We start from the raw sequence: 144,179 nt of genomic DNA on the forward strand, positions 1-144,179 counted from the left end.
ATATAGTCAATGATACTGTGGCAGTGTTGTATGGAGACAAACGGGGACTACTTGGGGTGAACACAGCATAAGATATAGAAAGGTTGAATCAGTATGCAGTAGGCCTGAAACTAATGCAACATTGTGTGTCAACTATACTCAAATTTTTCAAGAAAAAAATTTTAAGCAGATAGAAAATGCTTAATAGAGTAAGAAAAAAATGTTTCAGCATGATCGTTTGCAAGTATATTGTTGCATTATTATCACTATCACTATTGTTGTTATTATAATAAACCGATAATTAGTGCTCTGTTTCACTATAGGAGCTGCCTGTAAATGTAACTAAAAGTTTAACACTGGAGGCTGGTTTTAAGAAACAGTTATGAAAACCTTTGAAGGAAAGAGCAGAGGCATGAGATGTTTATTTTGCCAGTAGTTTTGGTTTAAAAATAGCCTGTTAATCACTCAACTAGTCAGAATGTGAGAGATCTCTCAAGGAAGACAAAGATAAACTATTAGGAATCTGGGGTGGACACAGGTTTGTGTGGCCTCTAATAGAATCAGCCAGCAAAGATTTACTAAACAGATGGATATCTCTAAGACACTGAGATACAACAAGGGGGAAGCGTGGCCCAGGATCTATTCTCAGGTTACAGTGAATAAACAAGCAGACATTATGTAATCCCATCAGACAACAGACTAATGTCTCCAGACTGATGGATTTCATAATTTCAACTATCATTTACCAATGTTTAATTCTGTCAAGTAAAGACATAAAAGCGGGGGGTGGGGGGACCACTGTTATCACTACCATTTGATGATAGAAAAGGTATTCTCACAGCTCAGACACAAAATCATAGTTGTAATCTCACGGGAAAAAAAAGCCAAACAAAGCTTTATATATTCAGTCAATTAGTGTTTATAAACATTTCCCTATTATTGTCCTTATTTTTCTTATTAAAGCACAAACTGCTAACGCTTCCTGGACAGACAACCATCCTAAAGATGTGACATGGAAACCTCTGAGCAGCAGTCCTAAATTCTGCTGTAAAGGTAGCATCTTTTTCTTATCATCACGATCAATGTCTGATAGGGCAGTATGCGACAGAGGATTAAAGGTGAGAGGGTCTTTGAGGGTCATCTAGGTATACTTAGAGTGTGAACAACACTAATCTCATGTTGTTACTGTGGCCACTGCCGTATTTCACGCCCTGGCTTTGTCATCTCCTGGCTGGGTGACCAGGGCAAGGTGTAAGACTCTGTCTCAGAGATGATCGCAGTGCCTGCCTCACAGGGCTGTGGCAGGGACTGCATGAGATAGTTTAGCCCTGGAGGGTCCTGGGAAGTTTGATGCCACCAGTGTGAGCCATCATTGCTTCTCTCTGCTGGGAACCTCCCACCCACAACGTTGTGCACACCTCAGGGTCCTCATCTATGAAATGAAGTTAAGGAGTAGATAGAATCTACCGCACACAAGGTCACATACAAGAAAGATCCCAGGGCCACAGTTATGGGCCAATCTTGACACTAGGAGCCCAAGAACTTGAGGTGCTAAAATAGTAGCAACCCCGTTTGTTGACCTGCCACTGCATATCAGGAACCACTTGAACCCTTCAAATGACTTATTATTCTCCTAATTGTACCAAAGGGCAAACTGAGGCAAACAAAGGCCTGTGGTTTTCTGAGACCCCCACAGCTAGTTTACAAAAACACAGAGATTTAAGCAGGCCATTTGAGAAAATCTAAGTTTTAACAAAATTTCACAAAGCAGAAACATCATGGAGTATTAACCTTACAAAAACTATACAGAGTTTCTTTGGGTAATAATTCCCCTGGTGCAGGAAATGTTTTATTTTGGAATACTTAGTACTTGACAAAGAAGATAAAAGGAAAGAAAAGTTTCAGGGAATTCTTTGAAGACCAGCAGTGTGGAGGTTATAATGTTAAAAGGATAAATAAGGTGGCAACTGAAGAGATGGGACAAAGCTACAAGGTTGTTCAAAACAGAGTGCAAGCCCTAAAACCTGATGTAAATTAGTGAAGAACGCTGGATGTAAAAACATTGGGAGTGGAGGGCTCCCAGCAAATTAGAGAGTATTTGCCCCATCAAAGGCATTAAAATTCCTTTTTTTTCCGTCTGCAAACACTAGCTGTCCAAACAGAATGCATCTGCAGAGGCTCCAATCATAATCACTGAGACAATAAATGCCCCAGAATGAGGGAGAGCTCACCGGAAGCCAGGGTGGCCAGGGAGGTCTGCAGAGCAGCAGGTGTGAACCTCTGGTGAAAAACAGACCCGACTAGAAAGCCAAGGGTTTTCCCGGCAGGAGGAACAAAAGGGATAAAAAGTTGCAGTCAGGAAAGTGTGAGGAATGTTTTGTGTGTGACAAGGAAATCAGTTTGAGGAAGTCAAATTCAGCACAATTTGAACCTAAGGACTTGCCACTAGTAAGACAGTAAAGCCAGACTGAGGGCGTAGGGCTGTGAACACCAGAGGCAGGTGTGGAATCTGATGGGGAAGAGGGGAGCTCATTAGAGGTTACTGAGCAAGACAGTGACATTGTCAAAGCAGCATCTTAGGAAGACCAACATGGCGGCAGTGAAAAGAAGGAGGAAAAGAGGGGAGTTGAGGAGTTGGGAGGCTGCTCTCTACTACTTTGAGGCTGAGGTGATAAAGGCCTTGTTTGGTGGCAGAGAAGATGGACAGGGAGAGATGGATGAGAATCTGACTGGATGTGAAAGGTGATAAAAAGGAAGCCAGGTCTACTTACAGAAGATGAAAAATGACCACTCTACTGGACTAAGTCGTTTGGCATGGTCATTGTCTAGAAACAGCAGCCTGACTTCAAACCCCAGCTCTGCTACTTGGTAGCTGGGAGGACTTGGGCAAACTTTCTGTGCCTCCATTTACACACTTTTAAAGTGACCATAGTCGAACTTCATAAGAGTGACACATGGATAGTGTGTCATAGGAATTTCATAGGAGTGACACTGACACATTGTTCAGAAAATGAACCTATTTAAGGTGCTTAGCCCATTTATGGTGCTTAACCCATTTAAGGTGCGTAGGTCTCTTGGCATGCAAAGAGCTCTCAATAGCTTGCTACTGTTACTGAACTGAGAAGGGCACACACTCTTGCTCATTCTTCATTAAATACTGAGAACAGTCATGAGGGGTATACAGTTAAGACACCAGGTGACAAGTTTCATTTAGTCTTTTGTTGGATTTTTTCCTAAAAGCATAAAATACCTTTGACACCACCCAGGACGCTCCTGCTGGAGGAGCACAGATCTCTCCTGCATAGCTGGTTCTTTTTCAAACCCTCCATGGAGAGCACCCAGCACTGGCCACCACACTACAGGATAAGGAGGGGGTGACACAGCCTGGAATGCAGTCTCCCAGACCTGTCTTACTTGACCCTCATTCTGAACTATCGGAGGCCCTTCTGGAAGAGAGGTGTTGTCTCTATTCTGGTCTCTGGTGTCCCTGGGCCTGGGAGGTACCCCTATAGGTATTAAGAACTTCAGGGCTTTGATGCAATCATCTTCTACCAGCCTGTCTGATGCCTGGTCTCTCTTGGCCCACTGGGGTAGCAGTGGAATAAGAATCCCTTTTGTCTACACTATGCAATCTCCCCACCCACCCACTAACACCTTTATGAGGTGCTGCAAAAAATCCCAGAATTCCCAGGAGAGACTTGGACTGAGGTCAGGCACTGGTGGGAAAGATGTTCTTCGGGACCCATGAGGGTCTTTTATATTGGGGGGAGGGCAGTCATTGCTCTGACAGATGACAGCTGCTAGCATGATTGCCCCAGGGTAATGACGTCCAGGGAGCAGTTCTTAGGGATGCTAGGTTCTTCAGTTCTTAGAGGTTCTGATAAGCCAGGGCAAGAAAGCAGGTGTGTGACAGTGCTGATGCGCTAGGCCAGCAGGCGCCTCCACCCCAAGGAGAAAGCAGATTTGAATGAAACTTCTCTGACCCTCTGAGGGCTGTCACTGGCCCACACTGGCCCTTGTCTGGCCCCTTTGGATGGGGGCCAATGTACAGAAGAGGGACCTCTTCCTCCTTACTGTCATCTCTTCCTACAGCAGGGCAGGGCTACTTGTCACCAAGCCAAATTGTCTTGAAAGGCCTCAAAAATGACAAGCTGGGGGCTTTGTCCCCTTATCCAGGGCAACAGGAGAGTATCGTAATTGTCCTACTGAATGCCTCACTCTATGCCAGGCAGGGTTCTAAGTTTGAAGTCTTCACAGCAGTTGTGAGGTTGGGACTATGACAATCCCACTCACCACAGGGTGCAAGTCACAAGAATGGAGCCGGGTTATAACCTGGCTCCAACAGTGTCCTCATCTATGAAATGGGAATGATAGAGCTTCAGCAGCTAACGATGCTCAGGGATGCACAAAGCCTGCAAATGGAATTCTTTTCCTTACTTCTAGTTTGGTGTTAATAGATGATTTTTTAAATTGCTATTCTTTAAAAAAAACACAGCCATTGGTACCTCTCCTATTAGTAGTCCTATTTCTGTCAACTCCAGAAGCCCATGATTTAGCATTAGGGAAGGAGTGTGGTACTAAATCAATGGTATTTGGAGCTCCGTAGAGCTCCTCTGGGGAACATAGCCCCCACTAGCCACAGTGATGAAGCATATTTGGCCATTCGTGGGATGTTGCGTATGCATGAAGAAGTTCATAGAGGGATGAGGAGGTAATACATAAGATGGAGATTCAAGAAGGCCCAGGTCCCCAGGGTGGTCCCCAGGGTGATATGGGAAAACACTAGGAATACTCTGTACATTATGGACTGAATATTTGTATTCCCCCTAAAATTCATATGTTGAAGTTCAAATCCCCCAGTGTGGCTCTATTTGGAAATGAGGTCACAAGGGTGGGGGTCTGATCTAATAGGATTAGTGTCCTTATAAGAAGAGACACCAGAGAGGCGCCTGGGTGGCTCGGTCGGTTAAGCACCTGACTTCGGCTCAGGTCGTGATCTCATGGTTCGTGGGTTCGAGCCCCACATTGGGTTCTGTGCTAACAGCTCAGAGCCTGGAGCCTGTTTCAGATTCTGTGTCTCCCTCTCTCTCTGCCCCTCCCTTGCTCACACTCTGTCTCTGTCTCAAAAATAAATAAACATTAAAAAATAATTTTAAAAAGAAGAGACATGAGAGAGTCCCTCTCCCTCTCTACTTGTCTACCTCTCTCTCTATTTCTATCTCTATCATTGCATTATCTGCCCCACACACAGCCATTTCTGGGATTGGTAAGTAATAAATGTGACTTTACTTCCTCTCTGTGAGTATATTGAAACTGTGCCTTCAATCAAAATAACCCCAGGGTTCTTCCCCAAAGTGCGAGCTCTGATGCTAAGGGAGCTAGCTGCCAACCCTGTGTAGGTGCCTTGTGCCTCCTCATTCATCAGATCAGATTCTGCATGTTGTCAGTTCAGTACACTAGCTCCAGCTTCCCAACATTTCTATCTGCCTATCTCCCTGTGCACACATGCACCCAGGAAAGGACATGTGAGGATACGGCAAGAAGACGGCCATCTATAAGCCGAGAAGTCCTTGCCAGGAACCAAATTGGGAGATATCTTGATCTTGGCCTTGCAGCCTCCATAACTGTGAGAAATAAATTTGTTGGTTCAGACCCCCAGTCTTTGGTATTTTTGGTATGACAGCCTGAGTGGACTAAGACAGCCTGTGTTTCCTGGAGGTTTCCTGGCCCCGCCCTTCATTTCTGGCTTGCCCTTCCACACCCTTCCCCCAGCCCCCACTCCAACCTCCAGCCCAGAATCAGCATCCGGCTCAGAATCCTCTCAAACAGGAGCCCCCAGTATGAGTGGCATTCGTGGTGCTGTCAGGGGACTCCATGGCAGTGGTAGGAGCAGGAAGACCAGGGAAATCGCTATGTGGTGCTCTGGCTTAAAACAAACCATAAGTAATTTTCCAGGTAATGAAGCAGCTTTTTACAACCTTGAGGAAACTAGAGATGCTTAAATCTCATCAGTCTAATGAGTACACCAGAACCTGAAGAACTCTCTAGTGACAAAACTGACTTGGGACCTCTTCAAACTGGGCAATAGGAGTCAGTGAGGCCAACTGTGTAGCTGTGCAGTGTTCTCAAGCTGTAGAGATGCAGGTAATAGGATTTCTGAAGGATTCTTCCCTTACCCTCCAATTCAAGGTTCACCACTCATTATAATATATTGTTTTCTTAGGGCACCTGGGTGACTTATTTGGTTGAGCATCCAACTCTTGATTTTGGCTTGGGTCATGATCCCTGTGTTGTGGGATCAAGCCCTGTGTCAGGCTGCACGCTGAGCATGGAGACTTCTTGGGACACTCTCTCCCTCTGCCCCTCTCCCCGACTCATGCTATCTCTCTTTCTATATATAATAAAATATAAAAAAGTAAAATAATAGTAATTTTTTTTCTTATTTCTATGAATTTCCCTTTGCTGGGCAGAAATTCTTGAGTTCTTTCATGGGTACCATTCAAGCAGTACAATTCATCACATCTACTAATTGATCTTTACTTAAACTCACCCTAGGAAAACAAAGTCCCCAGAGAATATGGGTATGTGCAGTGTATGTTGGTTGAATTATAAACAGGAAAAAGTTTCTTTGGGATGTATTTTTAATGAGAACACCATTGTTATAGTGTGAGCATGTGGCATTCTTGCTTAATAGAAACATTTACAAGAACATACATATTTATATCCAAACACCAAATGAAGTAGATACTTTAAATGATCAGTTTGCACCAGAAATAAAAATATATTATACAAAACAGGGGTTATATCCACAGTCATTAACTTTCATTTTCCACACAAAACAATAAATTAAATCACATTATATGCAGATAGTTCTACTTACATTAGAATAATAAATTGTATATAGCTTGTGCAGCTCTTATTTTACTTTTCTACCATCCTCATGGTAGATTAATATTGGTTGGTAGTCCTATATTTAAGATAACAATGAGTAATAAATGGCCCAGAAGACAAAGGCTACAAAAGCAATCCTCCACCGTGTCTGTTCCATGTCCTCTTGGTTTCAACCATTCACCACACACAGGACACAAAGCTCAGATTCCCAGGACCCAGCAAAAAGGTCTGCAAACTCACAGCATCTGCATGTTATTGGGAGCGCCTTATCACTGTCTTATAAGACACACCACACTGAACTTTGTCAGATGTCGGCATTAAATAATAAATAGAGTATCTGGTTTTGAAATCCAAATTTTCCTCTTTCTCAACATTTTCTGCCCAATTATTGTATGACAGCTTTGTTCCCCTAGCAAATAAAATTTGGTAGTCTATGTTATGATTTACACCCTTGGTGGAAGGGCCCTTTATTCCTGTGCATAAAATTTAGATCTTTAAACATGTGAATCAAAGCAACAGCATCTTTGCTAACTCTTAATTTTGCTTGTTCAAATCTTTCCCCTAGAAATCATTCCACACCTGATACATCAAAGAGCTATTATAACATACAGATTTTTACTTCTGAGACTCAGCTCCCATTGAAACCCTTTCACCGTGTTTGAAGTAGTTTACAACATGAACATTAACAGCATCAGCTGGTTTAGAATTGCTTTCCCTTTGGTATGAATTAACGTTAGTGGTTAATGAAAAATTTGAACAAACTCCAATCCAGCACCCTTTGAAAGTCATTTTAATCCTAGAGTCTAGCTGTGGGATATGCCTGCAAGAGACATTTGTGAGATCTACATGCTGAAAACCAAAGCCAGGCTTGTTGGAATATACGCACATCACAGGCTTGAACTGCCCCGAGAGCATGTGTGGTCAAGTCAGCATAGGGTTCTGATCCAAAGCCAGCTACATTCTTATAGGCAGCACTGTTTTCTCTTCTTTCCCTCTGAGGAAGTGCAGAGGTCCTACTCAAGTCTCTACCTGCATGGGCAAGATGTCGATGCATCTTTGGAGCCATGATGGATGCTGGAGGGGTGGGCAGAGGGAGTAGGGGAGAAAGGGGTGGTAAAGACAGTGGCAGCTTGCAATGCCACCCTCTTCTGTTTCTTTCGGAGGATCAAACTCTTGACTTTTCTTGCTGGGTGTGTCCCAAGCTTCTTGCTGAGTCTGGCTATTGAAGATGGGCTAAGCTACTGGGTATTCTGTAGTTTAAAGATCAACTGAAAAGGAAACAGATCCTTCTGAACAGCACGTTCTCATTTTCTATGCTTCTGCACTGCCCCCAAAATATATTCCATGTTTTCAGACAGTTTCAGTTTGTTCCAGTGAAGAAGAAATTCAGCCCATTTTCAGCTTCTCCATGAAGCACTAACCAACAGGGCATAACTAAACAAAACCCATGAAATACAGATCGAGAGGCCTGATTTTGGTTGGTGTTTGGCTTTATCCTGTACCCACTCAGGATCTGGGTTCTTTGTGTCCCAAGAAACATAGGTCCGCATTCCTTTCAATTTATAAACACCCCCTTAATACTGGTGGTATAATATTTTACTTGGCGTCCTAAACAGACTTCCACAAATAGCCCAGTATACTCACTCACAAGAAGGTGGTGATGCCACGGAAATGGCTTTCTGAATTGTCACTGTATGAGGTCTATACAATAGCTTTAATTTCCCTGCCAATGGCATATCTTACACTTCCAAAATCAGTACCAACCAGAAGGAAAGTGGTAAATTAGGGACAAAGGGGACACAGGTACCTGGAATAAGCTAACTCTAGAAGCCTGTGAGTAAAGTAAAAATCTGAATTTTAGAGAAGAGGAGAAACGGGCATTATCTTCCCATGCCTTTCTCTTCTCCCTCCACTAAATATAGCATCTGAAATGTAAAAAAAAAAAAAAAAAATACATAAACTATTTTAAAGCCTATGGAACCATGTATGTAGTTCAGGAAAGGACAAGCTGACAGTTCGGAGAAATGTGATGCTGTAGGGGCTTCCTCATGGAACCTGTGATCAGCCTGGGGGAAAATATGCACTCTATACAGAAATTTCTTTCTGGATAGAAATGATCATCTGGAGAAGGCTTTTATTTTTGAGTCCAGGGGGGAAAAAAACCCTAAGAAGGTGACAATGATGACCATAAAACCTATACTTATTTCCAACACCATAAGTATATACAGAAAGTATATACTCATGCTGACCTATATAAACATCAGCTTGTTTGTCCAGATGAAAAATACTGATGAAGTTTCCCTTTTGAAATCTGAACACCCTAGATTTCAGGGTAAAAATTTATAGGGTGATTTAAGAACTAAAGCCTTACTCATTTTACTGTATGATATGTGGCTTCTGGTGGAGTATGAATGACTAGTTGTCAAAGGTGCTGTTTAGCACTTAGGAACTTAAATCCCAAATTATAATTTCCAGAGGTCTTAACCCAGGGTAAGCTTGGGCCAAACATCTATACTTTTAGCAAAGTTTTCCAATGTAATAGAGTTTTCAAAACTTAACAGAGTTTTGGCAACACATGGATGATTTCAAGGAGGAAAGAAGTGAAACCAGACATGTAAAGAAGCAATCAGAACTGCTTTAAGATTGGAAAAGAATGGCATGCACATACGAGAAACCTCATGATTTGTTCCGCCACATTTAAAAGACTCAAAATCTCAATTCTACCATTTTATCTGGGTGTAAAATATTAAGTTTAGAACTATTCTACTACTTGAAGTAGAAATAAAAGATATTTGCTTTAAAAATGTTAGAGTTAATGGGCCCCTATATAAATTCCAGAAAGGTTAGAAACATTTATACCCAAAGACTACAACCAGGTAGAGTGATTTTTCCCCTGTAATAAGCACATAGGCTTGAAATTTAATTTTTTTTTACGAACACGAGATGGTATAAAATGAATATCTCTAAAACACATTGAAAATATCATTGAAAAATAAAAATTAGAGAGAAATAAGCTCTCAATTCACGAAAATAAGATGGACGCAAACCTTCCATTATGTTTTCACTTTAAGGAGTCCTGAGCTGTTAAATGTTTTGCTTTTCTAGATTATACCTCCCAAACTCTCTTCCTACATTGGAATTTCTGGAGCTTGCATTTCTTGCTTTCTTTTTCCATCTTTTTTTGAAGTCAGCACTTTTTCCTTCACATCCACTATGGAGAACTACAGTATGGTCATTTCGGTTGATCATAGCTCATTCTGTTATGTGCTCTCCAGCTGCCTGAATCCTATTTTTTAAACGTGGAGGGAAAATATGCCTTACACAGAAATAATTCATTCACTGAAATAATCCATTGGCCAGTTGAAGTAGGAGTGACAGAGGCAGACTCCTCCTGGGAAGCAACCTCAGGCCAGCTTCCAAGACACACAGCTTTCACTCTCTCTGCCTCCACTATTACCTGTGTCAACTACGACCTCCATCACTACCAAGGAATTATTCTAACTCCTCTATTTTCCTCCCTATACATGGTCTTTTATAGTCATTAAGATAATTTTTAAAACTATTTTCCAGATGTTCAAAATGTTATTGAGGAAAGCCCCTAGTGACATAATTACAAGATAGTACACTAATCTGGCAACTTCCTATTCTTCTCTGTTTTCTCCATAAATTATAAGCAAAAATGGCAACCTGAGTTTAAACCTCTGTGCAGAGTATTGGGTGCAAAGTAGGTATTCGGCAAATACCTATTCAACTCTGTTCAAATCCCTTACATATACACCCATAACCCACCATTACACGGATTATTAGCGGATGACTATTAAGCTTTGTGGAATCAACTAAAAAGGAATATAAAAGCTATCTAGATTCCCTCTTTTAACCAAAACATCACTGAATTTTAGTAAAACGTCATGTATGCATTTTTTAAATTTATCATCTCTGTGCTTACTGTTAAATTCTAATACTCTTTATAAAGTTGTTGAGGGAAAAGGCTGCCTTAAACCATACTTAATTCCAATAAATTCCACCCTTTATCTTGAAACTCATCATTTGACCAGAACTGGAAGAGGTCCATCCTGAAAATAACTTGCATTTAAAACAGGTAAATTGTTGTTGTATGGAAACCAATTTGACAATAAATTTCATATTAAAAAAATAATAATAATAAAAAAATAAAACAGGTAAATTGTTATACTCCTGTAGAGTCTGTGATCTGAATACAATTCTAGGTCTCTGTAATTAAAGCAGCAATTGGCATTTGGCTATAACCAAGGGCAAGAGGGAAACAGAGAAAAAGAGAAGCATCTTTCATCATCGTTGTTTTGTGGTACACTTTACCCATGCTTTTAAAATATAAGTGAAATTCAATCTTCAAAATGAAAAAATAGACACATTTTCTAATAGCAAAATATAAGATTAAAAATACCTAAAAATAAAATGTTAGTGTGAAATAGGGTTTTTTTACATTAAAAAATGAAACATTTTAGATTTGCCTTTCTTATATAAATCCTCTTATCTTATTAATAGTTACAACTTTCCAGAATAGCTTTTATGAGACACTGAAGGAGACAGGCAGGAAACCCTTTTTCAAGATATGACATCAGGACCTGAATATATACATTGGACAGAGCATTCCTCAACCTCAAATCCATCCAGCAGCACTAGAAAAAGGAATGCTGTATTTCCAACCTTGAGATTTTTCATTACATTTTCTTCTTTTTGGATCTTAAATTCTTTCCAAGAATATTCTACTTTAAAAATGATTTTATTCTAGCTATAAAACATTTCATTTAGGAAAACCACACGTTGTAGCCTTATGTGAAATGTCCCCAAAAGCCATCAAGATATGGAGACATCGCATTTTCAAAACATAAATCTAATCATAGGCCCTGAAACAGTGTGACTATTTAAACAGAGTGATGTTATATTCTCATATTTGCTTGTCATGAGATGAAAGGCCAGGAGGCATATGGTGATTAATAATAGTTCCTGAGCTTCTAAAGAAATTATACAACAAAATGACTAACTGCTTAAAAGAATGAGATCTTCAAGAGCGCCCCTTCTGTTCCGTTGATGTCTTTCATCCCATCTATCTCCTTAAAGAATCTCAGGGCAAAAGAAAAGGCTTTCTTTTAAGCCACTGAAAAATGGGATCTGATGGAATCTTCCCGTAACTCTCGATGTTTTCCAACATTACTTTCTTCTTGCTGGCTTCGCCTCTCAATGGTTATTCTGTATTTCTTCCTGGGTAAAGGGAAAGTGAATGCAGTAATAAAACCTCAGTTGGCTACAAAATACTATGGTTTCTCTTACAAAGAATGCCCTCAAGGGACATCTGGGTTTGGGTTGATAAATGAGAAGTGACAGAATATGAAACCCTGGTCAGAGATTAAAGCTGTGTGCCCCAAGGCATTATGCACTTCTTCAAGGAGGAAAATTGGCATGCTTTCTGAAATGCCATAGAACAAACCTCCCCCTTTTTCCCTGGGTGCCTTGTGGGTTAAGTCTTGTCTGTTCTGCCACAGAAGCTCTCCCTAACTCCCAGGATGTGCCCTAGATAAAGATCAGACTAAGTATACTGTGACCAAAGGAACAGGAATACAATTGTTCCCACAAAGAATCACATACACCCAGAGTTAAATTTCCATACAGAAATGAAGAAATCTTGGTCTAATGACATGAGAATAAGCCACAAACTCAATCACCAAAGATTACAAAGGAATGAATTGCCCTCATCATTTGGGACTATCAGTATCTTGAACACACATAAATATTACAAGTTTACAAGCTTTGGGGCTTAACCACAGTGATAATTAAGCACATGGATTCTCCAAACAGCACACACCAGCCTGAGAGTGTAGATTAAGGGCCACCTCCTCCTCTTCAGAAGGTGAACTCAGACACCTATTTCTGAATTGGAGGAAGCTTAAGAATAGGTAAGTTGTTTCTCCTTTGTCTACTTACACATTTGGTGGGTAGTAGGAATTTGTGCCAGAATATTTGTGATCAAAGGATAGCAGTGGCTCTGTGGCCGACAGGGGGATGCAACAGAAAGCCTGACCCACTACCCAGTATGCTAACCCACTGACCACCAAACCACCAGGGTCACAAAGACCATCACAGAAGAACAGCTTAGTTCTTTTAACCACCATGCTTTGGGGGTAAGACCAAGATATAGACAAGTCATAGGGAGGACTGTGCAAAGGCAAGTGACAAGGGCAATAAAGGAGAGTGAATTTTAAAACTTGATAAAAACAGTTCTCACCTGAAAAAGTAGAAGGCCATTAACAAACCAGCTCCTAGTAAGGCCCCCACAACAATTCCTGTCACTGCCGATTCTTCTAGACCACCTGCTTAAAAAAGAAACATAGATAATCAGAGTTCATTTTGAGAAACAGAAATATCTCAAGTTTCATTCACTGGAAGGTGTATCTCAATTTCCCACTTGAGGCAAATTTTCCTTTTTTTTAAGAAAGATTTTCTAGGGGATCCTGCACCTTCATTTGTTTGCTAAGCGCAAAGCTTCAGAAGCATTTAAGAAAGGACCAGATGGACGAACATACCACTCGAAGAGAGTGAGAACAATGAGAAAAAGCAGGTTCCAAAAGTATCTGAGGAGCACAAGGACTGAAGTTTTAGACACATCCACACTGAGTTCATAGTCAGAGAAGACAACTGGACAGACCATGGGACTGACCCAGCACATCTTAACTTTCACAGATGGATGATGACACTTCAAAGTGCTAGAAGATTTGGTGAAAAATGCACTGGGTTAATATTCTGTTTTTAGATGTTCTCTCACCAGAGCCAGAGTTTCATGTCAAAATGTCCTATATAGCTTTGCAAAGATGGGAATAACAACTTGAAACAATCAAATTCAGTAGTGTCCCAGTTATTATATAAACATGACAAAAAGCTAGCTTTATATAAACAGCATAGTGTCAGCCTTTAATGCATTATCTCATTTAATCCTCAGAACAGCTCTAAGAGTTGGGTGCATTTTTTTCATTTTACATATGGGAACACAGAGGTTTAAAGAGGTAAAGGAATATTCCTAGGGTCACAAAACCAGTAAGTGACAAGGGTGGGATTTCAAACCCATGCCCAGTAACTCCAGAGAATGTTCTTAACACACTTCTGCCCTACTCCTCCCCGTAGTTATTGCATATACATAAATAACATGGTTTGAAGGCTGGACCCAAAATAATAAGCATAAATACATTAGCCTAAAGTGACCAACTGGCCCGAAAGATCAATATTCACTTGGTTCTCCCTCACTAGCTTATCAAAGGGTCTCTCTAAAGCAATGATTTCCAACAGACTCCTATTTGTAAGCTCCTTATAAGAATGTCCACTTGTGGGGCGCCTGGGTGGCTCAGTCCATTAAGTGTCCGACTTCAGCTCAGGTCATGATCTCGCATTTCATGAGTTTAAGCCCTGCATCGGGCTCTGTGCTGACAGCTCAGAGCCGGGAGCCTGCTTTGGATTCTGTGTCTCCCCCTCTCTCTGCCCCTCCCCGGCTTGTGCTCTCTGTCTCTCAAAAAATGAATAAATGTTAAAAAATTAAAAAAAAAACAAAGAATGTCCATTTGCTGGGGCACCTGGGTGGCTCAGTCAGTTAAGCATCTGACTTTGGTTCAGGTCATGATCTCATGATTCATGGGTTCAAGCCCCACATCAGGCTCTGTGCTCTGTGTCTCCTTCTCTCTCTGCCCTTCACCCACTCGTGCTCTCTCTCTCTCTCAAAAATAAATAAACACTAAAAAATTTTAATTAAAAATAAAAGAATGTCCACTTGCTTCTATATTTATGACAAGGCTTCTCATGAATAATATATTTTACACTTATTTACTAATTTGCAAATTTGGGAGTGTTTAAGTCTGAGGGGTAGGAAGGTACCAACAAACTCTGAAGATCAGACTGAGACTTGCTACACATTTCCTATTTGATCTTTTTATTTTCCCCAACTAGTAATGCCAGATGCTAAGAGATGATACATAGTAAGAGATGGAGTAATAGGAAGAAGTCATCTAGCATTTTGGGAAAAGATGAAAGAGAAGAAAGACCTAGAAACCTCTGGTGAAGGTGGGGTGCCAGTTCGTGAACTGTTCCCCTGGGTTTTACCACATCGGAAAAAGAAAGCTGAACGTTCAGAACATGAGCTCCTAGAGAACATCTGTCTTTTAAACTTGCATAATACTGACATTAAAGATGGTGAAACACAGCACAAGTTAAGTCTCTAAACTTACATGATTTGCAAGGGGAGCTGTTTGTGTGCTCCACGATTCTGGTTTCATCTATTCTCAGTTTTAAAGGTCCCCAAGGATATTTGACATTCGGCCGCATTTCAAAACGACCTTCTTTTCCAAAGTAATCACCGATAACCTACGTAAAAGCAGAAAACATGCAAACTGAAAGGTCGAAGTTATCTGTTTCCAAAGGAGGCATAGGGTGGGCTCCCCTGTGACACTGACTATAGTGATGTGTTTTTGAGGACTTTGTAAGTCAGGATTTGTGGTCACTGATGGTGCTTTCAAAGGAGGCATAATTGAGGGAGAACTGTGGCTCCCCATGGCAGGAAAGTGGTTACACAGAAAACAATAATCTTGGAACTCATGGCTCCTCCCTCACTCATCCGAGGAGGTGCTGCTTGACCCGTCTGCCGTCTGCCACAGAGCAGCCCACACACAGGCGGCCATTTGTAAGGCCCCAGTTACTTTTAGGGATGTGGGAGAGAGTCAGGCATCTCATACCCAGATTAAGCCAGTCCAGGTACACAGCCTCATACCACTCAATTAGCTGGGCACATAAAGGGTCAAAAGTATCTTTTAGGAACATCCTGTTTCACCCTCCTCTGTTTGGAAGATTATTCCCTGATTTCGAAAGTTACATTCTCCTCTCTGCTGAATTTATCCCATTTGCACCCCATTTCCAGACAACTTTTTTTTCACTTGGTTCAGTTTTCTTTGATGCTCACTTCAAGGTTCACCCACGGTTTCTGGTTCAAACAGATGTTCCATCAGCTTCCTGGGCCCTGATCTAGAAGTACCTTCCCACCCAGGTTCTCAGGATCTGTTTCTTTTTTTTTCCTGGGCACCAGCACACTGCTCCTGAGTGGCCTGTGACATCTCCCCCTCTGTCTTCTGAAGGAGGGCCAGCAAGCTCTCACAGGCTAGCTCATGTCATAGTAAAAAGAATTCTAGATAATCACCAAAATACAACAATCACTGGCATGTACGGAGCATGTCCCAAGTACTTTAACCTCACAACGAGCCCATAATAGACTATTACTATCCTCCCTTTACAGAGGGAGAGACTAGAATGCACATGAGACTCAGGCCACTCCAAGGGTGAAAAATCATTCAGTACATGTAGCAAGTGTCAGGTCCAGCTGGCTCTGCTCCTCCCACAAAGGCCACATATATGTGTACTAAGAGAAAAGCAGCAAGCCCTTTAGGCCAGGGTCACATCAAGTGCTATGGAAACATCAACCCTGGATGAGAGCCATCAAAGAAGCACATTTGGCCACTGGAAACAGGATTTCCCCGCTCAGGATAAACATGGAACCGTTTCTTGAAATCTTCCAGGATCCCCTCAACCAGAAGGGAGCCCTCTCTACTTGGAAACTCCTAGATTTCCAGCTCATTTTTATTTGGAGGCTGCTCTGGGGACAGCTATTTGGACACCAGAACAAATGCATTCCTTGGAACCTCAACAAGCAGAAGGAGCAGCCGAGGCAGTCTCATTCGCTCACCTCCTGGGTGCCCGCCTCTGGGTCTGTCATTGCAATCACAGAGAAGTCCCCGTACCGGTCTCCATTGGCATCTATGGACACCTGCCCGGCAATACCTAGAGGATGAGACGGGAAGAACTCCAAGTTAGTGACTTCAAAGGCCTCTGTCTGCCACCAAAAACAAGAAAATGAATTGACAGGATTTTTTAAACAAACTCATGCCACAGGGAAGCTCATCAGACTCTGAGCATTTTTGTTGGCATTTGGAAAGACATTGTAATTTCATCTGTGTCTGCATTCCTAAATTCTTAACATTTCTCCATTTAAAAATGAAAAGAAAAAGAAATAAATGACCCTCTTTGGGGAATATGTTTAGGAATAAAAAAGGTTAAGGCTAATCCTGAAAGCAGCATGCTTATCCCAGAGTCTTGTATTAATTAAAAACAAACAAAAACTGCAAAGAGAGAGAGGCTGGAGGTGTGGTGCACTCCTAGACCTGTCATGAGTTCATGTTATCACTGGCCAAACATTATAGAGGAGAAGTCATTCCAGGCCCAGGACTCAGTGAATGTGCATCACTATAGGCACACTCAATGTACAGGAGAGCAGAGGGCCTGCTTCACAGGCCATGGGAGCCAAGAGCTAAAGAAGAGCTAGTCTTCACCCTACTTGTGTTCATTAATTCATTTTTATTGTGTTTTGTTTTGGGGGTGTTTTCCCAGTTTTATTGAGCTATAATTGACATCCTCACTGTATGAGTTTCAAGCATCCAGCATAAAGGTCTGACTCGGGTATATTGTGAAATGATCACTACAGTAAGTTTAGTTGACATCTGTCATCTCATATAGATACATGAAGTCACTCGTTGTTTATCCACATGAGTTCTGGGTCGTTACTAAGTGCTGAACTGGACACATTCCCCACTCAAGACAGGGGCAGCCTGGACTAAGGATTTCACTTGTTCGCACTGGAATCTGACTGCATGTATTTTAATCCTAGCTTTCACATTTACTAGCTCTGTGACCCTGGGCAAGGACTTAGCCCTCTGGGTCTCCACCTTCAGGACTGTAAAAGAGGTACAATAGTACCTCTCAGCCAAGAGACTGTTGAGAAGATTAAATGAGCTACAACAGGTAAAACACTTCCACCACAAGTATAAAAGAAGTTAGTTGTTTTCTTCTACTGTTACTGTGCCTGGAATACCACCACTACTGTGCCCGGAATCTGGGAGAGGGCATCTGACCATGCCCACACCACTCAGAAAAGGAGCTGGCACATCCAGTTGGAGACTCAAGGAGGATTCAGTAAAAGAGCAGATCTTTCATAGGAATACTAGTAAAATCCATGATTTAGACAAGCAGCCATCAGGAAGTAGCAGTATTCTAAGCAGAAAGGCCAGACTTGTTCATATTTACAAAGTCATGGAAGCTGAAAGGAACCAGAGGGACCATGACATTCTGGGGTAGGTGGCCCATGCGTGTGGAAGGAAGCCGTGAGATGTAAGGCTGGCATAGGATGGCCAGAGCATGGAAAGCCTGAGTGCCCACACAAAGGATTTCAATTTGCTTTGGCTAGCAACAGTGGCTTAGACAGCTAATCAGTAAAAGAGAATATGTATCATTAGTTGATATCAAATGTCTATACTGTAATTTTCATTAACTAAGCAAGAGAATGCATAGGTCAGCCACATTCTAATTAACTAAGGCAATTTGTTTTCTTTCATTTTAAACTGTGTTAAAGTTCAGTGTAATTCTTAGTGTTTCTATTGATTTGATTCTCTCTGGAAGTAAAATGAATGTCTGGGAAAAGGGATCCCAAGGGAAAGTTCCATCCTCTAGTGTGGTTTGGAGAGGGCAAGTATTTGGGTTTACTGTCCTTTTGGTTATGGTTTGAGGGCCCACTGATTTTTCCAGACTTCGGTCTATTTTGCCGCAAACAGAATGGAGCTACCATTCATCTTGATTTTTTTGTCTTTCTAATATATGCCGGTTACAGAGGATACACCTATCTTAAACTTGTTTATTCTTGACAGCCTATACAACGTTTAAGTCACATATGTCATTTTTAAACATCATATTTATCTTGGGGCACCTGGGTGGCTCACTCACTCAAACATCCGACTTCGGCTCAGGTCATGATCCCGCAGTTCATGGGCTCAAGCCCGAAATCAGGCTCTGTGCTGACAGCTTGGAGCCTGGAGCCCTCTTCAGATTCTGTGTCTCCCTCTCTCTCTGCCCCTCTCCTGCTCGTGCTCAGTCTCTCTCTCTCTCAAATGTAAATAAACATTTTTTAAAATCTTTTGAAAACATCATATTTATCTCCAAACATATTGTCTATCCAAAACCATTTGTTATCCTGTTCAGAGGTGTTTATAAAGAAAGATGTGTTCTGCTAAGGGTTTTGTAGAGTATTTTATAAGACAAGGTGGCCCTAGTAATCCAAGACCTCATTACACTTTAAGCTATTACAATTCTGCCAAGAAATGGGGTGAGAACCCTCAGGGTGGCCAATTAGCAAGTGAGACTTCACCTGAGAGTATTGTGTATAAGGTGAGATTGTCAAGCTGACAGCAGAATTTTCCTGTACATAAGTAATGAGGCTTTCCACCCTCATTTCCATTGGCCTGTAGTGGACTTCAAGGTTTGAGCCACAGTCCTATTTACCTTGTCACTCTGACCTCTCCCACAGAGAGGAAATTCAGCTTCTTCCCAGGCCATTTATTGAGAGCCTTGAAAGACGGTCATTGGTTTCACAGTAATAAAATCCAAATTTGTCAAATAACATCCAGAGTATTTTTCCCTTAACAATTTAATGGTCACTTACAGAATGACCATTTCTCAGAGTTCTTTTGGGAGCTACCCTCAGACTGATCATTGTTTAGCAAATAAAATCGGCTTTCCAAATAATTCAAGCCCAAAACTTACATTGGCTTCAATTATCTTTATATCTGGACAAATAAGAGTCTAAGTTTAGACTCGACTATATAGTTGATTGTTTTAGGACTCATTTCATATTGTCTGTGTAGACCTGGCCCTAGAATGGAAGCATCAGGATGACCTATGGGAAAATTTAGTCCATGCCCTCTATACAATGCTGAATTCCAGCCCTTGTGGGCACTTGCCCTTCCCTTAACAACCTCCTTCAGAAGACCAAGAACAAATGACCACACCATGTAGTAAGGAACAGCTAAAAATGGGATGTGGCCTACCAAGGTTGTGTCCACACACACACTAGTTTCTCAGTGTATTGGGCACAACTTCTGGGAAATCTGACTCTGTCCTAATATGCCCCCTGAATTATCTGATTGGATTCCAGCTCCTCAACTGAAGCAGTCACAAGTTGAGCAAGACAATCCTGGAGGCTTATTTGTTTGTCATGTCCTACAATCTGTCTAAACTTAACGTAGATGCTACTCTAGTGTCAAGTAAGACATGACATTCACTAAAACCACCACAGAGAAACTAAAGCCAATTGTCACCATATTTGCTGCCCAGACAACTGGAACTTGACCTCTCAGCACTGTCCTACCATTCCTAATAAACAAGGGCAGGATGAGGCAATGGAGTGCATTGAAATCCCAAATGAATGTGTGTGTGTGTGTGTGTGTGTGTGTGTGTGTGTGTTTGTGTGTCTGTGTGTGTATGTCTGTGTGTGTGTGTGAGCGTGCGCGCTCCAAATCTAGACTTGGCAGTACTTGTTCCCATCACTGAAAAATTTCATTAATTGAATTGCAAATAGATGTAAGCATAGCCCAGTGTATGAAAGGGCTCACAGGAGGGGTTAGTGTGATGTAGGACTGAAAGGGCTCTTGTCGGTCATCAGCTAGTCCAACTCCTTCATACAGGTGATGACAGAGAAGCCCAAAATAGTGTGACAGTGGCTAGGATGCAGGTTCCCTGAACTCCTGGTCCAGCAATCTGTACTCCATATCAGTGGTTTTTAAATGATACCCATCAGTATACTATACTTTATTTTCCACATAGTCCCCGTAAGGACTCCTTTTAAAGACTTCAGAAAGATCATGTCCCTCAAAACTTTCTGGTGGCTTTCTATCTCACTCTGGGTGGAAACTAAAGTCACCAGCACAGCTTCCAGATGCATGTGATTTGTCCCCCACTCCCTCTCTGACTGTGGCTCCTATCACACTGCCCTTCACGTGCTGTGCTTGAGCCCAACAGGCCTCTTTGCTCTTCAGGGGGGCCACTCAGCACTCTCTCGCCAGATACACTCAAGGTCTCTGTTTGCTGCTCTGTCTGGAATGTTCCCTCCTAAACATCTACATAATTTCTTTCACTTTACTCAGGTCTCTACTCAACTTCAACGTACCAGAGACCTTCCCCAGCCACTCTCTTTAAATTAGCAGTCCTCCCACCACCCCCTCCTGTCACTGTCTATCTCCCTACCCTGCTTTATTTTATTGCCCCTGAAATGGTGTATTTGTTTGTTTATCACCAGTTCCCTCCACTACCTGGAAAGCTCAACTGATTGCAGGGAGGGTCTTTAGCTCACTGCTGAATCCTCAGCACTTTGAACAGTGCCTAGCATATAGCAGGTGCTCAAGAATATTTGATGAATGAATGGGTGCATGAATATAAAATTGACATCTGCAAGGCTCCAGCAGCTGGGTCATTCTCATTGAGTCCCATGTTAATCTTCTTTGAGACTGTCAGTGAAGTGAAAGGAAACCAGAATTCTATACACTATTAGCAAGAATTCAGACCAGGAGACCTTTTGGGAAGATATTTGGCAATATTTAATGCACCTTAAAAGGCACTAACATACTTTTGGACCCGGATATCTCACGACTAGAAATATTCCCCATTGGATGTACTCACAAAAATTCATCAAGATGTGTAAGATGCTTGAGATAGCATTTTGCATAACAGCAAAAACTGTAAACAACTGAAGTATCCGTCAATAGGAAACTGATTAAAGAAATCCTTGTACAACCATATAGTAGAAAAATATAGAACCATCATTTTAAACTGTGCTGAATCATGAGTGCTCATATGGAAAAATTTTTTACTTGACATACAAGTTTTAAAAAAAGATGAGATGGAAGAGTGACATTCATTGTATGGTTCCTTTTGTATAAATTTTTTTGATAAGATATATAAATGCATATGTGCTGGCAGAAGGCACAAAATATTTTTAGACTAAATCATAGGAAATTGTTAATAGTGGTTACATTAGGGAGAGGAGACTAGGGTGGGAAGGAAAACTTTCACTTTTAATTTTGTACATTTTTGTACTGTTTAAATTTTCCAGCCAAGAATAGTCTCATTCTTGTACAATTTTTAAATGTCAACAGAGGTTGCTTGAGTGATGAGATTATGGGCCATTTTTTTTTGCTGTGGTTCATATACTTCTCTGTTCTAAAGAAAGCCACAGCTGATATTCACCATTTTAGAAATAAAATAAAAACAGAGGGCTTGATTAGACTTGCTTATAATCTCAAACTACCCATGATTAAACTGATGAATGTGTATCTGGGATTATTTCATTTAAAACTGATCACAGAACTCTTCACAAACTAATTATTTGTTGTGAATAAGGCTTGTGACAAATTTAATTTGAAGAAGCATAGAGTTGTTATCTAACTATCAAAAGGAGACAAGGTACTTCCTGTTTCAGTGGGATTCTTTCAAAGCACTTTCACAAGCTTTATCTCATTTAATTTTCACAACAAGCCTGTGAGGTAGTTTGAACTTGACATATTATCCTTACTTTACAGCTGAGGAAAACAGGAAACTGACAAAGTCCCATAGGTGTAAGAAAGAAAAACAGAACCAGGGAAGAAGCAGCTTGATCATCTACAGAGTGTTGTCATCTTATAGACTAAATCCTCACCTTCAAATGTTCTGTTCCAAGTCTTTTGGATAATTTTCCCTCCATCCTTCTTGCTGTAACCAGCTCTGAGTACTTCATGTAAAGCCAGAACATAGAGGAGGATGGCATCGTGGAATCCTTCAACAAACATGTTAACCTGAAAAGGAAACCCCAGTTGGGTGAGCCCAAACACCAATGACTCAACGTTCATGAATAATGTAAGCAAATCAAATGGTTAACAAGTTAGACTCAAGGTTCACAAGCGATGGCAGAGATGGGCAAAGTGTAGCCAACAAGAATCATGCCAAGATTTTCCTGGTACTGGCTTAGTGAGGAAAATCCTTCCCAGGTTTAGGAATTTGGAGAGCAGTAAAGATATTACACAAGTCAAGGAAATTGTACCTGTTGACGAGGTTAAGTATTCCAGGTGCATCACACTTGCCCATAGTTCCCTCTATACGGGTGCCTTCTTTCTTCCTCACGTCTACTCTCTACCTCAAGCCAGCCTAAGTCCAACCTCCCCCTTTAGGTTTTCATCTCCATCAGTCACCATGATCTCTCCATGCTCTGAATATAAAACTGACTAAAAGAACAGTAGGGATCCACTCATTCATGTTTGGATACTATTGAAAGCCTACTCTAGTGCTGGTGTTAAGGATTCAAAGAGGAGTGCTATTCCTACCTGCCTGGCATCTGTGGGCACTGCCATTCCTACCTGCCTGGCATCTGTGTCCCCTCTTCCATCAGCAATGGCATCTCAGTTTCTCTTTCCAGTTTGTGTTTGTACTTGTTCCTGTGGATCTGACCATCTCTACCCACCCTCTGGACTACCCCTCCCCACCCCAAGTTCTAAGGACAGGAATGGAAATATGCTGGGCCATTGGTTTATCCCAGCCAGGTCCTGGCTTAAGTAAGATAGCCCTTCCCCTCAAAAAACTTAAGCTCCATGTGAATTTGGGGAAGTCATTTAATTTCTTTGAGCATTGTTTCATTCAATAAGCATCATTTGAAAGTTCAGGTACCATATTTAAACCCATTGAACATGAAATGAGAAAATACAATCTTGAAATTTAGTAGCTTACAAATTCTGTATAAAAGTACAAAAAAAAAAACAACACCACACACACACACAAAAGCAAGTCTTTTTATTTCAGGAGAAATTGTCAAGAATGGAATGCCGTGGAGCAGAATGAATTCAGCATTCCACAGATGACCACCATTAAGTCTTTGTGAGGAGGCATTCTATGCCTCATTCCTAGAAAAGGTTCCCATAGGAAGAGAGCCACAACTGACCTGCATCACCTAGTTCAAATACACAAACATCCATAGAAAACACAGCTCAATGTCCAGTGCTACTTGGCCTCATCTCATCCTTAAGGATGGTGAGTCCTGTTTTTTGTCATAGAAGCAAATGTTTTGCATTTGCCAAAGTCCAGTGCTGAGAGGCTGTTTAGAATAATGGCTAGAGCCTGGGCTCACTACCCAGAGCTGCCACTTCCTGGATGTGTTTCTCCACAACTCTGGGCCTCAGTTTTCCCTATCTGGAAAATGAGGAAAATAGTAGTACTTATCTCGTGGACTTGCTCTTAGGTTTAAATGAACTAATAGACGTAAAAGACTTCCAACAGTGCCTAACAGAGTTGGCACTCACTGTTGGGTTTTATTGTTGTTATTGTCTACATATAGAGAATTATAAACCTAGGGATCCTGCTTAGCCTTTAATTCCTAACAGCAGTATTCAGAAAATAAGCATTCTACTTATGGTATAACATATCTTATGGACCCATTTTACACTTAATGGAAACTAAGGCTCCTTGTTCATGCTTTAACATGCCAAGCAGTGTTCTTACTTCCAGAATGTCACACCCTTAATTCTGCCCAAGCATAAGGTGTGCAGCCCGCACTGGTCAGTTCCACGGACCATCTGGGAGAAGAGAGGTGTCTGATCGCAGAAAAGCTCAGAATTAGTTGCAGGGCCCAAAGTCTAATCCTAGCCCTGACACATTACTTAATCTCCCTAATCTTAAATTTCCTCACTGGCTGAATGGGGGTTTAGTGCCTGCTCATCCCACAGAGCTCTTCAGGGGACTGAATTAGTGATTGCATATAAAACATCAGAAACAGTTTCTGGGACTAAGAAAGCAAATGGTAGACATTGGCTTTGACTCTTAACCATCAGCTTAAGTCTCAGAGAGTCATTATTTTCTTAGGCAAAGAAGAATGATGTACAAATAACATCTAGTCAAAGATGATTTTCTGCTGATTTGGCTATGCTAATTCAATTTTCCAAAGGAATATGAAATTTTCACTTAAGCCATGAAGTCATCATGGCTTAAGAAAGTGTGCATGCTGATGAGTTAATGAATTTTAATAAGTGGACTTTAGGGGCACCTGGGTGACTCAATCAGTTAAGTGTCCTACTCTTGATTTTGGCTCCATTCTCACAGTTCATGAGATTGAGCCCTGAATTGGGCTCTGCAGTGACAGCATGGAGCCTGCTTGGGATTTTCTCTCCCTCTCTCTCTGCCCCTCCCCTGCTTGCACTCTCTCTCTCATAATAAATAAATAAACTTAAAAAAAATAACATAGTGGTCTTTAGCTGTGTAATTTCTTAGGCCATGGTAAAAACATTTTTCAAAAAAATCTATCTTCCCTGGGATAATTATATAAAACTCATCCTGCTACAGGGGCGCCTGGGTGGCTTGATTGGTTAAGTGTCCGACTTCGGCTCAGGTCATGATCTCACGGTCCGTGAGTTCGAGCCCCGCATCGGGCTCTGTGCTGACAGCTCAGAGCCTGGAGCCTGTTTCAGATTCTGTGTCTCCCTCTCTCTCTGCCCCTCCCCTGTTCATGCTCTGTCTCTCTCTGTCTCAAAAATAAATAAACGTTAAAAAATTAAAAAAAAAAAAACTCATCCTGCTACACAGGGAAGTCATACAGCCCTGGACTATGGGAAATATAAAGTGGCTCAGAAAAACTCTGGTCTAATCCTCTCAGTACTCTGAGAACCAAAAGAGCATCACTCCCCATTAGTCTTTCTGCACTCTCTAATTGAAGGTTTTCCCTCTCCTTGTTCCTGGGGAGCCTAGTCTGAGCCCTGTTAAATTGTAAATTACCAGCCACTGGGTATCAGCTCTCCACTTATCTTCCTCCCCCTCCTGATTCCTGCTCAAAACCTAGGGCCACCATGCTGACATTGGGCACCCAAAGCACTGGACATGCGCCCCAGCATCAACCACCTTCTGGCCCCTCCTCTTCCTTCCTTCTTGCTGTGCCCTCTAAATTGCCCCTTCTACAATTGCAGATTATCTGGCTGAGAACCATGAATTTGGATTACCCTTTTCCTAACAGGTTTGATGGTAGAAGAGAATAGATAGGTTCTGAACACATGGCCAGGTCTGAAAACTCATTCTATCTTGATTTGCAAATGGATCGCAAAATTTACCTTCTTTCCTCTCAAAGTGGCTGAGTGTTTCCCTCTCCTGCCAAAATTAGCAGGAGAGCTGCTGACCTGCTCCGAGGCTCACTGGCACCCTGGGCTGCTGCGGAGGAGGTTTCATAACACCTACCTCATAGGACTTCAAGCCAGAAGCAAAACCCCAGAGACCGTCTTTTCTCGAGGAGAACATTCTCACATCCACATGTGTTTTTTAATGGGAGGAAAGCCCATCAGCACATTATAGACACTAAAAATCACAAGTGCAAACATTTTTTTTAATGAGGAAGAAAAAGAGCCAGAGTATTAAGTTGCCTTTGAAACATTTTTCACTCGACCTCCAGGCTGAAAGGAACAAGATCATCTGCTCTGTCCCCCTGCCTGTGGTCATAACAAAATTTGAACCTCGAAATCCATGATCCATGACAGATCATGCTATAGTTACTAATCAAAGAAAATAGGATACCCTTACCTGAGTATTCCAGTATTTAGCATCATTTCTAGCCAAAAAGCTCTTCCGTACCGTCATTAAGCATAAGTCTTAATTAAATTCCTAAATGCAGCCATTCCCCTGCTAGATACCGAACAGAGTTAAGAGAACAATGTAGTTCTTGGGGCGCCTGGGTGGCTCAGTTGGTTAGGTGACCAACTTGGCTCAGGTCATGATCTTGCAGTTTGTGAGTTCGAGCCCCGCATCGGGCTCCGTGCTGATAGCTCAGAGCCTGGGGCCTGCTTCAGATTGTGTCTCCCCCTCTCTCTACCCCTCCCCTGCTCATGCTCTGTGTCTCTTTCTCAATAATAACTGTTAAAAAAATTTTTTTTAAAGAGAGAACAATGTAGTTCTTGAGCCCTGGGAGTTTACAATCTCAACCAAATAGCCCCACAGTTCCACAAAACACATAGATGAACTCCATACTAGAAAGTTATGAAGCAGAAAGTTATGAACCAATGAGGGACAAGAGTCAGAGTAATAATTATTTGTGCTGGGTATCATCAAATAAAGTATCTATCATTTAAAAAAGATGGAAGTCATTCATCATCTTCCACTCACTCTGGGAAGTTTTCCAGAACAAGGTAGCATGCTGGCACTAACTCTCTCATCATTTCATCTCCATCCTCCTGATCTTGCCCTTTTAGTTGGCCAGCATCAGATATTCCAAATGAAATATAGCCATTTTGCCACTGGCCTTCCTCTCTAATAGTGCCTGTCAGCCATGTCCATTAGTGTTTTTTAATTTTTTTTTAATCCTCTATCATGGGGAAAGCTGAATAGAAATCTTGTTATATTTTAACTGAGCATATAGAGTTGCCATTCATAACATGGCTCTTATCTGTGACAGTGAGCAAAGTCTTTCTTATTTCTCTTTGGAGGGGCAAGTTGAGATTGATAGATGAATTCTTCAATGCCTGAGTTCCAAACAAGTAAGCAAAGTATGCTGCATGCCTCAGCTGTTCTGTAAAGTGAGAATGAGTAACACAGCAGTAATCTAGCTCCTGGGATGTCTGGATATCTGAGAAAGACTCTAAAGCTCTCAGACCGAGGCTACTGGGAGAAAGCTACCAAAGTTAAATGCTAAGGCTAGGCTGCCCTGGGATTTTGCTTGTGGTATCCACATAACTCAAGCATATCACACAGTGGTTCTATCTTCCTTGCCACAAACCAATGGTTCGTAATGCAAATGAGGAAAGCTGAGAGTGTTGGGCAACATTTCTCAAAAGTCTTTTGAAAAAGACATGACCCTTAACCTCTCACTCAGTTGAAGGGGAGATGGAGTAAAGGGAAATTTTGATGGCTTTCTGAAAAGGTAAGAAGAGAGACGGGTCCAGGACACCCAGAGACGGGTCCATCATAGCAGGAACAATGGCAACTTGTCTAATTAGTAATAAGACCCTCAAATGAAACTTATCCAGCTGGGCCCCTGTTGATCATGGACAGGGGAAAGAAATTGCCTGGGCATGCCACATGGGTAGGCCAAAGGTTAGAGAACATTATACATTTGATGAACACTTTACAAGTGATCTACATGCAATAAAAACAGAGATACTATTTGTTTTAATTCAACTTTCTGTTGAATTAAAAAATTAAAAATCTATAATTTAGGGGGCACCTGGGTGGCCCAGTCAGTTAAGTCTCTGACTTCGGCTCAGGTCATGATCTCATGGTTCGGGAGTTCAATCTTCACATCGGGCTCTGTGCTGACAGCTCAGAGCCTGGAGCCTGCTTTGGATTCTGTGTCTCCTCTCTCTCTGCCCCTCTCTCACCTCTCAAATATAAACATTAAATTTTTTTTTACTCTATAATTTAGGATAACAGCAAGAACTTCCATAAGCCAATGGACATCACAACCTCTTCAACACCAAAAGGCAGAGTTCTCATTCTTACTGGCAGACATTCCCAATGTCTGCTCTTCTGTACTGGGCCTGCCTTCATGGAATTCACACTTGGTCACTTGCTTATTTTAGCCTTGAGGAAAGTTAAGTTGAAAATCTAAATCCTTATCCTAGTTGAAATCTGAGGAAATGCAAAGGTCAAGTGGCTTATTAACAACAGTGAGGCAGCACATCAGGGAGAGAGCCAGAACCCAGTTATGTGCTAGGCTGAAGCATTGCCATAATATCTGACATATTTCTTTCTCCCTGTGCTGGGGTTTGCCCTAAGTTTTCCAAATAACTATCTCTATCCTGGGCTCAGCTCCACCCCTATAGCAATACCTACTAGGATTAACTCAGATCTTATAGCCTAGAGTGTGGCTGCCGACAAACAGAGGTAGATTTTTTTCTCTCTCTCATCACCTAACACATAATGTATCATTAAACAGAAGCAGTCCTGAGAAGATTGTTAAGTCAACTTATGACCCCTCATTTGTCTTCCATACCACAGCAACTGGCTGCCCTTTTAATGACTGCAGCAGCAGTGGAGGCTAAATGCAGGCACCACAGTGCTGATACGTGGCACTCATTTATTTACACAAGCAAACCTCAGCAAGGAAGGCATGCGGGGCCTGCTGGTGGGGAGCAACAAGGTAGAGGAGGACTCCATGGAATTGGCCTGTTGGAATTGGTGGATGTGGAGCACAAGCAAATGATAATGACTTAAAAACTCTCCCCTTGCTCATGCAGAGAATTCAGTCATATGATATATCTACCCTCTGAATGTGTCACACACACGTCATATCCAGATGCTTCTCATCACCCTTACCCTTGATGGCTTAGTTGAGAAATACACATACATGATGACATAATTGTCCCTGGCTTTCAGATGATCAAGTGAGCAATGTCTGCCCTTGGCCTTGATTTCCACCAGTACCTGACCAGATGTACCTCTGGAAGGCTTGGTGACCAAACCCCCAAGACTGCTCTAGACACTCTCTGGCCTCTCTTCCCAGGGGTCTGTGGTCCTGTCAGGCTCAATGTTGAAGTGGGTAAATGTGTATACCAAAATCTAATGAGAGAAGGGCTGGGGCATGCAGCAGGTAGTGAGGTAGGCCCAAGCCAGTACAAGGGGTGACCAAGTCAAAGGGAGATGGAGACAAGGAAACATGAGAGGACAATTTCTGGCTTCATTATTTCCAAAAGGCCAAAATCAGAAAGAACATGTAAATTCTAATTTCTCCAACTTGATGACATCCTTTTAGACAACCTGAGAACTTCAGATCACTTCTCCTGAATTTCTTGAGTCATCTATAGATACGATGGCAAGGAAGAGATGAGCAAAAATCCAAGTTTAGATGGGTTTTTTTGGGGGGGGAGGGGTGGTAGTTACTTCTTTTCATTTCTGTCTTGTATCTTAAAATAAAACCGGTCCCTTTTCCTTTAACCAATTTCAAGATGTGGTAAGGACTGAGCTAAGATCCAGAACCCTAATTCCTAGTTCTAGCATTTTTGATTTATTCAATCACTGTGAACAGTCAGCAGCTTAATTTTGTTCAATTTTTAATTCAGAGTTTCCCAAGCTGTATTCCACAGAGGCAGCATTCTTTAAAATGTAATGGATGACTCTAGAAATAGCAGTAATGTGTCTAATAAGTTTACAAAATGCTAGGTTGAATAAAGTCAAGCAGTTCTCTTTACTGCCAGATAATTATCATAACAGCTAACTTTTACTGAACATCTCCTACATGCTAAGAGATATGTAAACACTTAAGTTCTACTGCATTTAGTCCTTACAAAACTTTCATAGATAAGTCCTGTTATTATCCCCTGAAAGAGACTCTGACTAACCCTTTAACAGAATGGAGATATCTTGGTCAATGGATTAGGTCAAAATTCCAGAAAATGTTGGGGCAGACAAGCTCTTAGTAGGGGTCCAAACCAGAACTGCCTAGTTATGACATTTATCTTATTGATATGTTCAGCCAACTAATCCTGGAAAAAAAGCTTTGTGCTCTACTTTGTGTTTTTAATTGACTTGGTAGCTCTACAAGTTGAGTACATAGACTGGAAAGAGCAATGAGAGACTATGAATGAGAAGACTAAGACAATGTTCTTCAGGGTGATGGAAGAATAGAACCCACACCTAGAGAGGGAATGAGATGGCAGAAGATGAAAGAAGAAAGGAGGAGAAGGTACATGAGGCAACAAGCTAACTGTCCCTCGTTTCTTAATTCAGTCTTTAAGCCAGAGCTAATACAACATGACTCAGATCAAGTGGATCAGGAGTTCTGATAAGTCATTGACTCAGATAAAGTTAACTGTGTTCTAGCAATCAATAAAAAGGCCTGTTATGCCAAAGGAGCATCTAAACAAGCTGGATGTTAAGGATGAGGGTCCTACTCCAAAGACCAGTCTGTTCCAAGCACATCAGCAGCCAAACCATGTAATAAAAGATCTACTAATGTGATGTTTTTTTAACTAGCACACAACATAAAATATGATGACTTTGATAAATAATAGTAATAAATGTAGCAAAGCTTCATCTACCGTTTCATCAAATAAAAAAAGATGTCTCATATCAGCAAAGTTTCCAGGTTCTTAAACATTATTTCTCTAAGTATCAAAGTTTTTGAATAATATAAACACTTTTCATGGAAGTGCCTGTAAAATTAGCCACATACATTCCTGCCTTGGTAGCATAAGTATGCTGAATGTGATATTAACTTATTATGATTCTCCATATGTAAGGCTATGACAATAGCCAGTCCAGTAGGCTTCATTGCTATTGAAAAGTGTACTGGGGGGCACCTGGGTGGCTCAGTCGCTTAAGTGTCCAGCTCTTGATTTCAGCTCAGGTCATGATCTCATGGTCATGAGATCGAGCCCCTGCAGCAGGCTCTGCACAGAGTGTGAATCCTGCTTGGGATTCTCCCTCTCCCTCTGCCCTGTCCCCATGTGCACATGTGCACTTTCTGTCTCTAAAGGGAAGAGAAGAGAAGAGAAGAGAAGAGAAGAGAAGAGAAGAGAAGAGAAGAGAAGAGAGAAGAGAAAAGAAAAGAAAAGAAAAGAAAAGAAAAGAAAAGAAAAGAAAAGAAAAAAGAAAAGGAAAGTGTATTGGGCTCTTCACACAATGCTGACACCAGACTTCTATGTTTCTAGATATTCTCACTTCTTCCATTCTGATAGAACATGAGCTGGGACCCACTTCTTTTTCTGAAATGCTTCCTTCCCTTGGCTACTGATTGTTCTGCATCTCCTTATCTAGCCATTCCTGTTGGTGACTCCAGGGTTCTCAACAGCTAAAGAACTAAGTCTAAATGTTTCAGGGTGGTGAAAAACACTCTTTATTATTAGCCACACTCCCAAAAGAACTTTATGCCTTACTTTTTACAAAATCTCTTAGATTCTCTGAGCATGCCATGAAGTACCTTTACACATTAGCCCCTGGGCTTGGAATGCCCTCCACATGAGTCTTGTCTCATCCAAAGCAAACTCCTACTCAACTTTACTGGACATTCTCAGATTACCCTCTCCAGATCCACCTTCTACCCTTCTTCAACCAGCTCTGTGCCCTGTGAGGCTGGCATATATGGACAACATCAACTGGGTCCCCTTGCCCTCTGGTTTCTGGTTGGTTCAGCAGATGAGAGGGTAGAAGGAGATAATGGTCAGGATGTGAGAGGCTGCACTCCTCCACCAGATGCCACAGGTGGTTCTCCCCAACAGCCACAGACCTCATGGGTGCTAGAAACCTCTCCCTCCTCTTGCCCCTTCTAGTCTAGGGGCTGTAACAGCTTCCCACATTTTCAGGCCATGAGGTTCTTTGCCATTGTTTGTTGATTTTCCTTAATTCCACACTTACCTTTGTAATAGTCCCTTTACTGAGTTCTCTTTCATTTCCTTTCAGTGTGTCTTTTATTTCCTCCCAGGATCCTAATGGACACATCAACTTTCTGTGAGCCACTCAAACTTGTTCTTGCTGCATCCTTCCCTGAACCACCCAATTCCTCCTTTCTTCCACAAGTACACTTAGTGCACATATTATCTCACTCACCAGTCTATTTTACTCTTTTGCATGCCTCCATACCCTGACATTCCACAAGCCCCTTAATGCACAAACCATATGTTAGGTACCTTAGTTTTCCTAGAATCTAGCCCTGCATCTAACACAGAGACTGTACTCACTTGAGTTGACTCCACTGTCACCTGTCACTACCTGTTACTTTCACTGTGCCTACTTCTAGATGCCATCTTCTTCTCTCAGGCTTACTACTATTAATGTTCTGTAAGCTGGAGAAAGAAATCACAAAGCTCATTATAACTGTACTTAAAATGGGGGTAAACAGTTTCTGAGTGAGGATTTGAGAGATTCTCCTATAATAAAATTAATAAATTAGATGTTTGCTTTAGCTGCTCAAAAGCCTTTTTCACACACTCTTTGCTTTTGACTGGGTCTAATGTAGTTGAGATTGCCATAAAATTGATTCAGCAGGTACTTCTAAGAGAAAGACTTCCAGATTTTGACACCCAATACAGGATTCTCATGCTGAAACTAACAAATAATTCTCAGCCAGTAAATGAATGAACTTTTTTTTCTTTTTTTTTTTATGTTTATTTACTTTTCAGAGAGAGAGCATGAGCAGGAGGGGCAGACAGAGAGCGAAACAGAGAATCCAAAGCAGGCTCCACACTGTCAGAACAGAGCCCAATGCAGGGCTTGAACTCATGAACTGTGAGATCATGATGTAAGCCGAAATCAAGAGTTGGACACTGCCGAACATTTTTTCTTTTAATAAATTTTTTGCCATCAAGTTTGCTAAACACACACACAGACACACACACACAATAAAACTAAATATTATCTCCCCTACAAGAAGCTTAATTCCCTACACATTTTGAACACTGTTTATTAAAGGAAATTAAGGAATTATTGGAAGATTTCAGGTGTGATAATAGTATTATAGCTGTGTTTTTAAAAAGAGTTCCAGTACTGGCAGAGTAATTTGTATTAGATTAATTTTTCAAAAAGAAATTAAACTCTCTAAACAAAAAGTTTTAAAAAGGACTAATTGAAGACAATGGGAAGTGACCAAAAAAGAGGCCAAAAACAGAGGAAATTTGATCCTTGAAAAAATGGACCACATTTCATAAAAACTAAATGTATATGGTTTTCCTCTAAGGGTACTCCTTGTCTTGGGGTATCTAGGACTCAAGCAGAAAGTCACAGCCTTCTTGGCTTTAGAGGTCAGAGGGTGTAGTTCAGAGCTGATATTGAGGACATACAATGAGGGAGTAAATCCCGGGCAGAAGAGAGCCACAGAGAAGGGAGCATTCCAACCTGTTTCATAAACTTCTGTCCTTAGTTGATTTTTTTAATGTTTATTTATTTTGAAATTGGAAGAGAGAGAGAGAAAGGAAGCCGAGGAGGGACAGAAAGAGAGAAATGGAGGAAGAGAATCCCAAGCAGGACCTATGCAGTCAGCACAGAGCCTGACGTGGGGCTCAAACTCACAAACTGTGAGATCATGACCTGAGCCAAAATCAAGAGTCAGATGCTCAACTGACTGAGCCACCCAGGCGCCCCGAGTCCTTAATTGATTTCTAAACTGCACATATACAAGAAAGACACCAAGGAATCCAGTAGAAAGCAACAGCTGGAAAGCTGAAGAAGCTAAAGAACATTTAAATTGCTGCCTTCTAGAGTTTGTAACTTGAGAAATATCTCAGGCTTTCTGGTAAAACCCCATATGGGCCACACCTTAGAAGTAGAGTCTATACCAAGAGACTAAGGATTCATCCTAAAACTGAAAGTAACCCAAAACAGAATCACCTTAATAAAAAATAAAACCAAGCTTCCAAAAGTTCAAAGTGGGTGGTCAGTAATTTAACTGCCTGCTAGAACAAAAATCACTCTTCAGGGGAACATAACTGAATACACTCTCTATAACATCATCCACAACATCCATTACAAACTCAAAAAAAGTAAACATTCAGGGGCATGAGAGATCATCTATAGTCAAGAAAATAGTGAGTAAAAAGTGACCCTGAAATGATCCAAATGTTGAAATCAGCAGATAAGAACTTTAAAGCAGCTTTATATATGTTCAAAGATTTAAAGAAAAAGATGACCAAAAAGAAGGACCAAATGAGAAATCAGTGGAGAAATGTAAGGTTTAAAAAAGAACAAGTGGATATTCTAGAACTAAAAAGTACAATATTGAAAAAAGAAATATTCACTGGATAAGTTTAAAAGCAAATTGAGTCCATGATCTTAAAGATATCAATAGTGGGGCTCCTGGGTGACTCAGTCAGTTAAGCGGCCAACTTTGGCTCAGGTCATGATCTCACAGTTTGTGAGTTTAAGCCCTGCTTCAGGCTCTGTGCTGACAGCTCAAAGCCTGGAGCTTGCTTCAGGTCCTGTGTCTCCCTCTCTCTCTGTACCCCTCTCCTTGTGCTCTATCTCTGTCTCTCAAAAATGAATAAATGTTAAAAAAAATTAAAAATTAAAATAAGCAAATAAATAAAAATTAATTAATTTTAAAAAAGATATATCAATAGTAAATATCTCAATCTAAAGAACAGAAACTATATAAAGTGAACATACAGACCCCAACTGTACTTTCTGTATATTCTACTGTATATTCTACCAACAAAAAACTGAAGATGAATTTTTTATTCTACTTACAACAGTATCAGAAGACATAAAATTATTAGCACTAAATTTAACCAAAGACATGCAAAACCGCCACACAGAAAACTACAAACATTATTGAGAAAAATTAAAGATGACTCAAATAAATGGAGAGATATATGTTCACAGATTGGAAGATTTAGTGTTTTTAAGATGTCAGTTTTTCCCCAAATTGGTCTACAGATCAATACAATCCAAATAAAAAATCCCAGCAAGTTTTCTTTTTTTTAGAAATTGGCAAGTTGATTCTAAAATTTATACAGAAAAAAAGAAAGAACTTAGGACATGCAAAACTTCCCTGAAAAAGAAAAGCAAATTAGAGGACTTGTGTTATCAGATTTCAAGATTTACTGTAAAGCCACAGTATTCAAGACAGTATAGAATTGGTATATATACAAATAAATAGATTAAAGGAACAGAATAGAATCCAAAATCCACACTAATATCGTTATGTGAGTTTTGACCAAGGCATTTCATTCACAGTGGGAAAAACAGAATTTTTTCAACACATGGTAATGGGACAAATTTACTTTTAAAATATGGGAAAAAACTAAAACTTGATTCCTATCTCTCAGCATATACAAAAATTCATTTGATAAGGATCACAGACCTAAACATAAAAGCTAAAACTATAGGGGTGCCTGGGTGGCTCAGTCAGTTAAGTGTCCGACTTCAGCTCAGGTCATGATCTCACAATTCGTGAGTTTGAGCCCCACGTCAGGCTCTGTGCTGACAGCTCAGAGCCTGGATCCTGCTTTGGATTCTGTGTCTCCCTCTATCTCTGCCCCTCCCATGCTCACACTCTGTCTTTGTCTCAAAAATAAATAAACATTAAAAAAAATTTTTTTAAGCTATATAAAGCTGTGAAAGAAAACAGGATATCTTTTTATCTTTGGGATTAGCAAGTTTTATTAAAGAGAATACAAAAAAGCAACACACATTAAAAAAAGACTTCATCAATATAAAAAAAAAAACCTCTGCCATCAAAAAGTATCATTAAAAATACCAAGAAGTGAAAAGTTGAAAGAAAATGTTCATTATACATATTTCTGATTTACATTCAGAATATTTAAAAAGAACTTTTAAATTCAATAACAAAAGTAATAAATAACCCAATTTAAAACTGGGCAAAACACTTCATCAAACAAGTTACAAAAGTAAAGTAAGCCAACAAGCACATGTAAAGAGGCTCAAAATCACTAGTCACCACGGGAATACAGTTTAAAAACCACAATGAGGTACCATCCTACACCCATCAGAATAGCTAAAAGTAAAAAGTTGACAACCCCAAACGTAGATGAGATTTTAAAACAACTGTAACTCTCATACATTGCTAGTGGGGATTTAAAACAATATTACTTTGGCAGATTTTTAGAAAGTTAAACATAGACCTATGCTGTGACCCAGCAATTTCTTTCTTACATATTTACCCAATGAAAATGAAAGCATATGTCCATAAAAAGACTTGTACAAGAATGCTCACTGCAGCCTTAGTCATAATAGTCCCAACCTGAAAAAAAGGGTCCATCAACAGGAGAATAGATTGTAAAATTATGGCATATTTATATAATAAAATATTACTCAGCACTTTTAAAAAGAGAAAAGTGAATACATAAAACATGAAAAATCTCCAAAATGGCATATTAGTGAAAGAAGCCAGGCACAGAGTATACACTGTATGATTCCATTCATATAGTATGTGCTATATGAGTTTAAGAGCAGGTAAAACAAATTTATGATAATAGAAATAAGAGTATTTGCATCAAAAACAATAAACTACTTAGGAATGAATAAATTTAACCAAGGAACTGAAATATCTGTGCACTGGACACTTTAAGAGATTGATAAAAAGAAGCTGAAGAAGACACGAATAAATGGAAAATATCCTGTCCATTCATGGTTAGGAAGAAATAATATTGTTAAAATGCCCATACTGCCCAAAGCAAGCTATAGATTCAATGCAATGTCTACTAAAATTCCAATGGCAATGTTCATAGAAATAAAAAAAAAATCCTAAAATTTGTATAGAACCAGAAAAGATCACAAACAGCAAAAGCAGTCTTCAGAAAAAGGAACAAAGCAATAAGCATCATACTTCCTGATTTCAAACCATATTACAAAACTATAGTAATCAAAACAGTATGGTATTAGCATAAAAATAGACACAGAAGTCAATACAATAGAATCAAGAGCCTAAAAATAAACCCACACATATATGATCAACTAGTCTTTGGCAAAGGAACCAAGAATACACAATGGAGAAAGGATAGTCTCTTTAATAAATGGTGTTGGGAAAACCAGATATCCACATGTAAAAAAATGAAATTGGTTTCTATCTTACAACACTCACAAAAATTAACTCAAAATAGATTAACTCAAAATGTGAGGCTGAAACCATAAAACTACCAGATGAAAACACAGGAAAAAGGTTCGTAGACATTAGTCCTGGCAATGTTTTTTTGGATATGACAATAATATCAAAAGCCCAAGCAGCAAAAGCAAAAACAAACAAGTGAGACTATATCACATCAAAAAGCTTCCGCACAGCAAAGGAAACAGCGACAAAATGAAAAGGCAACATATAGAATTGGAGAAAATATTTGCAAACCATTTTTCTGTTAAGGGGTTACTATTCAAAATACATAAGGAACTCATACAAGTCAACAGAGAAGAATAATAATAATCTAATTTAGAAATGAGCAAAGGACCCAAATAGACATTTTTCCCAAACAGTTCATACAGATGGCCAACAGGTACAATGAAAAGGTACTCGACATCACTAATCATCAGGGAAATGTAAATCAAAACCACAATGAGATATTACTTCACAATTCTTAGAATGGTTATTATTTAAAAAACAAGGGGTGTCTCCATGGCTCAGTGGATTAAGCACCTGACTCTTAATTTTGGCTCAGGTCATGATCTCATGGTTCGTGAGATCAAGCCCCACTTCAGGCTCTGTGCTGACAGCATGGGGTCTGCTTAGGATTCTCTCTCTCCCTCTCTCTCAGCCCCTCTCCCGTTCTTGCTATCTCTCTCTCTCTTTTTCTCTATCGCTCTCTCAAAATAAATAAACTGTAAAATTAAAATTAAAATCAAATAAAACAAAACAAAACAAGGGATGCCTGAGTGGCTTAGTCAGTTAAGTGTCCAACTCTTGGTTTCAGCTCATGGTTCTTAAGATCAAGCCCTGCACTGAGCTCTGAGATAACAGCATGGGGCCTGCTTGGGCTTCTCTGCCCCTCCCCTGCTTGAGCTCTCTCTCTCTCTCTCTCTCTCTCTCTCTCTCTCTCTCTCAAAATAAATAAACATTTAAAAAATAAAAAGTAAATGGGGCACCTGGGTGGCTCACTCAGTTGAGTGTCCGACTTCAGCTCAGGTCATGATCTCACCGCTTGTGGATTTGGGCCCTGCATCGGGCTCTGTGCTGACAGCTTGGAGCCTGGAGCCTGCTTTGGATTCTGTGTCCCTCTCTCACTCTGCCCCTCTTCCGCTCTCTGTCTCTCTCTCTCTCTCTCTCAAGAATAAATTTTAAAAGTTTTTTTTAATTTTTTAATAAAAAGTAAAAAAATGAAACAAAAATCAAGAGATAAATATTGTCAAGGATGTGGAGAAAAGGGAACACTTGTGCACTGTATGTGGGATTGTAAATTAGTACAGTCATTATGGGAAACAGTATGGAAATTCCTCAAAAATTAAAACTATGACTACCATATGATCCAGCAATCTCACTTCTTGGGTATATGTCTGAAGGAATATCTTGAAGAGACATCTGCCAACCCATGTTCATTGCAGCATTATTCACAATAGCCAAGACACAAAAAACACCTAAGTATCCATCGATGAATGAATAAAGAAACTGGTAGATATACAATGAAATATTATCCAATCATAAAGAAGAAGGAAATCCTGCCATTTGTGACAATATAGGTGAACCTAGAGGGCATTATGCTAGCAAAATAAGTCAGAGAAAGACAAATGCTCTATGATCTCACCTCTAAGTGGAATCTAAGAAAGTCAAATTCATCGAAACTGACTTGAATGGTGATTGCCAGGGGCTGAGGATGGGAGAAATGGATGGGGAGATGTTGGTCAAAAGGTACAAACTTTCAGTTATAAGATGAATATGTTCTGGGTATCTAATATATAGCATGGTGACTATAGTTACCAATACTGTATTGTATACTTGTATAAAATAATAAAGAGTCTTATCTTTTAGATACAAACTAAAATATTTACAGATTAAGTAGAGGACACCTTGGATTTGCTTCAAAATTATCAGGAGTTGGGGATGAAGGTGGGGGAAAGTTTATAGATTAAATTACACTGAGTTGCTGAAGCTGAGTGATGGGGGCATGGAGCTTCACTACACCGTGCTCCCTCTTTTTATATATATTTTAAATTTCCCACATAAAAATTTTTCTTTATTGGGGTGCCTGGGTGGCTCAGCTGGTTGAGCATCTGACTCTTAATTTTGACTCAGGTCATGATCCCAGCGTCACGGGGTTGAGCCCTGTGTCAGGCTCCACACTGATGGGGCTTGCTTAAGATCCTCTCTCCCTCCCTCCCTCTCTCTCTCTTAAAAAAAAGTTTTCTTTACTAATCAGTTCCCTAATGAACAACTCCAGCCTGGAAAATAGTGGAAATTTTCCACAGTTGGTGCGATTAAAACGTATGAAAATACTAACAATCAGGTCAACATTCATGTTTTGTTCAGTCTAGTTCTTTGTCTTCTATCATCAATCAAAATTTTTTTTAATTTTAAATCAATAATTTTTTTAAAGACATTTATAGATCTTAAATATCATGCTAAAAGAATAGAGCAACATACCAAATGATCACCACACTCTCAGTCCCATTTGGAATCCATCATAATGAACTTATCTGAATCATTCTGGAACACATTTTAAGACAGCCTTTGAAAACTATGCAAATAATGAGTTTCATATGCTTACTAACTACCAGAAAAAATAGTCATTCCTTGTAATTATCCTGAAAGTATGCCTTCAGGTCTACAGTTTGAGAATTCAGTTAAGTCTTCAAATTTCAAGAAATGCCCATAGTTTTCACAAGGTTGGATCATGCTACATATTATTTTACATTTTGAAGAGACTGGTCTTTTTAAGTCTATCTCATTAAGAAAAGTTTTTTATCCCCTTGAGCAATTAAAAGATACTCCATTTCTTTCTTAAAATCTGTACAGCTAACATACACTCTGCTAATGTGAGGAGACTCATTACTCTTAAGAAAGTTACCAAAACAGTGACAGTATTCTAGATGCAGATGTGTCATGATTTTGAATCATGGCGGTAGTTCCAATATTTTAAAAGGTAGAATAAGACTAAGCTCAATAAATATATTGGCCACAAAAGAAGAAATTCCCGGTATAGCCCAAAAGAATTACAGAATTACAAAATTCCACAACATGAGGGAATTTAGAGCTCCTTCAGTCCAACCAGCGTATTATGTAAATGAGAAACTGAAGCCCACAACTGTTGCCTGATTCACTTGAAGTCACGCAGATATCAGGAGCTACAACCAGAACTAAAGACTCCAGACTCCAAACCAGCACCATCATCAGTGTTAACTTGCTTATCAAGCAAGGCACTTCCCTAAGGACCGAATTCACACGCAGGGATAGAACACCAAGGATATCAGCCTCTTTCAAAGACTAACATGACTTCTCTAACATAAGATTTCCAAGACCTTATCTGCATATCAGGAGGAAGAAAAAAAAGAATGCAAAAGTTTATCCTAGCAAACACGTTTTTAATTGTCAGGGAAATAGGATCAAGGCGGAAGGGGGGGCAATAATATTGGATACCAGATTCTTCAATTGTTAAAGAGAGCTCTAGGGCTGCTAAAAAAATAAAAATAAATTTTTAAATTTTTAAAAAAGAAGAAGAAGAAAAAGAAAAGAAAAATTGTAAATTGAAATAAGCTAGAAAAAAAGGGCTTAGCCTCATTAAGTCCACTGCTCATAAAGCCAATTCATCATCATTTAAGAACCTGCTATGTTATTTTAAGAGCTGAGACAGGGAACTTAAAGGGGGAAAGTCCTAATTAGAGACTGTGTTCTCAAAGAACTGAGATGTCAAAAATTCTCTGTCAAATATCACTGTCATCTGATGCAGGGACCCTCCCCCACTCCCCGGGCATAATGAATGCATTAAGGAGGTTGGCAGTCAGCTCACATTCTTCCTCTCCACCCACGTTCTTGCATTCATACTGGGAGATTTCAATGTCCCTGTGCATTATTCATTCATCCAACACCATAGCCTCTTGGTTCCCTGACTGCCATTATCTGACAAATTTCATCTGCACTCAATTTCAACTCACTCTCATGCACATGCCCTAGACCAATGCTTCTCAGACTTTAACGTGCATACAATTCACCTAGGAATCTTGTTCAAATGCAGATTCTGATTCAGTAGGTTTGAGGAATGGGGCACCAACATTCCTCATTTCTACAATCTCCTAGTTGATACTAATGCAGCTACTCCATGACCACTGTTTGAGGAGTAAGACCCTAGACCTTGTCATCACCTGGAGCTGCTCTACTTTCAAAATCCTTGAAAATCTCTTATTGACTATAGTCTCCTACTTCCTACTTCCTTCTGGGGATAGAACAAGTTCATTGAATTCAAATTTCCATCCTCACTCACCCCCTTTATGCTTATTCCAGTGAAGTGCTGAAATGGAGCAATTCCCAAAAAAAGGATGAGGCAGGCAGATACCGTGTTATCCAGGTGGAGGGGCCAGTGGGAAACTGGAAGCGGGGCCTGCCACTCAGGAGAGAGGTTGCAATTGGAGATACAAATTCAGGTGCTATCCACAGAGATGAACATCCCACCTAGACAAGTGGATGTGCTGCCCAGAAGTAGTGTTTAGAGAGAAAAGGGCCAAGGGAAGAACCCTGGGAAACACCAGTATTTGTGGAGCAGGTGGAAAAGAGGATTCATGAAAGGACACTAGGAGGGACCGCAGTGGGCAGAGAACTTGGAGACGGTGGTGTCTTGGAAGCCAAGGGAGGGGCAAATTTCAAAACAGAAGGAGACCTTTCCAAACTACTCCCCTGTGAAATCCTTCTGGTCAAGCCAGGTTATTTTGCTCACTATTCCCTAAATGTGTCTAATGGCATTCCAACTTCTAAGCTTGGAGTCACTTAGCTTCACTTAGGAGGCTCATCTGTCCCCATCTCTTCTTACCTATCCTTCCAGAGACACCCACACAGACACTAAATTGTCCTCATTGGACCCAGCACAATGCCTTGACCAAAGGAAGGCCTCGATAAATGCTTGATGGTATCCACACAGATTCAAACAATAACCATCTTCAGGCTTAACTATACACATGGTGATAAACTGGGTCAAGTGGTCAATAAAAATACATGTGCACCTAGAGAGCATATGAACTACACCTGAAATCTGTTCTACCCAAGAAATTCTTGGACATAGGGTTGACATAAATACATGTCACTGCTGAGCAGAGAGAAGGAAAAATGTCCTAAAACTGAAATGCATGTAACTTGTATGGCAACACCGGGCAAATCTGACACAGGGCCATTTGCTAATGAAATCAAATCTTCAAGATCTTTATGACAGGATAGAAACACAGCCATCTGACTTCGGTGAGTGGGTAATTACCTCACACAGAGATAACAGGAAAAGGATAGAATAAAGGAAATAATTAATAAAGATCTCCAAATTTAGACCAATTGTCAAATTGTTTATTATACAAAAAAAAAAAAAGATATCCCCTGTTCATCTCCTCCCTGCCTCCAATCACAGCCCGTGGGAGCAAGATTTTTTTCAGAAATTTACGAAATGAAGCAAATTCACTCCGGGGGGGAAAGAATCAGAAAATAAACACTAATCCAAAATAATTTCTTACAGCTTGAGCTACTTTCAAATTTCACAACTGGGAAGAGGACTGAGTCCCTAGCAATATATTATTCTAGTTCCTCTCTTTTAACAATTGGCTGGGCCCCAGGAAGGGTGTCATTTAAAACTGCTACTGCCTGCTGCTTGCAGGGCTATGGGATCTTCTGCTCTCAGCTACTGGGGCTATTTTCCTTGGACACTATCACTCAAAGTGCTTAAGCTTATAAAACCCCTTTACAATCATTTTTCATAACTCCCAAGAGCAACTCAGTGCGGTTTTCTCCATTTCACAGATTAAAGTCTCTGGCACACAAGGTGGCATGCCCCAAGGTCACCAATTGTTTTAATGCCCATTAATTCATATTTATTGAACCACTACCTTGGGCTCCTCCACCACATCCACCCACACGGGCAGCAGCATCAATGGCCAGGCCTCATGAACTAGAAATCTACCCTTGGACTTTAAAAACCTGTGGCTGCTGTCAGCATCGAACACCAGAGTCCTGTGTTAGCGCAGTGGCCAACAAAGCTGGCCAGGCCCTTTCTGCCTCCCTTCTCCCAAGCTGGAAGGCTGAACACACGGGCATTCTCTTCTGGCTCCTGTCAAATTATGTGAGATGCAGAGTCCTTTTGCTGCTTGCTCTACTCGTGAAATAGAGCAAGCTTCGTGTAACGGAGTTGAAGTTTCTGAAATCACTGTGTTGCTCTAGCCGTGGGGTGATCTGACTAAAGCAATGTCTCCTGAGCAGAGCTCTCCGAGAAAGAATGAATCCTGACATATGGGAGGTTCTTTCACCTGAGGCTCTTTCATATGTCAGGCTCCTCCTGACAGCAAAATACCACCTTTAGGTTCATTTATGTGAGTCTTCCTTTTCTAGATCCTTCCTTTAAATGTGATATCCTGGTAAGGCCCATCTGCTGAACCCCAGTATCTTTGTGTAAATGAGTTCTTCACCAAGTAGAAAAAGACGGATGCTGAGACCCTGAGCACCCAGGAGAACCAGGGGAGAAAGCAAAAAAAAAAAAAAATCAGAGCTTTCATCCTCTACAATTTTGCCATGTGCTCCTTCACTTATGCTAAGGAGTATAATTGTGGGAGCTAATGCATGTTCTTTCTGCAAGTTAGACTGGTCATGTATCCACAGTCCATATTTTATGTGATCTGATAATTCTAAAAAGAAGTTAAGGGGCGCCTGGGTGGCTCAGTCTGGTAAGCATCCAACTTCAGCCCAGGTCATGATCTCACAGTTCGTGGGTTCGAGCCCAGCGTCAGGCTCTGTGCTAACAGCTCAGAGTCTGGAGTCTGCTTCAGATTCTGTGTCTCCCTCTTCTCTCTGCCCTCCTCTGCTTCTTCTCTCTCTCTCTCTCTTTCTCTCTCTCTCTCTCTCTCAAAAATAAATAAACACCAAAAAAAAAGAAGTTAAGTTGTGTTTTCATTGTGAAGAATTTGGCCAAATGTACTAAAATGCCCTCTACTCCATTAAGTGACAATAGATGTGAAAAAAAAGTAAAACAGCTTAGCCTTTCAATTGTGAAATACATTTCCACACTGCATTGCTATTTTAGTCATGCATATTTGAGTATATTGTCACCCTTACTGCAAAATATCTTTCTAACTGAAATTACATCACTGTACACAATGGAAATGGAAAAAACAATAATTGTCTTTCAAAAGGTCAAAATGAAACCTACTGCCTGGAAAAGTCCTTTCTCATAGGTACTGTGGCTCTTCTTTAAACATTTTCAGATTGCACCTATTCTGCAAAAAAATAGTATTTTTTGCAATTAAGCAATCCACACCTGCCAACATATGAAAATCACAAGCAAATGGACAATTATTTACAATCAAACAAAAAAGTACTTTAACCGGGAGATTCCCAATTTTTTAAAACATTCCAATTTGGCACAACTAATTGAGTTAAAAGTTGTAAGAATAATCTATTTCAAAGGATTTTTCCTCTGTATTTCAAGACAAGGGAAGTAACTATATTTTAGATTTCAGTACATCTTTATTTAAATGTGTTCTGAAAGCCAATTGGTATTTCTTTAGCTGGAAAAAAGAATGGCTTTTAATAAGCCATTCCTCTTGCAGTGCCACTGTCTGCTGATTACATTTTCCTAATAAAACTAATCTTATTAATATGTTGGCATGTGAACTCATTATTTTTCTGCTGTTAAAAGCCAACTTGTGGTTTGCTTTTACTCTTTCAAATACAATTAGCAAAGCTCTCCAGTGCCTGAAAGGGTCTTTTCATTTGGACAAATTATTCCCGGGCTGGCTTTAAAGAAAGGGGGTGAGGACAAAAAGGGGTGATGGCTGGTGCACGGGGGAGAGTCTCCTCCATTCTGACGTATCTCTGGAAGACACGAAAACTTGCCTGTGCACAGTCTCACCAGAAGAGGGGCCAACACGGCTTGCATCCATCAACTGTGGGTTTTTTCTTACATTACTTTCACCAAAGAGCTAATTTTTAAAAATCTCAATCAGAGTGCAGAGTCAATTAAATGATACTATTTTAAGACAAGAGGGGGTGAAGTGTCTGGCAAAGATTTTATTGATGATCTGATAACTTTTCAACTGATGTCACTTCCCATACTGTTCCTGTGCAAAACCAGTGTCAAAATACAAGCTGGTTTAGACAGCTTTACTGCTAGGCTGTCCCCTCATTGAAGGAATTGAGAGTTGTTTTTCAACATTTCGGACTTTCCAAAATGTAATGTCTGCCTATCTAAACAATGATTTATTAAACTTGTCTCTGTTCAAATACCTTGGCTAGATACATCAGCTGCTCTCCAGCTTCCCTTTTCATTTTTGAGTGTCAGAGGGAAACCTGGAAGAGAGGAAATGCCCAAATACATATCCCACCTCCCTAACAATACCGTTGTGCACCAAACACTGCCGGAATATTTGTTTAATTAGTTAAATTTCCAACTTTTAAATAAGGAGAAAAAACAAGCTATGGGTGGCCTGTAACCTCAAACGAGCAAATATTCAAGGTTATAAAATCACCCCCTGCTCAGAATACCTGGTTAGAAATAAAAACAGCAGTTACCAAATTCTACCCCAAGTCAAGAACAGAGGTGGCATTAAGAAGCATGAAACTGAATTTGAAAGCCAAAACACTAAGGATGAAGCATTATTTCATAGAAAAAAGACTCTACATATTCTTTATAACTAGAACACCTTTCTTTAACAACAACAAAAAGCCATTTCTGAAATTAGCTGGAGAAATACTAAAAAACAGTTCTGATCCATTCTTAAAAACTACGCTGTAATTTTGTGCTTGCAAAAGTACACTTGTAGCTGTATCTTTGCTAATGCAAACTGAAGACAGAACACTACAATTACTGAATTCATGTATACAAAGGTGAATTATGCATATATAAACAGTTACACATCATAGAATAGTGACCAGTTCAAAGCTGAAGAAAAGTTGGTCCTTTGTTTTTTTAAAGCTGGAGTAATGAAAATTTCCAAGAGACTTTCCTCATGTAATGTTACAAGCAGCAGAATAGTACATTGTCATAAAAGTCTCCTAAAAATGGGGGTGGGGGGGTTGGGGAGCACTTGTGATGATTGTTACACTGTGATTTTTCAGTAAGGGATATGTACATTCCATACCCAGAGAAGGACAATTCTAAATTAGAAAAACACTTTCCACATGTTAATAACAGAAACCCGGAAATGGGAATGCTTCTCGAGGTGGTGGCCCAAATATCTGGTTTTACAACAGAGGAAGCCCCAAGAGGTAAAGGGACCTGGCCAAAGGCTTTCTCGGCCCAAGTTCACTGCCCTAGTTCACAGTCAGGAACTCTGCCTTCTCTTCTATAGCTCTTTCCCAGCTGGGCTGCCTTTGGCTCTAGAGTAATGCTGTCTGCAACCCCGGAGATAACTAAAGGTTGGATCACATTCAGAGGAGACAGTCCCTGCATAGGAAGGTAACTGAGCCCCACAATGGGGCCCTCTTAACATGTTTTACATCTTCAAATGTCTTTTAACTTTTTTTCTGAAATATTTTGTTTTACAATAAAAGAGTCCTAGCAGATTCTAGAAAGGGTTTTAAATTGCTACCACTGCGTTGTGATAAATTACAAATAACATATCAGAACACAAATAGCTCCCACTATTTTTATTTAAATAACCCATCTTCAAACTTTTAACTGAGTCGACTTGGCTTTTTAAAAAATCTACTTTAAAACCTAAACTTCTACTTATACTGGCAACAGGATCCCTAGATGATGTTCCTGTGTATATACAAAGGAATCACTTACAAGTGAAGCTGGTCCATAAGCTGTATTAGAGGAGTTTAGCCCTAGACATAAAATAGAAAAAGGTCTTCATACACCAGTATGACAAACCTGTAAAAGACAACCGCTTTCTTAGTATTACTGTCAATGTATGTCACTTGTATATAATTGCTTTTAAAGAATCACAGAAGGCAGGTATGTCTGTGAGGGGGAAAGAGTGAGCACTAAGTTGGTAAATCAAGAAAAAGTAGCCACTAGAAGGGAAACTATAACTGAATAGGAATTTCTAAAGGAGCTACAGCATTTGAGGCCAAAAGAAACATGATAGATCCCTCTCTCCAACACACACACTCTCTTTCTTCCTTGCTTTGAATATAAGATTACCCTCCTACCCCTGCACTAACAAACAAACAAACAACAACAACAACAACAACAACAAAAAAAACCCAAGATGCCATCACCATCTCTGAACATTTACACGGTACTGAGAGTCAACAATCCAGGGTGACTTCTGGTAAACCACTCTGGTAAAACGCACATTCCCTCCAAAATCCCTACCAAAACAACAATAAAAATATCTTTTAAGGTATAAACTTATAAGTGGAAAGAGTACAGGAAGGAAATAGATGAGAAATGTCAACAAAATTTTGGAAGCTGGAAAGGGGTAACCAATTCAACAGACCTGAAAAACTAAAACTAGAGTGTGCACAGGAACAGGGCAGGCAGCTCCAGTAAGAAACAAAAAACTCCTGTACAGAGGTTCTAGAATTGGAAACACTAGTTACCTCTGGAGGTAGGGATGCCCTGCAGATGAAAATGGCGGGATTCATTGAAAGTCTAATAATGGATCACTTCAACTCAAGTGCACCCCACCTTCCAGCCATCACCAAACCTTTCCCAGAAAAAAAATTGCCCCTTCCCAACCAGGCAGAAAAAAGGAGGTTTATTGGCTGAAGGTGTTGACACAAAAAAAGGTCTGAACAGGAAGGTACCAGGCACATCTGGAGCTCAGGTGAAGCATAAAACTGAAAATCAGGTTTGAGTGGAAAGTCGGCAATCCTAAAGGTGAAGCTTCCCCACCATGGGCTCCCAGAATGTAGGAAAGGCTTATGATTCTCAAGAAGAGATTTGGAGAATTCTTTTTTCTTATATACAAAAAAAAATTTAAGTTTATTTATTTATTTATTTTGAGAGAGAGAGAAAGAGTATGTGTGCAAGTGGGAGAGGGGCGGGGGGGGGGAGAGAGAGAGAGAGAGAGAGAGAGAGAGAATCCCAGGCAGGTTCCACACTGTCAGTGCAGAGCTGGGCTCTGCAGGGCTCAAACAAACAAACCATGAGATCATGTCCTGAGCCGAAGTCAGATGCTTAACCGACTGAGCCACCCAGGCGCCCCGTTGGAGGAGAATTCTTTAATGAAACCAATAAGCCTAGGAGATACAACCTCCAGCTAATCATATTTGGGATAACCCTTTGAAAAAGCTAGCTCAACATGTTATTACCCTAAAATAAAGTCTACTTCTAGACACATTCCCATGCACACAGAGCTTCTAGATAGCCTCTTTCATGGCTCACCCTTAAATATAAACAGACAGCTAAGGATTACCAACAGTTTAAGAAAACCTTGTAATATGAAAGAAATCACAATATTTTTATAAGGAATCTGATGTAAGTAAAATGCAATGTAAGTTAAAGAAAACTTACAAAAAACACCTTGTGTCAGCAAAAGTAAGATACCAGAATCATAAAATGCACCTTTGTTTTATGTTCCCTTAGAAAAAAATTCTACTTACTAAATTATGACAGTCTACCAGTTATGAAATGGATCCCGACTTCAGGTAAGTTAAATGTGTTCTAGAACTGATGAAAGGATATATGCAGAAAGATAAGATATTGAATCCAGGAAACAATGTCAGGGTACTACTTTTTAGAAAGAGAGGCACTCAGAGAACAAGAGAGAACTCTTAGAAATTTAACATATGATAGCAGAAATTAAAAATTCCAAATATCTTTGGAATATAAAGGTGAGGCAATCTCTCAGAAAGGAAAAGAAAAATGCAGAGTTGGAAAATGGGAGAAAAAATTAGATAATTGACTGACAAGAGCCAACATCCAACTTTAAAATTTCTGGAAAGAGCAAGCAAAGTGACCAGCACAAAGATTTTAAAAGACACACACCAAGGTGAAATCATTGTGAAACATCAGAGCACCAGTGAGCCACTTGTCTGCCTTATGGTCTCCAATTCATTTCCCTCCCTACACCTGCTTTGCTTTGCTCTAAATCATAGGAAGATGATTCTTCCAGGCTGCATTTCCCTATCAGTTGACTTCTGGTTGGTTCAGCCAAAAGAAGCACTGGTGGAAGAGTCAGGAAGTAAGGGGAAAGCCAGGATATGTCTTCCTCTCTCTCACCTCGCCTTAGGTACCATCTCTGGGAGAGGTTGTATTTCTTCCATGCTGCTAGCTCCTATGAGCAGCTCTAAGTCTTTGATCCCGTAAAACTCTTTCTTCCCTGGTCTTTCTAGCTCTGGAGGTGGTAATGGCTTTTTGCTGTTGCTAATTTCTGGCTTGCCTTACTATTCTATTTGGTGTTTTGGCTCTTTCTACACTTTAGTTTCTCCAATTAAATTCCTTCTGTTGAAGTATTTAATTTTTCCAGACTAGACTCTGATTAAGCAATCACCATTATGTAAAGAAAATACTAAAGTCTTCAGGATAGAGAAAAAGAAAATAACATGAAAAAGATAAATAATCAGAATGGTAACACCAAAAGCTGCAAAACAATAGAGCAATGTCATCAAAATTTGAGGGAAAATTAATCTTCAAACTAAAATTTTATACCCAGCTAAATAACTGACTATATATAAAAATAAAACAAAATGTTTTCTGTATTCAAAGTCTCAAAAGATTTTCTATTCATATCATCTTGTTCTTCAAAACTAAGGTGAAATTCAACTAAGAAGGAGATTTAATATCCACTAAAAAGGGAAACTGATACAGGAGAAAACTGAAGGAATTTCCAGGTTTATACTAAAGGAAGTAATTACTCTAAACAGGAGCAGGAAAACAAAGGGCTAAAAAAAATCACTAACATCATTCTAGGGAATGAGAACGAAACAGAACTACATGGAAGCAAATTTTTTAAAAGGAAGGAAATTATTAACTTCAGAGAAAAAAAGCTACACATGAAAGGAAATGTAATCATAGAACACTACACAGTTCTGCTACATGGTTCAATATATATGGTCATAATAACAATAGCTCTTAATAAGGGGGGATAGCTATTATTCAAATTTTATTTTATGAATGTACCTGTAAGTAAAAACTATGCTACAAAATATTAGGAGGATGGGAGGAAAAGTACATATTTGTAGAGAAAGTGTGCAAAGGAGCTAAATCTTTTTCCATTTTAGGAAATGATGAGCTATATCAAATTTCTCATATCAAAAACAGCAATATCAAGAAGCTATTTTAGAAATACAGAGGGCAACACTAGAAAAAAGCCAATAGAAACATTAAGGATTATTGCCTCTAAGGAATGGAAGTCAGGAATAGAGAGGAACAGGACACTCCTGTTTGTCTACAACTCATACAGTACCATAAATTTATTTTTAATTCAGTCTGTTTCTTTTTTTCACTTGTTATAGTCAATCTAGAATGGCATATATTATTTTGATTTAAACAACAACAACATCAGGGAAAGAAGGTGAGCTTCACCCAAAGGCAGAGCCAACAGCTCGTGAAGCCAGCCAGTGAATGGGCTTCAGAAGTGCCAAACACAATAGGGAGAGAGGGGCAAGGCCAAGAGTGGGATTTACACGACTGAGAAGTCAGACAGGCTGCCAGAGGGGAAGAGATGTCTCCAACACTGGCTCAGCCTAAACTGAGAAATAGTAGCAAGGACAAATTTGAGTCTACCTCTTAAAGACTGTGAAAACACTAGGAATTGGAAAGACTAGACTGACTCCCTAGCCCAGAATGAAGGAAGGAAGGAATGACTTGGTATCTCTTTCATCTCAGCAATAAAACTAATGTTTTTCAAATTTAAGATTAGTAAATATTCAAGCATTTAAGTGTTTCTTCATTTTCTTCCAGGGGAGTGATTTCTCAGTGCAGCAGTGCATACACCATGCTGTGCCCTATCCATGAGAATAAAAGGGGCTTCAGACAATAATTGGGCAAATGGCATGCTGACTAGCCATCGTCTAGTTCAATGATTCTTACTTTTTTGTGACACTGAACCCATTAAGAATCAAGTGGGGGGTACTGGCCCCTCTCTCTAGAAATACGCACATGTTCACTTACAAAAGTTTGTACATAGGTATAGAGTTAATGCACACTAAGTCAAGAGACCATTATCCACTTAAAGAGGTCATGGAAACTTGGATGAATTTGGAAGGAACTTCTCACTAAAGAACTAAATGAACCCACTCCACTGTGTTTAATGTCATTTCTCTCGAAACATGGATATTTTCACATATGCACCACATATGGTCTGCTACAAGATAAATGGTCCACATCTCTGTGAGTACCGTCAGTGTATGAGAATGCTTTACACTGAGGCGCGTAATGTTTAATATCCATCCTGGCATAGAAATGCAGATCTTGTGGGCTTCCAGAGCTCGTGGCCATGGATATTTATATACCTGCTTAAGAATTTGTAGGTGATGAGGATCTCACCCCAGATGGGACCACCGCATGGTCACAGATCAAGCTCACAGCCATGTTCTCTGGAGCACTCAGTAAACAACATCTCATGATCTAAGAAATAATGATTTACACTCCAGAAGAAAACAGGAAATACAGTTGCTGCTGATGAAGAAGAGACAGAGTCCCAGCAGATTTTGTGAAGTGTGTGAAAGAGTAAGGAGAAATTGGTATTTTAAAAGTGTATATTTGGGGAGGCAGTGTGCAAGAAAAGAAGTCCTTCAGCCTGTGTTGCCTGCCAGACTCACTTGTCGGGCTTGAGACACTTAATCTTCAAGTCACGGGTTCACTCCCCATAGTGGGCATGTTGTTAATAAAAGGGTCAGACTGATGTAGTGGAAAAAGAAAGTCATTGAACCAGGATTCAGGGGATGCAACTAATCTTGGCTTGGCCACCACACAGTGCATTCTAAAACCAAATACCAGTGCCCTAGAATTGGAACCACTCACATGGCAAAGGCCAAACACCCATTAAGATATCCTTGAGTCAGAGCCACTGCCCATGTGGGCAACACAATAAAACCACTAGAGAAAGCCAGGCAGGCACTCTGCAAACACTTGTCTGAGCCACGCTGGGAGCCCCTTTGCTACTTGAGGGCCTCTCCAGCAGAGCTTTACTTCTAACTTTAGATTTCTAATGACTGCTAGAGGGTCTTCAGAATCCCCATTGTGAAAACCCATTACTGTCTCCCAATACCATCTCCCACAGGACAAGTGAAACTGAACTCCTGGTGTTGTGGACCTAACAAGGTCTAGGCATAGGATTTATTCAACACTCACCATTGCTATGTTGATTGCAGCATACAGGTTACATTTGGAAAGGCCACCTCACCTGACTGGACCTCAGTTTCTACCTTTCCGTCACCATGCAAGGAGTAGGTTGAATTTGATGTCCTTCTGGTTTAATAATAACTAAACTAATAAGCATAATAATAAAAGCTTAAGTGTATTGGCTGCTTCCTTTGTGCCAAGCATACAGCAAGAGGATGTAAGAATAAACAGAAACAGACATAGTTCCTGCTCTCACAGAGGTGACAGTCTGGTAGAAGAGACAAGATTTAATTATAAAATCCCACACATAGCTGATGGGGCACCTGGGTGGCTCAGTCGGTTGGTTAGGTGTCCAACTTCGGTTCAGGTCATGATCTCACGGTTTGTGGGTTCGAGCCCCGCATTGGGCTCTGTGCCGACAGCTCAGAGCCTGGAGCCCACTTTCTGTGTCTCCCTGTCTCTCTGCTCCTCCTCTGCTTACGCTCTGTCTCTCTCTCTCCTTCAAAAATAAATAAACATTCCAAAAAAATTTTAAAAAGAAAATTCCCCACCTAGCTGAGAGGCTATGATGGTAAGGATCAGAGTGCCATAAGATAGTTTGGAGTGTCAGGAAAGACACATACGGAGATGATGGTATCTGAGCTGAGATCTGAAGGTTAAGTACAAGTACTAGTTACGGTAGGCATGCAGGAGCATTATACACTTTGGTCTGGAGTATAAGAAACAAGAGTAAGAGAAATAATAGCTATCATCCATTGAATATTTACTAAATGCCTGACATTGTGTTAAGTATTATTTATAGAGGGGGTTCCGGAAGATGACGGCGTAGGAGGACGCTGGGCTCACCGCGCGTCCTGCCGATCACTTAGATTCCACCTACACCTGCCTAAAGAACCCAGAAAACCGCCAGAGGATTAGCAGAAGGGAGTCTCCGGAGTCAAGCGCAGACTAGAGGCCCACGGAAGAGGGTAGGAAGGGCGGCGAGGCGGTGCGCGCTCCACGGACTGGCGGGAGGGAGCCGGGGCGGAGGGGCGGCTCGCCGGCCAAGCAGAGCCCCCGAGTCGGGCTGGCAAAAGCGGAGGGGCCGGACAGACTGTGTTCCGACAGCAAGCGCGAATTAGCCTCTGGGAGGTCATAAGTTAACAGCTCTGCTCGGAAAGCGGGAAGGCTGGAGGACAAAGGGAGGGAGAGCTGCTGAGCCCCCTGACGGCAGAGCTCAGCTTGGCGGGGAACAAAGGCGCCAGCACCATCTCCCCCGCCCATCCCCCAGCCAAAATCCCAAAGGGAACCAGTTCCTGCCAGGGAACTTGCTCACTCAACTGGGCGCAAACACTCAACTCGGTGCTTCTGCGGAGCCGCCCCTCCGGCAGCGGGTCTGACTCCCCCCCCCCCCCCGCTGCCACAGGGCCCCTCCTGAAGTGGATCACCTAAGGAGAAGCGAGCGAAGCCTGCCCCTCCTGCCCCCATGCACCTTGCCTACCCACCCCAGCTAATACGCCAGATCCCCAGCACCGCAAGCCTGGCAGTGTGCAAGTAGCCCAGACGGGCCACGCCACCCCACAGTGAATCCCGCCCCTAGGAGAGGGGAAGAGAAGGCACACACCAGTCTGACTGTGGCCCCAGAGGTGGGCTGGGGGCAGACATCAGGTCGGACTGCGGCCCCGCCCACCAACTCCAGTTATACACCACAGCACAGGGGAAGTGCCCTGCAGGTCCTCACCACTCCAGGGACTATCCAAAATGACCAAACGGAAGAATTCCCCTCAGAAGAATCTCCAGGAAATAACAACAGCTAATGAACTGATCAAAAGGATTTAAATAATATAACAGAAAGTGAATTTAGAATAATAGTCATAAAATTAATCGCTGGGCTTGAAAACAGTATAGAGGACAGCAGAGAATCTCTTGCCACAGAGATCAAGGGACTAAGGAACAGTCAGGAGGAGCTGAAAAACGCTTTAAACGAAATGCAAAACAAAATGGAAACCACGACGGCTCGGCTTGAAGAGGCAGAGGAGAGAATAGGTGAACTAGAAGATAAAGTTATGGAGAAAGAGGAAGCTGAAAGAAAGAGAGATAAAAAAATCCAGGAGTATGAGGGGAAAATTAGAGAACTAAGTGATACACTAAAAAGAAATAATATACGCATAATTGGTATCCCAGAGGAGGAAGAGAGAGGGAAAGGTGCTGAAGGGGTACTTGAAGAAATTATAGCTGAGAACTTCCCTGAACTGGGGAAGGAAAAAGGCATTGAAATCCAAGAGGCACAGAGAACTACCTTCAGACGTAACTTGAATCGATCTTCTGCACGACATATCATAGTGAAACTGGCAAAATACAAGGATAAAGAGAAACTTCTGAAAGCAGCAAGGGATAAACGTGCCCTCACATATAAAGGGAGACCTATAAGACTCGTGACTGATCTCTCCTTTGAAACTTGGCAGGCCAGAAAGGCTTGGCACGATATCTACAGTGTGCTAAACAGAAAAAATATGCAGCCGAGAATCCTTTATCCAGCAAGTCTGTCATTTAGAATAGAAGGAGAGATAAAGGTCTTCCCAAACAAACAAAAACTGAAGGAATTTGTCACCACGAAACCAGCCCTACAAGAGATCCTAAGGGGGATCCTGTGAGACAAAGTACCAGAGACATCACTACAAGCATAAAACATACAGACATCACAATGACTCTAAACCCATATCTTTCTATAATAACACTGAATGTAAATGGATTAAATGCGCCAACTAAAAGACATAGGGTATCAGAATGGATAAAAAAACAAGACCCATCTATTTGCTGTCTACAAGAGACTCATTTTAGATCTGAGGACACCTTTAGATTGAGAGTGAGGGGATGGAGAACTATTTATCATGCTACTGGAAGCCAAAAGAAAGCTGGAGTAGCCATACTTATATCAGACAAACTAGACTTTAAATTAAAGGCTGTAACAAGAGATGAAGAAGGGCATTATATAATAATTACAGGGTCTATCCATCAGGAAGAGCTAACAATTATAAATGTCTATGTGCCAAATACCCGAGCCCCCAGATATATAAAACAATTACTCATAAACATAAGCAACCTTATTGATAAGAATGTGGTCATTGCAGGGGACTTTAACACCCCACTTACAGAAATGGATAGATCATCTAGACACACAGTCAATAAAGAAACAAGGGCCCTGAATGATACATTGGATCAGATGGACTTGACAGATATATTTAGAACTCTGCATCCCAAAGCAACAGAATATACTTTCTTCTCGAGTACACATGGAACATTCTCCAAGATAGATCATATACTGGGTCACAAAACAGCCCTTCATAAGTTTACAAGAATTGAAATTATACCATGCATACTTTCAGACCACAATGCTGTGAAGCTTGAAATCAACCACAGGAAAAAGTCTGGAAAACCTCCAAAAGCATGGAGGTTAAAGAACACCCTACTAACGAATGAGTGGGTCAACCAGGCAATTAGAGAAGAAATTAAAACATATATGGAAACAAACGAAAATGAAAATACAACAATCCAAACGCTTTGGGACGCAGCGAAGGCAGTCCTGAGAGGAAAATACATTGCAATCCAGGCCTATCTCAAGAAACAAGAAAAATCCCAAATACAAAATCTAACAGCACACCTAAAGGAAATAGAAGCAGAACAGCAAAGGCAGCCTAAACCCAGCAGAAGAAGAGAAATAATAAAGATCAGAGCAGAAATAAACAATATAGAATCTAAAAAAACTGTAGAGCAGATCAACAAAACCAAGAGTCGGTTTTTTGAAAAAATTAACAAAATTGACAAACCTCTAGCCAGGCTTCTCAAAAAGAAAAGGAAGATGACCCAAATAGATAAAATCATGAATGAAAATGGAATGATTACAACCAATCCCTCAGAGATACAAACAATTATCAGGGAATACTATGAAAAATTATATGCCAACAAATTGGACAACCTGGAAGAAATGGACAAATTTCTAAACACCCACACTCTTCCAAAACTCAATCAGGAGGAAATAGAAAGCTTGAACAGACCCATAACCAGCGAAGAAATTGAATCGGTTATCAAAAATCTCCCAACAAATAAGAGTCCAGGACCAGATGGCTTCCCAGGGGAGTTCTACCAGACGTTTAAAGCAGAGATAATACCTATCCTTCTCAAGCTATTCCAAGAAATAGAAAGGGAAGGAAAACTTCCAGACTCATTCTATGAAGCCAGTATTACTTTGATTCCTAAACCAGACAGAGACCCAGTAAAAAAAGAGAACTACAGGCCAATATCCCTGATGAATATGGATGCAAAAATTCTCAATAAGATACTAGCAAATCGAATTCAACAGCATATAAAAAGAATTATTCACCATGATCAAGTGGGATTCATTCCTGGGATGCAGGGCTGGTTCAACATTCGCAAATCGATCAACGTGATACATCACATTAACAAAAAAAAAGAGAAGAACCATATGATCCTGTCAATCGATGCAGAAAAGGCCTTTGACAAAATCCAGCACCCTTTCTTAATAAAAACCCTTGAGAAAGTCGGGATAGAAGGAACATACTTAAAGATCATAAAGGCCATTTATGAAAAGCCCACAGCTAACATCATCCTTAACGGGGAAAAACTGAGAGCTTTTTCCCTGAGATCAGGAACACGACAGGGATGCCCACTCTCACCGCTGTTGTTTAATATAGTGCTGGAAGTTCTAGCATCAGCAATCAGACAACAAAAGGAAATCAAAGGCATCAAAATTGGCAAAGATGAAGTCAAGCTTTCGCTTTTTGCAGATGACATGATATTATACATGGAAAATCCGATAGACTCCACCAAAAGTCTGCTAGAACTGATACATGAATTCAGCAAAGTTGCAGGATACAAAATCAATGTGCAGAAATCAGTTGCATTCTTATACACTAACAATGAAGCAACAGAAAGACAAATGAAGAAACTGATCCCATTCACAATTGCACCAAGAAGCATAAAATACCTAGGAATAAATCTAACCAAAGATGTAAAAGATCTGTATGCTGAAAACTATAGAAAGCTTATGCAGGTAATTGAAGAAGATATAAAGAAATGGAAAGACATTCCCTGCTCATGGATTGGAAGAATAAATATTGTCAAAATGTCAATACTACCCAAAGCTATCTACACATTCAATGCAATCCCAATCAAAATTGCACCAGCATTCTTCTCGAAACTAGAACAAGCAATCCTAAAAGTCATATGGAACCACAAAAGGCCCCGAATAGCCAAAGTAATTTTGAAGAAGAAGACCAAAGCAGGAGGCATCACAATCCCAGACTTTAGCCTCTACTACAAAGCTGTCATCATCAAGACAGCATGGTATTGGCATAAAAACAGACACATAGACCAATGGAATAGAATAGAAACCCCAGAACTAGACCCACAAACGTATGGCCAACTCATCTTTGACAAAGCAGGAAAGAACATCCAATGGAAAAAAGACAGTCTCTTTAACAAATGGTGCTGGGAGAACTGGACAGCAACATGCAGAAGGCTGAAACTAGACCACTTTCTCACACCATTCACAAAAATAAACTCAAAATGGATAAAGGACCTGAATGTGAGACAGGAAACCATCAAAACCTTAGAGGAGAAAGCAGGAAAAGACCTCTCTGACCTCAGCCGTAGCAATCTCTTACTCGGCACATCCCCAAAGGCAAGGGAATTAAAAGCAAAAGTGAATTACTGGGACCTTATGAAGATAAAAAGCTTCTGCACAGCAAAGGAAACAACCAACAAAACTAAAAGGCAACCAACGGAATGGGAAAAGATATTTGCAAATGACACATCGGACAAAGGGCTAGTATCCAAAATCTATAAAGAGCTCATCAAACTCCACACCCGAAAAACAAATAACCCAGTGAAGAAATGGGCAGAAAACATGAATAGACACTTCTCTAAAGAAGACATCCGGATGGCCAACAGGCACATGAAAAGATGTTCAACGTCGCTCCTTATCAGGGAAATACAAATCAAAACCACACTCAGATACCACCTCACGCCAGTCAGAGTGGCCAAAATGAAGAAATCAGGAGACTATAGATGCTGGAGAGGATGTGGAGAAACAGGAACCCTCTTGCACTGTTGGTGGGAATGCAAATTGGTGCAGCCGCTCTGGAAAGCAGTGCGGAGGTTCCTCAGAAAATTAAAAATAGACCTACCCTATGACCCAGCAATAGCACTGCTAGGAATTTATCCAAGGGATACAGGAGTACTGATGCATAGGGGCACTTGTACCCCAATGTTTATAGCAGCACTCTCAACAATAGCCAAATTATGGAAAGAGCCTAAATGTCCATCAACTGATGAATGGATAAAGAAATTGTGGTTTATATACACAATGGAATACTACGTGGCAATGAGAAAAAATGAAATATGGCCTTTTGTAGCAACATGGATGGAACTGGAGAGTGTGATGCTAAGTGAAATCAGCCATACAGAGAAAGACAGATACCATATGGTTTCACTCTTATGTGGATCCTGAGAAACTTAACAGAAACCCATGGGGGAGGGGAAGGAAAAAAAAAAAAAAAAGAGGTTAGAGTGGGAGAGAGCCAAAGCATAAGAGACTGTTAAAAACTGAGAACAAACTGAGGGTTGATGGGGGGTGGGAGGGAGGGCAGGGTGGGTGATGGGTATTGAGAAGGGCACCTTTTGGGATGAGCACTGGGTGTTGTATGGAAACCAATTTGACAGTAAATTTCATATATTAAAAAATAAAAATAAAATAAAAAAAAAAGAGAGAGATCTTGATGATCTAAAAAAAAAAAGTATTATTTATATACAATCCTTGAGTTCTTTCAACAGCCTTGTCAGTTAAAAATTATTATCCCCATTTTAGAGTCAGTAAACTAATGCACAGAGTTTCAGAAATGTGCCCAAGATAAGAACTGTAAGAGACAGAGCCAGGTCTATGACACCCCCAGCCTGCATATTTAACCATCAGGTTACACCATCTCCAGTGGTGCCCGTGGGGCCCTACTAAAACATGATGTATCAAAATGGAACAGGTCTCCAGTAGGTTCAATAGTAAGAAAACAAATGTACTTTTAAAAATATTTTTATATTACCTATAGGAATGGTAGAAATATCATCATAAGACACTTGTACTAATGACCATTACAGTACATGCAACACCCACAGCCCCAATGATAGAAGAGCCCTAAGTAATCTGATTTTCTTTTTTTAATAATCCTCTTTTTTAACTTTTTAAATGTTTTTATTTATTTTTGAGATAGAGAAAGACAGAGCATGAGCAGGGGAAGAGCTGAGAGAAAGGGAGACATAGATTTTGAAGCAAGCTCCAGGGTCTGAGCTGTCAGCACAGAGTCTGATGCGGAGCTTGAACTCACGAACCAAGAGATCATGACCTGAGCCAAAGCTGGACACAACTGACTAAGCCACCCAGGTGCCCCAGCAATCTGATTTTCTATATACCACACACATGCACCCACCAAACCACCCACCAAAGACAAGGGAAACAAGAGTAGGTATTTGACCCAGAGATGCTAATGTACAGGCAGCAAATAGCCTCTTATTCTCCACTATATGACCTGGGCAGTAGAAAAGCTCAAAGTCTTGAAGTGTAGAGCGACCAGAGTTATGCCAGGAGTCCAGACATTATTAAAATTAGAAAAATCTAGTAATGCAGGTGATTAAAAGGTACAAAAATTTGCAGTTATAGGATAAATAAGTTCTTGGAATCTAATGTACAGTATGATGACTATAGTTAGCAATCCTGTATTGTATATTTGAAAGTTACAAAGATACTAGACCCTAAAACTCATCGCAAGAGGGGCGCCTGAGTGGCTCAGTCTTAAGCGTCCAACTTTGGCTTAGGTCATGATCTCGCCATTCCCAAGTTCAGATTCTGTGTCTCCCTCTCTTTCTGCCCCTCCCCCGCTAGCACTTGCTCTCTCTCTCTCTCTCTCTCTCTCTCTCTCAAAAATAAATAAACATTAAAAAAAAATTTTTTTAAACACATCACAAGAAAAAAGTTTGTAACTATGCAAGGTGATGGATATTAACTAAACTTACTGTGGCAAGCATTTTGCAGTATGTGCATATATCAAACATTGAATTTATACAATGTTATATATCAATTATAGCTCAATAAAACTGGAAAAGAGGAAAATTTAGTAATGTAACTCATTACATTATAATAGAATAAAGAGGAAACCATCTGATTATCTCAGCAGATACAGAAAAGGCATTTGATAAAATTCAAACACCCCCAACCTACACAGGTGATAAAACTGCATAGAACTTAATACGCATATACTATGTTACACACACACACACACACACACACACACACACACACACACACAGGAGTACAAATAAAACTGAGGAAAGCTGAGTAAGGTCAGTGTCAATATCTGTATTGTGATTATATATATATAATCTTCCAAAATGTTACCAGTGGAGGAAATTGGGCAATGTATACAAGTGATCTCTCTGTATTGCATCTTAAAACTGCATGTACCTCTGCAATTATCTCAATAACAGCTCAAATTTAAAAAGAGAGGACAAAGGGTGAAAATGGAGGGGAAAAGGGAGAGAGGAAGAGAAAGGAGATCAATTTTTTGGAAACAAAATTGCATTAATCCATCAAAATTTGTTAAGTTAAAAATATAGGATAGTAATTTTACTTAAAAAATCATAGCCATTCCAACCTCCCAATGTTTTAGTATAGCCTTATAAAAATTTAAAGTTTCAAATTTTTGCATTTTTCTCATTTTTTTAATGTTTATTTATTTTTGAGAGAGACAGAGAGAAAGCCAGTGGGGGAGCGACAAAGAGCGAGACTCAAAATCTGAAGCAGGCTCCAGGCTCTGAGCTGTCAGCACAGAGCCTGACACAATGCTTAAACTCACAAACCTATAAGATCGTGACCTGACCTGAAATCGAATGTTCAACTGACTCAGCCACTCAGGCGCCCCTCAAATTTTTGCATTTTGAGAATATCACAACCCTTCCAGGGATGCTGCCCACATGCTAAATATGATGAATACAACACTAACATATATGACATAGTGTCAACGATATATTACAATTTACAGTGCCTACAATAAAAACTGTGTCTGGGGGTGCCAGTGGCTGTCAGTTATGGGGGTGCCAGTGTCTGTCAGTTATGGGGGTGCCAGTGGCTGTCAGTTAAGTGTCTGACTCTTGATTTCGGCTCAGGTCATGATCTCACAGTTTGTGAGATCCAGCCTCACATCGGGCTCTGCACTGACAGCGTGCAGCCTGCTTGGGATTCTGTTTCCCTCTCTCTGCCCCTCCCCTGCTTGCTCTCTCTCTCTCTCTCTCTCTCTCTCTCTCTCAAAATAAATAAACGTTAAAAAAAATTTTTTTAACCTGTGTCCAAAGCCTTTCCCCTAACCTATATTATATAAACTTAAACCTACATTATATAAACTTCGATGCTTGCTATGCTATTTTCGTTTCAGTTATTCCAACAAAATATGTAATTCTTTCAAAACAAAACAAAACTTCACCAACAAAGAATAGAAGGGAACTTCCATAATCTAAGGACTCTCCCAAAAACTTCACACTCAACATTATATTTAAACAGTGATATGAACAGATATGAAATGTGTTATATGTTCTTTGTAGTAAAGGTAAGAACAAGGCAGGGATGTCCATTATCACTGCTTATATTCAATTCTGCGCTGGAATCCTAGCCAGTGCCATTAAAATTTTTAATAAAATATACTTAATTTAATATGCTTAATTTAATGAAGTATACCTTCAATCAAGCATACTTAGGAGGAGAATTGAAAAGAAAGAAAATTGTCTCTATCCACAAGCCATGTGATTGTTCAAAGAATAAGTGGTAAATTTTAGAACTAATAAGAGATTCCACCAAAGTTGCTGGATTTGAAATCGATAGTAGAGGCCGAAGAGCCCATGATGAGTGTCATGAACTGAAATTCTAAGTAAAGACATAAGACAACCCATTAGTACAAAGAAGAGAAGCAGAATGACCTAGAAAGGAGCTGAGCCCTAGAATGAAGACCACTAAGTCTTTCTAGTTGTGCTAAGCATCTCCTGCTGCATTAGAGCAAAGTCTCGCACCTGTAAGTCCCAGCTGCACCAGCTCCTGGGTCTTTGGCTCCCACAGCTCCCTCTCCCACAATAGCCCCCACAACCTCCTGTCTAAACTAACCTGATGAACTCAAAAGAGCCCAACTAAAACACACGTAAGCATGAAAAGTAGACATATTTTCAGAACTGGAATAAATTACTATAACGAGCTCTAATTTCTACTCATAATTTTTATTTATTTATAAAGTCAGTTTTAATGATCCCATCATCAGAGGGAAGCAGTATTAAAATCCACAACTACAACTAATCTCTAAAGCACTGACACATGGTTTGGAATATGTTATGGATCTTTGTAGCAGGTACAAAGATACATACTTCTTTTGCCCAAGAAGTATCATTATGTTGGACAGCCTCTACTGTAATACTTAACTTCAACAGCCTCAGGTAGGAGGCCAAACAAAATGTGCTCAGTGACCTTTACATTCTTTCCTATTCCTGAGGCAAAGGATTTGGATAATGACAATACTATCATAGGTTTCCTTCAACTTGGTCTCTATTGCAAAAGTTCTACTTCTTTCATTATTCAGAACCCACTCTCCAATATGGTAGCCACTAGTCACATGACTACTGAGCATTTGAACTGAATTTAGATATGCTATTAGGGTAAAACACACACTGAATTTCAAAGACTGTATTATAATAAAAAAGAATATATAATCTCATCCATAATTTTTATATTGATTAAATGTTGAAAGAACATTTTATATGTGAGTTAAATAAAATGTATTATTCAAATTAATTTGACCTGGTTATTTTAACTTTCTAAAAATGTAGCTACTAGTTTTGAAGGGGAACATGCACCCCAATGTTTATAGCAGCACTATCAACAATAGCCAAATTATAGAAAGAGCCCAAATGTCCATTGACTGATGAATGGATAGAGAAGATGCGGTATATATTTACAATGGAATATTACTCAGTGATCAAAAAGAATGAAATCTTGCTATTTGCAACAACACAGATGGAACTAGAGTGTATTAATGCTAAGCAAAATAAATCAGAGAAAGACAAATATCACATGATTTCACTTCTATGTGGAATTTAAAATACAAAACAGATGAACATAAGGGAAGGGAAGCAAAAATAATATAAAAACAGAGAGGGAGACAAACCATAAGAGGCTCTTAAATGCAGAGACCAAACTGCCGGTTGCTGGAGGAATGTGGGGTGGGGAGATGTGCTAAATGGGCAAGAGGCATTAAAAGGAGGGCACTTGTTGGGATGAGCACTGGCTGTTATATGTAAGTGATAAATCGCTAAATCCTATTCCTGAAATCATTTAAAAAATGTAGCTACTAGAAATTTTAAATTACATACATGGCTCACATTTGCATACACACACACCTTTTGGCTTTCTAAATCAGAACCATCCAGTATGTATGCATATGTATATATTTTAAATGATATGTATATTATACACATATATAACATTTAAGCCATGAATAAATATATTTATGAGAACTTTTGTACATCATTTGATAGCAAATCATTCTTACAAAGACAGGTATAATATAATAATAGCATAAAAGAGGCCTCATTTATTGAGCTCCAACTTTGTGATGCGGATAGCACTAAAAGCTTCAGATAGATTATCTGTAATCCTTCCAACAGGGAGCAGTAGTTTGGACAAAGACTGTGCGATTTGCCCCAGATCACACTGCTAAAAAGTGTTCAACTCAAGCTCTGAATGTAGGTCTATCTGAGGACAATGTCTGCACCCTGTACTCCTTCAAATAAGGAAATCGAGAGAGGCCCTGTTTGGAAGTGACCAAATGAAGCTCGTCTTACGAAGATGGTCATTATCCACTTTGGGCAAGGACTATCCAAAGCCATATATCTATCATTAAGAAGGTGCTCCTTTTCCACTTTGGACACTGTGGAATGAACAGTTTTGAAAACCAGCACACACACAACCCCCCAACCAGCCTGAGGAGTGCACTGCTCACCCTGCTCTGAGAAAGAATTTGCTGGAAGGACACAGAGTTTGAGGGCCCGCATAGCAAAGTACGCCAGAAGCAGCAAAACAATGGCACCAAGTGAGGTGTGGCCGGCTGTCTTTGGTGCCACCTCTCAGATGAGTTCTCTGCTCAATCCTTAGTGTGGCCAAAGCTTCTGACCCTAGTCCACTCTCGGAAAATGCATCAGTAAAACACCACTAATGGAGTGGGAAGCTCGAGAATACCCAAGGGGAAGTGACGCTACCATAGGAGAGAAAAGCAGAGTCGCCAAAAAGATGGCCGAAAGAAAGAGCCTTCTAAAACCCAAAATATCTTATGCCATCAAGCTTTGGAAAAATTAGGCATGCAAAACTGTGGCATTCCTTCGTCCATCTTCTCCCCCACCATGCTCCCAGTCGAATAAGCCTTGGAAGTCTATAGACATCTGCTCAGCATGGCCACAAGTACCCACAAAAAGCAATTCTCCTTCCTGCAGCAGTTGGAAAAGTGGGGTGACGGACATGGAGGAGGGGGGAACTGGTCAGAAAAAAAAAGACAAAAAGTTCAGTGACATTCAGACGTGAACCTAGGGATTTTTGAATGGTTCAGAATAGGACACTGTCACCTCTGATTTAATTAGAAGACTGTTTTCGGGATGCTGAAGGTCTCGGCTCATAATCAAGCACTTACATAATCCTCCTCATTGAGTCCTTGTTTCTCAACAGAACTTTTCACCTCCATGGAAAACTTCTCAAACTCAGGTTTCACTGTCCTCAGTAGAGTGATTGTTTGGAGGGATGAGTATGCTTGCTTAGCTTCAAAGTCATGCTTGTCTCCTCTCTTCCACGAGCCATCTCCTACAGAGAAAGAAAAATATTTATAATTCCAAGGCAGTCACCATAAAGGGGCCATTCTCCCTCTTCAGCTGCAGCGTGTCACTACATGTTACTTTTGGCAGCTGGGGCAAGCGGTATTGTCACAGTTCTGCACTTGGATATAACATGACCACATCAAGATCCTCAAAGGAGAAGAAGGCCTTTTGGACACGTGTTCCTTTGAAATGGGAGAGGAATATAAAAGCACTGTGGACTTCACTGCCTCAACCACATAACTGTACTTTCAGCACCTGAGAATCCAGCACTGGAGGAGTAAGAAGTAAATTTGTCTTCCTTTCCATTCACATTTTTTTAATACCTACAATCAACCGTGGAGGTCAACCGAGTTGTTACTACTGTGCAACAAGCCTGATGTTATGTAGATGTGGAATGACAGGAAAGTCTATGTGTGACAACACAAGTCCTGTGCACAAGACTTATGCACAAGTATGATAAAGCTGGCACCATTCACAGGGAAAAGTTTGACATTATTGATATTCTTTGAAATATTTCTGGAATCTCTTCAGAATAAAAGTAGCTCAAGTGAACACGAGGGTTTATATCTCTGTAGTGTTGGGAGCACCATAACAATTATTTTTTGGACAATATTCGTCAGTGCATCAATAGTAACAAAATTAAAATTGCTAACATTTATTGGACATATATAACAATAAAAGCTCTGTTTATCGAGCACTTTATACATATAAACTCATTGAACCTTTACAAGACTCTCTGTGATTCGGGCACATTATCCTATGTTACAGATGAGGAAACTGAGGCATTGAGAAACTGGGTCCTCCCTGCTTCACAGCACTCCCTCTCACAAAAGCAAAGGCAGATTACATGGATAAGAATCATTACTCTTCTCGTTATGATTTCATTTTTGAGGAAATATGTGGCCTGCAGGACCCCAAAAGGAAACATGGGCTTCCAACATGTGGCAATAAACTGTTGTTTCTATGAATTACCATTATGACCCCTACAGATCTCTGGAAATACAACAAGGAATTCAGCCCGCTAGAGTTCAACATCAAAGTCAGTTGTTCACACCAAGCCCCTAGTCCACAGTGGACACGTGGAGCCCAGCAGCTAAGCAGTGAGGATGCCTGGGGAGTGTGCAGCCAGGGCTCGGGCCACTCACTCTGCTCTTATAGACAAAGCTCCATAAAGAGTCGGTGGCTCTGGAACTTCTACCACAGCTTAAATCAGACAAACATTAACTAACTGCATACCACACACAAGGTTCTGTGATAGCCAGCACAGGACACGTCATGAATGTCTTGAACAGTCTCCACCACCATCACAGAGGGGTTTAGAGGGGCACCTGGGTGGCTCAGTCAGCTGGGCATCTGACTCTTGGTTTCGGCTCAGGTCATGATCTCACAGCTATAAGATTAAGCCCCCCGTTAAGCTCCACACTGGGTGTGGCACCTGCTTGGGATCCTCTCTCCCCTTCTCTCTCTCTCTCTCTCTGCCCCTCCCCAACCCATGCGCTCTCTCTCTCTCTCTCTCTCTCTCTCGCTCTCTCTCTCAAAAAAAAAAAAAAAAGAGGGATTCAGAAATAGACACGTAAATAACTGAAGTTATTACAGGGTAACAGTTAGCTTACTATAGCAGGAGGTGGGGGAATACAAAGAAACAATGCAGAGGGTAGAGGAAGAGGCAAGAGGCTCCCACACTCTTAAGGGGGATGGTTTCGAGGGAGGTGGAGGAGCAGGTATCGGCTGGTCCTAAATGTGTGAATAGGATTTTAATAGAAGGAGAACAGGATGGAAAGGCGTGCTTGGCAGAGCCTGTGGCACAGGCAAAGGTGCAAATGTGTATGACATCAAGTAGGCAGCTGGGAGCCTCAGTCTAGAGCATGAGAAAAGGCAGAGGCAAAGAATTTATTTGTGGGGGCATCTGTATAACCATAATCCTATTAATAGCAACCATTTATTAATTGCTTACTCTGTGCCAGGGAGCTGTTAAAAGATAAATAAGACAGAGCTGAGGACAGAATTCATTAAGGACTAGATCCGCTCTCAATGAGCACAGATTAAATTTCAAGCCACCAAACAAAACTTGACAAAGTCCTCCTTCATATGAAACCTCCCAAACACCAAGGAAGCTGCAACATGCACGGCAGCTGTGCCCGTAGTGAGTGAGTTACAGCCACTGCCACCAGCCAGGGGACCCAGCGGGGTGCTCAAGACCCAGGCAACACAGTCTCTGTTAAGGAGCCAGATCCATTTGCCAGGAAGACCCCCAATTCTAAGAATGTCCAGAACATTCTTCATCCCAAGGAGGAACCCATTTCTTATAAGCATGCAATCAATACTTATTGATTCATTTATAATTGATTTGAGATACCAAGACTCAACAGGAATGGTATTTTGTAGGCAAAGAGGGTCAGAGTTTCTAAGCTCCGGGAAAGAGTATTCTCCAGACACATAAGAAAGAAAATACTTAACCCTAAAGGGTTTTATTCTGTGGAATTAGAAAATACATATACAACTGGAAACAGTAACTATCTCTGTTATGAAATAGGAAAACACTCTTTTCTGAAAGAAGTGAAATCCAATGTAATAAATCTGTCTACCACAATCCAAAGAGGAATAACTGTAGAGTTTTGTCTTCTAGAAAAAAAAAATGGAAACAATAATGCTTAAATAAATCTGAGCCAAACTAAATAGTTCCCTTGTCACAACCATAATCGATACTGTAACTTCTCACTTTTGTGGGCATTTCTTATTGTAATATGTCAGTAACATTTCCCATACACAGGGTGTTGAACACTGGAAAAGCAGAGTTAGCTTGGCATGATGCCCCATCAGCGAGGACAAATTTAATTCAGTAGACAACTGGGTGCCTCTAGAGATTTACGAGTGTAACAGAAGAATGACATGATCAGAATCATGCCTTGGGAAATAGCAATGGATTAGAATGGGGAGACACGGAGGGTTCACAGCCACAGTAATCCAGGCAAGAGGTTACAAGAGGCTCTAATGGGAAGTCACACACCAAAAAACTAAACATGGCTCTTTGGGTAGTTAGAATTACAGGAAAATTTTCTTTTCTTTTCTTTGCATTTTTCTGAATCTAGTAAATTATAAATACAAAATATTTACTGCTTTTACAATCGTAAGAGGGAGAGTCCTTGAGAATAAAAGCAGAGGACAGTGCAAGAGGACTCTCAAGACTCTGAAGAGTTAGGGAGTGAGGGACAACAAAAAGAGAGGCACGTCGCTGATGACGCCAAAGAGGAAAGGAAAATGGGATGTTATTAAAGGAAAGCGCAGAGCCAGATGGCGGAAGAGGGATATATGAGGTGGAAATGGTAATGACTTCAGTTAGGGTCACGGTCAACCCAAGGTGACTAACTACAGAATGCCCAAATGACAACACCAGGCTAGAGTTGGAAATAGCAGTCTGAAGCCAGAAAAAGGAGTGAGCACTAGAGAGTATTGGATGCCATTTCCAAATGGCTTCAAGTGAAACCAGGGAGTTACCACATTGGATAAGAAAGAGAAGGAGAAGGGTTGAGCACAGACACCTTGTGGATGTTGTTTCTAGTGGGCAGGAGGAGGAAGAGGAGACAGAGAAGAGCTAACAGAGAACCAAAGAATGCTGTGCCACAAAAACTAAGAAAAGCAGGGTTAGGGAGTGGGGAAGAGGAGAAGGTGGGTGATGGGCATTGAAGAGGGCACTTGTTGGGATGAGCACTGGGTGTTGTATGGAAACCAATTTGACAATAAATTATATTTAAAAAAAAAAAAGAAAGAAAGAAAAACAGGATTTCCAGAAACAAATGGGTGGAAACAATACAGAATTCTCTAGAGCTGTGCTGCCTAATAGAGCAGCCACCAGCCACATGTGTGCCCATTTACATTTAAATTAATTAAAATTAAATAAAATTTTAAATTTGGTTCCTCGGTCACACTTGGCCACATTTCAGGTGCTCAATGGCTCCGTGTGGCTAGTAGCCACCATACTGGGCAACCTAGAACAGAACAGAGGCAGCGTCACAGAAGTTTCACTGGACAGCACTGCTTTAGAGGCACAGAGACTTGTTCTGAGGTAGGCCAATGGCTTTGGTAGTGAGGTCATTGGTGACCTTGATGATGGCACTTTCAGAGTGGTGAGCACTAATGTCATATTCTTTCAATGCTCCTGAGCAAGGGATCAAGAAGATGAAAAAGAAGTCTGCTAGTGAAAAGTAGGGCAGGGAAGGTGATTCTTTGAAGTTGGTTCAGGAGTAAGGAAAGTGTTGCTTTGTTTTGTTTTAAACATCATGGAGTACCAAGCTAGCATTTAGAGTAAGAGCACAGAATATTTGTGAAAGAGGAAGTAACCTGCTCACCATCAAGCCCTCCTGTGGCCAGGGAGCTGGAACTGGCAAAAGGTACCCACACTGGGATAACAAGCTGAAACATCACATCCAAGAAATGAATGCCTGGAGTTCACCTGGACTGACCTTGCCTCACTCTACCCTCTCCGAATGTCTAGGTGTTAAATGCTTGTCATGAGCTAGGCTGGTCCACTCTTCCTCCCATCAGTAATAACAGCACCACTTACTGCGTGATTCCACTGTGAATGGCATTTCCTATAGCATTTCATTCTTTATTCTTCATAAAAACTCCATGAAGAAGATCTAAGTATGATTGCCACCTTCCAGACAAGGAAACTGCGGCTCAAGGAAATTAATGTGCCCCAAGCCACTTAGCTAATAAACAACAGTGGCAGGATTCAAATGCAAGCCAGACTCCAAACACTGGTGCCATGCCATACCTGCTCTGCCTTCATTTCATCAGAGTTTGGGGTGTTCCAAGCTTTAAAACTGAGCAATGCGATGGGATGACAAAAATGTTAAAAACAAAGTAACACAGAGAGAAAGATCAGAGGAGGAAGCGTCTAAATGTTACAGTTCAAAGACTGTATGAAAGTTCTTTTTCTTTTCTCATGGTCACAAACTGACTTTAATGGGCATATACTATTTTTATAGCAAGACATAATAAATCTAATCTCTCCTCAATGTTTCTATTTTTCCACTTTTAACAAGTCAATTTATGTGCATCACCTAGCTCTACTTCACTTTCATCTTCACCCTAATTAGTGCTCTCTGAGTTAATCAGGAAGTCAAGAAAGCTCTACAGTAATCTTACAGTCCTGGACAGGATCACCTAAATAACCTGCCACCTAACTTACATCCAAAGACAATAATGCCAACGAATAAGAATGCCAAGAGGTGCTATTAAAAACTCTACAAGGCGGGGCGCCTGGGTGGCTCAGTCGGTTAAGCATCCGACTTCGGCTCAGGTCATGATCTCACGGTCTGTGAGTTCAAGCCCCACGTTGGGCTCTGTGCTGACAGGCTCAGAGCCTGGAGCCTGTTTCAGATTCTGTGTCTCCCTCTCTCTCTGGCCCTTCCCCGTTCATGTTCTGTCTCTCTCTGTCTCAAAAAAAAAAAAAAAAAAAAAAAAACTCTACAAGGCAATATATATCATCTTCTCTCTAGATTTTGTTAAACCTATCCTTTCGGTCTTATTTTCCATCACTTGAATCCCCCACCCCCCATAGTATATTCTGAATTCCTGTAACAATATAATTTGGGCAAATCTGATCATTTTTTTTGAGTACTCATCAAGACCAAACAATCCAGTAATCAGTAAATATGAACACAGTGTCCATATGTTTTTTTAATCCAATGGCAAGTTAAGTATTAATTAAAAGAGAGCCTTTTCCTAGAACTTGTATGGAGGAAGCACAGGGAGAGGAGGATGTTGAAAAACTTTTCCTGAACATATATCTGATTCTTCAGGCACAAAATCTCAGAGAGGACCCTTTACTGATAATGGACACCAGAATCTTGGTCCAGGTCCCCCTGCCTGCCATAAGATTCTGTCTACTGCTTCTACTCTGAGGAGGAAAGGGCTTTAGGGTCTGTGGCAAACATGGACATTTGTTTCCCATCATCCATTCTTCTTTCTCCATTAGTAACAAATTCCTAAATTGATTTGGGACAACAATGAGTCCAGCTGAAAGCGCACATATACTGCCCTCCCTCACAACTAGGGGTAGCAAATGATATGTAAGAAGTTAATGAGAGAGGCTTCCAGAGAGCCTTCGAACAGAACTGAGTCAACGGAGATGGTCTCTTTCCCCCTTCATCTTGCCTAGATTGAAGACACAATCCCTGGAGTCCTAGCCACCATCTTGTGATCTTGAGGGTGGACACTGTTCACTAAGATTAAAGGTGCCAAAAAACAGAAGTTTGCATCCTTGATGACATTATGGAACGACCACCTCTGCTCTCAACTGCCACCTCTGTAAAGGATAAACCTCTACATTTGTTTAAATCACTATAGGTGGGAGTCTTGCATGCAGATGTAATTCTTAATGCACCTACATCCATTCCTAGGCTGTATTAGATAAAGTTGGTTAATTTGTTAATGGAATGTATGGCCTGAACTTATCTATAAAACTATACCAAGAAAAGCTTATGAACTTACCATTTTTTGAGTACTATATATAATCATCAAAGCAAACTAACACTAATAATAAACCTAATATTTATTAAACATTCATTATATTTCAAGAAGTTTGCTATGTATCTCACATACATTATCTCATTTATTACTCAGCCTGATACAAAGAAGTAAGTACTATTATTATCATTAGAAGAAACTAAGCCTTGCGGGGGAGGGCAGGGTTGCATCAATTTGCCAAGAGCACAGCCCCTCAGAGAGACTGATGCCAGAGCCCAAAACCTGACAACCATCAGGTGAAAAAGAAAGGGTACCTAATCAGAAACACCAAGGATACTTTGTAGGTTATATAGAGTACACTGTGTAACTCTGCAATTAAATTTTCAAGAAGCAGAAAAACTGAATTCATGGAAAAAATATGTTTTAAAAAGTTGACCCAAAATTACACTGATTATACACTAATATAATGCAATGAGAAGGACACAGCATCGCTTTTGTAGTACTCTTGCCAAATAAGTTTAAACTCAATCTTACCATGTGAAAACAACAGATAAATCCAAACTGGGAGACATTCTACAAAATAACAAACTCATCAGAAGTGTCAGGTCATAAGTGACAAAGATTAAGAAAATATCACAGATTGGTAAAGATTAAGGAGATACAACAACTAAATGGTTTGGATCCTGGAACAGAAAAAGATCATTAGGAGGAAAGGTAGTAAATTTCAAATAAGACTTGTAGTTTAGTTAGCAGTATTGTACCAATGTTAATATTCTTATTTTGATAATTGTACTATGGTTATTTAAGTTGTTAACATTAGAGGGATCTGGGTAAAAGATATACATGAACTCTCTATATTATTTTTGCAGATTTTCTTTAAGTCTAAAATTATTTCAAAACTATTTTTTTAAGTTTTTCAAAAATTACCTCTAAAAAGAAGTTAGGTCCAGATACAGAGTTGAATTGTTTCCATCTTTCAAGGAATATTCTTATGGTATATAAACTGTTCTAGAGCACAAAAACAATGGAAAGTGTCCCGATTAATTTTATAAAGCTAATATAAACCTGATATTAAAACTGGCAATACCACCTCAAGGCAAGAAAACTACTGTCCAATCTCACTCATGAATATAGACTCAAAAATCCTAAATAAGATTCTAAAAACATAAAATCAGCAGTGCATCTAAAAAAGTCATCATGATAAAATGTACTTAATTCCAAGAATACTACAAGGACTCAATATTAGGAAATTTATTAAAAGTATATGTCAAGTGTATTTGATAACATTCACTGCTCATTTCCAATTTTTAAAACCACACTTAAGAAACTAGAAATAAAAGGATACCTTAACATGTACTTCAGTTCAAGAAGTCAAAAATTAATATAATATATATATTATATATATATATATATATATATATATATTATATATATAATAATATTATTCTGGAGGTTCTTGCCAATGCAATAAGAAAAGAAAAATATATATTCAACTTCAAAATGAAGGAAAAACTCTTGTTCCTATATGAAAATGATATAAAAACTACTGGAACAGAGGATTTAATATGTGGAATTCTTGCAAAATAAATAAATAAAAATTCATAGCTTATCTACATAACAACTACAATTATAAAATGTAATGGGAAATGATCACCATCATAGTAACAACCAGAAAACATAACCTCTAAGAATGAACTCAACAAGAATGGTGCAGAATATAAATAAAGAAACTGAAAAACTTAGCTTATGGACATAAAAAGAAGTTCAAATATATAAAATAATTTAAAAGTTAGATGATGTAAGGATGCAGAAAAACAGACAATCTCATAGCTTGTTGCAAAAGCATAAAGTGGTAAACCTCTTTAGAGGTCAACTTGGCAATATCTACCAAAACTTAAAACTTTTGACCCAGAAATTCTACTTCAAGAAACTTATCCTACAGATAATATGTATGTATAACTATGTGTATGTGCATGTGTGCATGCACATACAAAGCAACTCAATATAGGACTGTTCTTAATAGTAAAAAGCTGAGAACAGCATAAATATTGAAAAATGACAGACTATTTACATAAAGATGGCATATCAGCATTACAAAATACTACGTAGCCACACTTGAAACAGTATCAACACTTTATTAAAAAATATTTTCGTAAATATGTTTTTTTATAAAATAAGCAAGACGTACATACTTCTACATATTATCAACATACTTTTAGCTGGGTGGCAGAATTACAGTAACTTACTTTCTGCCCTGTGATTTTCTATTTCTCTCAAATTTCCTTAATACTCATGTATTATAATTAGCAAGGAAAAGTAATACAAGCTTTACCTGCAGATGCAAGAAATTCCGGTACCTAATATTTGCATTGCCCTGGCCCATTTATACTGTGCATTCACATCATTTTCTCCAAATAAATACTGTGTTTGCATTACCAACTTACAAAACTCAGGATAAATGTTTTTCATTTTTCACCAGTCTCTACTACTATCTCAGTGAACTCAATGCTATAGCCAATAACATAATTACATTCTGATCTGTGGTCAAAAAGTGAAAGCAGCACTTCGCTTATGCAAAGAGAAGGGGAAAGACAACCATGGCAGCAAGGAGGAAAAACATGGTGTTTACCCTACAAGCCTCAAATCTCCAATCTTATCCACTACAGGAAGCAGTAGCTACTTGTGTTTCATCAACTTTTGTTTATCCCTGTGAGAACTATGTTTTATTATCTGTTTATGCACAATGCTCTATTGCTTGGGTTGCTTGAATAAGCCAGGGTATCAGAGCAGGAAACTGAGGTGGATGCTTCAATGTTTAGATCCTGTCTAACCATATCTCAACAGCAAGAACTGGGAAGTCGAGCTGAGCATAAACAAGCCATTTGCGATAAGCACACTTATGATTCCCTATAACTGCTCAGCTTTGAGCAGTCAAGATGCAGTATTTAAGAAAATGTGCCATTGCTCTATACTGTCTCCTTCAGAGAGGGCCTTAATCACATATGGAGAAAATGTTTTGTATCTGTGATCTTCATGGCCTTCTTAAACACCCTCCATCACAGGAACACTGGGAACTTCCCCAGATCCATTTTAAGAAATTATATTCTTTCACTGATATGTGTTGGTGGATCTCAAACTTCTACAAAGGAGAAGCTTAATGGGCAGTAATCTGGAAGGAAGAGGGGCTGGGAGCAGTAGCTTTTAAAATGTTTTACCTCAATTTACAGTAATAGTTGTTTTACTTTCACACTATAACCCATTACAAACACATGTGTAACATGCATAAATATATACACACATACAATTATATTTCCAAAATAAAAGTTTTATGAAATAATACACATGCAATGTGTAATACACTTTGACATGTTCTATTATGTTGATATATTCTAGTCTATTCTATTAAAAATTATGCCCAAATCTCACTAACATTCTTCCAATAGTCAATCATGGTGGCAACCTGCAGTTGGAAACACACTGAGGAGGGGTCTTTAGGGCCTAGATTTACAACCATCTGGAGGACTGGAGACAGCTATGCTCACTCCCAAACAAGTCTGTTGCCATCACCAGTATGAGGTATCTGCTTGCTGAGTTCTCAGAGAAGAAAAGCGTGAGAACTTACAAGAAGTCCCCAGAGTGTTCAATATCACAGATTTCTAAAACCCTTTTTATGGAACCAGATCTACTGAGGTAATTCAAATTACTGGCTTTCTCATGACCTCGTTTTGACACCTTCGAGGGAGGGGAGACTAGAAGCGGTATAAGCATTTACCGTAGGAAGAGCTGTTGAAGAGCTCGATGTTGAAGAAGGCGTAGTCTCCACTGGTCATCCCGTGCTTGTGCGCTGCTAGCATGATGCCCCGGACCGTGTCACTGCTTGCACACATGATCACCACTGGGGAAGGAGGAACAAACAACATGCATGAAACACCCCTTCCCAGAGGATAGTGGGGACGCGGAAACCAGGGGAGGGAGACAGGGTACTAATATAGCCCTTAAAGCATCTCCTCACTCATTACTTACTAATTACAGAGGGAATGAATAGTAACTTTACAGTGGAGAAAGCAAGCGGTCACCGGCATAACCAAGTGTTGGAAGCCACTATCATCAACCATGGGAACACATTCATGAGCCTACACCCAGGATCCAAATGTCAGATGGGCAACATAAATCTAATCAGGAGAGAGGCCAAAAACTCAACTTTGGGGGACAGTCTATAGAATAGTTGTCCTCTGCTCATGAAAACGATCAGTTTCATGAAAACAAAGACAGCCTGACGAAATGTTCTAAACTAAAAAGACTTTTAGGAGCAGAAAATTAAATACCGTGTGTGATTCTGGATCCCAAAAAAAATAATAAAAAAGTTTTGCTATAAAGGGCATTATTGAGACAACCGGAGAAATCTGAATAAGTCTGTAAATTAGATAGCAGTGTTGCGTCTGTGTTCAAGTTTTTGCTTTTCATATTTATACTGTGGTTACGTAAGTGAATGCCCTTGTTCTTAGGAAACACAGACTTAAGTATTTAGGGGTAAGGGAACATGATGGCCCTACTTCTCAAGTGGTCCATAAAAAGATCATTGTGTGAGTGTGTGTGTGTGTGTGTGTGTGTGTGTGTGTGTGTGTGTGTTTGAAGAGGAGTAGGAGGAGAAGGAGGAGGGGAGAGATTTGGAATGAAAGCATATGTGGCAAAATGTTAATAATTGGCAACAATCTGGATGAAGGCTGTGCAAAGGTTCTTTATACTTTCTTACATCTTTTCCAAAAGTGTAAAATTACTTCAAAATAAAGTTCTTTAAAAATACCTCAAATGTATCATCAGATTTACCCAATATAAGCCAGTCAAGTGTGTCAACTGCTTTTAATACTTAACAGCATGGAAAACACATTTTCCTGAAGAAGCAGACTGAATGGTTTGAGGGAGAACAGTCATTTGGCAAATCAGGATTCAGTGAGGGGTATAAGCTTTCTGCTGTCTGAATTTTGAAACATTTTTCTCAAGCTGTCTCAACGTATATAGGAAATAGTTAACAGAATTCCAGGCCCCACCTCATGTTCTCTCAGCTTATACCAACACTTGTCAAACTTGAGAAGCTTTAAACAGCTCCAGAACATTGTTTCCCGCCACATAAGAGCTACATCAGCCAACAGTGAAGTGGGTACCTGGCCGTTATCTAGTTAATTTGATCATTGTTGATGGCCCTGGTCCGTCAAAACACAGACCACTGTGTTTTGCTGCATACATGGAAACAGAAGGCCTGGAGAGGCCTGGGGGCTATAACCATGCGTGCAGCCCTCCGCGATGTACACGTTCTTTGAAAAAGCATGGGTGCTGAAAGACGTAAAACAAACCTACGTGAAGGTTTACGCACTTGATATTGTTTACTGTGCCTGTTAATTCAAAGTGTTCAATCATGACTCTGACATTTCTTACCACAAAAGGGCTCTGTGTGCAGGCTAAAAGCTCTGAAAAACAAGTTTTAACAATACAAAACTCCTAAAGGTCTATAACTGTGGGGATAGGCGTTATCTGTGCCTGGAAATATTGTTATATATTTGGAATAAATAGTCAAATTCCAAGGTGCCTTAGCAAGGAAGCTTTCAAAGAAACTCTTCATCGCTCATTATGACCTAGACCTTTGTTTTAGCTCTGATTCAATTCTCGACGCTGGAATGACAAAAGAGCCATAGAGTCCTACAGAGCAGCCAATAAGGACAAGGCTGAGGCTGGACAAGTTTGAAAAGCACAGATTCCAAGAGTGGGCATCTGCAGAAGGCCCTGGGAGGCTCTGGCTGACTGTCCAGCAGCCCTTATCAGCTTTTGATCAACTGATCATAGTCTGGAGCTTGGCTCTAAACCCCTGGATATAGGACCTGATTCTGTCAGCACATAAAAAATAGAGTCATTGCTTGGAGGCAGAGTCCCAATAACCTAACTCAGATGTTTCGGGGGTTTTTTTAATTGTTATTCATTTTTGAGAGAGAGAGAGACAGAGCGTGAGCAGGGGCAGGAGCAGGGAGAGAGGGGGACACAGAATCTGAAGCAGGCTTCAGGCTCCGGGCTGTCAGCACAGAGCCCGATGCAGGGCTTGAACCCATGAACCATGAGACCATGACCTGAGCCGAAGTCAGACGCTTAACAGACTGAGCCACCCAGGCACCCCCTACCTCAGATGTGTTTAGGTACCCTGAGATGCAGATTGCTTGATTTCAATGATAACCAGAGTGGTCACGAACACATTTGTGTCAGCATATACCTGGGCATGCCAACTGATAAGCCAAATTGTAAGGTAGTAGAATGCTAGTGAGGATGAAATCAGACTCAGGGACGTCAGTTGGAGGATTCAGGCACCCAAAGGCACCAGGCCATACAAGTGCGATACCTGGCCCAGGACCGAGCAGGCTGTGTCCTTAGGCCAGAGCACAAGCTTCCCCAAGTCCTGGACAGGCTATGCCCGACACCTGCCCCTCTATCACTTCTTTGTCTATTTTCCCAGTCCTGGCCCATCTCCTCCCTATTCCTATCACCACCAAGACCAAACCTTCTGACAGACATATTCTTTCTTTAAAATGTCAGTACCTGCTTGGGCTGGGCAAGAGTGACCCACAGCAGCAGCGTGTCTATGTAAGCAGACTTTGATTATTTTTTTTAAGGTTTATTTATTTTTGAGAGAGAGAGAGAGAGCACAAGCGGGGGAGGGGCAGAAAGAGACGGAGACAGAGGATCCCAAGAAGGCTCTGCACTGACAGCAATGAGCCCAATGTGGGGCTTGAACCCACGGACGGTGAGATCGTGACCTGAGCCAAAGTCAGATGCTCAACCGACTGAGCCACCTAAGTGCCCCGATTTTGATTATTTTATACCTCATCCACTTTGTGTTGACCATGTAGTTAAACTCTCAAAAAGGAAATCTTAATTTCCAAGTCCATGGACAGGATATTGTTTTTTTCTTGCATAAAACAAACCCATAATGTACATTATCATCCAGTTTAAGTTGGAACAAGTACTCACAGACACCAGCAGAGCAGAGAGAATGAAGAATCCTTCTCGATCTGTAGGCTGTTCCCTAATCTCTTACGGCTATTTCATTCATGCCTAACTCCACAGCAACTATTTTTAACAACTTGCCTTTATACAATCTGTCGGAAGGTTTAAAATAGTTTTCACTAAAATAGCTTTCTCTTCCTACTCATGTTTCATCAGTTTATATAATAACTAATTAAATTACATACTTATGATAATAAGTACAAGTGGTATAAACACATTTGGCAACAACTCTTGGAAAGGACACGGACAAGTGTGAGAAGAGTGTGGGCATACTCAGGAGAAGTATACAACTACCAACATTCACCAACAGTCAATAAAGTGTACAGAGAAAAAGAGACCTTCAGCTAATCCTACAGGCTGCTTAAATGAAGGTCAATTAAGACAATTTGTGTTGTATTTAAGTATAGTTAAATATATAAATACTAAGTTTTTTGGTCAAATTGTTAAATTTCTGAAAGAGGGGATGATAGTGTGATCCTAAGTTTCTGGGTGTTCTTCATTCTGCTCTATTTTTCTCTTTGCCAAAGAACTTGTGATGTTCCATGGCATCCTCCACCATCTGATTCCCAGTGTCTTCTTTAAGTGACTTCTCACGATCACAATATGTTCTTGCAATCACTCTAAGAAGGGCAGAGAGAGAAGTGCAGAGGGGTGACTACAGAGGTCAATTCAGAGAACCAGAAACAGAGCAGGTAGCATAACTGAGTTAGGAGGCTATCTTTTCCCCCGGCTCAAGTTTCCATCTGGAGCAACCTCTGAGAGAGTGACACTCCTCATCTCTCAATGGACCTCCATTTATCCCTCTCCCCCCACCCACCCCAGAGGAAAAGGACTAAATTGTTGGATTGGTGAGTCTAAAACCAAAAATGGCATGCTGGACCCAGCCTTTTCTTCCTTCCTTTTTTGGGACATGTCTGCTTGTGGAGGGCACATATTAGGGGAGAAATAATAGCAAATAGGCCCTCTTGGCAACAAAGCTAAATCCATATTTTCTAATACGTTTTACCAGCAGTAAAAACATATTTTCAGAGCACCTGGGTGGCTCATTCGGTTAAGCATCTGAATCTTGGTTTCGGCTCAGGTCATGATCTCATGGATCACGAGTTTGAGCCCCGCATCGGGCTCTGTGCTGCCAGCGCAGAGCCTGCTTGGGACTCTATCTTTCTCCCTCTCTCTCTCTATGCTCTTCCCCTGCTCACTCACTCTCAAAATTAATAAACTGTAAAAAAAAAAAAAGGAAAAGAGATGTTATGTCATGAAAGTGAAGCAAGATATGCCATGTGCTGAAAATCAAAACTATGATAGCAGAAATTAGAAACCAAAACTTAATAGAAATCTGGGGCATAGTCAAAGGAATATCTAAAGAAGAGGAATTTCTTTTTAAAAGACAGGTGGTACTGTCAGAATGGCTAAAATTAAACCAGGAAACAACAGAGACTGGCAAAGTGTGGAGAAAGGGGAACGCTTTTGCACTGCTGGTGGGAATGCGAACTTGTGCAGTCACTCTGGAAGTTCCTCAAAAAATTAAAAACAGAACTACCCTACGACCCAGCAACTGCACTACTAGGAATTTATTCAAAGGATACAAAAATGCTAATTCGAGGGACACCTGGGTGGCTCAGTCAGTTAAGTGTCCGACTTTGGCTCAGGTCATGATCTCACAGCTTGTGGGTTCAAGCTCCACAGGTTGGAGCCTGCTTCAGATTCTGAGCCTCCATCTCCCTCTGCCCCTCCCCCACTCGCACACTGTCCCCCCCAAAAAATGAACATTAAAAAAAATTTTTAATGCTGATTCCAAGAGGCACATACACCCCAATGTTTACAGCAGCACTATCAACAATAGCCAAATTATGGAAAGACCCCAAATGTCAAAGACTAATGAATGGATTAAGAATATGTGGAATACTACTCAGTGATGAAAAAGAATGAAATCTTGCCATTTGCAACAACGTGGATGGAACTAGAGTGTATTATGCTAAGCTAAATTAGTCAGAGAAAGACAGATATCATATGATTTCACTTATATGTGGAATTCGAGAAACTCAACAGATGAACACAGGGGAAGGGAAGGAAAAATATGATAAAAACAGAGAGGGAGGCAAACCATAAAAGCCCCTTAAATACAGAGAACAAACTGAGGACTGCTGGAGGGGAGGTGGGTGGGGGGATGGATTAAATGGGCAATGGGTGATGGGCGTTAGAGGGCACTCTTTGGGATGAGCACTGGGTGTCATATGTAAGAAATGAATCCCTGGGTTCTACCCCTGAAGCCGAGACTACACTTTATGTTAACTAACTTCAATTTAATAAATAAATAAATAAATAAATAAATAAATAAATAAATAAATAAATAAATAAATGACGGGTAGCAAATAGGAGAAAAAGAGTAAGAAAAGTAACGTTTTGATCCAGGAAGCCTAGATTGAACATCAAAATAATACAATTCTAGGGGCGCCTGGGTGGCTCAGTCAGTTAAGCGTCCAACTTCGGCTCAGGTCATGATCTCATGGTTCATGAGATGGAGCCCCGTATCAGGCTCTGTGCTGACAGCTCGGAGCATGGAGCCTGCTTTGGATTCTGTGCCTCCCTCTCTCTCTGCCCCTCCCCTGCTTGTGCTCTGTCTCTCTCTCTCTCTCTCTCTCTCTCAAAAATAAATAAACATTAACAGTTTTTTTAAATAAAATAATTTTTTAAAATGTTAAAATATTGGGAGCAAAAGGAAAATTCTAAAATTTTTCAGGAAAAAAAATAACAGATAACAAACAACAGGTCAAGAATCCAAATCAATTCAGCTTCCTAGTAGCAGCAGTGGAATTTAGAAGACAATCCTTCAAATCTTGAGGGAAAACGATTTCCAACCTAGAATTCCATAATAATGTATAAGGGAAGAATGAAGACATTTTCAGTCATGAAAGGTATCAAGCTTTAGCTCTCATCCACCCTTTCTGAGAAACTCCTGGAGGATGTGCTCACCAAAACAAGAGCATAAGCCAAGAAAGACGAACACATAGAGATCTAGACAGAGAGAGATAGGGAGGCAATGGGAGATACAGGGGGGTGTTGGGGAGAGAATCCCGACTGACAGCTGCGCAAACTGTTTAGATAATAACCAAACCGGAACATTTCAGGGGCTTAAAATAGAGTTGATAGATGATTTAGTTATAAGCTCGTAGGACACTAAGCAAACAATCAAAAACAGACTTTTTTTTAGCCCAAGGAAAACTAGAGCAATAAAGGAAATATCATTGTAATAGCCTATATGGGCCAACTACAAATAGCATTTAGAAGGCAATAATGATATAGACACTGAATGCGGAGCTAACCAAAAATTTTCACACAGCCACTTGAAAGGATGGCTGCGGGGAAAACCTTGAGTGTGTGGTGAACACGCAGTAGAAGAGAACCAAACTAACACCTTCCACTGGGATGGCAAGAGAGAAAAACAAAAACTGAAATCATCAAAGTAACCTGTTTTCTGGAGGTCTGAAACCAAATACCTACAGAAATAGCTGCAAGGGTTGAAAATACTTTCCTCTGGATAAAACACCTCAGAATGAATCTAACCAAAGAGGTGAAAAATCTATACACTGAAAACTATAGAAAGCTTATGAAAGAAGTTGAAGAAGACACAGCAAAATGATAAAATATCCCATGCTCCTGGATAAGAAGAATAAATGTTGTTAAAATGTCAATACTAACCAAAGCAATCTACATCAATGCAATCCCTATCAAAATAACACCAGCATGTTCACAGAGCTAGAACAAACAATCTTAAAATGTGTATGGAACCAGAAAAGACCCCGAATAGCCAAAGCGATCTTGCAAAAGAAAACCAAAGCAGGAGGCATCACAATCCCAGACTTCAAGCTGTATTACAAAGCTATAATCATCAAAACAGTATGGTACTGGCACAAAAACAGACACTCAGATCAATGGAACAGAATAGAGAACCCAGAAATGGACCCACAAATGTATGGCCAACTAATCTCTGACCAAAGCAGGAAAGAATATGCAATGGAATAAAGATAGTCTCTTCAGCAAGTGGTGCTAGGAAAACTGGACAGAAACATGCAGAAGAATGAAACTGGACCACTTTCTTACACCATACACAAAAACAAACTCAAAATGGATGAAAGACCTAAATATAAGACAAGAAGCCATCAAAATCCTCGAAGAGAAAGCAGGCAAAAACCTCTTTGATCTCGGCCGCAGCAACTTCTTACTCAACACGTCTCCAGAAGCAAGGGAAACAAAAGCAAAAATGAACCAAAATGAAAAGCTTCTGCACAACGAAGGAAACAATCAGCAAAACTAAAAGGCAACCAACAGAATGGGAGAAGATATTTGCAAATGACATAATAGATAAAGGGTTAGTATCCAAAATCTATAAAGCACTTATCAAACTCAACACCCAAAAACCAAGTAATCCAGTGAAGAAATGGGTGAAAGACATGGATACTCCTCCAAAGGGGACATCCAGATGGCCAACAGCACATGAAAAAATGCTCAACATCACTCAGCATCAGGGAAATACAAATCAAAACCACAATGAGATACCACCTCACACCTGTCAGAATGGCTAACATTAACAACTCAGGCAACAACGGATGTTGGCGAGGATGCAGAGAAAGAGGATCTCTTTTGCACTGGCTGGTGTAGCCACTCTGGAAAACAGTATGGAGGTTCCTCAAAAAATTAAAAATAGAACAACCCCACGACCCAGCAATTGCACTAGGTATTTATCCACGGGATACAGGTGTGCTGTTTCAAAGGGACACATGCACCCCAATGTTTATTGTAGCACTATCTACAATATCCAAAGTATGGAAAGAGCCCAAATGTCCATCAATGGATGAATGGATAAAGAAGATGTGGTACATATATACAATGGAGTATTACTCGGCAATCAAAAAGAATGAAATCTTGCCATTTGCAACTACATGGATGGAACTAGAGGGTATTATGCTAAGAGAAATTAGACAAAGACAAAGACATAGGACTTCTTCATATGAGAACTTTAAGATACAAAACAGATGAACATAAGGGAAGGGAAGCAAAAATAATATAAAAACAGGGAGGGGGACAAAACATAAGCGACTTAAATATGAAGAACAAAGGGTTACTGGAGGGGTTGTGGGAGGGGATGGGCTAAATGAGTAAGGGGCATTAAGGAATCTACTCCTGAAATCATTGTTGCACTATATGCTAACTAACTTGGATATAAATTTTAAAAAATAAATTAAATTAAAAATAAATAAATAAATTTTGTGTGTGTGTGTGTGTGTGTGTGTAGATTGAGGAAGGTTACATAAATAAATTCACAGGTAACATCTGTAAAAAATATGAAATTAAAAATTCACTAGTATGGGAAGTTATGGCTAATATTTCTTTTGAAATTATCATCATGAAAGGCAACCACTTGTTTCTTTTCTCAGGGAAAGAATTTGGGGATAGAAAAAGCTGCTGATTTGATCAAATACTGTTTTTGCTTCAACCAATATACTTGCCAGCAACAAAAAAAAGGAAAAGAAAAGAAAAAAAGCTTTCCTCTGGGAAGTGAGAAATGGGAAATACAAGATAGGAAATTCTTGTTCCTAATAAGGCTTGTGTAATCTTACATTTTTTTTAAGTTTATTTATTTATTTTGAGAGAGAGAGAGAAGTGCAGAGAGAGGGAAGGAGAGAGAATCCCAAGCAGGCTCTGCACTGTCAGCCTGGAGCCGGATGCAAGGCTCAAGCTCACAAACTGTGAGATCACGACCTGAGCCAAAGTCAGACGCTTAACCCACTGAGCCACCCAAACGTCCAATCTTCTGACTTTTTAAACTATGTAACTGTGTAACTAACTCCCATAAGATTAGTATTTTTAAAAAATACTTCTTTCTGGCTGTTCCTACACTATACAACAATGGGTTTCATTTGCAAAACAGAGATTGCACTTTTATTTTTGTTGTTCACAAAGTTCCATCTACTCCAAAGGCTTTCAGAATTTCTACACTACAACTTACAATGCTTCTTTCTTCCCCTGCTGTGTGTTAGTTATTTTACACTTAACATGCATTCTTTGCTCAAAAATTCTGCTGACCCACCACTTGGTCATTTACCCCAGGCTAATTCTAAAAATAAATGGCTCTTGTACTGATTAAATACTGTTATCTCTACAGTTGTTATGCAGGCCCAGAGTAATGACATATTAATAACTAAAAGGATAAAACTATAGTTCTTCACACAAAAATGTGTGTGTGTAATACTTCTCGTTCTGCATCTCATAACATGTATCGACAAAACAACTGCTAGCCTCTATTGCTTGAAAAAATCTTTATTTTTAAACTAGCCTTTTTGAAACTAAATTTATTGCTGAGTATAGAATACTGAGGGCAGCAGTAGGCGTTAGAATTGAATCAGTTTTAAATATGGATCATTATTTTTTTATGAATATATACTCAGGTGTGTGTATTTTGCTGATGATATATGTTGGTTAAAGATAAAAGAGGGGGGAAATTTTTAACTATTGATTTCAATGCTAAGTCCCTAAAAGGAATGATTAATGTCTCTTCATTTTACAGTACAGCACATGACCAAATGAAATTTTAGTCATATTATTATTTGAGATGGCAGCATTATCAGTTTTTACCCATTAAGAAATTCAGACATCTGTGATATGATCTTAAAGATGACTTAAGATCAGGGGCGCCTGGGTGGCTCAGTCGGTTAAGCACCTGACTTCAGCTCAGGTCATGACCTCATGGTCCATGAGTTCAAGCCCTGCATCTGGCTTTGTACTGACAGCTCAGAGCCTGGAGCCTGCTTTGGATTCTGTGTCTCTGTCTCTCTCTGCCCCTCTCCCGCTCATGTTCTCTCTCAAAAATAAATAAGCGTTAAAAATAATAATAAAGATTAATTTAAGATAAAAAAAAAACTGCCAAAAATGTTACCTCCAAAAGAGGGGGGAAATGGGAGACTCTCTAGTTCTCTGAGGTTTAACATGGAGTTTTCAAGGACACAAATGTGGTCCGTCATATGTTTCATACCTGAATGAGCACAAATCCAAACCCAGGATCAGTGTGAAGAGGCCTGATTCTCATCCAACCTCACCGTTTCGGGGAGGAAATTCCACCTCAGAGAAAGTCAGTGCCATGCCCGGCCACACAGCAGCTGAGTGGAGATGCCAAAGCCAGAGCACCTGCTTCTCCTCCCAGGGTTCTTTCCCCACAGCAGGGCCTCACCCCTGCAAGGGCAATTATCATCACATACATAAAATAGTAATAACTATAATAAAACCTCGCATTTGCTGAGCATTCCGTGTGTGTCTGGCACTGCTTCAGCACATCCCGTGTGTTAGCTCATTTAGCCCTCCCAGCATCCCCAAGATGGGGTGCCCCAACCACCCCTACTTGACCTGAGGAGCCCGAGGTACCGAGGTTTAGCAGCAGCCCACCTGTTTTGCCAGTGAATGCCTGAGCCAGGGCAGGTGCTCTGGGAGAAGTAAGAGTGATTAGTACTTTAACCACTTACGGAGAAGTAAGAGTGATTAGTAAAATGTCCCCAGAAAGGGGCGCCCAGGTAGCTCAGTTGAGCAGCCCAGGCCATGATTTTGGCTCAAGCCATGAACTCTCAGTCTGTGGGTCAAGCCCTGAGTTGGGCTCTGTACTGATGGCTCGGAGCTTGCTTGGGATTCTCCCCCTCACCTCTCTGCCCCTCCCCCACTTGCTCTCCCTCTGTCTCAAAATAAATAAATAACCATTCTGGGGGCACCTGGGTGGCTCAGTCAGTTAAGCTTCCGACTTCTGCTCAGGTCATGACCTCAGGGTTTGTGAGTTCAAGCCCCCCACCATGCTCTGTGCTGACAGCTCAGAGCCTGGAGCCTGCTTCAGGTTCTGTGTCTCCCCCTCTCTCTGCCCCTGCCCTGCTCACACTCTGTCTCTCTCTCAAAAATAAACATTTTTTTTAATTAAATAAACAAAATTTTTTTTAATTTTTTAAAAAGGTGCCCAAAGAGAGCTTTGTTATCAAGCAACTTTCTCTCCTCAGGGTACAGAAATGGGGGGTGGGGGTGAAGGCTTAGGAGAGAAACTTTTGTTGTATATTTCTGAATATTTATATTTCCACCAGGTCACTGCTGGAAATGTATTTCAGAGTAAGCATGGTGGCCTTATCACCTGTAAAGCATACAGTTCAGCCCAGCAAACTTCCACTACTAAATTCAAAAGTGTTAGAAAAACATAGAAGCAGCAGCAAAAAGACCTGGGAACAGCTCTGAGGCTCCGGGGTTTAAAATAATCGGCAGCACCAGACTATAGCCCAAGGCCTCTGAGCCCCCAGGCCTACCAGGGCACTGGTTCCTCTCTACCCCACCTCAGCCACACCATTGTGAGGCTGAGGGGCCTGTCCTCCTCCGGGCTGACCGCTCCGCTAGGCCAGGAATCGCAGGCCATGTATACATGGCTCACCACCACCAGCATTTAGACCTTCAGGGCTTTGGCAGCATAGGCGCCTAGGCGGATCGCGGCCCGCGCCCGCAGGGTAACACGCCCCCGATTCCCAGCCCTTCCTGGCCTCGAAAGCCAGGCCCTGGAAACGCCTGGCCCTCGAAAGTCAAGAGCTGAAAAACCAGGTTCCGAAGAACAGAGAAACCCGAGGTCTGCAGGGGTCTGCGGTAACCTGCGGACAGGGAGAGGGGAAAGAAGTAAACGTGGGTTTCTCCGCCGGGCGTGGCGAGTCCGCAGCGGTTGGACACAAGTGCCCTTTTTCATAATCAGCGAAACCGGCGCCCCGCCTGCTTGTCTGGCAGGGATTCGGCGCAGACAGACTGGAGTTCAACGCTCAAAACTTGGCGGTGCATCCCCACTGTCAACACCTCCCGTCTCCTCCCTCTAAAGAGTGCGTTCACTCCCGAGTCGAGTCCGAGTGGCCAACCTGGGGAAAAGGGATTGCCACAGCGCCATCCTCCGTGGAGCCTCTGCCCGCTCTCACCTGTTCCTGAGGCCCCCAGCTTCCGGTTGCGCTTTGTCCCACGGCCAGCGTCCAGGAGCCTGGCCTTGCCAAGTCGTGGGCTAGCCCTGTGTTTGGCTCAGCCCTTCTCCCCTTTAGCTTCCCCGCGTGGGGTCGTGGGGTTGTGGGGTCGTGGGCAGCTTTGCCCGGACTGCACCACTGACAATCCAGGCGCGTGCGCGCCGAGGGGGAGCAGAGGTGGGATTCCCCGAGCACCGTGCACCCCAAACCTGACACCCGGAAGGAGGGAACCGCACTTTACTGGGACCTCAGCCCACCTTCACGCAGCCTACGCTGCTGTAAAAGGGGCCTTATTGGGGGCATCTGCAATTAGGTATCCGCGACCACCCGCTTCTCCACCCGCTCGCTGTAGCCATAGCCGCCATCCTCAACCTTGAGCTTTGTTCAGTTAGGTGGCTGTTCAAACCTCCACAGACCCGGGGAGAAAACTTGGGGGGGGGATACACTTGGAAAAGCAGCACAGCGCCCGCTTCTCCAGCGCTCTCTCGCGCAAAGCCTCAGTCAGGACGCTTTAGAGACCACGGTTTCGAACGCACCGGGGGTGGGGGTGTTAAGTGAACCTGAGTCCAGACACAACGAGGCATTCTTGGTGGAAACCGCAGGAGCTCGTTTATAAGGGCCACAGAAGAAATGAGAAGGGCGAAACAATGACCCTTTAAAAGAAAGCTGGGATTTGTGGAAGGAGCAGCCAGGAAAAACGGACAACCAAGCTAGCCAAATAGCGGCGAGCCAGCAGTGAGTCCGCATACGCTTCCGCACTAGTGGGGGGCGACACGTCGGTAAACGACTGGGCAACAAGTTCTTTCGGCCTTGAGACGTTTTCAGACCATGTTTGGAGCAGGGCATCGGAGTGCGCCCCCAATCACTAGACTGGCGCTGGTGAAGGGGGAGGGAGGAAGAAAAGCCCAAGCGGTTCGACAGCACCTGTCGGACCTGGTCAAGCGGGAGCTGCAGGCTCAGACGCCCCTCCCCCAGGCCCTCTACATTCACCCCGAGACCTGGAAGGGCGATAGTCAAAGGTTGTCGCAGCCAAACAGCGCACGCCCCGGCGAATCCCCGTGTGCGCGATCTCCCCCTGTCCTCTGTGCAGCAGTGGGTAGTGGACTCCGCAGAGGAGCGGACGGGTACGTAGGGAGAGCCGCCGAGAGCGGTAGGGTTAGGGCCGGAAGCCCGGGGCGCGCTCCTGCTCACCTCTCTCACTGGCCTGGATGTAGCGCACGATGTCGTCCAGATCCAAGTCTTTGGTCTCATCGAAATTGTAGGCAGACGTATGCAAGCCCTCCTCCTGGAAGACTTCGTGGACCCCTTCGAGGGTGAAGTAGCAGTTCCGCTCCAGCTTGTCATCGCTGTAGACCAGCGCGGCGCGGCTCCACTGGTGGTGGCGAAATAGGGCGAGCATCATCTCACCCATCTTAGCGTATGCGGGTGCCACGCGCGTGAGGTGCGAGTATTCCGTGTCCTTATGCTGGAAGCCGGCGGCTAGTGCCCCTGCCGACAGCATAGGCAGGTCCCAGTGCGACGCAAGCCGGGCCACCGGCGCTGCCGCGTACTCGCACACCGGCCCCAAGATGAGATCCGGCTTGGCGCCGCGTGCCGCCGCCACGCGGTCCACCAGGCTGAAAAGTGCGCGGTTGCCGCAGTCCGAGTCTTCGTAAGCCACATGGAAGCGAGTGCCGGGTGGCAGAAGCCGCCTCTCGGTCCCGTTGCCCTCCACGCTGCGCAACGCGTATTCGATGGCCGGCCGCACCCGGGCCAGGGAGAACAGGTAGGAGTCGTCCTGGGGCAACAATACCAGCACCTCGATCTTCTGCGGCGGCAGCGCCTCTCTCTCCTGGCGCCCTCCGCCCGGGCTGGCGCCCTCGCCGCCACCGCCACCGGTGCTGCCGACCAGCAACGCCCAGACAAGCAAGACGCACTCGGAGAAAGTGAGCACCAGCAGGGACGGCATCGTGCCGCAGGAAAGCGCTTGCCCTCGCTGCCGACTCGCCCTCTGCCCCCCACCCACCCTTCCTCTTTCCTCCCCACTCTTCTCTGCGAGGTCCCTGCGCCCCCTTGGGCGCTCTAAGAAAATAGAATATCCCTTTCACTAACTTAACAAAAGACAGAGAGGAAGAGTCCTTTGCAATGTCACTCGTTTAAAAAAGGGAGAGAGAGAGAGAGAAGGAAGAAAAAGTTCACCGCGTGTAAACCTGTACGCCTGTAATATATTTATATATATATACTTATAAATATATATATATTTGCCCTCCCTTTATATATACTATTTTACTTAGAGGTGGCTTCTTATTTGGGCGTTGCTAAGATTGCTTTTGAAAGCGTATTTGTAAAAAACAAAACAAAACAAAAAAAGGAAAGAAAAGAAAAGAAAAAAAAAGTTAGACTTGTCCAAGTGCTTGTAATTGACGGTGCATCTCCCCCGCATTTGATCTCATTGATTAGCGCCGGTTCCTGGATCCATAGTCCGCGTTTAAATAGCGTGGCAGCGGTGGAGCGTGTTACCACACAAGGCGCTCCGAGGCTGGGTTTGTATTTCCAGCGGGTGGGGTGGGTGGGGGTGGGGAGTGATGGGGGCTGGGCTGGGGGCGCCTCTCATTAACATTCTTACATCAGGGCTCCTCCCCGCACCCCTACCTTCCCACCGTTCCCGGGTCCCTAACCCCAACAACTCCCAGCTACCCCTCGGCCTTGGCCTTAAAGCCGCAGTCGCCCTCGTCCGCACCGGCGGGAGCCCCCACCACACCGCACCACCCCTGGGGTCCCCCGCCTTACCCTGGCTGCGCACGCGGCAGCGCTTTCCCCAGCTCCAGGCTTTACACAGGGAAATGTGTTTGATAGTAAAGAAGTGCGCACAGGCACACACACACCATGCAAAAAATAACTGGATTAGAGGAAGGGGGTGGTCCTAGAAATTTGTAGTTTCGTTGCAAAACTCCGTAGGTCCCGCTCGCTCTCACCTCTTTCTCACTCCGGCCAAATTCCCTCCTGACGCGCCAACTCGGGGCGGGCACCGACCTTCCTGGTCCCTTGGCGCAAGGTCAGGGAACAGGGACCAAGGTCCCAGGGCAGACGGCTCGATCGAGGACCCAGAACTCCCAGCTAGCCGAGGCGTTACTTACACCCCTCCCTACCCCGCTTTCCCCTGCTACACGCCCGCGTCCTCCCCCTGGGCCACGCGGGTTCGCGCTGGAGTCGTAGCGTTTCCAGGATTCCAGTGTCCCCGCGCAAAGTCCCTCAGCCGGCGCCCTGCAAGCAGAAAAGCGAAACTTGTTGCTCGCAAAGGCGAGCGAAGAGTTCCGCTTCTCGAAGTGGCGAATAGTTTGAAGAGCATCTCCGAAGCGTCCTCAGGGTTTTGTTTGCCAAACCAGGTAACTAAAGAGACCTCCCTAAATCGTCACTCGAGGGTCCCCTGGGTGCAGCAGCACCACCCTCCGCTCTAACCGCTTCTCCTCGCCAGCGCGCGACACACTGTGCTCCGGGTTCTGCACTGCCGAGAGAGGTCCTGTGTCGGAGACCTAGGCTTGCCACTGGTCACAGCCACAACGGCAGTGGGGACAAGGATGGAAACGGCCGTGAAGTCCGCGGCCAGAGGAGCCTCGCGGAAGTCCGCTGTGCTACAGGGCAGGTCCAAATGGAACTTGACCCGCTGAAAGTGACAACACGCCGAGGTCATTTGCAGTGTGAACGTGCTACATTGGACTGGGGAATTCTGATACTTAAAGACCACAAATTAAAATAAGGTGAAAATTATTTTAAATGGGCTTTCATTAGACTGTCTGTGTCCACGAATTTCTATTAGTCTTAGACCAACGCCCTCTTTCGGCAGAAACTTGCAGCCGACTGACTGCTATCGCCGGTGCCACCGTCCCAGGCGCTGCATTTGGTTGGTTTGTTGTTGGTTGCTCTTTTCTTTTCTTTCTTTGTCCTTTCTTTCTTTTTTTTTTTTTTTCTTTTAAACACGGAGGCCCCAAACAGCAATCGCTCTTATTTGTGACGGTGAAAAGGCAAACTGGGACTTAAGGAGACGTGGCAACTTCAAGTAACAGCGCCTGTTGCCATTTAAAGCACCTCCTTAACGCTCTTTCTGGCACCGGAAGTGTGATTATGGATAACATTTCGCTCTCTGGGTCATTTAGATTTCAGATTATGCACCATGATCCCTAAAACTTCCAAGTAGGACCTTCCAACCCCTGCATGAACTCTCATTTATTTAATCAGAGCTGCTAATCAGCAGCAAAAGAGGCATCTGTATAAAATTTTAATTCCACAAAGAGGTAATTCGCACATACTGGAAATTAGATTTAGCACTTCACAGCAATTAAATCCTCCCTGAACTCCTGGGAAGAAAGAGGATGGAAGGAAGAGGGAGGGAGGGAGGGAGGAAAGAGAAAGAAAGAAAGAAAAAGAAAGAAAAAGAAAGAAAGAAAGAAAGAAAGAAAGAAAGAAAGAAAGAAAGAAAGAAAGAAAAGAAGGAAGAAAGAAAAAGAAAGAAAAAAGAGAACACGACTATATCACGAATTCCTTGGGTCGTAAATGGATTTTGAAACTGGTTGCCAGGAGACATGAAGGAACCAAGGTTTCCTATTACTGCTTTCTGTGCCCTGTGTCTGGGGAACACCAGCCAATGGCGATATGATTCTGCACACTATGTGGTGTGGGTTTATTAGGAGAGTCTGGGGTTTCAGTGGCACCAGGCGTGAAGGCCTCTGCCCCAGCGGCACCGAAGGTCACGCCCAGGGCAGTACGTTTGCGTTTGGGTGAGTATCATAGTCTCCCAGTGGCCTTTGGATCAGAGCTCTCAACTTCCAGCCTGTTACTCAAGGGCACCGAGAAACCAACCTGTGGAAAGGAAGAGCCCCCAAACTAGACAGCAGAACCAGAAAAACCAGCATTACTGCCCATGCTGGTGTTCAAAGCACCCCTTAAAATTTTTCAATGAGCAGAAATTAGGATTATTTTTAATTGAGGTGTAATTAATACATAACATTATATTAGTCTTGTAATATGTATTATGTTGTATAATTTATATACAACATGATTCCATATTTATATATAATGGAAAATGGTCACCACAATAAGTCTAGTTAACTTTCATCACCATGCATAGTTGCAAAAATGTTTTTCTTGTAATGAGAACTTTTAAGATCTCTTTGCATCTTTCAAATATGCAATGCAGTCTTAACTATAGTCAACATGCTATACATTACCTCCCCAGGACTTATTTTATAGAAATTAGGATTTTTATTTTTTTTAATATTTATTTACTCTTGAAAGATGGAGAGAGATGGCATGAGCGGGGGAGGGACAGAGAAAGAGGGAGACACAGAATCTGAAGCAGGCTCCAGGCTCCAAGCTGTCAGCACAGAGCCTGATGGGGGGTTCAAACCCATGAACCACGATATCATGACCTGAGCCAAAGTCAGATACAACTGAATGAACCACCCAGGCACCCCCTTGAAATTAGAATTTTTGAAGAAAAATCTTTAACTGAAAATATGCACATCAAACCCCATTTAAGTATATGAATTGTAATATTACAAGTTTACTTTCCATCAAATTAAAATTCTTCCAAATAGCTGGAAGTCTGTGTGAATATCTTGACTATCATGAAGTTCTCCAATCTTAGGACTAGAAAAGATTTTAGAAGTCATGCAGCCTGACACCTTTCATTCATTAAGGCCAAAGAATAGAAAATACATACTTAAATATATCTTCATCCCTGAGATTGAATTAGAAATAAGCATTACCACCTATTATACCATCTAAAAAAGGTTTGGAAACAAAGCTAATTTTCATTAAATAATAACAGTCTTTATATAAAAATTTTATTTTATATGTGGCTAAGTTTTGAGGATATACAGCACACTAAGATAATTATTAATAGATTATAATAGAATTTTTTGCAGCATTATAATCATAAAAGTGAATCAAACCAAGAAGAGAGGGGAAAAGAAAACAAATAGAAATAACTCATCCCTCAGACTCAGTTTTTAAATACTGTTCCTTTTAATTCTGTAAAACACTGATATGGGGGGAGGAAGATTGCTAACCTTTTCACTTAGTACATTATGGCTACAATTGCTGAATGAAAAGAAAAGAAAGTTACAGGGAAGTCCTGGAAAATAAAAGAAAATTACCCAAATGAAAGGCAATGTTAGCTCTAAACATGATTATTACAGAAACTAATAGACTTTTTATAGGATTTAGAAATGTTTTCATCCATATCCACAAACTATATTTTTTTAACTTTAAAATAAAGTGGCCAGTTTTCTATATTCAATTGTTTGGTTGCCAGCTCTTTGAAATGAAAGCAGTGTCTATATGTTAATTCCTCTACCACCAGGAAAGACAGCATTATCTAAGGAACCTCAACATGTAATTCTTTGAAATGTGTTAGAAATGCTATAAGGAAATTTTCTCCACCAGTTTTAATCGTCTGTATGATCTTCTCCCTCACAATCCCCATGGCAATCTCTAAAGCAAGAGCCCTTCCAGATATTCGCAGAGAACATCTCCCTTGTGAAGCCAGCCCTGAGGTCACATTAAAGAATATTCCTGTGAAGCCTTCAGCCCACAAAGAAAATACCTTCTGGGGACAGAATTGTTGAAAACACACTTCCCCCTAGAGGCAGAAAAGATGAAAGAATATTACACACAATTCACAACATTTCTGTAATTTAATGAGTATTGTATTGAGGTTTTATTTTTAACATATATTTGATGTTTTAGAGGAAACCATTCAAGACATGGGAGGGAAATCGGTGAATGCCAAAAAATTAAATTAAAACTTTGCCTCTGGGTTTTAGCTTTCTTTAGCAGGGACCCTATTCATTGATTGACCCTTTTTCTTCTATTATACAAATCTAGGATTTTTTCCAGCACTATAAATAATAGCAATTACATATTTTTTCTATTTAAATTTATGATTCAATTTCATCAGAAACTGCAGTGAAAGGTGGCCTTGAGGGATTCTTTTGAAAACACAGCTCTAACAGATTTTCTTCCTTATGGTCAGATTTGTTTCTAAATTACTGTCAGGTTTCCATTAACTACAGGTTTCCATTAACTACATTCTGTTTTCACTTCTTTGAAGATGTCCTGAGACAAAGTGACGTTAGAAAGACTTCTGAAAAACATACAACTGGTCTGATTTAACCTGAGTACTGACATGTTTCCTAGGATTTGCAAGCCACATGAAGAATTCTCCTATCATTGATTTAGAGGTAAATTATTTAATGTAGAGTATCTCATTCACAAAAAACAGTGTATATGCCTCAGCTTCATGCATACCAATACTGACTATATTCTGTTGGTATAATTACTTGTACATTGCATTGAATTATTCCAGAAAGGATTTGTGAAAGCACATAAAAATATAAAGTGGAAATTTGGAAAAATGTCCTTAGGGCAAAATCCACAGCCATTGGGTCCTCGTCTCTTGGATTGTGCTATTCCTTTAAGCCTTTACTAACAGCCACAAACCTCAGCAACATCCACCTCTCCCGTCTGAGCTTCCACCGTGCTCCTCAGGGTTATGAGCACACTCAGTTTTACTTCCATTTCCAGGGAGGCACATCAGGGCTGGGATCCAGGCTTCAGAGTGGTGTCCTGGGAAGCCAGCACATGCGTAGAACCCTCACAGCACGTCAGTAGGCTATCACCTCACCTCCTTGGCTAGTTTCCCCACTTGCCTCAATTTTCTTGCTTCTAAAATGGAGAAAATAATATTGTTCTGGTGTTGGGGTCCCTGGGTGGCTCAGTCCATTAACCATTGGACTCTTGATTTCAGCTCAGGTCATGATCTCAAGATAGTGAGATCGAGCCCCACCTCAGGCTCTGTGCTGACAGTGCGGAGCCTGCTTGGGAGTCTCTCACCCCCTTTCTCTCTGTCCCTCCCCCCCAAAATAAATAAATAAACATTAATATATATATATAAATAATAAAATAAAATAAAAAATATATATATTATATATATTGTATATATACTGTAAATATATACGTATTTATATATATTTATAAACATTATATTTTTATATATAAACAATATACCTATAGGTAGATAGATAGAGTTGTAGGAGTAAGGATCAGAAAAAATAGATGCAGCCCTTTGTATGCAGGAGGAAATTAATAAATGGCAGCTCTCATTATTAAATTCCTTTCAATGCCTGGTAAAAGTATTACACCAGGGGCGCCTGGGTGGCTCAGTCGGTTAAGCGTCCAACTTCGGCTCAGGTCATGATCTCGCGGTTCGTGAGGTCAAGCCCCACGTCAGGCTCTGTGCTGATGGCTCAGAGCCCGGAGCCTGTTTCAGATTCTGTGTCTCCCTCTCTCTATGCCCCTCCCCAACTCATGTTCTGTCTCCCTCTGTCTCAAAAATAAATAAACATTAAAAAAAAATTTAGAGGGGCGCCTGGGTGGCTCAGTCGGTTAGGTGTCCGACTTCGGCCCAGGTCACGATCTCACGGTCCGTGAGTTCGAGCCCCGCGTCGGGCTCTGGGCTGATGGCTCAGAGCCTGGAGCCTGTTTCAGATTCTGTGTCTCCCTCTCTCTCTGACCCTCCCCCGTTCATGCTCTGTCTCTCTCTGTCTCAAAAATAAATAAACGTTAAAAAAAAATTAAAAAAAAAAGTACTACACCAAGTAAGTGTTCAATAAATGTTTATGGAATGAAGGAATTAATTCAAAACCCCAAATGGTGTGGCTTATGTGTAACTTGCTTAGAACTATCTATTGCCTCATCACAACAGACCTCACTTAATAATGTTTATTTGGTGACAGTGGCTTCCCTAGGGGGAAACGCTTTTGGCAATCACTGTGATATTGGCCCTGGATGTCCAACCTCAGATATTTCCTGGTAAGCTTGAGACAAGAGCTAGTTCAATATTCTTCCTTCTGCACAGTGGAGCAAAGAGAGCAGGCGCTGATGTTTGCCACCCACAGCTGCCCTTAACATCTAAAAGCCTCCAGAAATCCAGGCTGCCTCCAACCTCAGAGAACTAACAGGAACAAGGGAGACAGGGATACATCACAGAGTGATTTCTTTAAAAAGAGAAAAAAATTGAAGCAGCTGCTCAAAGGGGCAGAACTTTGAGGATGGGGAAGCAATAGAAAGATTATATGGAAGTACAAAGAGGATTGTGCTGCAAGGAACGTACTTATAGACTGTGTACATTATAATAAATAATGAGAAAAGAATAGAATGGTATCCTAATGTACTAAAAACCCAGGTAATAAAAGTATCAGGCCCAGGGCTTAATGCTCTTGTCCAATTCAGCAAACCTTTCAAAATCCCTATAGTGTATCAAGGATAATGGTGTTCTATAGCTTAAACCTATCATATCAGACAGTCATTTGTTTTATTTGGGGATATGATTTGACCCAAGTTATACTTAAATCTATGCACTAGCAATCACATTATAATGCCGAATATGCTATGTTTAGGAGAAACGTTATAAGGACAAAATTATATCAAATTTCAAAAACATAAATATAATTTTCCTGGTGTTATTACATTACAGTATCGAACAGTTTGTACTCTAAATTAACAAGCATTAACCTATTAGAATATAAACTGCATGAGGGCTGCGATTTTTTTCTTTAATCCCGCACCATTAATAAATCCAAAGAATACAAATTTCCCATAAAACAGAATTTAGAAGAGAAATAGTAAAGTAATGAAAGGAAAAAAGAGATAATTCAAAGAGAAATTCGCTCATAGATACAAACTCATATATATATAAACTTCTAAATTCATAATTTTCAGAACATTCAGATATGACCATATTGGATTTCTGAGTATACAAATAATCTTATAAGCTACAAATCCTAAATATCAATTTTAAGAGGTCTCAACACACTGATACACCAGCATCTCATCACTCGTGCTCAATTCTTGATTATTTTCTTGCCAGTGAGAAAAATGCAGTACCCTAAAAGAAATCAGCTCATTATCTTTTGTAATGCTATGAACAGGAATTTAAGGTCGATGAGGAACATTTCTGTCACACTAATGCGCAATGCTGTGAGATGCAATTTTTTATTTCTTTCCAGCAAGTACATTCCACTAGGTATTAAATCTTGGATAGCTGATACATAAGACTAAAATAGAATAGAATGCCATGAGGAAAACATCAGGAAAATTCTTGACATTTGCCCTCTCATACTTTTGGTGATCATGTTGTGACATCAAATTTCGCCCTGACACTAGTGGAGAAAATTGTTTCTTCAAGCTGACATTGTTACTTTTCAATTGTTGACAACTCCTTTGGCATTAAATGTTCTTCTTTCCTCTTCATCCATCCTACAAAAATATTCTCTTGTCAGCCCATATTCTCTTTTTCCTTTACTAACTGCCTGGGGGAAATAGTAAAGATTATTTTAAACAGAATCCATTGCGTTGCAGACTCTTGGAAGTCTCAAAGTATGACATGGAGAAGACTTTCTACGTGGGCACTTTCTCATATTCAAGTGTATATTACAGGTATGAATTGTCTCAAATTGCAAATCATTCATGTTGTAATAAATCATTATGGGGTTTTTTAAACCTCAGGTACAAATTTTTTAATTAATCACAACCTCAATTCCTGGCACATTCAATCTGGCACATATCGATCTGAAAGTTTCTTAATTTCTCTCCTTCATTGCTCTCTTCACATTCCTTTTACTCCATGGGATCATCTTTCTGTGTTTAATATATGCCATTGATACATCTATATTCTTGAAAAAGAGTGTTTCTCATGCATGCATGTGTTATTCCAAAATAGAAATTGTATTGTCCTATTTCTCATTTTCACAGAGAATGACATGGATAGATCTTAACTATTAGGTGAAAATTTTACATCCTTAATTTGTTTTGTTTAATTTTGTTTAATTTTTAAAACTGGTGATCTCTTTTTTTCCTAACTTTATTAAGGAATAATTCCCAAACATAAGTGCACTTATTTACATTGTACAACGCCATGATAAGATAAACATATATATTGTGGAATAGTTACCAAGGTCAAGGTAATTAGTACATACATCACCTCATATAGTTAACTCTTTTTGTGTGTTTGGTGAGAATGCTTAAAATCTACTCTCAGCAAGTACTCAAGTATACAGTACTCTATTATTTTTTTTAAGTTTATTTATTTTGAAAGAGAGAGACATATGGTTTACAAATATTTTCTCCCCTTCCATAGGCTGCCTTTTCAATTTCCTGATGGTTTCTTCGGCTGTATAGAAGTTCTTTAGTTTAATGTGCCCCACTTGTTTCTTTCAGCTTTTGTCACCTGTGCTTTTGGTGTCTTATCCAAGGAATCATTACCAAGACCAATGTCAAAGAGCTTCTTCCCTGATTTTGTCTATCATTTTTATGATTTCAGGTCTTACATGTAAGTCTTTAATTCATTTCAACTTAATTTTTTGTGAGTGGTGTAAGATACAGGTTCAATTTCATTCCTTCGCATGTAGATATGCAGTTTTCCCAATATCATATTAAAGAGAGTACCCTTTCCCCATTGTGCATTCTTGTTGCCCTTTTCAAAGATTAGTTGACTATATATGCATGGGTCTTCTGGGCTCTCAGCTCCGACCACTGGTTTGTGTGCCTGTTCTTATACCAAAACCATACTGTTTTGACTATAGTTTTGTAATATAGTTTGAAATCAGGAAGTGTGATACTTCAGCTTTGTTCTTCTTTCTCAGTGTTGTTTTGGCTACTTGGGGTCTTCTAGGGTTCCATAAACAGTTTAGGATAGTATTTGTTCTTTGAAAAATTCCATTGGAATTTTAATACGGATGGCATTGAATCTGTAGATTGCTTTCAGTAGTGTGAACATTTTAACAATATTCGTATAATCCAAGTGCATGGGGTATCTTTTCCATTTATTTGTGTCTTCTTCAATTTGTCTTATAGTTTTCAGTGCACAGGTCTTTCACTTGCCTGGTTAACTTTATTCCTAAGTATTTTATTGTTCTTTATGCCACCATAAATGGGATTCCTTTCTTTCTCTTTCAGATACTTCATTGTTAGCGTATAGATACCTATAACTGATTTTTATGTTGATTACATATCCTGCAACTTTACTGAATTCATTTGTTAGTTCTAATAGTTTTTTAGTGGAGTTCTCAGGGTTTTCTTTATATAGGATCATCTGATCTGCAAAAGAGATACTATTACTTCTTCCTTTCCAATTTAGATGTCTTTCATTTCTTTTCCTTGCCTAATTTCCATGGCTAGGACTTCCAATAAATAGAAGTGGTGAGAATGGACATCCTTTTACCTTTCCTAATCTTCAAGGAAAGGCTTTTCACATTGCACCATTGAGTATAATATTAGCTGTGGGTTTGTCATATAATAGCCCTTATTATGTCAGTGCAGTGACAGCTCCAGCCATGGGGAAGAAGCATAGCAGTGGGGACCAGTGGGGAGTCTGGGAAGCTCCATCAGATGGTTTCTGTATTGGTGAGGACTGCAGGTGTCCTCAATAGCAAAGGCTGCAAGGGCAGTGAGGCTTACTAGGGTTCTGCTCTCTTTTTCCTCCATGGAAAAAGGATCCCTCCAAGGGGATCCTTCTTGGAGCTGAGTTGTTTTGGACAGGGGGAGGGGATGACACAGGTAAAATGTTTCCTACTCTTTTCTATGCAGCCATCCTCAGTTTCTTAGCTCTGCAGAGTTCTGCTGCTCCTTCATTGTAGTCCAGAGCTTCCCCAGAGCTGTTTTCACCAGTTTGTAGTTGTTTACTTACTGGGATTTTTGTTTGTTTTTGTGGGGGAGATGAGTGCCAAGATCTTCCAGCCAGCCATGGTGCTGAACTACATTATTACTTTTGAATGTTGCATAGTATTCCACAATATTTCACTTGTTCATCCTCCTAGCTTTCAACTAGTGTTAATTCTCTGCTGCCAGAAACTGCTCTGATGAAGATGGTCATCTGTGTCCCCTAGAGAGTTTCCCTAGGGCATTTGTTGCTGGGTCAGAGGTGTATGTGTTTGTATTTATTATGGCCAGATTACTCTGCAGTATGGCAGCATCAGTTTACGTCCCCACAAGCTCTACACGAGGGTTTCCTTTAGGAACGTCTTTAGAGCAAAACTTCCTAATGCCTGTTTAGTGTGTCTTCATTACCAAAAAAGAAGGCTGAACCAGTTTCCTCAGACCCTACATAATGGCAGAGTCTGTCTTCTAGATGAAAAGAGAATTTGAACAAATCCTAAACCTGACTTTTAATTGTCTGAATTAGATCACCTACCTCTTCCTGTCCAAACACCGTGGCCAAAGCAATCGCATGTGAGAACTGAATAACTGATGGCCCCAAGTAAAACCCCAGTATTGTTACCAAAAGAGGGAGAAAGGATGTTGAATGACGAGAACAAGTGCTTACTAGAGCATATGTTCCTGAAACCACAGCCTTGTGGTTAGCAGGTATGACCCATCCACAACCCTAGCCCAAGCCACAACATCTCTGAGCAATATCCAAGATGGCTCAGGTTTCTTTCTGCATAAAAGACCACCTCAAAACTTAATGGCTTAAAACAGCACCCATTTATTTACTCATGATCCTGTACGTGAGCTCAACCGGGTGGTTCTTCTGGTATTTTGTCTAGAATTACTCACGTGACTATAATCATCTGGCAGCTTATCTGGGGCTGGAAGATCCAAGAGGGCCTCACTCACATGCCTGGAGATCAACTGGGGCTGCCAGCTGGAATGTCTCCATTCTTATCCATGCAGCCTCTCTGACAAGATGGCCTGCATTTCTTACACAAAGCTGATAAAAGTAGGCAAGCCTCAGTGCAAGAGCACATATCAGGTCTCTGGCTTGACATTTGTTGATGTCTCACTGACCAAAGTGTGTCACATGGCCAAATCCAAAATCAACGTGGAAAGGCATCACATAGGGGGTAAGTACCAGATCCATGCTTTATTGGGAGCCATTAAAATTACAGTCTACTATCCTAGAGGACAGTTCCACAACATATTACACTAAACTTGTGTTTTCATGAGAGTCACCTAGAAAGAGGTGGGACTCACTGGCCAAAAACTGAAACCAAGAAAGACAAACCTAGAGAAATATTTGGCTCTTCTGGGGTGAGCCAGCCCAGGAGATTGAGGAAATGCTGACATAATGGGCTCTAAGACAACACCCCTACATGGAGACTGGGGAGAAGTTCAAAGTACAAAAGAGACAATGTGACTTCGAGCTTTGTAGCGCAAGGACATCTTCTGAACAGAGATTCTCAGCCATAGAAGCAATGTGTGGTAGAGAGGGCTAATTGTCCACCCAATACCCATTCTTCCCTTTGTGCTTATTAGCATAACCCCATTTTATTCAAGGCAACGATCTTCCCTAATGAAAAACTATATTGATCAGCCTCCCTCAAAACTAAGTATGGCAGTGTGAAACTAAATATGGCCAATCACACTCTGGGAAACAGTATGGAGTTTCCTCAAAAAGATAAAAATAGAACTACCCTACTATCCAGCAGTTGCACTATTAAGTATTCACCCAAAGGATACAAAAATACTGATTTGGAGGGATACATGCACCCCAATGTTTATAGCAGCATTATCTACAATAGCCAAATTATGGAAAGAGCCCAAATGCCCATCGACTGATGAATGGATTAAGAAGATGTGGTACATATAATGGAATATTACTCAGCCATCAAAAAGAATGAAATCTTGCCATTTGCAACAATGTGGATGGAGCTAGAGAGCATTATGTTAAGTGATATAAGTCAGTCAGAGAAAGAGAAATACCATATCATTTCACTCATATGTGGAATTTAACTAACAAAACATATAAACATAGGGGAAAGAAAAAAGACGCAAACCAGAAAACAGACTTTTTTTTAATGTTTTTATTTGTTTTTGAGACAGAGACAGAGCATGAGCAGGGGAGGGGCAGAGAGAGAGGGAGACACAGAATCCGAAGCAGGCTCCAGGCTCTGAGCTGTCAGCACAGAGCCGGACGCGGGGCTCGAACTCATGGACTGTGAGATCATGACCTGAGCTGAAGTTGGACGCTTAACTGACTGAGCCACCCAGGCTCCCCAAAAACAGACTTTTAACTACAGAGAGCAAACTGAGAGTTACTGGAGGGGAGGTGGACAGATGGGTGGACTAAATGGGTAATGAATATTAAGGAAGGCACTTGTGATGAGCCCTGAGTGTTTTATTAAATGATGGATGAATCACTAAATTCTACACCTGAAACTAAGATTACACTGTAGGTTAATAAACTGTAATTTAAATAAAAACTTGAGGAGCGCCTGGGTGGCTGTTGGTTGAGCATCTGATTTTGCCTAGGGTCATGATCTCACAGTTCGTGAGTTCGAGCCACACGTTGGGCTCACTGCTGTCAGTGCAGAACCGGCTTCCAATCCTCTGTCGCCATCTCTCTATACCCTTCCCCCATTCATGGTCTCTCTCTGTCTCTCGCTCTCTCTCTCTCTCAAAAAATAAATAAGCATTTTTTAAAGATAAAATTAAAAACCCAAAAGGATAAAAAATAATAAAATAATAATAAATATGACTAATCAAATGTAAGTGGAAATTAATTGTTGGGTAAAATTTCCAGGAAGACTCTTAAAGGGGGGGGGGGCATATGGAGCTCCTTGGTCTTTTCTCTTCTTCCTCCCTGGAATATGTACATGATGGCTGGAGTTCCAGCAGTAATATTAGACTGTGAAATGACCTTGGGAATGGAGTCCTTGTGCCAACGATGGTGGAGTAGAAAAATCAGTATCTGCACTCGCTTTGGCAGCACATATACTAAAATTTGAATGATACAAAGAAGATTGGTGTGGTCCCTGAACAAGGATGACACACAAATTTGTGAGCATTCCACATTTTTAGGTGATGTGGATTAAGGAGTACACTTGTGATGAGCACCGGGTGATTAAAATAAAAAATTAAAAAAAAAAAAAGATTTTAACAATGGTGGCTAGATATATGTCAATAAATGTTTAGGGGTGCCTGGGTGGCTCAGTTGGTTGGGTGTCTGACTTCGGCCCAGGTCATGATCTCCCGGTTCGTGGGTTCGAGCCCCACATTGGGCTCTGTGCTGACAGCTCAGAGCCTGGAGCCTGCTTTGAATTTTGTGTCTCCCTCTCTTTCTGCCCCTTCCCTACTCACACTCTGTCTCTCTCTGTCTCTCAAAAATAAATGGACATTGAAAAAAAAATTGTTAATAAAATAAATGTTTATAGTGATGACTGAAAAAAGAAAAGAAAAATCAATATCTGAGTCCTCAGTGACAGACTGGTAGGCTTCTTTTACAAGAATGAACAAACTATATTATTAAGCCATTCTTTGTTTGAGTTTTTGGCCAATACATCTGAACTTAATCCTAACTAGTACTACTCAAGGTAGATTGAGTAATTTATATTTTGTAAATTGGGCTATTTGTGGCTTCTTGAAATTTGGTGTTTATTTTCATTTTATTCTGTTTTACAGAAAGTCTTTAGAAGTTCTGTTCTTGTTCCAGTTGTACCCAGGAGCACAAGACAAGAGAATTTTGCCCAGACAGAGACTGTGTACAGGTGGGTGGTGGTAATAACAAAATGAGAAGACACATCAAGGTCATAATTAGAACTACAAATTGGCTTCCTTCATCACTTTTACACATTGATAAACTTAAACAGTAGAGGTTCTGAATTACTAAGAGAAGAGAATTATTCTTCATACATCCTAGAGAGCCATCAGATAAACCTTGAACATTCTTTAAAAGATAGAAAATATTTGGACACAGAAAAGAGAAGACAATGGACATTCCAAACAAGGGTAGTCTCATAAGCGTGAACTCTGAGTCAGTGACAGTGTTCTGGATGGACTCAGAGGAATGGACTTGTTAGGGTGAAGGGTTCATCTGGAAAAATCATAGGATTATGGTTTGGAAAAAGAATAGAGAAAGGTTTTAATAACATTTTACAGCCTGATTATTTCTCCCGAAATCATCAAGCAGAGCCTGAGGATTTTCTAGGTAGGGGGATAATATGATGAAACTAAAGATTTTAAAAGGTCAGTCTGGTCATGATATTAAAGATGGGTTTGGAACTGAAGGGAGTCTAGAGGTTAGAAGAGCCTTTGAGGGTTCTTATAATAATCCAGATGTGAAACAGTCTTTTCCTGGATGGACTAAATTGATAGCAACAGGAATGGAAAGGAAGAGGAAGAGGTCACTAAAAGCATATCGAAGGAAGTCATCAGGACAAGAGGACTTAAAAGTTTTAAGTAGCACTATCATGGTTATTAGGGAGCTTGTTTCTCTGAAAAACTAAGAAACTAAAAAAGTGTTACTGAGACCTATTCCAAAAAGCATTAAGGAAAAGTTTCTGAGTTTTTAGGTCAGATACCAAAGTCAAAGTATATCTGAAAATCAGAACAGTCAAACATAGTCAAAGAAAACAAAAATGTTCAACCTGAACAGTCCCATTATTAAGCTGTGTCACCCAGACCCATAGAACAATTATGGAACTGTATACCGTTTTGTAGATTTATAAACTTCTCTATAGGGCAATCCAAGTGAAATGGTTAAAACCATAAGCTTTTTTTATTATAATTTTTTATTAATGTTTATTTGTTTTTGAGAGAGACAGAGAACATGAGCAGGGGAGGGGCAGAGAGAGGGAGACAGAGGATCTGAAGATGGCTCTGCGCTGACAGCAGAGAGTTTGATGCAGGGCTCGAACTCACAAACTGTGAGATCATGACCTGAGCTGAAGTCGGACATTCAACTGACTGAGCCACCCAGGTACCACAAAACTATAAGCTTTGCTAAATGCAGTTTGGTATTTTGGACTGGATCCTGAGATACAAAAAGGACATTAGTGGGAAAACTGGTGAAATCTGAACAAAGTCTAGAGCTTAGTAAGTAGTAATGTACCAATATTAAACTCATAGTTTGAGCAAATGTACCATAGTTACATAAGATGTTATTATTAGGGGAAACTGAGTATGTTAGCCCATTCAGGCTGCTGTAACAAAAATACCATAGACTGGGTGGCTTGAACAAAAACGTTTATTTCTCACAGTTCTGGAGGCTTGGAAGTCCAAGATCAAGGTGCTGGAAGATTCAGCGTCTGGTGATGGCCCACTTCCTGTTTCGTAGAGAGCCGATCTCTCACTGTGTTCTCAGATTGTGGAAGCGGTGAGGGAGCTCTCTGGGTTCTCTTTTACAAGGGCACTCATCCCATGCATTAGGGGTCCACCCTCATTACCTAATCACCTCCCAAGGGTCACACCTCCCAATATCATCATACTGGGGTTCAACGTATGAACTCTGGGACAGAACATTCAGTCCATAGCACTGGGAATACAGGAACTCTCTGTATATCTTTGTAACTTTTCTGTAAATCTAAAACTGTTCTAAAATAAAAAGCCAGAAACTTGAAGTCAATCAGACCTAGACTGAACTCCAGCTGAATGAATTTAGGCAATTTCCCTAAACCTCACTTTCCTCACAAATGAAAGAGGGCAACAATAGTACTGATCTCATGGTATTTAAGGACACAATACGGGTAAAATCCAAAGTGCCCTGCCTAGTACCCAGTAACACTCAGTTTTATTTGTTGTGGTATTGGTGAACTCTTTATTCAAAAGTGTTCCCAAATAACTCACAAAGTAATGGAAAGATCTAAAAACTTGCTGGTCAAAAAAAAATTCAACCACAACACACCTACCAGAATGACCAAAATCTGAAACACTAACAACACCAAATACTGGTGAGGATGTGAAGAAACAGGAACGCTCGTTCATTGCTGATGGGAATGAAAAATGGTACAGTAGTTTGGCTTTTTCTTACAAAACTAAACATACTCTTACTATATGATCCAGCAGTCATGTTCCTTGGTTTTTACCCAAAGAAATTTAAAACTTATACCCATACAAAACATGCACATGGATGTTTATAGAAGCTTTATTCATAATTGCCAAAACTTGGAAGCAATCAAGATGTCCTTCAGTAGGTAAATGGATCAATCAACTGTGGCACATCAGACAATGGAATATTATTCAGCACTAAAATAAATGAGCTGTCAAGCCATGAAAAGACATGAAGGAACCTTAAATGCATATTACTAAGTGAAAGAAATCAATCTGCAAAGGCTGCATACTGTACGATTCCAACTATATGACATTCTGGAAAGACAAAGCTATGGAAATAGTAAAAGATCACTGGTTACCAGAGTTTGGGGAGTGGACAGAAATGAATACAAAGAACACAGAGCATGTGAAAATCATCTTTTTAATACCATAATGATGGATATGTGTCATTATACATTTGTCCAAACCCATAGAATGTACACCATGAATGAATCCTAATGTCAACCATGGGCTTTCAGTGATTATGATGTGTCAATGTAGGTTCATCATTTGTAACAAATGTACCATTCTGGTGTCAGCTATTGATAATTAGGAGGAAATTATACACATATGAAAGCAGAAGAATATGGGAAACCTCTATACCTTCCTCTTAATTTTGCTATGAACTTAAAACTGCCCTTAAAAAAGAAGTCTTTTTTTTTTTTTTTAATCTCTTGGATAAATACCTAGTAGTGCCATTGCTGGGTCGTATGGTAATTCTATTTTTAACTTTTTGAGGAACCTCCATACTATTTTCCAGAGTCACTGCACCAGTTTGCATTCCCACCAACAGTGTAAGACGGTTCCCCTTTTTCCACAACCTCGCCAACATCTGTTGTTTCCTGTGTTAATTTTAGTCATTCTGACCGGTGTGAGGTGCTATCTTATTGTGGTTTTGATTTGTATTTCCCTGATGATGAGTGACGTTGAGCATCTTTTCATGTGTCTCTTGGACATCTGGATGTCTTCTTTGGAAAAATGTCTGTTTATATCTTCTGCCCATTTCTTAACTGCCCATTTCTTTTTATTTTTTTAAGTGTATTGGTTTTGAGAAAGAGAGAGAGAGCACATGCAGGGAGCGTAAGAGAGAAGTAGAGACAGAATCCCAAGCAGGCTCCACAACATCAGCTCAGAGCCCCACGTGGGACTTAAACTCACAAACCGTGAGATCGTGACCTGAGCCGAGATCAAGAGTCGGACGCTTAACTGACTGTGCTACTCAGGTGCCCCTTAACTGCCCATTTCTTAACTGCCCTATTTTGGGTGTTGAGTTTTATAACTTCTTTATATATTTGGGATTCCAACTCTTTATCAGATATATCACTTGCAAATAATCTTCTCCCATTCCATAGGTTGCCTTTTAGTTTTGTTGATTGTTTCATTGGCTCTGAAGAAACTTATTATTTTGATGAAGTTCCAATAGTTTATATTTGCTTTTGTTTCCCTTGCCTCAGGAGACACATTTAGTAAGCAGTGTTGCTATGACCGATGTCAAAGAGGTATGGAAGTGTTGAATCATTAAATTCTATACCTGAAACTAATATTATACTATATGTTAACTAACTAAAATTTAAATAAAAACTTAAGAAAAAAACGAAGTATTTCTTTAAAGAAATGAAAAACATTCATATTTGATTTTTTATCGAGGTATAAATGACATACAATGTATTATTTCCAGGTGTACAACATAATGATTAGATATTTGCATACCCTGGGAAATGATCACCACCGTTAAGTGTAGATTACATCTGTCACCAAACATAGCTACAGAATTTTTTTCTTGTGATGAGAACTTTACTCTCTTAGCAACTTTCAAAAATGCAATAAAGTTATATTCACTATAGTCACCATGCTATACATTACAAGATTTGATTTTTTAATGAGATTGGATTTAATGTTGTAGGTACTGTGATGGTCACTTTTATGCATCAACTTGGTTGAGCTGTAGTCCTACAGTTATTTAATCAAACACTAATCTGGGCGTTTCTAGGTATTTTGTAGATAAAGTCCACAATCCTGTTGACTTTAACTGAAGGAAACTATAGATAACCTGGATAGGCCTGATTAAATCAGTTGAAACGCTTTTAAGAGTAGAAATGAGTCTTTCATGAGGAAGAAATTCCACCTGTGGATAGCAGATAAGGCTCTTACTCAAGAAATCTGACCTGCCTTTCCTGCAAACCTGCCTTATAAATTTTGGACTTGCCTTGCCACCCCACAATCACCTAAGCCAATTCTGTGGAATAAATCTTTTAATATATATCTCCCATTGGTTCTGTTTCTCTGGTTGAACCTAGACTGATACAGGTAACTTCACCTAAGATTCTGGATTCACGGTATGCCACCTCAGGCAGCTTGGGTTTCTCCAATATTAACCTAAGGTGACCAATGTTAAACAAAGTTGAGGTGACAGAAATCCATTAATATAATGCAGAGGAATGCATTCTAGGTGGGTTTATCATGTTTCCCTCTTTCAGCTCACACCCAAAGCAGTATGGAGTAGAGCCCCCTTCTGACCAACTGATGAAGGGGCACAGGGCTGAAAATGGACTGCTGCCATGCTGTAGTCAATTCAGGGGCAGCCCTGAAACACGGCAGTGAAGGGAAGTATTCACAAGGAGCAGAGCTTTGGGCCGAACACTTAGTCATCCACTTCATGTGGAAAGAGCAGGGGCTCGAGGTAAGAGCATTCACAGACCATAAATGTATACCATTGTCCACCTCTGGTGAAATACAAACTGTTCTAATCCTCCTTTCGGGAATGGAAAGGAACACATTCATCAGTGTTCTTCAGTGTTCATTCACATCAGTGTTCATTAACCACTATCTGTGTGCCTAAGGCTTTGTGTACATGCCCAAATCTGGCACAACAGCTGCAGTTCAAGATATTACCTGGTTGAGTGGTGGTAATCTTCTGTAGTCCTCCGTGATCAGTCTAGATTTTGTAGGGGCCAAATCGGTGAATTAAACAGGGATGCATGAGGGCCACTACCCCCTACATCACTTAGGGTAACATGAGCCTGTGCTATTTCCCATGAGGATGTAATATTAACTGGGCTGGGGCAGTGGGCAGGGGATAAGGAGCTTCAGGGATTCCCACTGTGGTGCTCTTATCTTTCAGGCCCAGGAGCAAATGTAGAGGTTCTGCCATATACCAATTTAGGGACCAGGGAAATGGCCACTGGTCACTCTATAGACCCAGCTAACCCGCTAGGAAATAGACCTGGGTCAAGACTCTATTACCTGGCCTCCCATTTGCCCCCACTGTAACAGTGATCCATAAAACTGTTTTGGGTTCTAACATAGCAATGTCAACTTGTACCCTATGTCCAACAGTTTTTGAAATGTTTGGTTATTCCTTTTCCCCAGTGGTTGGTTATCTAAGCAAATGGCCACAGGTCTCTCTGGGAAAGGACTAGAGGAAACATTACTATATCTACTTGTCATATTGTTGCAGTATCTTTCCTTCTGGAGACATGGCTCCTAAACTCAAGGTATCGGAGTCTTAAAACAGCTCATGTCTGAAAACTGAGCAAAGGATTATGACTTTTAGGTCTGGCTGCATTCAACCCTTTTATCATCAATCCTTGATTTCTCTCAATGGTTTAAATTAAGCAATACCTTTGTTGCCTGCCCATCTGTCTTTCTCCCGGGGAGCACATCTATTAACCAACTCTGTAGGCTTCTTAGACATCAGATCCACCCACCCCCATGACCCTTCAATTTTGTAGCCTCATTGCTTCTGATGATTAAAGACCTGCTGGTCTTTTATTATTTTGGAGTTCTTTTATCCCCTTCTTATCAGGAAACCCAGTTCTATCGTCAGCCCTGTACTACAGGGACAACAACCAAAGAGTGAATCTGGTGCCCTCTCACCAGAGCATTCTTTAATATGTTGATAAATGGACTGTTCTCTGGGCCCCTCCCCAGAATGGGCTTTCTGGCCTTCGATTATATGTCCATTCCAGCATGCACTCCTCTCTGAGCTTTCTGACCTACTTTTCCACCATCTGCCACAGCAGTTCTGGAATTTCTACTTCACTTGGTGTGGGCCTTGCCTTTCTTCAGACTTTCAAGAACTATCATTTCCCAGGGTCGTTGCCAAAGGTGTTAAATCACATATCATGGAAGAATGCTCCCGTGATCAACTCTTACTTCATTATGCTCTAATCCCCCTTCAGTTGGCACCCTCAGGATCCAGTTCCATCTCTATCCTCCCAGCTGCTGCTAGCGCATGTCAGTGCGTTCCCTCATACAGCCTCTATCCTCCCTAGCAGGTTGGCACTTCCCCAGCCGAGTTTTACTGTGTGATTTAACCCTGCTTTTTGGCCTGATAGCCAGATCAGGAGATGGGTGTAGATCCTGAGGGGGCTTCATATTAGTTACATGAAGAATAATTCATCATGTTAGGCAGGTGATTTTCTTGTTTGGCTGCATGGTTTGGGGATGCCAATGAAGGGGAAAATTGAGATGCCGAAGTGATCTCTGCAATGCATATTCATCAGGGTTTTTCCCCCACGGCCTCCCCAACCCCCACTCCTCCCAATTTTAGGACAATCTAGGTGGGATTCGGTGCTCTGCCTCCCACTGTGGAAATCAGGTCAAGGAGAGCCTTTCCTCTTTCCACTCCCTACCAGCCAGCACGCAGCTGCCTGGCCTCTTTTTGCCGAGGTCCAGTCATCTGGAAGGAGGGGCGCCTGGGGGGCTGAGACTATTAGGAAGACGTGGACGTGTCAGAGAGGCAGGTGACCTTGGCATTACTGACCCGGGAGCGGCCGGCGTGGCTGCAGCCTTGCTTCTGGCATGTGTCAGTCCTGGTTCTGATTCTCAAGCAACTCGGACTGGCTGTTCTCAGCACCTCACCTATATCCCCTCTGTGTGCTGCAGCCCAGAGTCAACGGCCACTGGCTGCATTTCTAACTGGAGGCTTTCCCCAGAGCAGGAGAAGCCTGCCCTCCCTGTGCTAAGGGCAGCTGGAACGGTGGGACAGTGAGCAGCCCCAGAGCGGTCCCCAGGCTAGGACTAACAGAAGTCAGTGCATAACGATCCCAATGCCCGCGATCCCAATGCCCGCCCCACGTAAGCAAGCTAACTCAAAGATCCATGTTTCCACAGGTTCGAAGAGTTCCTTCCGCTGGGGGGTCATTTCAGGGGCCCACAGTGGTAGCTGTGATTATACACCTTGTATCAGCTGCCTCCCTTCCCATCTCACTTCACCACCCTCCTAACCAATGTTTCTGCCACCCCCCAAATAAGCTACTTGCTTTCAAAGTCTTTCCTCAGAGTCCGCTTCTGGGGCACCAAACAGGTTTTCTTCAGCAAAAAAGGGATTTCACTGGGAAGCCACTGGAGGCAATGCAAAGCTCACAACCAAGCCGTAAAATAGATAATCCACAGAACTCAGCAGGGGTAGGCCCAGCGAGAGCCTAGCCCACATGCCTCCATATCTCTGAGAGGAGCCAGAGTCTGAGAGACGGTCCAGTCTGCAGACCTCAGTTCCAGGGCTAGCCTGGTTGGAAAGGAGAAAATGTTCCCTTTGGCTTCTGACATGGAAGGTGGGTGTCTCCTCCCATCAAGACTTGTAACATGAGTTGGGTGCTCTTACAAAAAAAGTTGAACTCTTAAAAGACAGGGGGAAAAAAGGCAAATGTCTACTCCAAGCAGAAAAAAACTTAATGGCTTGAATGTATTTCATTCAGTCTCCAGGGTGAAGAAGATGTGAAGCCACTGGTTGTTTTCTGCTGTTACCACCCAAATAGTAATCACACCCTTTGCCATCTGCTTATCAACATGTCTGTGGTATGAAAGCTTTATGACAGTCAAAATGTCATGTTCCTTCCCAGGGCGCCTGGGTTGCTTAGTGGGTTGGGCATCTGACTTTGGCTCAGGTCATGATCTCACAGTTTGGTTCGTGGGTTTTGAGCCCCGCATCGGGCTCTGTACTGACAGCTCAGAGCCTGGAGCCTGCTTCAGATTCTGTGTCTCCCTCTCTCTGCCCCTCCCCCTGCTTGTGTGCGCTCTCTCTCTCAAAAATAAACTTTTTAAAAAAAATGTCATGTTCCTTCCCAATCTGATACTGAAATTTTTTAATCTGTCATTTCTTAATTTCCCTTTGTAAACTCTATTAGGATCTACTCTCTATATTTGCAAAACAATTCATCTTTCTCTTATACTAGATGTTCCATTCCCCCCAGCTTCCTTTATATTATTATAAATCATGTCTCATTTTTTCTTTTTTTTTCCTAATCTCACAAGATCATAAGGGCACAGAATTGAGATCCAAGAAGGCAATATAGCATAATAAGAGGAACTCCTTTTTTTTTAATTTTATTTTTTATTTTTTAAAATTTACATCCAAATTAGTTAGCATATAGTGCAACAATGATTTCGGGAGTAGATTCCTTACTGCCCCTTACGCATTTAGCCCATCTTCCCTCCCACAACCCCTCCAGAACCCTCAGTTTGTTCTCCATATTTATGAGTCTCTTCTGTTTTGTCCCCCTCTCTGTTTTTATATTATTTTTGTTTCCCTTCACTTATGTTCATCTGTTTTGTCTCTTAAAGTCCTCATATGAGTGAAGTCATATGATTTTTGTCTTTCTCTGACTGACTAATTTCACTTAGCATAATACCCTCCAATTCCATCCATGTAGTTGCAGATGGCAAGATTTCATTCTTTTTGATTGCCGAGTAATACTCCATTGTGTATATATGCCACATCTTCTTTATCCATTCATCCATCCATGGACATTTAGGCTGTTTCCATACTTTGGCTATTGTTGATAGTGCTGCTATAAACATGGGGGTGCATGTGTCCCTTCGAAACAGCAAACCTGTATCCCGTGGATAACTGCCTAGTAGTGCAATTGTTGGGTCGTAGGGTAGTTCTGTTTTTAGTTGTTTGAAGAACCGTAAGAGGAACTCCTTTTTGAGTGCTCGCTCCACAAGAACAAAGCACAGTTGAGTGCTCTACATACATTATCTCATTGAAACCTCACAGTAACTCTCCAAAGTAGGCATTTCAGCTCCATTTCAGAGATGATGAAACTGCCTTCAAAAAAATGGAATGATTTGTCTGCAGTAGCAGAGGTAGTATGTGACAGGGCTGGGATCCGAACCCATTATTTAATTTGAAAGCCCATATTCCTAAGGAGTATTCCACAAGCAAAATAAGGGGTTTAAATTCAACCAGAACTAGGATCGAACTTGCCAGTGTCAACCGTCACTCTCATAGTGAAGAACGATTCAGAGCCTACCAATGTGGTGGGCTTCCGGACTCCATAACTGTGCTGAACACCATCTACCCTCCTTGCTTTGAGAAATCATTGTCAAAGAGTTTTCCATTTTAGCCATTAATCTTTTTTTTTCATTTCTTTATTATAAATTGTAAATACATGCATCTATATTTTGACATATATCAGAAGTGTTTGGTCCTGCTAATAAATTAAGAGGAAAGGTCTCTACCAGAGGGTTTTCTAATTTGAAGATCTAAAGATGGGCTTGGAATTGTCACAGAAAGAGTCTCAAGTAAATTATTAATATGTCAGAATTTTAGAACGGGAAGAATTCAGCCAGTCCAATTCTTTGATTTCACGGATGGAGGAGGGCCTGGAAAGTGAAGGGAATACCTTATTGCCACCAACTGAAGACAAGCCATGAATTAAGGCGTGGTGACTCTATCGTTCCTCGGTACGACAGGTTTTATTGTATTACCACACATTATGTTATTAAGAACTTTTGCAATTTTTGTCCTGAGCCTGCAATGTGTAAACGTGCTACTCGGTGAGCATTTAATGTTTGAGTTAATTTTATACATTTTCTCAATTCAGCATTTCATCAAGTAAGTCGTTTTTTAAAAAAATCTATCTACCAAGCTTATTTTTCAGAGGGGAAAAAAAGTCTTTTTTAATATGTACATAAGCCCTCAGGTTCTATTTCTGTTTGATTTATACTTTCCTATTGAATCACAGGTTTTCCTAGAAGCGCCTGTGTTTCCTCATCTCATTGTTTGCCGGCACTTTTCTGTTTCTCAGCAGGAGTTATTTTTAAGCTGCCAGAGCTATGGAGATCAAATGGAGGCTTTGGTTAACATCTTTTACAAGCCCAGTTACTGGGCTTTGGGGAAAGAATCGCACTGGGTAAAATTTCCGTTTGCTATAGATAAATTTTTGTCATTTAAAATCCAGGGGCCCTCTTGTTTCATGCAGCTATTCAAAGATTATGAAGCAAAATAATGGATTATTTTCTTCTTTTGAAAATAGGAAAGACCATGAAGATCCAGTTAAAAGTAAAAAACAAAACCCAGATTGTAATACGCAAAGGGCATTCTGTATTATGGGGGGAACCACTTTGTCCACACAGTGTATAGAACTTCAGGGTTTGGGCATTCCTAAAACCTCAGATGCCCACCAGCCCTGCATGAATGTTGCCATAAACCGGGAAAGGCTAAGGGATTGGGACCCCAGGCAGCTTTAGAATGTTTATGGTTAAGGAGAAAAGGTAGGTGTTCTAAGATGTACTAGGGATTTGTTTTAGTTAAGTATGGTGGTGACAGAGAGACAATTGCCTTTGAAAGAAGAGTTTATTCCTTACATTTCCCAAGGTGGGGGCGTGGATGCGGCCACCACACCACACAGGGCCAGGGCCCCAAGGGAAAGCCAGGAGGCAGAAGCAGCAAAGGAGAAAGGATGACCCAGAGTCTTTATTGTGGTTCCTGGGGGAAGGGAGGGGTGAGGCAGGACTGACAGATTTGAGCAAGTTTAAGATTGAGTAGTTTGAATAATTTTGCAGGGCTCTAAGCTAGAGGGGTGGTCTCCAGTTGCCCAGTACCTGATTTAGGGCAGGGGAAACATTGGCTTGGCGTGTGAGTGAAATAAAGGAAGTAGCTGGCGAGTCAGACTTTGGAGAGTCAGACTTTGGATGGGTTAATGTGCGTATGAAAATGACACTCACCAGGGAGCTGTTGGGGCTCCAGGAACCAGCCAGCCCTGGGAGGGGCAGTCTCTCCCCAGCCAGGGCCTCCCAAGATGTCAAACGTCATAAAATATGGAAAATAGAAATCATGATTAATACAGGCCCCTATTAGGCAAGTCGTTCTTAGGCGGAATTAACCAAAACCGAAATGTCATGTAGAAGTGCTATTTGATATTTATCAGCTCTTATGGAAAAAAAAAAAGGAAATGTATACAAACTGTGGCTTTTACACATAATTCTGTACCAGACATCACTCCAAGCGGTAGGATATGGAGCTGAACTAATCACCTAAATCACAAAAGCATTACGTTCAGTAAGTTTTACATTGTTGTAAGGACACATGCATGCTTTACCCTCCTCCTCCCCAATTTCAAATGCATGTATATTATTTCCACATAAATTTTTTTTATTTAAAGAAATATTACTTTTCAGGTCATAGCTTTCTTTTATAGGTTGTGGTTTTAGTTTAATAGAATAAAATTTTTAATGTGTTGATCAGCAAAACCTGTCATAACAGCTAAAGATTGAAAACAATCTAACTATCCACAGCTAAGAAATTAAGTAAATTATGAGCTATCCATACAACGAACCATGAAACAGGTATTTAAAATAATGTTTAGAGGAGCCTGGGTGGCTCAGTGGGTTGAGCGTCTGACTTCGGCTCAGGTCATGATCTCACAGCTCTGTGAGTTTGAGCCCCACATCGGGCTCTGTGTTGACAGCTCAGATCCTGGAGCCTGCTTCAGATTCTGTCTCCCTCTCTCTCTGCCCCTAACCCATTCTCATTCTCTGTCTCTCTCAAAAATAAATAAGCATTAAAAAAATTTTATAATGTTTAAATATTATTTAACTGAATAATAAAGAAGTGCTTTTAACATACTTAATGGAATAAGTTATAAAATTCTGTGTCCTATATAATTTGCTCTTCTGAAGAAAAAGACATATGCATTTAAAAAACAATAGCAACAAAAAAAACACTGAGAGGAGATGCATCAAAATAGAATCCACAGTTATATGGGTTGTGGGGTTATAGTTTACTTATTTTCTTCTTTTTTCTTGTATTCTTAACATTTTCATAAGAAGCAGGGCAGGGGGAGCGCTTGGGTGGCTCAGTTGGTTAAGCATCTGGCTTTGGCTCAGGTCATGACCTAACAGTTTGTGAGTTCGAGCTGTGCATCAGGCTCTGTTCTGACAGCCTGAAGCCTGTTTCGGATTCTGTGTCTCCCTCTCTCTCTGTCCCTCCCCCACTTACAATCTCTCTCTCTCTCTCTTTCTTTTTTTTTTAATTTTTTTTTTAATGTTTTATTTATTTTTGAGACAGAGAGAGAGCATGAGCAGGGGAGGGTCAGAGAGAGAGGGAGACACAGAATCTGAAGCAGGCTCCAGGCTCCGAGCTGTCAGCACAGAGCCTGACGTGGGGCTCGAACCCACGAACAACAAGATCATGACCTGAGCTGAAGTCGGACGCTTAACCGACTGAGCCACCCAGGCGCCCCTCTCTTTCTAAATAAACATTTTTAAAATTTTTAATTTTTTCGTAAGAAGCATATATTATTTTATAAAAATGAGAAAATAAAAATTTTATTTTTATTATATTGGAGTTTCTTTTCCCAAAGAAATTTTCTCCTACTGCCGGTTCGGCTGGTCATAAGGTTCAAGGGGCAGGGCAGCTGGGATCTCAGCCAGACTTACCGCACAACCATTTCTTATTCCAGATCCTATTTGTCCTAAGGCATACTCGTTTCTTGGTAAGACATCAAAGGGGTTTGCTACCTCCTGACCACCAGGTCCCATTAGCATAATTCCATCCTCTACGGGATATCAAAATGACCATTTTCCTCCAAACTATACTGTGATAGCAAGAGAACTGACTTAGCCTAAGGCTAAGCATATGAGATGGGATATATATTCCAAAAGCTTCGGAAAATACAATCTGTCACAACATGGCCGCTGAGTACAGATTTTGGTTAGCAAATTTAAGGCACTAAAGTCAATACACTAAATGTAGAATCCCTGAAGAGCACTCCAATGTTAATAATTCAGACCAAAAGAGCCTTAAATAGTGTCCCTTTTTGTCTAACACCTTTACAGCCTGCTCTCACAGTTGCTCCCCAGACTCTTGTCAATACAGATCAGTGACATCTTGTGGCTTTGTATAAACTCTCTCTTCCCAGACCAGCCTTTGTGCCTCTCTATCAGGGCTCTCTAGGCTTTAACTCTTGTTATGGGCCTGGAGGCAATGAGTGATGACATTAGTTTGGGAGACAATTGCCAGGTATAAAAGACTTTTATAGAAGAGGAAGGCTTGTTCCCTCGAAGAGGGGTGGGGTTTCCTCATTTGGCAAGGGAGTTAAGGGGAATTTACAGACTGAAAGTTCTCAGCCTTGTCCATGTCTGCCCAAATGTCTTCAAACCAACCTCGTCTCATGTCCCGCTCCAGGCCCACCACTGCCCTTACCCCAGGTAAGCCTAGCAGGTATAAGCATTTGATCGTTTTCGTACCTCTTCACCCTTTACCCCTCAGCCATATCAACCCTGCAGTCACAAAAAAGGAAGGATTCCCTCAAAGCTGTCATGGAGGCCTTCTGGCTCCCTGTGTGTATTCTTAAGTTTATCTTTAAAGCTTTTCATTTCTCTTGGACTGTCTAGGGTTCTCAGAAGGAGCCAGGTGACTCCATGATCCTTACAAACACTACTATCGCTATAGCAATTAAGTCCCACAGCCACTTGATCTCTCCACGCTGTGCCCTTCACCTGCACTTCACTTCTTGCTGTCAGGCAGTGATAATTTGGGTAGGCATGATGCCACTGCATGCCATGAATTATCTATGTCGCTTTCTCCCCTACCAAGCAAGTGATCTCTGTGCTTCTTGAATATATACACAACCCAATCCCAAAATCCCATTTCAAGGGTCTGTTTTTGGAGTATAATATAAATTATAGTCTGGGTGCCATCCCTTAGTTCCATAATCCCATAGAGAACTCCAGAAATAAACCACAGATAACAACTGTCCCCTAACTTCACACAGGCTGCGTCATATTACATCACTTTTTACTCTAAAATCTCCGATCTGTCATTCTTTGGCTAATTTCTTTTCTCATCCTCACTTGGCTTTTAATTAAGCATTTCCCTGGAGATGCTTAATTCCTTGCTTTGCACTTGAAGCAGATTATCAATGTACTTCTTCAAAGTCAATGTTTTTTCCAAGAAAAATATGGGTGGATTTAATTTCTTTTCTCTTACTACTTCTGAGCCCCCAGCACGTAGTTCAATGACTGTCTCATAATACATATCAAAACTGTAATAACAGCACATTATATTGTAAGTATTTACTGTAAGTTTTATGTATCTTGTCTCATTTAATCTTCACAATACCATGTGGTTTATACTATTACTATCTGCAACTTACCTCTGAGGAAACAGGCCTGGAGAGTTAAAGTAGCATGCTCAAGGTCACACAGAGCTGGTAAGTCAGAGAACCAGCTCTATTTGATGGTAAAGCCGCTAAGCTCCACAGTTTCTTTCAGTAGTGTTTATAGAATGAATAGCCAGATGAGGAGCCCCAGTAAATGCTACCCATATGACTTTATTTCCACATTATTTTGTTGACCCCAGACAAAACTTCCTAGCATTATCGCTAACCCTTTCTACCAGACTTTACCCTTATGGCCCCATCAATGGTTGTGTATATATAACAAACCAACTCTGGCTAACCTTATCAAAAATAGAGGGATTCATTGAAAGGTAAGGTTAGCCTACAGAATTAAAGTAATGGCTGATCAGCAACTTTGGGGAGGGACAGAATCTAGGCAAACCCAGGGAATAAAGTAGCAGGAATTAATAAGCAGGAGGCTGTTTGGGGCCTCCACCATTGGAATGAATCAGCGTCAACTATTTTCAGTCTTTGTGTCACTGTGCTTCAAGCCTCAGATTCCTGGGAGAGTTTGCCTGACATCATCTGGATCCCCTGTCCAGCCCCAGGCCAGGGAATGGGAGTGGAGGCGGGAGGGGGCACTGTGACTGGCAGTTCCACCAAGACTGCATTCCAGAAAGGAAAATCAAGGGGCAGTAACCAGAGGTTGGCCTCGTGGGTGCTGGGCAGGCAACAAAATGTCTGCTGCAATGACCTTAACACATCCAAGACCAGAGGAGAAAGACGTGGACTACTGAAAATATCCAAAGAAATGCACAACAAAGGCTATTCCTAGAGAAAAGGTTCAAAATGTTTAGAGCACCATGTATCAAAAGGACCACTTTTAACAAAATTTAAAAAAAAAAAGATTTTTTAATTTTTTTTTATTTTTCAGAGAGAGAGAGAGAGAGAGAGCAGGGGAGAGGGGCAGAGGGAGAGAGAATCTCAAGCAGGCTCCACACTTAGCACGGAGGCCCGATGCAGGGCTCGGTCCCACGACCCTAGGATCATGACTTGAGCTGAAATCAAGAGTCAGACACTCAACCAATTGAGCCATCCAGGTGCCCCAAAATAAATAAAAGATTTTATGGACCATCTAATGTCGTCTTAAGTTACTTTTTACTGCAATGTTACTTAGATGTGTACAAATATCAAAACAGGAGTAAAAATCCTTGGATTTGTAGCACTTATGAAATTATAAAGCACAACAAATTTTATTTATTTATTTTTTTTAATGTTTGTTTATTTTTGAGAAAGAGAGACCAGATCCTAAGCAGGCTCTGCACTCCTGAGTTGAAGTCCAGGCTTAACCACTGAGCCACCCTGGTGTCTCCCTGGTGTTTTTTATTTTTTTTTTTTTCAATATATGAAATTTATTGTCAATTTGGTTTCCATACAACACCCAGTGGTCATCCCAAAATGTGCCCTCCTCAATACCCATCACCCACCTCTCCTCCCTCCCACCCCCCATCAACCCTCAGTTTTTTCTCAGTTTTTAAAAGTCTCTTATGCTTTGGCTCTCTCCCACTCTAACCTCTTTTTTTTTTTCCTTCCCCTCCCCCATGGGTTTCTGTTAAGTTTCTCAGGATCCACATAAGAGTGAAACCATATAGTATCTGTCTTTCTCTGTATGGCTTATTCACCTAGCATCACACTCTCCAGTTCCATCCATGTTGCTACAAAGGGCCATATTTCATTCTTTTTCATTGCCACGTAGTACTCCATTGTGTATATAAACCACAATTTCTTTATCCATTCATCAGTTGATGGACATTTAGGCTCTTTCCATAATTTGGCTATTGTTGAGAGAAGCACAACAAATTTTAAAATTCAATGCAAACAAAAATGACAAAACCACTATCATTCAAGTTACTTACATAAGTTGAACTTGACAAAGGACATTTTTCTGAACCTGAGCTGCTCTGCTCCCGATGTGCAGGTGGTAGTGACAGCTATACTGCAGGCATTTTGGAGTTCAGCACTGCTGTGCTATCGCATGCCTGCTGATGACTCAATTCTCCCGCCACTTTATCCCTTCAATCCACGGGGAAACCTCGGGACAGCATGGCCAGGTCCTTACTTGGCCTTCATTTGGCATGAAAATATCTGCGCTTTTTTCTTATTAACCCAGGATAGAGTACTGTTCTCTGATGTGAACGAGTCAGAAACACAAACGCACGTAGAGGCACAAAAATTCCTGGCAGTGCTGTTATGAGATGGTCGCTCAGGTGATCCATAACATGCTGATATTAAAAGTTTTTCGAGTACCTTAGACACATAAGTGCAACTTTTAAACTTTCTTATGGAGAACTCATGGATATCTTAGACTGCATCCTTTGGCACCCAGGGATCGTGAACCCCAGTTTGAGAAACAGTGTTTAGAGCCATGGCATCATCCTTAGAATAAATGTGTGAGGAACCCTTTGAAAAGGGTATTACAGGGGCGCCTGGGTGGCTCAGTCGGTTAAGCGGCCGACTTCGACTCAGGTCATGATCTTGGGGTCCGTGGGTTCGAGCCCCGCGTCAGGCTCTGTGCTGACAGCTCAGAGCCTGGAGCCTGTTTCAGATTCAGTGTCTCCCTCTCTCTGACCCTCCCCTGTTCATGCTCTGTCTCTCCCTGTCTCAAAAAAAAAAAAAAAAAAAGTTAAAAAAAAAAAGGTATTACAATGATTTGCTGCTATAAATTCCTAGATATGTATTTGTATAAAATTTCCATATGCCTTCTGATAGTTCTTATGCCCTTGATATTCTGCATACTGTATATAAAGAGAAAAAAATACTTAACAGCCTCTTGATAATCTCTATGGAGTGGGCGAAAACTCCAATTTCTAAGAATACAGTAATACATGTCTGTCAAATTGCATAAAAAATCATGTTAATTGAGCAGAGGTTGAGATTCTGACCATTCCTCTAGTTATGAAATGGCTAATAATTATCTAGCTATTTTGAGTAAATGCACATGTGGAGAATTTTGCTTTCCAGTGATTGTGAAACACAGCACTTTATTTTAAAATGTTTCTGATCCAGTAAGGCTGAGCGACATTCTGCTCTATTTAAAAAGATCAACTCAACCAAATTTTGCAAGCATTGACTTTCTAAATACATTTTTTTAATTATTCTAAATTATATGGCTGAGTTAGACTCAGAATTACAGCCCCCTAATAAGGAACAAAGCACTGATAGCTAAAAGGAAATGCTTTCATATGTAAGATAGAGTCCTCCAAGAATGTTTGAATTTTGCGTTTACATTTATAAAATAATCTCAGAAAGCTTAATATCAGCATGTTATGATTATCTGGGTGACCATCTACAACAATGAGAAGGATTTAATTATCACTGGTGGCATAGGTCTCTTTAATTTATAATTATGCCTTGCTTTACAAGTGTCTTGGAAACATGAACAACTAGCACTGAGAATATTTCAGTAAAGAATAGCTCTCATATTGTCCATATAGGAAAAAAGTAATCTCATGTGTGCCAGTTCCAAATGCCAAATCATCTGAATGATTCTTGTTACATAGATCAACAGAACTAGTTAATGGGCTAGGTTTACGAAGAGAGGCTATACAGAAACATGTTCTTAATATTTAGTTTCATTTTACACAAAATATACTATATAATCCCTAATCTCCACAGTTAGAAATCCAAAGAATTTGCTTTTAATAGTAATACATTAATAGCAGCATGTTTTATCAACATTTTACATCTATCTGTATGAAAACTCCCATGATAAAATTGGTCACATTGAAAGAATGCAGGGTTGAGCAAGTTTAATTATTTGCACAATTCAAAGTGAGTTGATTGTTGAGAAATAACAAAAAAAAAATTAGAGATTTTTGCATCATCTGTCACTTTAAAATGTCACCTTTTACAGTATGTTTTATAAGAAAAATTAGAATACTTTAGAAATATCAGAAAAATCTAGGATTCTCCCTTTATTAGTTGTGAGTTGGGGGAGGAGGAACTATCCTGCAGAAAGTGTCAATCATGCTAGTGTCTTCATTTTCAAACTGGATATGAGCTAGCTTATGAGCATCGCGTGATAAAGTGTAATGGGTGGGCTTTGAAACTAGACTTTGAATCTGGGTCTGACTACAAGCTTTGCCATTTATGAATTGTGTGATCCAAAGCATGCCCTTAACCACTCTGAACTTTCGTTTCATAATTTGAGGGGAAGAGGGTGATAAGACTTACCTGGAGGAGTGAGAGAACTTGGTTTCTTTCCCCGCTCTCTAATTCACGCTGTCATTTGGACAGTCACATGACCAGTCCAGCCTCCTATCTTCTAAAAAATGAATGTTTTAGTGGTTCTCAACAGGAAAGGTTACTTTCCTCTCCACAGGGGCATTTGGAAATGTGTGGAGTGGTTTCTGGTTGTCCCCAAAATTAAGGGAATCAAGAATGCTGAATACCCTGTAGTGGGGATGACAGTCCCATACAACAAAGAATTGTTCCATCAGGAAATCAACATAGCCCTTTTGTGAAACTAACTAGATCATCCCTGACCTTTTCACTTTGACATTTTAGCTTTTATTTTAGTTTCATTGTTTCTTTACAATCATGTTGGATGAGCCAGATAATTAAATGCTGTGAGCCACCATGATACACATGAGCATGTTGATCAAAATGAAGACTTGTGGGGTAAAGAATGGGCTTTGTTTTTGTTTTGTTTTTTAGTTGGAATGAAGTGCTCAAAGCAAGCCTAAGAGCATGTGAAATAAAAGCTTTCCTGGAAATCATTCCCAAAGCACTCCAGGCTAACCAACCTTAGGCCTTAGACAAAAGAAGAGTTCTTCTCTGCCTCTGCAAAGACCCACCCCTTATGCTCCCACCTCCTTCCTCAAGACAGACCTCTTTCCAGGACAACTGATGGTGGTTTCACAGGAAACTCCCAGCCTCCACTCCCAGGACTGTACTATTGTTCTTTAGCCCCAAAAGACATCAGAACGCATTTCTATATCAATACGTTTCCCAAATACGGTATTCAATCTTTAACAACACCACGTAGGGTCAGCCAAATCCCACCCATGTCCCTTTGCTCCAAGCAAAGTTTCTTGGCACAGCTTCTCCTCCAGCATAAGAGAAGACTGGGGACTGCGTGTGTTCCCAGACTCTTCAGGGTCTCTGCTTCTGATATGGGAGCCAGAATACACATTGCACCAATATTTGGAGCACTAACATACAAAACATCATGGCCTGGATCCGCCCCTAGAAAAACCCTACTAATACAAAAATAATGGATAGCAAGGCGGCTCTGTCCCTGTGGGTCCCTGTGCACATAGACAAGTCATTTAGCTAATACCTGTCAGTTCCAAAAGAAGGCCTTTGCGTCTCCTTTCATTACTAAAGGCCTGTCTTGACTAGTTTCCCCAGAACAAGGGGACAGCTGACCAAATAAATGAAAAGTTTGGCTCATCAAGTGTTCAAACACTGTGGGGTACATATCAGTCAGGATCCCTTGTTACAATCCAACAAACATGCAATGATTGCCTCTTGGGTGTCAGGTGCAATGCCAAGTCTTAAAAACACAAACAAGCCAAAGAAGAAAAACAGCTCTAGACTCAGGAATAAACATGTATAGAAATTCAGTGACCAGTTCCTGATAAACCAATTCTAGCAAAAAACCTACTGCTATACATCTCTTTGGCAAGCCTGAGAACTCTGATGCCAGCAAACCCAAGTCGCCCCTGATGGGCATTTCTAGAAAAGAAAGAATGGAAGTGGAAATAGAATGCCTGAAAATAGAAAATGAAGGTAAACCACAGAGCATTTCTCCAATGAAAACTCAGGAAGATAAAGGAAACTGAGAGAAGCCTACTTCCTTGGGATTGTACTCTGGGACTGTACAGAAGGAAGGAACTAAGACATAGATAAGAAGACTTGACAGCCAGGGCCAAGCAGAGACACGGGGCGCCCCGAGAAGGCCAACAATTTGGCACGTCTTCGGATCAACGCTATTTTTTTAAATGGTTCAACATTTATTTAGTGAGGTTAAGGTTAGGGTCCTTTCATTCTTAAAAAGTGCGTCTAACTCCTCCTCCTTCTGCTTTCCTCTTTCCTTCTCAAACCATTCAGTCCTAAAGCTACCAGATGAGGCAGGAAAAGGAAGGAAGAGGGAAGAGGCCACAGTGGCCCAGAACAGGATGTCAGCCAAGCAGGGAGAGTGCAGCATCCATCTACACACTGGGGTGCCCCGGTGGGGTTTGTCAGAGCTCTGCACAAGAGGAGTGTGTCCTTACCTGGGAGGCACCAGGTGGGGGTGCTGGGGCAAGCTGGAGAAGGGTGTCGCTGTGGAGGGGAGCGGGGCAAAGGGCACCAGCACTCTGGAGTGAAGAGAGCACCTGGGCAGGGGAAGGGTTGGCAGCGGAGATGGAAGATTGGGTGATCAAAGAAGTAAACTATGGTTGCCCTCCTTTATCCGCAGAGGATACATTCCAAGACCCCCAGTGGAGGCCTGAAACCACAGAGAGTATCAATCCTATGTATACCATATTTTCTCCTGGACATACATATCTATGATAAACTTTAACTTATAAATTGCGCACAGTAAGAGGTTAACAACAATAATAATAAAGTAGGACAATTATGGGGCGCCTGGGTGGCTCAGTCGGTCAAGCGGCCGACTTCGGCTCAGGTCATGATCTCACAGTCCGTGAGTTCGAGCCCCGCGTAGGGCTCTGTGCTGACAGCTCAGAGCCTGGAGCCTGCTTCAGATTCTGTGTCTCCCTCTCTCTCTGACCCTCTCCCATTCATGCTCTGTCTCTCTCTGTCTCAAAAATAAATAAACATTAAAAAAATTTTTTTAATAAAGTAGGACAATTATAACAATATACTGTAATAATAATAGTTGTATGCATGTGGTCTCTCTCTCAAAAGATCTTACTGGACTCACGCTTCTATTTCTTGTAATGACGTGAGATGATACAATGCCTATGTGATGAGAGGAAGTGAGGTGAATGACAGAGGTGTGGTGACCTAGCATTAGGCTACTAGTGACCAGACAATAGGTTAGAAGGAAGGTCGTCTACTTCTGGACTGAAACCAAGGAAAACGAAAACTCTCAAAAGGGGGGACAACTATAAAGCTAATGGAGCCAGGTTTCTCATGCAGAAGAGAGGTACAAATACAGAAAGGAAGGAAAGAACTTTCATGGTGATGGATTCAGACTGAAGGTATTGGCATGAGGTCAAGAGCTTCAATAAATAGCCGATACAGAACTTATTATAAACATAAGTGTGTGTTTCTGTACATGCATATATGAAGAGAGAAGAGAGACAGAGAAAGAATCTACCTACTAAAAGGGCCTGGAAGCAACAATGTTCTGATAACAGTGAATACACCCAGCACCCAGATTTGAATCCTAAACACCACCGGCCATTAAAGGAACCAGGGCTCCCTGAGGAAATGGCTGACCCGCCCCAGGCTGGGGCAGGGAAAGTAGAAGATGAACCCGGAGAATCTTATGCCAGAAAGCAAGAAGCACTCAAAGAATGAGGGGACATGCCAAAAAGGACACAAGCCAGCCTGCGCAGGGGCCAAAACAGAGACAGTTTATCAAGATAAATTACAGTCGTCACAGATTATTACCCAAACACATGAACCCATATTCATATTGGAAAAGCAATCAATGAATTGTCAGTTTAATGAGGTACAGGATGTGTACAGTTTTAGAGGCTCTCCCCACAAAATACTAATTACAAAGAGGAATAGAGACGTCTCAGAGGTAAAAATGTTCTGTGTTGTACTTGCAACTTTCCCGTGTCATTGGTCAAAATTATATATTTTAAAAGTATATGAGAAATGCTAATTTGATTCTGATTGAAACAGAGTCAGTGGTCTGAAAAAAAGTCAACAGAACATTTCCAGCTTTTCTGTAGTTCTTTCCTTTTGGAATTTTCTAATCCTAGCCAGTTATCGGGAGGTATACTAAATAATAAAAGAAATCCATCATTTCTTCCATCCACACAAAGTTCCCTGTGCCATGCTTTCCTCGGTTTCAGAATTCCAGTTGCCTGGGACTGCTCACTTTTAACTGACTGGATGGGACTGCGTGTGGGCATCGCAAAAACAGGAGACAGAGCTTGGCACTCAAGTTATTTTATTTCTCCTCATAGGTACCGTGTGTCTGAAACAACTTACCTCTGCATTACTGCATTCCAGATGCCTTCTCCCACCACCCACCCTGGGCTCTGCTGGGGTCATCACATTTGGAACCACAGTGAGTGTGGGAAATGACTCAACAGCCCGACTTGCTGACTATTTGGGATGGACACACAGAGGCAGAGGAAGAAAAATGTTTCTTATTGCTTACGTGCCATCTCAGCAAAGATTATCTGCATGCATATTGCTTCAAGTACAGAAGAAAGACCCTATAAAGTTTCTGTCGAGACTGAGCCTGGGTGGCTCAGCCAGTTAAGCATCTGACTCTTGATTTCAGCTCAGGTCATGATCTCACAGTTCTGTCCTGACAGCATGGAGCCTGCTTGGGATTCTCTCTCTGCCTCTCTCCGTCTCTCGAAATAAATAAGTAAACTTAAAGAAAAAAAGTTTCTATCAAGCACGTTTAAATTATTTGTAGCATATCCATATGACTATTTTAAGATGTGTAAAATGCTATGAATAATCCCTCTCAGAGCTGCCACGTAGGTTGGTCAAGTTGTGCACAAGGGCACCTGGCTGATTAAGGCTGTGTCCATCCAGAAAAAGAGATGCATTTTAAGTTTTCCACAGAGGAACTGTATGGCCTAGCAGCATCCATGAATGTATTATTTTTACTTCTCTTAGTGAACAACAACAAAAAATGGTGTAAAAACTTTTATATGTTCACTTCTGACTCCACTACCTCAACTCCTTAAAATCTTATTTTTCAGCTATAAATTCTCCTTCATTACAGAGTGTCAGGAACCTCTCCTTGCAATTTGAGAAAACTGGAGAAATAGGACAACATGGTACTTGCAGAGTAAAGACTGTACAAAGTACTAGGTGAGTGAAAAAGAATGGCCACAGGAGGATTGCAGCAAATTTCTAAATAGTGGTCACTTTTAAACTCACCTGTAACATTCGTATAAGGCAGAAATGTAGAACTGGTAAAGTGGCCTTCTTACATTTGGATGATGTCATATTCAATATTCAATATGATCATGGTGAAGAGATAATCCTGTGTTCATTATAAAATATTTACCTAGCACATAGTTCCATAGAGAAAACTCATGTCTACTGCCTAAGTCCCTGGGGGCGGCGAATCTGGAACATTAATTTTACCCCGCTAAAGCAAGTTCATGCTGAAATTACCATACTGGAGGTTTTTTAGCAAGAGTTAGTGTTAGAAAACACACACACACACACACACACACACACACACACACACAAACACCTTATCCCCTTTTCAAGTGGGATTTTGTATAAGAGTAAAACAAGAGGATACACTCTCCCTGGCCATGCTATTTAGACAGACAAGCAGATTACTAGCTGTATTATAATTAAAGAACTGCAGCTCAAGTCCTAAGTCAGCGTACAGTGTTGAAAATCTACACATCATTCACTGGCTTAGTATGTAGTTTGACCCCATGATGGAACTAGTTCAAATTTCTTTTTAACATTATATTATACATTTTTAAATGTTGCTTTTGGGGCGCCTGGGTGGCTCAGTCAGTTAAGCGTCCAACTTCAGCTCAGGTCATGATCTTACTGTTTGTGGGTTTGAGCCCCGTGTCAGGCTCTGTGCTGTCAGCTCAGAGCCTGGAGCCTGCTTCCGATTCTGTGTCTCCCTCTCTCTGCCCCTACCCATCTCGTGCTGTATCTCAAATATAAATAAGCATTAAAAACAAAAAGAAAATTGTTGCTTAAAAAAAAAAAGATTGCTTTAAAAAATAAAATCTAACTCTGTTATGTCTTATGCTTAGATTTTTTTATTAATTATTGTTTTATTATTAAATATTTCAAAATACACAAGGGAGTATAGAGAATGATACAATAAACACATGGTCCCTACCACTTAGCTATAACAAATATTTTTGCCTTGCCATATTCACTTCCCATTTTTTTGTTAAAGACATGAACCCCTTCCGTGAGGTTGCTGCTGCCTATGTAGCCCTTACCGATGTCGTTCCCTCCCTCCTGCCCGGAGAAGCCCACTACTCTGAAGCCAAAGTGTTTCTATCCCAAGCATATTTTTAAACTTTAACCTCCTAAGTATATAATTCTATAACTTGGGTTTTTTCACTTAACACTAGATTTTTAATATTTCTTCCATGTTAATATGCATACTTCTAAGTCATTTGTGCTGGTTACTGTAGGTTGTATCAGTAGTTTATGTATCCGTTCTGCTACTGAAGGAAATCTGAGTTGTTTGCAGTTTTTCACCATTACAAACAAGACTCTGATGAATAGTCTCATGCATTTTTCCTGGAGCACAGGCATGAGAGTTTTTCCAGAGGCCTATCCATTCCATTTGCTTTTCCATAAAGGTTGCTTAAATATAGCAGATTTATATGGCTGCAGCTAGCTACAGGTTGCCAAGAAATTCTTCCCTTCGCAGAGGAAAACATAATGGCCAGGGAGGGCTCTCTGGGTGACCTGGGCCTCTACCATATACAATGGCTCTTACAGAAGCCCCCTCCCTCAGCGAACAGCAGGAACCTTCCCACCTCACCCTCCTCCATGGGGAGAGCTAGTAATACATCAGGGCATGCAGCTTTCCTCCTGAAGGTACCCAGGCTAGTGCTTATAAAACCTGGAACAGACCAATGGAAGCACTGTGGAAATGATGTATGTATGTGGCAAACAGCCAAAGCTGTTTGGAGGTTTAACAGTGAACATGACAGCTGTGGGGGGCGGATTAATGGTGCCCCCCCTCCCCCCACCAAAGATTTCCACATCTAATCCCTGAAACCTGTGAATATGTTTCCGCACCTGGCAGAAGGGACTGTGCAGGTATGAGTAAGTTAAGGACCTTGAGAAGAGGTGACTAGCCTGGATTATCTGGAAGGAAATGGGGTCCAATGTAATCACAAGGGTCCTTAAGGAGGAAGACAGGAGGGTCAGAGTTGGACGCTGGAAGATGCTAAGCCTTTGAAGATGGAGGAGGGGCCACCAACCAAGGAATGTGGCAGCCTCTAGAAGCTGGAAAGGGCAAGGAAAGGGATCCTCCCTTAGAGCCTCCAGAAGGAACACAGCCTTCCCAGCACCTTGATTTTAACCCAGTGATCTTGGCCCAGCTTTTACTTCTGGCCTCCAGAAATGTGAGGTAATACATTTGTGTTAAGTCGCTGAGTTTGTGGTAATTTATTACAGCAGTGGCATGAAATGAACAACAGCAAAGGTGGAGGAGGACCCACCTTGTGGATCCTCACAGAAAAGGAGGCACACCTCACCCTACCCATCCGAGAACAGAGCCGCCAGTGCAAAGGCTAACTTGAAGAAGACCGTCATCCTTCAGGACTGCAGCCATTGGCAGGCAACACAAGAGCTCCGTGCATATCCCCATTGGGATTTGGGATTTGGCAGCCCATCCCTGCAAGTAGCCAGTGATGGCCTCTGCAATTTAGCGGATGCGGTGGGTTGCAGTAAATCAGTGTGTTGTTTGTGTGATCTTTCCCATCCAGGATCTGGAGGAAACTCTCTGGTATCACTTGCTTCCTAGTCAACCCCTGATTTTGGAATCTGAAGCCTTGTCTGTCTGTTCTAGGTCTGAGGGCTGCTCCCTGACCTCCCCCCTCCCCCCACCCATCTGGGATCCTACACTCTGACCTCACTTTGAGCTGGACCTCCTGCCTGGCTGGACTCCTGCCTGCACCCTCTCACTTAGATGGGAAACCTCCAGACGTTGACTCCTGACCTGTCCCATCTGAGCATGTCTGTGCTCTGTGACAAATCTGGATCTTGTTGTTGTGTGTCTTTCCCTGGACTTGTGACCTGGTTTTGTTTGTCCTCCAGGTTGGCCTGACCTCTGAGGCCTAGATCTTGACCTAACTGTGATTTTTATTCAAAGCACACTTCCCAGCTAGTTCTGCCTCTACTTAGTTTAGTGTCCCTGTTAAAACGAGGGTCTTTCTCTCCTGCAACCTGAATAGAAGAGTAGCCACAAGAAACTGACAACCTATTTCAGTGCCAGGAACTGTGCTGGCATCTCTATATACATATCCCATTCGATCCTAAAAGATCCCAGGGTGTGTCAGAGTTCAGAATACCAATGCCCCAAGCCTTTTCTTCTGGAAAACATAGCTTTCTCCTTTCAGAGACCTGCTCCCCATCATGCTATCATGAAGACCATGTTGATCTAATGGAGGTGGCTAATCGTGTTCTCCACTCTGCCAGCCACGGTAGCAGTCCGTGAGCTGAGCTCATTAGCACACGTCACCCTCCTGCCCATCAAGACTGGAAGTGTGACCTCAAGTCGGGCTAATCAAAGCCCTTCTCCAGAATGTTTTCAATAGAGCATTTCATGGGAGGATGCCTTTCCTGGGAAATAGGTGAGGGGCAAGCTAAGAGGTGAGAGCCAGGTCACCAATCTCATGGGGAAAGCTGGTTGAAGAGAATGAAACAGACCCAAGGACACAAGAATCACACTGAGAAAATAAACTTTGACAGCATTTAAGTCTCTGGAGATGCACAACACACAGTGTTTCCAAGTGTGCGCTCAGAGTCAGACTGCCTGGGTAACCTTGGGAAAGAACCTCTCTGAACCTGAGTTTCACTTTTGTAAAAAGATAATAATAGTATTTAACTCATGGGGCTGTTGTGAGGATTGAATGAATTAATGCATGTGAAGCATGTTGAACAGTGTTTGGCTTGGCACATGGCCCTCCCACAATAAATATTAACTATTATAAGCTACTCCAGCTGCCCATGACACTATTGTCACCCTCGTCCTGCCATTGGTTTGGTTACTCAAGCAAATATTGCAGCTGGTGTTTGGTCTCTATAATTTGCAACCTGAAGAGTCCTGAGATATGTAGTCCTGATTTTTCTAAATTCATGGATTCCATGAGATGCTCTAAGAGAAAAAGTTTCCATAGCTAAATTTGGGCGACCGTTGGATGTCCATTGTGTTTTCATTTATATAGCTCCCCTCTTTGATAGCCTGGTTTTGTGTTAATATAGTAAAGGCTCTGAGTGACCCTACAACTAAAAAGCCAGTTGAACTTCATTCAACCTAGGCCTTCCCAAACTTAATTTTTTTTTAATTTTTTTTTTAACGTTTATTTATTTTTGAGACAGAGAGAGACAGAGCATGAACGGGGGAAGGGCAGAGAAAGAGGGAGACACAGAATCGGAAGCAGGCTCCAGGCTCTGAGCCATCAGCCTAGAGTCCGACGCGGGGCTCGAACTCACGGACCGCGAGATCGTGACCCGGGCTGAAGTCGGACGCTTAACTGACTGAGCCACCCAGGCGCCCCCCCAAACTTAATTTTTAACTTCGGTTTCTTTTCTTCTTTCCTGAGATCCTTGTTTTCTATTCTACAAAACCAGCATTCCATAGGATACACTTTGGTGTGATGAATAGAACATAAAGCTGAGGAAGACGAGGAATATGCTGAGGGATGAGTTGAGCCCAGATCTATTTGAAACTAAAACGTACGCTCTTTCCACAGTTTCGTGCACATCACAAACACAACATTAAGTGTCATCAGTCATTTGGAAGGTAAGTGTTAGACATACTGGTTTTGAGTTTGCTTTTCTGTTCTAAGTGTTACTTTGCCAGGGAATGAAGTTTTAAGTGTTTGCTCTTGCAGATTCATATATAGTATGCAAAATTAAGTAGAAATGAAATTTTAAGACAATTTTGAATAAAAATTATCTCGGACATGCAACAGCCTCTTCTTTGAAAAATTATAAGAAAGATGGCTTTTCTTTTTGGGTCGCCAGAGCCAATTTTGGAAGAAACATTAGCTTGGGAGATGTTTTCATTCTAATCCACGCTGTCAGATACCTTTGTCTTCATTTGCAGGAGGGCCAAATTATTGCATAAGCTCTCACATGTCCTTCTGGCCCAAACTCTAGCTTCTGATTATCCAAAGCCATGTTATCGAATCTAGGCAACGAAGATTATTATTGTTGTTGTTGTGGGTTGGTATTGATTGTTGGGCCCTAAGAATTGTCACAGGGGACTTTTGGACCAAACAAGAGACCTGACTCCTTCTGGCAGCCTTACAATCAAAATTAGACTGAGTTGTATAATGGTTTTAGGCATCTGATATAGGACTTGCCAAATTTCATGGCTTCAGGCACACGGAATGCACATCCCTGTTCCAGGGAGGCTAAATATTTTTCCAAATCAGTAGATAAAACAAACTCCCTGACCTCAACTTACTTCCTGGCGCCTGGAGTCCTGAGTAGCTGATGAAGAGTGTCTGTCTGCTATCAAGTGACAGGACACATTCAGACTGGCTCCTACGCTCAGGACCATGTGGTACCTGATCCTGTCTCCATCTTCAGAGCTAAGATTTTGGCCACAACTTAAAGATCTAAGTCCAGAGGGCAATGGGCCAGGGTTAGATACCATTAAATGCCATTGAATCAGCCTTGAAGGGCAACTGTGGCTTCTTAGAGCATGAGGCAATGTGCTGTGGCTGGAGGCCGGTGACAGCCTGTGATCACAGACCCCAGGCACACCAAGTCTCAAACGTCATATCTGAAATGGAGAGGTGGCTACATCACTCTCTTAAGTAAATACTATGCTCAGATTTTAGACCTTACAGAGCCAACCAAGTAGGGAGTAAATCCATCAAAGGGAACCTGAAGCTTCTGACCTAAGAGCTTGGTTGGGTAGACACCTTAACTATTTGACAGTGACATCTACTGACTGTGTTAGACACTGCCACCTTACAGATAAAATAGGAATTAGCTAAGCTTTGAAGGCTCAGAGGAAGGCAAAATGAGGGGTGGCGGGGAATTCCCATGGATGGTCTAGAGCGAGATTAATAGAGAAGGAAGAGCACAGATATTAAAAAGCATCGTAGAGGGTTACAGACAATGAAAATGAATTTCTAACTATCACAAAGTCTTTTGAGTCTTTTCCAGGAGAGCTGCTGCAAGCATGTTGATCACCGTCCTAATGCCCTCTGCATCCATCAGCTCATCCCCATGCCATTTACCTGGGGTTCTCTGGTCAGTCAATTGCACTTGCCTGTTAGACTCTTCGGCATTTGCACTGCTGCACATAGGCATGTTTTCTCCTCACTTTCTCCTCTCCCTGCCCATCCTCCTGCAAATAAGCTGTATTTGACCAAAAGCCTGGTTCCTATCTTTTCGTTTTATTGAGTCATCTACATAACTTTTTTTCTGACATCTGCTGAGCCCAGGGAGCCAGGCAGCCACAGTCTCCCCTCACGTCCTACTGTGTATGTGGAAAGACACATGACTCCATTTTGTTCCAAACTGCCCTAAACCTCCCAGTCACTCTTCTTCCCACAAACGCCACCAAGCTGCTTGTGCTACTGAGTGGCCTGCTTGAGGGGACCGCTCACCCCGCTGTGGGTCCTGACTATATACCCTTGAAAGCAAAGAGAGTGTCACATCCCACTTGGGCACCCCTCAGACCTACCTGGTGGCCTTTAACAAATGCTTACTGTATGAATGAATGATTGGGAGACCTGTTTTAATTCAGGGTCATCAGTGGATTGAAAAGGTCCTGTTCATGGCTATCATCCTGCCCAAATACTCAAAATTGGAAACATGGAAATTAAACATTCTCAAAGAAAAATTGAGTCTGGCTTCCTGGTCATTTCTATCATTGTCTATTTTTTTATTATTAAAATAAATTTTTAAAAAAGGAACTCCTTTTGGGGCATCTGGGTGGCTCAGTTGGTTAAGCATCCAACTTCAGTCCAGGTCATGATCTCACGGTTCATGGGTTCAAGCCCTGCATCGGGGTCTGTACTGACAACTCAGAGCCTGGAGCCTGCTTCGGATTCTGTCTCCCTCTCTCTCTGCCCCTCCCCCGCTCATATTTTCTCTCTCTGTCTCTCTCCCTCTCTCTCTCTCTCTCTCTCTCTCTCTCAAAAATAAATAAACATGTTTAAAATTTTTAAAGGAAAAGGGAAATCCTTTAGAACATTTGTCTCAACTAAGATCACAACACAGTGCTCTAAGTTTCTATAATGTTGTCTTTAAGGAAGTAGGTTTAGTTCTTCAAGAGAATGCTCAAAGAGGAATCCTGTGCACTGAGAGTCAGGAGCTGATTTGGGAACTGGCATCGCCTCCCAGACCTTAGACTGGGGGCCTGCTTTGAAGAATGACAGCAGAAGGCTGAGAATTATAGCTTCTATTGATTTAGGAAAATAACCTTGGTTTTTACTGCTAATTTACTACATGAAAGCATTTGCCATCAATTTTTACTTGGTAGATAAAATGCATGTATGGGAAACAGTATTTTTTATTTTTTTTTTATTTTTTATTTTTTTTTATTTATTTTTTGACGTTTATTTATTTTGAGAGAGAGCGCGGGCAGGTGCGGATGTGTGGCCAGGGGAGAGGCAGAGAGAGAGGGAGACAGAGAATCCCAAGCAGCCCCCGCGCCGTCAGCACAGAAGGACGCGGGGATCGAACTCACGAACCGCAAGATCGTGACCTGAGCTGAGATGAAGAGTTGAGACGCTCAAGCCACTGAGCCACCCAGGCGCCCCTCGAAGAATTTTTAAATTCATTCTTTCAGCAGAGATTTTCTGAGCATCCAATACGTGCCAGGTGCCGGGGACCAGCGGGGAGCCAGAGAAGACATGGCCTCTACCCTCGGGGAGCTTACTTCCGGGGTGCGGTGGGAGGGTGGGGGCGATATTGCCGCAGGACCTTGAACAGATGTGACCGTGACTCGAGCTAGGGGTGGGAGGCGCACAGAGCTGAACTAGGTCACAGGAGGCTGCCCGGAGGAGGGACGCTGGATTTGAAATCTGAAGGATGAGCAGGGGTTCAGGAGCTGAGGGGAGAGGGTGCTCCCCCACCGCAGGAGGGCGAGGAGGGGAGGGGTGGGCGGGTCAGAGAGCACAGGCCCTGAAGGGTTAACCAAGCATCTCGCTGTTTCAAGGACAGCAGGAAGCTGTCCCGGGGTTTACACCAGGGATGTGCAAGATCAGGTTTGTATCTGCAGAAAGTCACTCTGGCCACAGGGCACGCTGGGGGCGGGACAGGGAGGCAGAGCACGTGTGAGGGGACAGGACAGGGCCTTTGCTCTGCTCCAGGGGAGGCGGCCGTGCAGGTGGATTGAGATCGACTTTGGAACTTGCCGATTGATTGGCTCCACGGGGGGTGGAACGAAGGAGGGGGTTTCAAAGACGTCGCCTGGGCTCTTGGCTTGCCATTCGGGGGGTGGGTAGTGCCCGCGACAGCGAGGGAACCCCGAAGGAGACAAATTCCGGGGCCCAAGGTCACGGTGCGATCGCAGATGCGCGAGGAGGGGATGTTGAGATGCTCATGAGCAGGGGAGGCGGCAGGGGGCTGCTGGGGTCTTGGTGGGAAACACGCACCTGTCTGTCTGTGCAGGGGTGACGGCGGGAGCCACGTTCGCGGAAAGGGTGGCCCCATTCGGACACAGGTTCTCTGGCGCCCCAGCCAGCTTCGTTGTTGACCCACTGGTTTCCGGAGGCCTGTGGGTTTCCAGATCGTCCTTTTTACCCCCCCCCGACGGGTCCTTGGCCGCTAGAAAGTCACCCAGCAGGATCCCAGCCACAGCTGCTCAATTGGTCTTGTGTGGAGAGGGCGTCTGACGCACTGTGGAAGTGGGGCCGCAGGAAGGCCGTCGCCCTTCTGGTCTTTCCCCTTTAAAAAATAAAATTAAAAAAAAAAAAAACCATAAAATAATCCCTCTGCCGAAGGGGCACAGGTTCGTTCTGTGACTCAGTCACAGCGCATTTCATCCCCAACCGGTGGCCAGTCTTACCCTTCTCTGGGAAACAGTATTTTTTAAATGTTGTCACAAACATGAGATGCTCAGAATGTCTAGATGTAAATATGTTGCTTTAGTCCTTTCATTATTTCTGTGCAACTATGGGCCAGCCTATGGAGATTTTCGGGTGGATTTTCATATTGTCTGAGCTTGTTGAGTAATTATGAAAATTAAACTCTGCCAGCAAGATTCAGTAGAATTATTTTTTCTCATCCCATTTAACTCCTTTTTGCGGGGGCACTGGACGTCTGTCATTTGGAAGGAAGAAAGCTGCAAGGGTGAATAGGTGGGATGAAATAGAGATCATCTAGCACCCCAACAGAAAGATGTTATGTGAGCAATTTATTCCACCAAGGGTGCCCAGCACAGCTCGGTGCTTAAGTTGGAACACTAGAAAGATAAAGATGACTCATCATTTAGCCACAAGCATGGATACAAAGGGCTGACCTGTTACAAAATGCTGAGAGGCACACTGGCACGGTTATGGTGTCGGGGTTCTGCCTTCATGACTTCTCCTGGAGAAGGGTGGTCACTGCTGGAGTAACCAGCTAGCAGGGAAAATGGGAAATTAAAAAAAAAAAAAAAGTTGCTTAGGAATTGTCTCTTGGGATAGAATTTGGAAGGTTGGGTATCTTTAATACCCCAGGAACTAGGATGCAAGACAGCTCGCTCCAGTGGACCCCAGAGAACACTTGGCCAAAGGGATGATTATGCTTCCTGTTGGCAGTCAGTAATTCTCTGCCTTTTGTCACTTCCTAGCTCTTCTGAAAACTCTCTTAAGTGACATAATCTCGTAATCTCGGCTCAGCTGTGCTGTAGTCATGTGTGGGAAGGCCATGCTTCCCTGGTTAGGCCAGTTTTGTTAAAAGGGAAATGATGCTGGCTACTCTCACCACTACCCCCAGCCAGCATGGAGCTGGTGGCTGTGGTGCACAAGACATCCCCCCTGCAGGTCAGTGGAACTTGGGAGACAAAGAGGGCTGTGGGATCTAGCCATTCCTCCTCTCCGGGAGATTCTCTTTCCAGGGTTAACCTCGAAGGACCTGGTTGTTATTTATTTATTTATAATAAAATTGGGGTGGGGGTCATTACTTTCAGGCACTACTGTTTCCTAAATGAAATGATCTGATATCTAAAACGAAAGAAGTTGTTATGGGCTTAATTTCTATCCCCCCCAAATTCATATGTTAAAACCCTAACCCCCATTTTGACTGTATTTGGAGAGAGTCCCTTTAAAAAGGTAATTATAATCAAATGAAGTCATAAGGGTGGGACCCTAATCCTATAGGAAGGACTGGTGTCATTATAAGAAGAGGAAGAGGGGTGCCTGGTGGCTCAGTCAGTTGAGTCCGACTCTTGATTTTGACTCAGGTCACGATCTCACAGTTCGTGGGTTGGAGCCCTGTGTTGGGCTCTGTGCTGACAATGTGGAGCCTGCTTGGGATTCTCCTTCACTCCCTCTCTCTGTCTGCCCCTCCCCTGCTCTTTCTCTTTCTCTCTCAAAATAAATAAATAAACTTAAGAACAGGAAGAACAAGAAGGAGAAGAAACACCAGAGATCTGTCTCCAGTGAGCCCACACTAGTGGCGGTCTACAAGCCAGGGAGAGAGGATTCACCAGAAACCAACCCCATCAGCACCTCACCTTGGACGTCTAGCCTCCAGAACTGTGGGGGAAAAAAAAAAAAAAATCTGTTGCTTAAGCCACCCGGTCTGTGGTATTTGGCCATGGCAGCCTAAGAAGACAAATAGAGAAGGCAAGGCCCCTAGCTCCCAGAACAGTTTTGCCCTTTGCTGAAGTGCCTGTCAAAATACTGTATTCGTGGATGCAAGTTCTCTGAGGACTTTGCCTCCGGGGAAAGAGGTTATCTCAACAAACTTGCTAAGGGCTTCAGTAAAGTACAAGGTCCAAGGCTCCAAGGAGAAAATGACTCCATGATCTGAAGGCAATAACCTCTTTGTCACTTAATAGCATTTCCTTTTCCAGAAACATCCACATCCTGAGAGAGAATTTAATTCTTGTATCTATAAACACCTTGATGGTATTTTACATTACTCAGTAAGTTCCTTATTCCTGTTTGTATCATGTAGTGACTCAAATGCTTAGCATGTTGCCTGGAATACCTTAAGCCTTCAGTCGTCATTGGTCAACTTCCATTGAACTTCAGAAGAAGATATCAATGACTGCATTTTTCTTTTTTTAATGTTTATTTATTTATTTTGAGAGAGAGAGAGAGAGAGAGTGTGTGTGTATGTGCGCTTGTGAGAGAGGGAGGGACAGAGAGAGAGGGAGAGAGAGAATCCCAAGCAGGCTCCACACTCAGCGCAGGGCCCAAGGCCAGGCTCAATCTCACAAATTGTGAGATCATGACCTGAGCCAAAATCAAGCATTGGATGCTTAACCTACTGAGCCACCCAGGTGCCCCTCAATGACTGCATTTCTGAATTTCAAATTTGTTAAGGGCAAGAATGAAAGTGTTGAATTTATCCTTATATCCCAACCCTAGAGCACTTAAGAGAGGGTATACAATAGTCACTCAAGGGGTGCCTGGGTGCCTCAGTGGGTTAAGCACCCAACTTCAGCTCAGGTCATGATCTCACAGTTTGTGAGTTCAAGCCCCATGTTGAGCTCGGTGCTGAGAGCTCAGAGCCTGGAACCTGCTTCAGATTCTGTGTCTCCCTCTCTCTCTGCCCCTCCCCATCTTGCACTCTGTCTCTCTCTCTCTCTCTCTCAAAAAATAAAGAAACATTAAAAAAAATTAGTCACTCAATAAATGTTGGCTACAGTGAAATTTAACAAAACAAAACTCAGCCATTTTTTTAAGTTTATTTATTTATTTTGAGAGAGAGAGTAAGAGAGGGGCAGAGAGAGATGGAGAGAGAGAATACCAAGCAGGTTCCACATCAGCAGCACAGAGCCCCACACAGGACTTGAACCCACAAACTGTGAGATCATGCCCTGAGCCAAAACCAAGAACAGGGCACTCAACTGACTGAGCCACCCAGCCACCACCAAACGCAGCCCTTTTAAATAGCTGTTTGAAAACTGCTAGTCCTACTTCCGTTTGGATGAAGTTTGTTCATGTTTGCCTCAGTTTGACTCAGGTTTCTCAATCTGGTTTTTGCAACATTCCTGGCATCATGTCAGAAGAGCATTATAAAACAGCAGTGTTAATACAATCAGCAGAACATTTGAATCATAACTAAGACATAATCCAGAATTTGAAATGCAAACAAACCATTTTTCTTGAAGTATCTGAACCAAAATGCATGGTAAATACAATCTAGTAAAATAGATGGTTGAAGAGACTGGAACTTTAAGAGACAGCAATTTTTTTGCAGTGTTGAATTTGTAAAACAGACGCTTTCTGTATTATACTCTTTACTTTTGATAATTTGAAAGCTATCTCTAACCCTTATAAGTTAAAACAACTGATTGAATTGAATATGGATAGCATTCATCACAGAGCAGGACAATTATTCATTAATTGACATCTCTATAACTAATAAATATTCCCCCCACCCCACCATCTATTCCTTTTACTGAAATGTTAGTATTGTTGTTTTGAGATGCTTTCCTATACTATGACTTTGGAGCCCTACGATGAAGATTTGGGGGCAATTAAACAGCTGTGTGCACTGAGGCACAGAAACACTTTTCTCCTCCTTGCCTGTGAATGAGCCGCAGCACGCTGATGTGGGGAACACTATGATCACTGGGGGGAATCACAGCCTCTTATTAGAGATCCTTCATCACTGGATGCCAACCCCTAGCATTCTTCTCTCCCAGCCTGTGACATATTGGAGGCTTCTCTGACTTTTGACCTTTAAAAAAAAAATCAGGGCACCTGGGTGGCTCAGTTGATTAAGCATCAGACTTCGGCTCAGGTCATGTTCTCTCGGTTCCTGAGATCAAGTCCCATGTAGGGCTCTGCACTGACAGCACAGAGCCTGCTTGAGATTGTCTCTTTCTCTTTCTCTCTGCCCCTCCCCTGTGCACACATGCTCTCTCTCTCTCTCTCTCTCTCTCTCTCTCTCTCTCAATCTCTCAAAATAAATAAATAAACTTAAAAAAAAAAACCAGCTTGTGCTTTGTTTTTTGTTTTCTTTTTACTCCTGGCACAATTTCCTTCTTTTAGTCTGTCCATTTCTAGAAGCTCACAGCCGAGTTCTGGCCTCCCACAGCCAACAGTCCCACAGTGTTGTCTCTCTACATGAAGCTGCCTCCACGGAAGCTGCTTCGGGTACAGGGGTTTGATCCATCTGTAGAACTGGAGATTGATGGTTCATGGACTGTGTCAAGGCTCCAATGTGATTAGGTTTTGGCTTTTCGGATTTTTTGTTTTTAACCTGAATAATGTTGAATTTTTAAAAATCATTATTTTCCATGTCAAAAAGAAAAAAGGAAGATGTGGCACCCCTGGACCCACATCCCCAAACGGCAACAATTAGCCCGAGCCGAGTAACAGCTGCTGTCAGGGCAAGGTGCACGCACACTCTTCAGTTTGGCCTGGCGCCCACCACTGCCACCCCTCACCCACCCACCACTCTCGCTTTCTTTACCCGCTGGGCTCCTGAGGGTCTCTGAGTCTCTGGTCTCTTCTCTGCATCAGGACATCAACCAGCAGCTCAACAGTAATGCCCATCCCACCCCCACAGGGCTGCTGGTCAGAACCTGTGCTCCCAAAATGGTAGCCACTAGCCATGTGTGGCTACTGAATACCTGAAATGTGGCTCATGTGGCCACAAAACAGACTTCAAATTTTTCTTTAATTTAATTTTTCATAATTGTTTAAAATAATAGCATAAAGTTCAACTGGACAGTGCTGGTCTAGACCAAGAGAGATGAGAAGACTGAAAGATCCTGTCACTCACAGAGAAATGTGGCTCCATGCCTTTCCTTGGGGTCAGAGCTGGCATCTTCATCCTGGGTGCTCTTGCCTTAGCGCCTCTCCCACAAGCGCTCCCCTTTCTGAGCAGAGAAGCCAAGCAGGCCCAATGTGCCCAAGCCCCCAAGCCCTTGTCCTGTCTCTCCTGCTCCCCCTGAGCAACACACAGAAAGTCACGAAGATGCCCTTCACACGTTGAATGTAAAAGCAGACCGAAGTGCCCCATCTTCAGGGCCTTCTTCCTCTACTTGTTGGCCCCCTTGCTTTCGCCCAGACCAGAGGAGACATCTGTCAGGAAACATGGAAGGTAATTAGTACATGATGCAGTGTCCCCTCCTCACTTGCTGAGCTGAACTGCACTCGGATGTATTCAGGAGCAGCTTAGAAAACACACTAAACCCTTGAAAGAAAGGGCCAAACGATATTCCTAAGAGGGGGGCAATAGGTTGATCTCAAGGCTTTTCCCGAGAGAGTCCAGGGCCTAATTAGGATGCTGTGGATGACGGGACCGCTCAGGGAGCCATGGCAGTAGAGGCGACAGCCGCTAGGCAGAGAGAGGTCCTTAGAGAGGAAAAACGACAAAGGCAGGCCTACTTTTCCTCCACCTGAGCAGCCGCGGTCTTCTGAAGGCTGTGGTCCTTGGGCTCCAGCAAAATGCTTACAACCAGAGCTCTTTCCTACTGCCTCCTTCTGCTCCTAAAATAGGACGGTCTCCTCTCCAACCCTTCTGGGCGGTTATAAGACAACCTGCAACCAACATGGACTAGGAGGAGTGGGTTGTGAAGGCTGGTACGCGTGTGAGTACGGCTGGTTGCATCACATAATGAGCTAGTCTGATGAGCCACTTGTCTTGTCCTAAACTCCCAGAGGAGAAAAGCAAGAATAAACCCTTATGCAGTGTTTACTATGCATGTCCATATATGATAAAATATTCATTTCACTCCAACAATACCATTGCTAATATTATCCCCTTTCACAGATGAGAAAATTGAGGCTCTGAAAAATTAAGCAACTTAATAAAGGTCCAAATGCTAACAAATCTTTCCAGATCTAAGACTGTAATCCACATCACCTGACTCCAACATCTATATTAATGCCATGGTGAGGACATTATAAAGAAGACAATCAAACAAGGATCCAAGCAAACAAGGATCATCCTCTTGCAAAACATGGAGCCATTTCTGAAAGTAAACACCACTGAAGCTAACTGGATGGATTACAAGGCATTCTAGTACACGCTAGTGTTTTGAAAGGCAGGTTTGGCCCACGTGATGCACTGAGGTCAACACGTGACTTGTGCACTAACCAGTGAGCACTCATACTTCGCCCTAAGTCCCTGCAGGTCAAGTCTCCCCATCGCAGATGCCAGGGAGCCCCTGCAACTCTGGGGCAGAGCACATGCAGAAACTTGAGTTTGGGTTTCAGAGGTTTTCATCCTTCCCTGAAAACATTTCCAGTTTCCGAGTTGAGAATTCACATGTAAGAAGTTCACAGATGCAGAGAAGCACCCTTTAATTCTTGGCTCTGGTCACGGCCCACATCCTCATATGTGAAGGAAACCTTGCCATATGCATGGCTCAGAAGTGCGCCCTGGATTATAACTTCTTTTCTGAGTCTGAGACTTGTGAGACGTTGGAAATTGCCAGAAGAGTCTGGAATTTTGTTTGGTGGAAATAAAATTACAGAATCTTAACACCTTGGGCTCTTTTTTTCTCAGAACCCCAGATAATTAAAGCATCTCCACACCTGAGGGGAAAAGTTCATGTCATATAAGGTTTTAGGTAACAGGGTTAGCCTCTGAAAATCTTAAAGACTTAAAATTTTCTCTTTCAGTCTGTTAAAAACTAGTAAGACACTAGCACAACTGTAATCAAAGCAGAGTCCTTATTTTTCTCGGTCACCATAATTTCTGTAGCATCTACAACAATGCCTGGCATATGGTAGACTCAGTGAAGAATAAAGAATGAGTGAATGAGTGAATGAATGAATGAATGAACGAACAAGAGAACTGGAAGATTCACTAGGTAGGCAACAATGGGAAAGAAAATGAAGAAATGTTGAAAATAACCTGAACAGGGTAGAAAAAAAGCAAGGAAAGTATCTGTTTGGTTCTTCTCATCATTGTTTACTTCAATTTTCATAAACTAATCATGATAATCTCAATAGAGAACATTT

The 144,179-nt window shown here is 41.5% G+C and overlaps 1 protein-coding gene and 1 non-coding gene across 3 annotated transcripts; one reads left to right on the top strand and one right to left on the bottom strand.

The window, feature by feature from the left end:
• Window positions 1–11,318: 11,318 nt before the first annotated feature.
• Window positions 11,319–89,985, bottom strand: NPR3 (natriuretic peptide receptor 3). 2 transcript variants are annotated; one of them, XM_042996857.1, is made up of 8 exons: window positions 89,198–89,985; window positions 75,721–75,843; window positions 65,297–65,463; window positions 22,451–22,586; window positions 16,622–16,716; window positions 15,117–15,252; window positions 13,133–13,217; window positions 11,319–12,111 (listed from the first exon to the last, which is right to left on the bottom strand). In XM_042996857.1, exons 1-8 carry the CDS (start codon window positions 89,952–89,954, stop codon window positions 12,000–12,002), a joined length of 1,611 nt encoding a protein of 536 aa, XP_042852791.1. In that variant the 5' UTR covers window positions 89,955–89,985; the 3' UTR covers window positions 11,319–11,999. The 2 variants fall into 2 exon arrangements, with proteins under 2 accessions (XP_042852791.1, XP_042852785.1); XM_042996851.1 differs by having other exon boundaries at window positions 13,133–13,220.
• A 13,750-nt stretch (window positions 89,986–103,735) lies between these two features.
• On the top strand, window positions 103,736–103,841 carry LOC122232094. Its single transcript, XR_006209448.1, has one exon. It is a non-coding gene; the product is annotated as a U6 spliceosomal RNA (small nuclear RNA).
• Window positions 103,842–144,179: the final 40,338 nt, after the last annotated feature.

Source organism: Panthera tigris, chromosome A1 (assembly GCF_018350195.1).
Source record: "Panthera tigris isolate Pti1 chromosome A1, P.tigris_Pti1_mat1.1, whole genome shotgun sequence".
Lineage (NCBI taxonomy): Eukaryota > Metazoa > Chordata > Mammalia > Carnivora > Felidae > Panthera > Panthera tigris.

What these genes read in the sequence shown, in the direction of transcription:
- NPR3 (XM_042996851.1), bottom strand. Translation starts at nt 89,954, where the DNA reads ATGCCGTCCCTGCTGGTGCTCACTTTCTCCGAGTGCGTCTTGCTTGTC. An exon ending in TTGGAACAGAACATTTGAAG is followed by an intron (nt 16,717 to 22,450) that starts GTGAGGATTTAG and finishes CTCATCCTCTAG; the next exon opens with GTATTGCCGGGCAGGTGTCC. An exon ending in ATGGCCTTCTACTTTTTCAG is followed by an intron (nt 12,112 to 13,132) that starts GTGAGAACTGTT and finishes CCCTTTACCCAG; the next exon opens with GAAGAAATACAGAATAACCA.